The following is a 112,547-nucleotide window of genomic DNA, read 5'->3' on the forward strand; positions in this document are numbered from 1 at the left end:
CTACTATGTGAAAATTTTAAGGCTTCTTAAATTTTCCATAGGGGGAACCTGGGTGGTGCAGTTGGTTAAGTGTCCAACTGTTGGTTTCGGCTCAGGTCCTGATCTCAGGGTTACGAGGTCAAGCTCCCCACTGGCCTCTGCACTCAGCATGGAGTCTGCTTGAGATTTTCTCCCCCTTTCTTCTGCCTCTCCTGCTCATGCTCTCTCTCTCAAATAAATAAATCAATCTTAAAAAAAATACGATATCCATATTTTCCTTCTTCACCCAGAACAGTCCTGACTTTTACCTATTGTCCTGATATAATATATATATCTCATTGCAAAAGTGTCCCAATTTGGATGATATACTATGTAGTGACCCCAGTTAAGAAATAATTCAGAACTGGGCACCTGGGTGGCTCAGTTGGTTGAGCAACTGCCTTCGGCTCAGGTCATGATCCCGGACTTCCAGGATCGAGTCCCGCATCGGGCTCCCAGCTCCTTGGGGAGTCTGCTTCTCCCTCTGACCTTCTCCTCTCTCATGCTCTCTCTCACTCATTCTCCCTCAAATAAATAAATAAATAATCTTAAAAAAAAAAAGAAATAATTCAGAACTGAAATTGGAATCTATTTAGAAAACAATGACAAATAAGGACTAAAAACCCTGTGGGGGTACAGCTTGATGTTCTCAAAGGAAATGTCATAGCTTTCAATGAATACATTAGAAAATAAGAAAGACTAAAAAGGAACTAAGTATATAATGCAAGAATGAAAACAAAAACAAAAAAAAAGCAGAAATAAGGAAGAAATGAAAAGAGAAGTAAATGAAACAGAAAACAAATCAAGCAGTAGATTTGATCAACAAAATAAAAAGTTGATTCTTAGGAAAAAAACTGGGCAATCTCTGGTCAATCAGTGAAGACACACACACACACTTCACAAGAAAAGAGAAATTACGAAGGTATGGACTTTTAAAAAATCTAGATGAAACAGATTTTCCAGAAAAACTGAGTTACCAAAACTGACTTAAGAAGAGGGAGAATGTCTGAATAGATCAATATTTGTTGAAAAAACTGAAAAGGTGGTCGAACGTTTTCCTCAAAAAGAGAGGCCTACCCAGGTGATTTCATGGGTAAGCTCTAACAAACTTTCAAGGAGCCAACGATTCCCATGTAATGCAAAGAATTCCAGAGCATGGGAAAAGAGACATTTTGTAGCTCATTCTAGAAAGTCAACATAACCATGACATCAAAGCTAGACAATGTTGCTTTCACACAAAAGGCGACTATGGGTCAGTGCCACTTACAAGCACAGATTTTTAAAAATCTGAATAAATACTAGAAAATTAAAAATGCATTAATCAGAATTCATATTGTACACTTAAAATTTGTTAACATGGTAAATTTTATGTATATTTTATGACAATAAAAGAGATTAATATTATAAAAGTGTCGGAAGATAATTTTCCACAGAACTCTCATTCTACCTCTGCCTCAGAGGCCCTGGCAGTTTTTGTTCCAGATTATCTTTTAGGGATGTTTGTTTAGCTTTGGAAGCTAGAGATAGTGTTACTCCAGACCAGGGGGCAGTTTTGTTTGCTGTCCAGTACAAAAAAGATAGTGTCAGGGCATCTGGGTGGCTCAGTGGGTTAAAGACTCTGCCTTCGGCTCAGGTCATGATCCCAGAGTCCTGGGATCGAGCCCCGCATCGGGCTCTCTGCTAGGCGGGGAGTCTGTTTCCCCCTCTCTCTCTCCTCCTGCCTCTCTGCCTACTTGTGATCTGTCAAATAAATAAATAAAATCTTAAAAAAATAATAAAAAAGATAGTGTCTCCCCCCAGGGCGATGGTTGGGCAGGTTTGCCTGAAACCTCTTATAGAAGATGGAAGTTTCCTGAATTCTCATTCCTCTGCTGCTATATAAATCCACTCTATGTGCAGCACCCATCTAGGTCTACCGGGTGGTCCCTGTGGGATTTGGGGACACGAGGAATTGCAGTAAAACACTAGCTGCCTGCTGCGTGTGCGGTAATAAAGAGCTTTGTCTCTGACCCAGAAGTCTCGTGTCTTCTGCCAGCACTCATGAACCTGTGACAGGCTAACCTGCCAGGTTGTGAACAGGACAAGAATCTCAGACCATTCACGGTTCTTCACAGTTTGGGGAACAAGGATAGGACGTTGACAGGATGTGGCTACCTGGAAGAGAAAGGATGAGGTAAGGAATATGAGGAGATGACACAGAACCTGGTAGTGAATATTCTTACCCAACAGTCCCCAACAGTCCTACAGTATTTCATTCAGTCCTGTACATGAATATTTAGAGTCTGAGCAATGAGAGGTGGGTTTGAAACAAGCTCACTGAATGGTGTTCTCCTCCTCAGGTGGGCGACGAGACGTCATCATGACACTGGAGCAGCAAAGCCCTGGAGCCCCAGTTAGAAGGCAATATGACTTTGGCTGCTAGGTCAAGAGAGCTCCAAAGCTGAAATAAATGATGTCAGCAGGAAAGACCCAGAATTTTGGTTTTGTTTGGTTGAGCCTGAGCCACCATCAGCTCCTTGCCTTTGCCTGATGAAGAGAGATGTTCTCTGTGCCCTCTGATCTCTCCCTCCTCTGTCCTGACCTCAGGAAAGTCCTGCTACCTTAAGGAACCAAATGACTGGGTCAAGGTCTCCTTGTTCCCATGGAAGACTAAAGGCCATACACACTCTGTACAAATATACTGAGACATTTCATGGAGGGGAGGGACTTAAATTTCTAAGCTCCCTTGGATACAGGCATCCTAGTCACGCTCCTACCTGGTCCAAAGGATGCTTAGGTTTAACACATGGGATTTGGACAGGGTTCTGAATGGGAAAGAAAAGCTAACATGACTTCTTAGTGAGACTTTTTGGTATAATTCAATGCACTGTTGTTACCTGCCCATCTGAATGAATAGTAGGGATTGAGGTGTTAAATACTCATATTCCCATCCCGTAAGTGTCAGAGGGGCTTATCCCAGTCATGGAAGAGCAGAAGTGGAGATATGATTGTGGGACAAACTTGTTGCCATTTGTCACTAGCAGACAAGCCAGGATTTAGCATGGGTGCCTCTACCCTCTGATTTCACAGTTTTCCACCCGAAGAGGATATCCTGTTGCTTGGCAAGTCAGAAGCCTTCATTTCAAGGCCTCTGACTCTCTCACTTATACCAGCGGGGGTGGCTGATACCCCCCTACAAAATTCAGAGGCCTACCTGCCAAGTGAAATTTCTTGGGCAGATTCACAATGCTCAATTCCTCTGGCCCCTCAGGAAAAAGGGCTGTATCTCCAGCCATGCCCAACCAGAAAGGAAGTTGAGCATCTTGTGGGACTTTTTGGGAACAGGCATTCTATTTGGTCCTTTATATCCGCTAATCCACAAATCAGCATTCTTTGAGAGGGGCCCAGCCAATAGCAATGAATGCTCTCTTTGTCCCCTACAAAGAGCCTACATTGCAGCCTGGCCAAAAAAAAAAATCATATGGTCTGCCTGAATCAAGAAACTGCAGTGTCTGGCAATCCAACCTGCTTCTGTATCTGTCATCCCTGTCCATGTGCTATGAGAACAGAAAAATTCACATGGGTGTGGCTGTTCTACCATCTTGTCATGCCTAAGGCCAAACATGGACTCTGCCTTGTCTATGTACAAACACACAGACCAGCACAATCTTTTCTTTTCTTTTTTTTTTTTTTTTAGTACAGTCTTTTAAAAATCTGACTGATGGGGGCACCTGGGTGGCTCAGTGGGTTAAAGCCTCTGCCTTCGGCTCAGATCATGATCCCAGGGTCCTGGGATCGAGCCCCACATCGGGCTCTCGGCTCCGCAGAGAGCCTGCTTCCTCCTCTCTCTTCCTGCCTGCCTCTCTTGCCTATTTGTAATCTCTGTCAAATAAATAAATAAAATCTTTAAAAAAAAAAAATCTGACTGATGCAAATCCATAGGTTTCTCCTGACTGCTAACCAGACTTGGTTTATGCCATGTAGGCCTATCAAGGCTCCAACTTCTCAGTGACATGGCCCATATTTCCTAAGCAAACCAATGTAATGTTGATCCAAATCAAGTTTCAAAATAAACCCCAAATAGAGTGACCTGTGACTCTTAAGGTTATCTGTAAGTGGGGGAGAGATGGTCATAACCTCTCTCTGTTGTAGTTGAGGCTCATCTATTTTTTGCCTCATCTATTGCCCCATTTACAATGATACCAGAGATTAGCAGACATTTATATTTTACTGTTTCTCAATTTCTTTTTTTGCTTTTTAAAATATTTATTTATGTAACAGAGAGATCACAAGTAGGCAGAGAGGCAGGCAGAGAGAGAGGAGGAAGCAGGCTCCCTGCCAAGCAGAGAGCCTGATGCAGGGCTCAATCCCAGGACCCTGAGATCATGATCTGAGCCGAAGGCCAAGGTTTTAACCCACTGAGCCACCCAGGCACCCCTGTTTCTCAATTTATCACATATTGTTTGAGTTCAGTTCTATATTATTTCTTGTACCAAATTTCAGCATTTTCATGGATTTTATGTATTTCATACATTAGCATATAGCCATTCTTCATACTTTCATATTCTTGAACCTGACATATCTGTAATTATTTTCCTATTTTCATTCTGAATTTTGTATATTTTATATCAAGATAAGTCTTATTTCAAATGAAGTTTATTAATCAGTCCTTTTATAGACCCAACTTTTGGCTTCTTCATCTCAACTTCTGTGGTTGATGTTATTGCTCTCTAACATTTTTTCTGTTCTTCATTATTTATTAATTTGAGGAGGGAGAGAGAGCAAGGGTTGCTGTTACCTTTTCCTAATCTCTTGAATTAAATCCTTGCTTGTGGGGGCGCCTGGGTGGCTCAGTGGGTTAAAGCCTCGGCCTTCAGCTCAGGTCATGATATCAGGGTCCTGGGATGGAGCCCCGCATCAGGCTCTCTGCTCGGCAGGGAGCCTGCTTCCCTTCCTCTCTCTCTGCCTACTTGTGATCTCTGTCAAATAAATGAATAAAATCTTTTAAAAAAAATCCTTGCTCATTTGTTAATGATTTTTATTTCCTGATTAATATATTTAAGTTATAGTTTTCCTGTTCTACTTTGGCTGTGTCCCATAATTTTTATTTCAGTGGTTTTATTATTTACTCATCAGTCTAAATTATTTGATTTTATGATTTTCATCTATATCAGAGGATAATTTAGAAAGACATTTTTTAGTTTCCAAACACAATGAAATTTATTCTATCCTTTTATTATTTTCTAATTTTACATACTATGGTCAAAGAAACAATTTATATTATTTAATCCATCTGAATTTGAAGCATCCCCTTAAGGGCTAATATATGGTCTATTTTTTTTTTTTTAATATTTTACTTATCTATTTGACAGAGAGAGAAATCACAAGTAGGCAGAGAGGCGGGCAGAGGGGGCGGGGGAAGCAGGCTCCCCGTTGAGCAGAGAGCCCAATGCGGGGCTCCATCTCAGGACCCTGAGATCATGACCTGAGCTGAAAGCAGAGGCTCAACCCACTGAGCCACCCAGGTGCCCATATGGTCTATTTTTAAATGGAAGAGATTCACTTGAAGAAAATGTGTATTCTGCTTGTTGGGTGTAAAATTTTATATATGTACATATACACATATAGTTGTATATTTGTAATGGCTGTATATGTTCTATTGTTGTTCTTGTCCACCAGTATGTAATACCCTGGTTTTTTCTTTTTTCTTTTCCCTAAAATTCTTTCTGGTCAGATAAGATTAGTACTCTAGTTTTCTCTTGGTTCCCATGTGCCTGGTGAATCTTTTCCTTTTATTTTCAAATTTTCCATGTGTTTTTATTTTAAACATCTCTCTCTTGTAGCTGACATATAGTTTTTTAAATCCAAACTGACTCTGCCATTTAACTGAAGAAATTTATCCACTTACATTTATTGTGGCTACTCTTTAAAAAAAAATTTTTTTTTAAATTTACTTATTTGACAGAGATCACAAGTAGGCAGAGAGGCAGGCAGAGAGAAAGGAGGAGGCAGACTCCCCGCTGAGCAGAGCGCCTGACGTAGGGCTTGATCCCAGGACCCAGAGCTGAAGGCAGAGGCTTTAACTCACTGAGCCACCCAGGTGCCCCTATTGTGGCTACTCTTATATAAAGACTTACTTTTGCCATCTTGTTTCATATTTTCAAACATACTTCGTTTTTTTCTGTTTTCTTGCTTTCCACTTCAGGGATCATGTTTTCTTGTGCTGATTTAAATGTTAAATCACTTAACAGATTGTCTAAAAGTAAATTCACCTGTACTAGTTATATGTCCATAGGCAAGTCTTGCCTGTGCTCTCATCTATAAAATGAGAATAAAGAATATGATTGTTGTGGGAATTAAGTGAGTTAATATATGTAAAATTCTCAGCACCTGGGAAGAATAAAGTGCTAGGTGTTTACTGTTATATCATTATGATGATGGCTTTTAGGACTTATAGCTGTGTTATTTCACCCTGTTGATTTCTGAAACATTAGTATATGTATCTTCTCCCCCAAACACAAATATTTGACTTCTCATGTTCTTCCATCTAGCATGTTGTTATTATCCAGTTTTGGTCTGAATTGTTACAGATTTTCTTTCCTTCCCTACTTACCCCCTTCCTTCATTCCTTTCTTTTTTCTTTCTCTCTCTCCCCCACTTCTCTCCTTCCCCTCTCCTCCCTTCTTTCCTTTTCCCCCCTTCTTTCCTTCTCCTCTTTCTTGTTTTGTCCTTCCCTCTTTTTTTGTTAGTACAATAGACTTCACCAACAATTCTTTTTCCTTTTCAGGTGAACTGTTTCTCTCTGGGGCTTTTAAAATTTCTTTCCTTGTCTTTAATATTGTATCTAAATGTGGGTTTTCCCCTTCTCTCCTTCTTGGCTTTTTCTGAACCTCTTTAATAAAGACCTCAGACTGTATCCTTTGATTTAATGACATTTATTTCCATTATTTCTTAAAATAGTTTTTGCATTCCTAATATTTCTCTCTTCTAAGGATCATTATTACCTAGATGTTGGCACTCCGATACACATCTTCCATAATGATTTTCTTTTACATTTGTGATCTCTTTTTCTGATGCCTTCTGGAAGAAGTCCTTAATTTTATCTTCAAATACATTTATTTTAAAGCTCTATTTATCCCTAGTCCTTCCTCAAAGAAGGACAGAAGCAGTACCAAATAAGAACAAAATATAGCAAAAAAGCACTAACTGGGAACATTATGTGTGAAAAAGGAAATAAACAACACATGGGGGTTTTTGGTACCTTGACAAAAATGGTTTGCAGTAATGGGAATTACTTTCGCATTAAACCCACCTTTCCTTTCAAGAAGGAAAAGTTTAAAGAGGGGATGAAGTGAGTATAGATAACACCTTTTAAAAGATTTTTTTTCCTCTAAAGGGGGCAAAAAATGGAATGGTTGGGTTTTAGGATTTTAACATGGGAGATTTAAAACGGGAGTTTTGCATGCAAGTGTGAACAAGCCAATAGAGCAAAAATGGGACCCAGGAATGTGGGATTAATGAAGGAGTCTTTTGAGTAGTAGAAGGAATGAATACTGATCATGATTAGATAAAATAGCTAGAGGTAAAGATGGTTCATGTTGTAACAGAACAGGAAGTTATAAAGATACGAATGCCTCCAAATCTATTATTAACAGATTAGGAAGGGTGAGGAAGTTTCCTGTTTCCATTTTCTCAGTGAAAAAAGAAACAACCTGAGAGCAAGAAAGAGGGAGGACTGGAGGTCTGAGTAAAGAGGAGGTGTGAAATGCTTGTTGAGGAGAGATTAAGTGTGAATTGACCAGGAAAATGTGTACAGATCCTCACACTGTGCTGTGAGCCCTTGATCTTCAGGGCCAGAAGTTTTCAGTGAAAAGGGTCAGCATGGTTGGTTTTTTGTCAAGTCCCATTCAGCTGCTTAGGTACAGATGCAGCATAGTTGGAGCAGTTGGATACAAACAAGATTTGAGTTTTCAATTTACAAGGATAAGAGAATTTACAGTATATGCAAAGAAAATGATGCCTATCCTAGATAAAAAGGAAAGCGAGGGACTTCTAGACAAGGGATAGGTGAAAGAATCAATTGTCTGGAGATCCTGGTAAAGTTATAGAATTGTTAGGGTAGGCATGACAGAGTGACCCAGAAAGGGGGGGGGGGTGAGTAGTATGCTAGAAGTTGAGATTTCTGGAAGTAATGATAAGATCTAACGCAGTGTGTTCAAACTATAGGGTGAGTCCCATTAATAGGTCATGAAATCAGTTTGGTGGATCAGTTTCTAAATTAGCACATTTTAAATCTGATTACACATTAGAATCACCTAGAGAACCTAAAATTAAAACAACAACAACAACAACAACAAAAAAACAAAACAAAAAACCCCCAAATGCTCACACCTAACTGCCAGAGATTCTTATTTGGACTAACATAGGGCTCAGAAATCAGTTTTTCATTAAAATTGTCCAGGTAGGGGCGCCTGGGTGGCTCAGTGGGTTAAGCCTCTGCCTTCGACTCGGGTCATGATCCCAGGGTCCTGGGATCGAGCCCTGCATCAGGCTCTCTGCTCAGTGGGGAGCCTGCCGCCCACCCCCTCTCTGCCTACTTGTGATCTCTGTCAAATAAATAAATAAAATCTTTAAAAAAGAAACTGTCCAGGTAACTCTAATGTGCAGGCCTGGTCAATCACCACTTTTCTAAGAAGATACTGACATAAGAAAGACTGATGATCGAACTAATGGTAGAACAACAGTAAGTCAGGTGCTCAAATCTTCTAAAAACTGGGAGAGCCTGTTTAATCATTTTGTAGATGGATTTCAAACAAACTTTGATTTCATTTCTTATATTTGAACTACCTAGAAATAAATCAAAGTCAATAAAAAAATATCTGGCATATAAGCACTGAGATTTCCCCATATCCTATCATGACGAAGTTTCATTTGAATTAATTGTACTTAACTTTAGAATTAAGAATATTGCTAAAATTTAAGAAAAAACTATTTATAAGAAAGAGAAAATAAATTGACTGGAAAGTTTATTGGAAAATCTATATCAAGCATAATTTAAAATTACTTGAAACAAAGTATCTATAAAAGGTCAGAACATTTGGTATTATAGGATAAAACTAATTTAGAAAAATTGTAGTAACATGGTTAAGAAAATAACAATTAGAGCTATACATTTTTAAATTATAGAAAACATTAAAAATAAAATATTAACACAATATGTCTTGCTGTTGCTTGGGGGGAAAAGGTGGGGACAGATATTTTTTATTTACATATATTTATTAAAAGAGTTTCCACATGACATTGCAAATAGTCCCATTTCTCTTGTATTTTTCTATATAATACATGAATTCACACAAAGGAGGCAGAATATATACAATTACAAAGATGGTAGAAAAGTAAACCACATCATACCCAACACATAGTGGATTATTGCAAAGGGCATAACCCGAACATATAAGGCATATTAGTTTTGGAAAAACAACAGGTACACACAAACACACACACACAAACTCCACTGCAGTAAACCACGAGAGAAAACAAAACATATCATAAATAACTGCTCTTCGACTTTCCTATGTTAGTTTCCTACGTTAGTTCTTAAGTTCTTTTTCAATCATAATGAAATCTACAGAGAACAGAATTTTCTTCAAATGTGTATGGTTCAAACACGATTAGTTTTTGTATCTGATATTCTATTTTGTACTTCTGTTCTTCTATTGATGTATGTTTATATCTAAATTCCTTAAAATTACAACTTTGAAAATTGTAAAAAGTTGTTTTCTATTTAACATGCCACAGTTCAGTGTTTACTACTATTCTGCAAGACTCATAAATTAAAACACACAGGTTTAGAAGCAAATAACTGCTATTACTGAATGTATATTGGCATTTTAACAAAATACTGTATTTACTCCATATACTGCTATACTGAGATTTTCAATTAATACAGGGAGGAATTTTATTTACCAAAAAAGTGTCCCAAATTTCTGTTCTATATTTTGTCTTACAAAATTCTGAATGCAGCTTTTCGTTTAATTCTGATAGAACTTGTTATATGAAAAGTCCATGTGATAACCACAATATTACATTGTATGTAATATACAAATGTATCTTTTCTATCAGTTTTTCTAGTTAGTAGTAACAAATTATATATGGTGATCATTATTTTATCAAGACCTCTGCTATTGTAAGAATAGACCTGAATATATTACCCTTGATGACAGACAAAAAACTGGTGAACAATTTTACATTTAGAAGAAAAAAGTGAGAGAGCACAGCATCAAAGTTGATAATCCTCTGTGAATGCATTAACGATATGGTTTATAAACACAGGCATGAAAACTAAAAACTCTGAAAATAAGTACAGCAAGAATATTTACATATACATATCATGGCTCATTATGAAAAAGATTATTAAAGTATAATGTGAACAATACATTATATTCACAGTATAAACAACACACTTTGAGGAGTAATTTAGGTCAGGAATAGTATAAATACAGATAGAACATTAGTTAGCACTATTAATGTTGTGTTCTGTCACATATATAAAAATATACACATAGATATGGCTCTTTTAAACCAAATTTTTTACATAAATATTCACTGATTTAAATAAAAGTTGACAGAGGTAGAATTTGTGTCAATGTTCATGATTTTCAGGAACAAGTATTTCAAATATTTCATTACTGTTCTGTCCTTTAAAAAATCCATATAGGTAACTCATTGATAGCCATCATTCTGAAAAAGAGGGGACAGGAAAGGTGAGTTAAGAGAAAAATAACAAACAAAATTACTTAGAACATTTAAAGAAAACTGAGATTGTTTTCAGTTTTAACTGAAATTGCAGTCTCTAATAAAGCCTTTGCCCATAATCAAGCTTTAATTAGTACCTCAGAAGTACTGTTCTATACTTCAAAAAGATACTCCCCTCAAACCACTAGAGTACATCAAAGTATATGAGGACTAAATGAATAATACAGAATAAAAAGAAACATAGCATGTCTCAATTAACATATTATGTTAATTGAGAAAAATCACTCAAAACAAGGAATAATATAACGGTTAATATACAAGTACTGTACATTGTGTTGTCTGAGTCTTAAAAAGCGTATTATGGGTAGTCAAATATTTTTCAAGTATTTTAACCTTATATGCTATCTAATCACCCTCCCAATTAAAACACACACACTAAAATATGAAAAATTCCATAATGGAAACACTTAGAAAGTAACCTAATAATGGAATAGCCATGTGACGGACTGTGAGATGATTTTATCTTATTTTATTTAAAGATTTTATTTATTTATTTATTTGACAGAGAAACACAGTGAACAGAGAGAGAGGGAACACAAGCAGGGGGAGTGTGAGAGGGAGAAGCAGGCTTTCCGCTGAGCAAGGAGCCCAATGCAGGGCTCGATCCCAGGCCCCTGTTAGATTATTTTATTTTATTTTATTATTATTATTTTTAAAGATTTTATTTATTTATTTGACAGAGATCACAAGTAGGCAGAGAGGCAGGCAGAGAGAGAGGAGGAAGCAGGCTCCCTGCTGAGCAGAGAGCCCGATGCGGGGCTCAATCCCAGGACCCTGGGATCATGACCCGAAGGCAGAGGCTTTAACCCACTGAGCCACCCAGGCACCCCTGTTAGATGATTTTAAAATGGCATTTTTGAAAATACTTTTTATGATAACAGTAGATGCTCTCAACAATTTATTAAGGGGAAAAACCCCAAAGAACAAAACAAAACAAAAAAACAGGATAAAAACTATTTCAAGTCAGATCTCTATTAGAATTGTATGCCTGTGAACATGTGTGTATATTTATTATACATCGAATACAAGAAGAAGTATATACCAAAATGTTAATTGCTAATTTCTCTGGGTTGTAGGATTAAAACTGATTTTGATTTGTATGTTCATTTTCACAACAGTCAAAAGACAGGAACAACTGAAGTATCAACTCATGAATGGATAAACAAAACGTGGTGTATTCATACAAGAGAATATTGTTCAGCCTCAAAAAAGGAGGAAATTCTGACACAACTTGGATAAACCCTGAAAACACTATAAGTCACAGAAAGGAAAAATGTTGTAGGATTCCAATTATATGAGGTAAATAGAGTAGTCAAATTCATAGAGACAGAAATTTGTTTTATTTTTATTTTTAAAATTTTTTATTTTTAAAAATTTTTATTAACATATAATGTATTATCAGCCCCAGGAGTACAGGTCTGTGAATTGCCAGGTTTACACACTTCACAGCACTCACTATAGCACATACATTCCCCAATGTCCATAACCCAACCACCCTCTCCCTACCCCCCTCCCTCTAGCAACCCTCAGTTTGTTTTGTGAGATTAAGAGTCTCTTATGGTTTGTCTCCCTCCCGATCCCATCTTGTTTCATTTTTCCTTCCCTACTTCCCGGACCGCCCCCCCCCCACGTCGCCTTTCAACTTCCTCATATTAGGGAGATCATATGATAATTGTCTTCCTCTGATTGACTTATTTCGCTCAGCATAATAACCTCTAGTTCCATCCATGTCATCGCAAATGGCAAGATTTCACTTCTTTTGATGGCTGCATAGTATTCCATTGTATTATATATACCACATCTTCTTTATCCACATATATAAGATATACCACATCTTCTTTATCATTCATCTGTTGATGGACAACTAGGTTCTTGCCATAGTTTGGCTATTGTGGACATTGCTGCTATAAACCTTCAGGTGCATCTGCCCCTTCAGATCATTACGTTTGTATCTTTAGGTAAATACCCAGTAGTGCAATTGCTGGGTCATAGGGTAGTTCTATTTTCAACATTTTGAGGAACCTCCATGCTGTTTTCCAGAGTGGTTGCACCAGCTTGCATTCCCACCAACAGTGTAGGAGGGTTCCCCTTTCTCCGCATCCTCGCCAGCATCTGTCATTTCCTGACTTATTAATTTTAGCCATTCTGACTGGTGTGAGGTGGTATATCTCATTGTGGTTTTGATTTTTATTTTCCTGATGCCAAGTGTTGTGGAGCACTTTTTCATGTAAGAGACAGAAGTTTGTAACGGTGGTTGCCAAGAGCTGAGGGGAGGGAGGGATGGGGAGTTAGTGTTTAATGGGTAGAGTTCCAGTAGAAGAAGATAAAAAGTTCTGGAGATGGAGAGCGGACATTATTTTTTCATAATAATGTGAATGTATTAACTGCCAAAAAAATGTATACTTAAAAATGGTTAGAATGAGGGGCACCTGGGAGGCTCAGTGGGTTAAAGCCTCTGCCTTCGGCTCAGGTCATGATCCCAGGGTCCTGGGATCGAGACCCGCATTGGGCTCTCTGCTCAGCAGGGAGCCTGCTTCCTCCTCTCTCTCTGCCTGCCTCTCTGCCTCCTTGTGATTTCTGTCTGTCAAATAAATAAATCTTTAAAAAACAAAATGGTTAGAATGATATATTTGATGTTATGCATATTTTGTCACAATAAAAAAAATGTTAAAAAAAGTGATCTTGGTTTCCTTTATATTTTCGTAGTTTATGTTTTCAGTGAGGATATATTATTTAAACACAGAATTACCATATGACCCAGAAACTCTCTTCTTAGGTACTCCCAAAAGATCTGAAAACAGGACTAAAACAGATACTATGAACCAATGTTCATAGCAGCATTATTCACAATAGCTAGGAGATGAAAACCCAGGTGCCCAACAACTGAAGAGTGGATAAACAAAATGTGGCATAAGCACAGAAAGGAATATTATTGAACCACTAAAAAGAATCAAGGGCTGAGAGTTGCAGGGGCGGGGGGCGGGTAGGGAGAGAGGGGTGAGGTTATGGACACTGGGGAAGGTATGTGCTATGGTGAGTGCTGTGAAGTGTGTAAACCTGGCGATTCACAGACCTGTACCCCTGGGGCTAATAATACATTATGTGTTAATTTAAAAGAAATTAAAAAAAAAAAAAAAAAAAGAATCGAGGAGTGCCTGGATGGCTCAGTCATTAAGTGCCTGCCTTCGGCTTGGGTCATGATCCCAGCATCCTGGGATCAAGCCCCATGTCTGGCTCCCTGCTCAGTGGGAACCCTACTTCTTCCTCTGCCTGCTGCTCCCCCTGCTTGTGTTCCTTCTCTTGCTATCTCTCTCTATCATAAATGAATAAAATCTAAAAAAATAAATAAATAAAATAAAATAAAAAAGAATCGAGTTCTAACACATGCTACAAAATAGATGAACCTTGAAAACATGATCCTAAGTGAAACAAGCACAACACAAATGGGCAAATACAGTATGATTTCACTTAGATGAAAATCCAGAATAGGCAAATTCATAGAGACAGAAAAGGGTATTAGAGATTTCCAGGGCCTGGGGAAGTAAAGTCAAGGGACTGGAGAGTTATTATCTAATAGATACAGAGTTTTCTGTCTGGGGTGATGAAAAAAGTTTTGGAAATAATGGAAACAGTACAGTTTTGGCTGTACAACATTGCGAATTTAATGTTGCTGAGTTGTACACTTTCAAAACAGTTAAGATGGCAAAGTTCATGTTATATATATTTTACCACAATTAAAAACTTTGGGATGCTTGGCTGGCTCAGTTGGTGGAACTGGTGACTCTTTCTCTCGGGGTTGTGAGTTTGAGCCCCATGTTGGGTGTAGAGATTACTTAAAAATAAAAAATCTTTAAAACAAAACAAAAAAAGTTTTCTAACTCATCACAGCTTTAGAGACGACTGAAATCCAATATGTTCTCTATCTGTGATCCTTAAAGTAGAATCTGAGGTTCTCTGGTAGCACCCAAGACCCTTTTTAGGGGTCTATAAGGTAAAACTTATTTTCATAAAACTTGAGAATTATTTGTTTTTTTTCATTCTACTATCTCACGGGTATACAGCAGTGTTTTCTAGAGTCCACAGGATGTGAAAGGTCAGGTAGTACATATTTTAGATTTGCGGGCCACAGGGTCTCTGTACAACTACTCAGTTCAGCCACTACAAAAAAGCCAGTCTTAACACAGTATGTAAAAACAGGTGTGCCTATGCTCCAATAAAGCTAAATTTACAAAAATAAGCAGTGGAGTACACTTGTCTCACAGACCTTAGGTTACCAATCCCTGGTCTAAAATGCAGCTGTGAATCTAGTACGAGAAAACGCATGTGTCACAACTGTTACAAGGCTTTACAAGGAGGTGCTTCATCCCCATCTAATCACACTCAATACAACAGCTCTGAAGCTCTGAGAACACGGAGCTTTGAGAAGTGGACTTCAAAGTGAAAGAGGAAAATACACATTTTAATCAAACAAACAAACAAACAAACAAACAAACAAAAGCGAAAGCACGGCAATCAGGCACCATTTAAACCTAAGTTCTACAAATTCCAATTAGCCCCGGAGGCATCAATATGTTAAAGCATAGTATATAATTAACGTTTATAATGAGGATTCGGAGTCATCGAGGAAATGCTTAATTATCTTCTACATACTTGTATTTAAAAAGGCAAAGAAATACATACTTTTTAAAAAGACTGATTCTACTATATCCGTCAGGGAGCGTGCATTTTTCACAGTCACCTACCTCTCAAGCGCTGGGTCTGACAGCCTTCTTTCCCATTCATTCCCTCTCCAGTGAATCAGCATATCCCTTTGGCCCTTCCTCTGTCCAACGTATCCTACCTCTTTACACCCACTTTGCTGTAGCTACTTAAGTTTGAACACGTGCATGTCCAGTGACCCACCAACCTCAGTCCTGAGAGTATACCCAAAGGAAATGCACATGTCTGTCCACCTACACGTACTAGAATGTTCATCATAACTCTGTAAGAGTGCAAACTGGAGATGACCAAAGGCCCATCAACAATGGAAGGAGTACACGCAATGCAGTAGCAAGACTGAACAGTCTGTAAGTACGTACAACAGTATGAACGAATCTCACAAATATACTGTGGAAGAAAAGTCAGTCAGAAATGTATGATATGTCCAAAAACAGGCAAAAGAAATCTCCATTTTTAATAGTTGGGACAGTTATTTCTGGAGCAGGGCTTATGATCAGGAGACAGCCCGAGAGAGAAAGCTTTTGTTTCTTGATCTGGGTGTAGGTTATACATAGGTGTGTCCTATTTGTAAAAACTCACTGAGCTGTATACAAGAATATGGTACTTTTCTGTATATATATTACAATTTGTTTTTAAAAATCTGTCCCAGCTTTCAGTAGTATTATACAGATCCTTAACTGAGTATATTCTTCATTTCAAACTTCTTTCTGGTCTTCCTGCCTCCGATTTTCACCCTCCTCAATATGGCTCAAATATAGTTATGAAGTTGATCTACCAGGAAGTTTTTTTTTTTTTTTTTAAAGACTGCAGTGTGTGTGTGTGTTTGTGTGTGTGTGTGTGTGTGTGTGTGTGTGCGCGCGCTTAAAGATTTTATTTATTTGACAGAGAGAGAGAGCACAAGTACGCAAAGTGGCAGGCAGAGGAAGAGGGAGAAGCAGGCTCTCCGCTGAGCAGACAGATGGATGTGGGGCTCGAACCCAGGACCCTGAGATCATGACCTGAGCTGAAGGCAGCCACTTAACCCAGTGAGCCACCTAGGCGCCCCGAACACTTTTTCATCTTAATCCCTCCCTTGTATTCATCCTATACACACAAGGACCTTCAATGGCTCCCCCCTGACTCACAGAACCAAGACTACATACAATCTCTAATTTTGCCTCACATTCAATATATCCTGTATGCCCCACTCTACCTTCCATGCCTTCTTCCCTCATCACCTCCCAACAACCTGTCAATCCTGTCAGATTGAGGCTACTGTGCCACATGCATTCCTTTTATTTTTTTAACTTTATTTTTATTTTTTAAAGATTTTATTTATTTATTTAACACACACAGAGAGAGATCACAAGTAGGCAGAGAGACAGGCAGAGAGAGAGGGGGAAGCAGGCTCCCCACTGAGCAGACAGCCGGAAGTGGGGCTCGATCCCAGGACCCTGAGATCATGACCTGCGCCAAAGGCAGAGGCTTAACCCACTGAGCCACCCAGGCGCCCCGCCATGTGCATTCCTATTTGTACATCTTCGTCTACAATTTTACCACCTATTATCTGTACCTTGAATTTGGCACTTCATCCAATATTACCATGTGATATCTCATACTGTCATTTAGTTTTCTATTTTGGATGTCTTTTTTTTAAATAAGGTACAATTTACATACAATAAAATGCATGAACTGCTACTGTTCAGGTCACTGAATTTTTACAATCATATATACACACGTAACCATCACCAAAACACAAAACATTCCATTACTTCACAAAGTTCCCCTGACCACCACTATAGGCAATTTCCCCTTCCCTGAAGCTGAAAACTACTTCCTGAATGTTCATAACTACAGATTAGTTTTGCCTCTCCTTGGTGTTACATACATACCTTCTGGTAATTAACAGTTTATATGTTCAGGAGAATGTAAAGGAGACTTTAAAGTAGAACAAAGGGGTGGCGTGGGAAGACCATGGCGACGCATCTCCTGGATTGCTCGTTCTCTGTCAGTAAAGAACAAGTAAGAGATTATAACAGAAAGTGGAATACAAATATAAGCTGCTGTTATTGTTACTGGGTGACTAAATAACTTCTGAATTAATTAATGAGTATTTCTGTTAAATTTAAATCCTGCATCCTTATATAATCTTTAAGTAGTGAATAAAAGATTTCAATTACAGTAATATGTACCGTAAGAGACTGTTCAAAGCCTCACTGAATAGAGGTTTTCAAAGGTGGCTGGTTCCCTCCTCTCTCCCCCCATCCTTTCCCACCTCCTCTTGCACATAAACCTAGCCTCCTCCTTCCTAACAACTCCCAAATGTCAGAAGTGAAATCACTATTTTCTCTGTTATGCTAGAGTCCAAGTCAGCCCCACAAAGCATGGTAACTGTGTGGCTACCTCTTTTGTGCACTATTCAATCTCTGGCCTAGACTTTCTGCCTTATCAGATATCTTCAGTATCCAGGATTTCTACCTAGTTGGGTGTTTCACAAACTTTTTTTCATTATTAACCCCCTAAAGAAACTTTTTAAGATATTCCCTCCCCCCAAATTTTCTACCTCTCCCCATGAAATTTCAACATGTAGATACACTATTTATGTACTGAGTCCCTTTACAGGGCTATAAATCATTGTAATACCTAAAGTTTTTTTGTCCCACTCTCTCTTCCCCCAAGAACCAATAGTGTTCCTTGTGGTGGTGTACAAATGTATAATCTAGTTGGATGGTAAGGAAAAAGAGACATGGTCATGCCAGCCAAGGTTTCTTTGAGGACTAGGGGCAACGGAAAAAGAAGAATTAATGGGGTCTTATAACTCTAGGTAAAAGAGGGCTTGATTTAGGGCCCTTGATTTTAAGAGAATTATCATCATTAGGAAATGGAAATCATCATGCATGTACAGTTTAGCACATTAAGAAACTACATCTTGGGGTGCCTGGGTGGCTCAGTGGGTTAAAGCCTCTCCCTTCCGCTCAGGTCATGATCCCAGGCTCCTGGGATTGAGCCCCTGCATCGGGCTCTCTGCTCAGTGGGGAGCCTGCTTCCCTTCCTCTCTCTCTCTGCCTGCCTCTGTGCCTACTTGTGATCTGTCTGTAAAATAAATAAATTAAAAAAATCTTAAAAAAAAAAAAAAAAGAAACTACACCTTGCCAATTACAAGAAATTAGTAACACTGTTTTTATGACACTGATGCATTTCTTCATTTCTCAGGCTTCATTTCTCTTTGAAATCATAAATATTGATTTCCTAGCAAATTTTGTCTATACTCCAAAGAGCACCTCACTCAAAGTTCTGATGCTAATGGATAATAAGAGAACTCAAAAAATTGACCTGATAAGCAATATAACCAACTATTTGAGAAAGAAATCTCAGGAATGTTGATGTCTATGGTATTAACATACCAAGAAAGAGTAACAGAAGAAAGGTAACTTGACAAGTGATTCGCAAATTAGATTTTGATTTTAGCCGTGAAAGCAGGTGTCATTTCTCTTTGTAACATTTGGGGATTCAAGTTTTCAACGTAACAAAGCAAATGAACTAAAATATAAGTGAGTACGAAAATTACTAAACTATAGGGAATATATTGTTTATAAGAGCATGGGATATAAAATTGGATCTGTCTTTCCTTCATTTTAATTAATTAACTGTAAGATGAATTAATTAATTTAAAGTAGTCTCCACGCCCAGTATGGAGCCCAGTGCAGGGCTTGAACTCATAACACTGAGATCAAGATCTGAGCTGAGATCAAGAGTCAGATGTTTAACTGACAGAGCCAACGAGGCACCCCATTAAAATTTTTTTTTTTTTTTTAATTCAAGTAAAATTAACATACCTATGTTAGTTTCAGGTGTACAAGATCTACCTTGATTTTAGTTTTGGCTCCACCATTTACTATTTGTGTGACTTTGGTTTCCTCTAATATAGGCATAATAATAGATTATTGGTATATGGTATCTGGCACATATTTATCAATTGTTCTTTTTTTTTTTTTTAAAGATTTTATTTACTTATTTGTCAGGGAGCGAGAGAGAGACCACAAGCAGGGGGAGCAGCAGGCTGAGCGAGAAGCTGACTCCCTGCTGAGCATGGAGCCCGATGTGGGGCTCAATCCCAGGACCCTGGGATCATGACCTGAGCTGAAGGCAGACACTAAATGGACTGAACCACCCAAGCATCCCTTATCCATTGTTCTTATGATCATCATCACTCTTGTGATGACCTATATTTAGAGATTCCTATTGGACCATATTGTCTGGGTTCTTGTAGAATCTTTACTAGCTTGCTGATTCCCTATCTATACTCTTTCAAATAATGCCCTAACTTTGCCCTGAGAAATCCTATAGAAAACATTGAGACAATACTTGCTACTTTATTTACCGTAAGAATATTATCTGCCACAACACGATGCCTTTCCAGGAATAAATAGCAGAAGAAATTTATTTTTGTATGAATACTAAAAGGAAGTTGTCTATTTTTAAGCCATATTAAATCCTTTTTGAAATAGGACAGGGAATAAATAAAAATACTGCTCAGTGCTAAGAATTTTTTCTTACCGTTCGTATCTTTCAGTTGAAATCTGCCTTTTCAGAGCATCGTGATCGGTTTGTAATTGTGTCACTTTAGCCCGAAGCATGGTGTTTTCCCGGCCTTGACTAGTCCTTAAAAACAAATTTTAAAAATCAAAGATATAAATAACAAATGTGTTGTTTTTTAGTCAAGTGCTATGGATTTTTGTTTTCGTTATTAATAAATACAAAAGAGGTGATACTTAAGGACAAAAAAAGAAAAGAACAAGATTTTTTAACACAAATTTTCTCAACTTCGTAAGTTTTTCTTTTCCTTCAGGAGCTTCTATTACTAAGTTTTCCTTTTTATTCATTCATTCATCTTATTTATTTAATAAACTTTTTTTTAGAAAAAGATTTTATTTATTTGACAGAGAGAGACACAGCAAGAGAGAGACACAAGCAGGGGGAGTGGGAGAGGGAGAAGCAGACTTCCCACTGAGGAGGGAGCCCGATGCAGGGCTCGATGTGGGGCTCGATGCGGGGCTCGATCCCAGGACCCTGGGATCATGACTTGAGCCAAAGACAGATGCTTAACGACTGAGCCACCCAGGCGCCCCTTTAACAAACATTTAAACTGAGCTTCCAGTATGTGCTGGGCACTGCAGCAATGGTGGAAATACAAATTTGAACAAGACATGAATTATAACATGAAGATGTAAAGTATCTTTGTTGACTCTTTTTAGACTCCTGCCTCAGAAAGATATATGTTTTTTTCTTTTCCTTTTTTTTTTTTAAAGGTTTTATTCATTTGTTTGACAGACAGAAATCACATGTAGGCAGAGAGGCAGGCAGAGAGAGAGAGAGGAGGAAGCAGTCTCCCTGCTGAGCAGAGAGCATGATGCGGGGCTTGATCCCAGGACCCTGAGACCATGACCTGAGCTGAAGGCAGAGGCTTTATCCCACTGAGCCACCCAGGCGCCCCTCTTTTCCTTTTTTAAAAGAAGATTTTATTTATTTATTTGACAGAGAAAGAGCACAAGCAGGCAGAGCAGCCGGCAGAGGGAGAAGCAGGGTCACGGCCGAACAGAGAGCCTGACATGGGACTCAATCCCAGGACCCTGGGATCATGACCTGAGCCACACTTAACTGACTGAGCCACTCTTTCTCCCGAAAGAGAAAATACTTCTAACTCCTTTTAAAACTGTTCTACTTGTACTATCCACTCTGGGTTTTTTCCCCTCTTCCATCAAGCATGTCTAAACCTGACTATCTAAAAGACACTATCATCAATCTCCAAAAAGGTAGTAACACACAGCCTTTTTGAAATCTTTTCCTAGTCCACAGCAAGAGACATAGATGGTTCTCCCCATCTTGCAATGCTTTCTCCTTTACTGACTCCTCTTTGTGCCTCAAATTTAGAAATTTTTCTAGAGTTCACTCATTCCCTTCCATGGGTACCATCTCTGGTGAAGACAGACAAATCTACATTTCCAAACACAATGTTTCTCCTGAACTAAACCCCTGAATTCCCTAAAGCAGCCATTATGTAAGTAAGATATTTTGGTTTTATACCGCCTTACATGCTCCCATCCCCCTCTCCCACCAAAAACTGAAAAATTATTTTTGACAAGCTGTTTTCTTTATATAGGTTGATTTACGCCACTTACAATTTGCTTTCTGAAAGGGTTAACTTCTCTTTAAGCAGCTGAATTTCTGTATCCTTCTCGTGGGATGTTAAATGAGAATGAAATTCCTTATCTCTATTTGTAGCCAACAATGATTCAAGATTTTTAATTGTATGTCTCTCACTTGACAGCTGTTTTTTTAATAGTTCTGCTTCTGATTTCACATTTTCTAATTCCGCCAAAACCTACAGGGAAAACAAATGAAGACTACTTCAGTACAATTTTAGGCTTATTCTGAAAAAATTATTTGCAGAGCTATACACCCATCAGTTGTTTATTTTGGGTACCACTTAAAGATTTTTTTTTTTTAAAGATTTTATTTATTTATTTGACAGAGAGAGATCACAAGTAGACAGAGAGGCAGGCAGAGAGAGGGAGGGAAGCAGGCTCCCTGCCGAGCAGAGAGCCCGATGCGGGACTCGATCCCAGGACCCTGAGATCATGACCTGAGCCGAAGGCAGCGGATTAAACCACTGAGCCACCCAGGCGCCCCCACTTAAAGATTTTGAACCACTTTTTTTTCAGTGTAAGAAAATCATCTTATTTTCAAGATAATTTTTGCTATTTTCAGTAAGGGCTTATTTGCTACAAGACCTATTCCAGCCCTCAAATAGTTTTTACTCACACTACCTTATCAAGAGAGGGTCATTAACATAAAAATCCTAAAATGTGGCCAATCTTATCAGCAAGGAAGCCCTTCTGATCTATTATGTATACTCTGACTACACAGTCGAGTCAGCATTGGAGCTTCTCAGTACCCGAAAATAAAGATACTACTAAATTTATGAAAATCGGAAACATACTGGGTTGTTTAAAGTATTGCCTCAGTTTGAGAATGGGAAGTTCCAGCTAACAAAACTTTTAAAATTAAGACTTAAATACCTTGGGATTTTTTTTTTAAAGATCTTATTTATTTATTTGAGAGAGAGAGAGAGAACGCACACACTTGTGTGTATGAGGAGGTGGGGGCAATGGGAGAGGAAGCAGCAGACTCCCCCTAAGCAGGAACCCAACTTGAGGGCTCAGTTCCAGGACTCGGAGATCATGACTTGAGCCGAAGGCAGTCACTTAACCAACTGAGCCCACCCAGACACCCCTAAATGTCTTGGGATTTTTATCAGAAAAAACTACTCCATTTAGGAAGCAATGAATTAATTGCTCAATCCTTCATTTAAATCTTACCTTCAAACAGAGAGAAGAAATGTACTGGGATATACTCCTATTCTGTAATAAGAAGACTCCTGTTTTCCTAAACACCCATCTACTCCAAAATGGAGAGCACCTAATTTCATCACCATGTTTGCCAGAAAAATCCTGGCAAAGAATCTAGTTGTCAGAATCCCGTAGTCAAATGTAACTCCTTTAAGGGGAACAAATATATTGGGCTGTGCCTGATGAAGTAAAACAGTGAGCGGAGGGCTCAATAAAATAATGTGCTACAAAACAGTATCTTTTAAGATCTTACCCTCTCTAACTCCAGGCTTTTGGAATTCAGTTGTTGGGTCATAATGTCTTTGCCTGAATCAAGCTTAATGCAAAGTTCTCTGAGAGACGACAAATCATTCAACACTGCTGCTTTTGCATCTTCCTGATGTCTCAGCTCTTCTTCTAATCTGGACATGGCTTTGGCCATTGATGAGATCTGAGATTCATAAGCATGGTGTGCATTTATGTGCTGAAAGTAGAAAAAGAAACTGGTAAAAAGTTAAAATAACCCAATAATTTTAAAAGCTTGAGTCTGTGCAGCCATGACCCCCCTTTATGGAAACATAAGAGTCAATTTTTGCATATTTTAACATACTCTCAGGAAGCTGTCTGCTATTTAAAGATGGCCTATTTAATGCTTAACCAAATGAATTGTATGTACTTATTAATCACAGTACCTAAGTACCTCATGTATATATTTGGAAGATGCAAAGATGAAAATTATTGTTTTAGGGTGAACAAGAGGGATCTTTGAAGTTAGGTTAAATTTTATCTTTATAAATTGTTACAACACCCTTACAAGAAAAAGTAACATATATACTTCTCACTTCTCAGATGTCTTTAAATTTTAAATTTCAAAATGGAGTTTGCTTTAAAACGAAATACCTGAAGTTGTATTTAAATTTAATTCAACCTAACAGTAATACACAACTTTATAAGGTTTTAGTAACTGAAATTATAAAGTTTGAAATACTGATATAGATCTTTTTCTAGAATAGTCCACATTTTAAGTTTCTCAATTTAAATTGAGTGATAAATACAAATTGATATAAACTCTACTCTAGACTTTAATAAGAATTCCATACTTGAAAAATAAAATTATTTTAATAGCTACTAAGAAAAGAAACTGACATTAAAAATCTAACTGTGCTGTGAAGATTTAATAAATTCCAGTAATTGGAGAAAAGTAAATATTTGGATTTTCCAAGTTAATGAATTTAAAATCAAAGTTCCCCAAAATGAAATATAAATATGTAAAAGTCAGTTTTATATACCACATAAAAACATGAACAATGACATAGAACAAAAAAATTAAAGAATAGCTTCTTCTGAGCATTTTTCTGAAGGTTGAAAAGCTTTCCTTCAGTTATTATAGTCTTAATAGAAAAACTCAGAGAGACAGGGTAGTTCCTAGCCCTGCTGTCACCAATCACTGTAAATTACTGGGTGGTTTAAAACAACGGAAATTTCTTGTCACAATTCAGAAGGTTATGAGTCTGAAATCTAGCCGTTAGCAGAGCTGGCAGCTTCTGCAGGTTCTGAGAGAGAATCTACTCCATGCCTCCCTCCCAACTGCTGGTGGCCGCCAGCAGTCCTTAGTGTTCTTGCCTTGTGGACACTTCGCTCCAGTCTCTGCCTCTGTCTTCATCTGGTGTTTTCCCTTATATCTTCTGCTCCGGATTTCTCTTACAAAGGTCACCAGTCACTGGATTATGGCCTGCCCTAGCCCAGTATGATCTCATCTTACCCTGATCATACGTGCAAAAACCCTATTTCTAAATAAGGTCATATTCACAGGTGCTGGGGTATAGGATTTCAACATAACTTAAGGCCCCTCATTCTTTTTTTTTTTTTTTTTTTTAAAGACTTTATTTATTTATTTGACAGGCAGAGATCACAAGTAGGCAGAGGCAGGCAGGGAGAGAGGGGAAAGCAGGCTCCCTGCGGAGCAGAGAGCCCGATGTGGGGATCGATCCCAGGACCCTGGGAATCATGACCTGAGCCAAACCTGAGCCGAAGGCAGAGGCTTAACCCGCTGAGCCACCCAGGTGCCCCAAGGCCCCTCATTCTATCCACCCTTTATCTCCCCCAAGTTCTTGTCCTTCCTTTGTGCAAAATACATTCACTCCATCCCAACACTCCAGCAACAATTCTAAGTCCAAAGTCTCATTTAAGCATTATCTAAATCAGATATGGGTAAGATTCTGGGTATGGTCCACCCAGGCACCAAACTACTCTCCCTCCTGAGATCTGTGACACTAGTAAACAAGTTACTTGCTTCCAAAGACAATAGCGAAACAGAGACTAGACATGCCTACCGTGAATGGGAGAAAATGGAATGAAAGGGTTACTAGTTCAAAGTAAGTTTGCAACCAAGCAAGGGAAATTCCATTCGGTTTTAAGGCCTAAGAATAATTATCTGTGCCCAGTGGTCTTCTGGGCCTGCTAGAGTGGCCCCACCTTTTTGACCCTCAGCTATAGCCCCATCCTCTTGGCCCTCAGGGTCAGCGGCCCTGCACTCTGGAGCCAAGGAGGTAACATCCCCTGGGGCTGTGGTGACAATCGCAGTACCACCAGCCTTGAGCTGCTCTTGGCAGCCAGGCTGGTCCTGAGCTGCCTCCAGAGACATTCTTCATTTTTCTCCAGGGAGAACACATATTTGTAGCTAAGTAACTCTACCAGCCTATTTTCTGCTGGGTAGGATCCCAGATGTTCAACAGCCTTCCTTCATTTCACCTTGTTTCTGTCCCCGTCAGTACAAGCTGGCGGTATTTCTACTGAGATGACTGACTGGCTACATGAGTCACATACCTAATCTGTTCACAAAGAGACTGTGGAGCCACACTTGGTCCTGTCTCCAAAGCACACTGTCTGGATAGGCTATGAATTTTCCAAATCATCAAGACCTGGTTCCTTTTCCCCCTGAATTTTAAGTCCAGTATACTTAACATTCAGTGTTTTATTAGTTTCAGATGTACAATATAGTAACCCAACACTTCTGTATATCACTCAGTGCTCATCATGGTAAGTGTACTCTAAATCCCCTTCACCTGTTTCACAGCACCCCCCCACCTCCCCTCTGGTGACCATCAGTTTGTTCTCTAGAGTTAAGAGTCTGTTTCTTGGTTTGTCTCTTTTGTCTTTGTTCATTTGTTTTATTTTTTAAATTCCACATTTGAGTGAAATCATATGGTATTTTTCTTCCTCATTTTGCTTAGCATTATACCCTTTAGAACCATCCATGTTGTTGTAAACAGCAAGAATGAAAAGATTCGTTCTTTTTTATGGTTGAGTAATATTTCATTGTGTGTGTGTGTTATATATACAATGTGTATATCTGCTTCTCCCCTGCTTGTGCTCACTCTCTCAAAAAAAAAAAAAAAAGTCTAAAAAAAAAAAAAAGTTCTACTTTCCTCCCAAGAGTAGACCATAATTAATTAAGCCAAATTCTCTGCCATTTTATAACAAGGATCACCTTTCTTTCAGTGTCCAATAACATGATCTCATCTATGATCTCACTAGAAGAAACATTAAGATTTCTGGAAAAATTCTGTTCTTGAAAATTTATGTATTTTGTAAATGACAGAAGTTGTGTCAATAGCTTGTCTTTCTTTTTTCTGAGCCCTTACTAGAATCCCCTCTACCATGAATCTTTCTACCAACAAGTTTTTCAAAGCAATCTGGGCTTTTCTGATCAAGCACCTCAAAATTCCTTTGGCCTATATCCATTACCAAATTCCAAAGCCACTTTCATATTTTTATGTTTGTTATAGTTTTCCTTAAGGAAAAAAGTATGGCAATTCCTGAAAAAAATCAAACATAAAAATTACCATGATTCAGCAATTCGACTGCCAGGTATATCCTAAAGAACTGAAAGCAAGGACTTGACTTTACTTTACTGTACATTCATGTTCAAGGCAGCATCATTCCTGGCGGCCACAGAGGAAAACAAATGAAACGTCCAATGACAGATGAATGGATAAAGAAAATGTGAGGTATATACACAATGGCATATTATTTAGCCTTAAAAAGAAATGAAATTTGGATACATGCTACAACATACGTGAACCTTGAGGTTAACTGAACCTTAAGTCTAAGTGAAATAAGCCAGTCGCAGAAAGACAAATACTGTATGATTCCACTTATATGAGGTACAAAGAGAAGCCAGATTCATAGAGAAAGAAAGGAGGATGCTTGCCAGGGGCTGAGATGGGGAGGGAGGGTAGGGTGGGGGGTAGGGGCTGAGGTGGGGCATAAGGAATGGGGAGTTAGTGCTTAATGGGTACAGAGTTTCAGTCAGGGAAGATGAAAAAGTTCTGGAGATGGTCATGACAGTTGCCTAACAATGTGAATGTACTAATTGCCAAAGAACTGTACTCTTAAAACCGGTTAAGATGGTAAATTTGTTGTTATGCATATTTTACTACAATTTAAAAAAAAGTAATGGGGCTCCTACACAAATGATCAGAATTGATAAAAGATTATATTGAACTTAATCAATGCTTAAATTTCACTTCATTAAAGTATCTTCGAATGTTATTGTTTTACTAAATAATGTCATCACAAGATAAATGAATATATTACCTCCTGAATTTCTTTTTCTAATAGCTCCACCCTTTCTCGAAGGTGTCTCCTCTCTGTGTCAATAGAAAGAAGTTCCAGTCGAACTGAGCTGCTTTCTCCCTCAGCTTGATGGGCTTTGACCTCCCAGTCTTCAGCACGGTTATGAAGCATCTGAAATCTATCTAACAAATCTTGATTTTCTTTTTCCTGGTTTTAAGCACAATTAAATGATTTCTAAATTAGTAACTGTCACCCACTGGAATACTCATATCATAAACATATACAGACATTGGGATTTTTGTTTTAATTAGGAAGCGTACACTATTAGCATACTACATTAAGATCTGTGGGGAAATAGAAAAATACAGTAGGCAAGGTCTCCACTCTCATATCTTAATATCTAAGAGAGGAGACAGAAAAAATAAATATACAAATGAGGAGACAGAATAAATACACATGAAAATATTTTTTAGGTATCAGTTTTAAATCCAACCTAAATGTTTTTTTCACCTTAGAAGCCATTAAGCTCTCCCATCGTGACACTTCAGTTATGTAATTATGAACTCTACTCTTCATTTCTTCTTTTTCTTGCACTGCTGCTTCCAATTCCAGTGAGATTTCCTATAAATCAGAAAATTGAAGACAGATAAATCTACAATGAATGTGGCACCTAATGAGTTCTATTTCTATTCAAATAGCTCCTTTAGAATTTGGGGAATAAGAGTAGGAAAAAGGAAAACAGTTTCTAAGAGTTATTTTCATATGTTTTTCCTGACCTCGATTTTTTAACCAAATATTACCATCCATCTTCCATAGTAGGCTTGATCATGTATCTGGCATTTATATTATGGAGCTAGCTATGCTCAAGGATTGACATTTTTTAAAATTCATATATAGGCAATACGCTGTATACTAAATACTAAAAGTAATTTTTAAAAAATTTAAAATATTTAAAAAAGGAAAATTATTCATCTTCTTGGTATAATCCTTTAATAAACCAGCACAAACAAAACCAATACTTTTCAGTATCTGTCATTCTAAAATATTCATTTATTACTTATACGTTTATCTCTAAGTTGCTGGCAGGAAGTATGAAAAGTTAAAATCTATCATGGGTCTTTAAAACACAGCACTTCGCTGAGCACTTCGCTGAGAGTGATGCTGGGAGTGAGGCTGACAATGGTATCTGCCACAGAGAATACCATGCTCTCAGCTTTAGGATTCCCTGTAACAAAGACCAAAAGGGTAAGGAGACCACAGCTGCATCAATTAGACACCCTGTGATACACAGCAGCATTCTAAACCACATTTTTAAATACTCTCATAAATTCCATTCTCCTCAAAGATTTATTTATGTTGCTGATATTTATATCATTAAATTTTATTTTATTTATTTACTTATTTAATCGAAGATTTTATTTATTTATTTGACAGAGAGAAAGACAGCGAGAGAACACAAGCAGTGGGAGTGGGAGAGGGAGAAGCGGGAGAGGGAGAAGCAGGCTTCCCCCTGAGCAGGGAGCGGGTACGGGGCATGACAGAAGCCCAAGGCAGACGCTTAACCACCGAGCCACCCAGGCACCCTATATCATTAAATTTGAAAAAACATTTAGAGCTTTAAAATTTAGCAAAGAATGAATATGCTGTAAAACTCTCAAAGTTTATGCACTGTGCTCATACCTGGTTTTCTCTTGCCATTGTAGTCAGATCATCTTGTAATCTTCTGTTTTCCTTAAAAGACATTTCTTTAGATTTTCCGACCTCATCGAGTTCTTTGTGAACCGCATCAAGCTGGCGCCGGAGGCTGCTTATTTCTCGGTCCCGATGAGTCAACGTTTCCTTTAGCTGGCTGTTAACACGAGGGATGTGGAAATAATAAAGAAAGTTTCTTGGAAAACTGTAAATCGTTTAAAAGAAAACTGTTGTACTCTGAATTAAGTATACTAAGAATACAAGACACTATACTGCATTAAGACACTGATAAATTAGGTAAAGCAGATATTTTAGATCCCTACCAATCATTATTTAGAAACAGTCATAAAATAAATTTATAATTCCAAAGTCAAGTAAAAATAGAGGACTTTCTTTTTTTTTTCTTTTTAAATAGAAGGCTTTCAAATATTAGGAGCAAAACAAAATAGAGTGAATTGGCAAATATTATCTAATATTTAAGTCCCCACTACTATTTAATGTGTAAGGTATATAAAATAATCATTAGTGACTTTTGCCTTAAGTAGAGATGACACATAAAATGTAAATTCTGTAACTGTTCAAGATAGGTTTTGATGTAGAATAAATTCCAGCTTTGCGCAGTGGCAGTATCGTAGCCAATGAGGTTTATCCGAGGCGTGATTATTGCTAATTGATGTAGAATAAATTCCAGACTGGCTACTAAAGTAAAAAACTTTTAATGATTAGGGTCTGAACAGAGTAAGTATAGTAGAAATAAAGAACAAATAGGTACATAAAAGAATAATGAATCAGACACTGACTGTTGAGATGATGTTGATGGAGGAAGGGAGAAAATCCAAGAGGATGGCATGTTCAAGTAATAGACTTAGATGCTGTCACCGGCAAAAATGAACAAGGAAATTTTCCTATCGTCAAACTGCTACTTAAAGACAAAAGCTGCACTTACTGAAAATTTCTAAAAAAAGCTGGATGCCATTTCATTGATTACTTACTCCATAGAAGATTCATACTCTGAGACTGTCTTCTTCATCTGAGCAATAGCTTTTTCCTATAGAAATTATGAAAATATAGGATTCTAAAACACTCATATAAAAATGTCTTTACTTGAATTTATATAATTTATCACATTTATGTAAATTATGCTATAAAAGGAAGCTTCAAAGTAAATATTTCTATGTCCCAACTGTACTTCACATATTGGCATGTTTCTACCCACTCGAAGAACCTCAATTGTTTTCTTGAGTTTGCTATAATCATATCTGATAAAATTACATTCTCTAGATAGGATTTTTTTTTTTTGATTTATTTATTTATTTATTTGGCAGACAGAGATCACAAGTGGGCAGAGAGGCAGACAGAGAGAGAGAGAGAGATGGGGAAGCACGCTCCCTGGTGAGCAGAGAGCCAGACATGGGGTTCGATCCCAGGGCCCTGGGATCATGACCTGAGCTGAAGGCAGAGACTTTAAGCCACTGAGCCACCCAGGCACCCCTATAAATAGAATTTTTTTTGAGAGAGAAAGTGCATGCACCCAGAGAGCTGGGGAGCAGGGGCAGAGGGAGAAAAACAGTATCAAGCAGGGTCCATAACCAGTGTGGAGCCCGACACAGGGCTCAATCTCACAACACTGAGATCATGACCTAACCCAAAATCAAGAGTCCAATGCTTAACTGACTGAACCACTTGGGTGTCCCTATAAATAGAATTTTTGCAGATCCAAATTATTGGCATCAAATAAAATTTAAGCCTATTAGTAGCTATGGCTCTGGGTCTTAGGAACTTGTACATGGGAGGTAAGAACTGTGTATTTGAGAGAATGAAATTGTTTCTGTTGAGATGCCAGATAAAGGTATTTAATGGTCACATACTTTGTTAACCAAGTTTTCTTGCAAGTTTGCAATCTTTTCTGTCTTCTCATCTACAGTCTCCTGAAGAAAGTCTTTTTCTTTATCAATAACACCAATGGTCTTTTTCATTACATGAGCCTCTTCACTCTGCGAAGTCATCTGAAGGTGTAGTTTACCTATGAATAGAGAGAAATGTTTGTTAGACGAAGTAAATTAGGTTTAGCAATAGCAAAATTTAGGGGCGTCTGGGTGGCTCAGTCGGTTAAGCATCGGCCTTCGGCTTAGGTCATGATCCCAAGGTCCTGGGATTGAACCCCTGCATCAGGCTCCCTGCTCAGTGGGTCGTTTGCTTCTCCCGCTGTCTGCAGCTCCGTCTGCTTGTGCTCTCTGTCAAATAAATAAAATCTTAAAAAAAAAAAAAAAAGACAAAATTTAAAAACATTTACCTATTTTTTCCTCCAGTACGTTAATTTGTGTTTGGGCTGATTCAAGTTCACCTCTTTTCTTGGAGAGCCGGTGCTGACAATCATCAAGTGACTGCTGTAGCTGCTCATTTACCATCCTAAAGAACCAGTGGACAAAAACAAACGGCATTATCTCTGGCAGAAAAAATTTATTTTTTTTTTTAAAGATTTTTATTTATTTGACAGATAGAGATCACAAATAGGCAGAGAGGCAGGCAGAGAGAGAGGGGGAATCAGGCTCCCTGCTGAGCAGAAAGCCCAATGCTGGGCTCAATCCCAGGACCCTGGGACCATGACCCGAGCCGAAGGCAGAGGTTTTAACCCACTGAGCCACCCAGGCGCCCCAGAAATAATTTTTTTAAAAATGAGAGATCTTAAAGTATATTCTTATTTTTAAAGTTCATTTCTTATTTTAAAGCTCTTCCACTTTAATCAATGGTATTATATTAATTATTATTTCTTGCTGTCACCATTCTTCTCCAAAATGGTTCCATTTCCTAAAAATAATATAGTCTATAAATCAAATTAATTGTATACTCTTTTCTAGTGGTTTCTTGGTAGTTTTAAAGTCCTCTTCAGTTTCCTAATATTAACACTTCCCTTATAAAATCTATTTTCAACAGTGGAGGCAAAGGTATAGTCATTTTTACAGTATTGCCAGGCACTTCCAAGGATTATCCATAAATCCTAACACGGGAGCTTTTAATTTTACTTTCTATTTTGACTTTTTGGTAGGTAGTCAATTAGAGGTCACAGTTAACAGGCAAAGTGGACATTATTGCAGTGCAATGAATATTTAAAAGTAAAGACTGATTTCAGGGAACAAAAGAAAGAACATTACAGAAGAAATACAGACAATTTCAGAGGAATGACTTACTCATCAGTGAGATTATTTTTCAGAAGTTACAAGAATCTGCTCTCCTGTCATCTAGTTCCGGGATGTTTTTAACTCTGACCTTGAGTTCTCAACCCTGCCCAGAGGGAAAGAAGTGGTTCTCACCTCAGGCTATTTATTTATTTGTTTATTGGGAACTCCCACATGTTCCTTTTTAGAGGATAAGACAGGGAAGTAACTACCTAGGGTGGCTCAGTTTAGGACTGCTTAATGGGCAGGAGTTTTGGATTTCTGAAGCCATAAGTAAGATGGGACATCTGGATAGAAATGAAGTTTCACTGGCAATACCGAGGTATTCTGAAAAGACGAAAGACATGACTCTGCGCTGACAGCAAGTGAATAATGGCCCAGAGGCAGGGAGGAAGGTTAAACTGAGACTGTCTTCTTCCGGGTTGCACAAACAGAATCAAGTCAAAAGGACTCTAGGTTCAAGAAATTTTATTGCAAAAAATTATCTCTGAGGTCCAGGTGACTGCAGTGTACTTCAGCTGTTCCTGAAAGCTGTAGCTTTTGCACTGAGGGTTATAACCACAGGCAGCAGAAAAAGAAGAAAGCTAATATTCATTGTATTGATACTTTATAAACATTAGCTCTTTCATTCCTAGAACAATTCCATAATTAGAAATATCATCCACATTTTATAGACACAAATAACTAATAACTTGTCCAAGGTGACAAAGCTATTAAAACAAAGAAGTAAGTCCAGGTAGGCCAACCTGATATCAACATTATTCTACCAAACGACATTGCCTTCTACGAAGAATTCAGGGAGACCAATACCTTCTATCTGGAAGGGGAAATGTCTGTTCAAAAATGGAATGGCCCAGAGTCCTATGAAAGACACCAAGTGGTTGGCCGTATTTGAAGTCCTAAGTAGAAATGTGAAGATGTCTTCACATTTAAGGTTCGTAAGGAAGGTTAATTCCTAATAAAAGTAGGATAGATACAGGAAGGCAGGCTAACATCTTGATCGTACACAAAGTAGGCCCACGGTGAGTCCTAAAAATAGCTTTACTTTTTCATACTCTAGTGTAGATTGGAAGGAAACAATAGAGATTCTATAACTAATCCTAGAAATAACTTTTCTCATAGAAATACTGCTAAGAAAAAGGTCTGCTTGGGGCACCTGGGTGGCTCAGTGAGTTAAGCCTCTGCCTTTGGCTCAGGTTGTGATCCCAGGGTTTTGGGATCTCTGCTCAGCAGGGAGTCTGCTTCCTCCTCTCTCTCTCTCTGCCTCTCTGTCTACTTGAGATCTCTGTCTGTCAAATAAATGAATAAAATCTTAAAAAAAAAAAAGTCTGCTTAATGAAAGAACTGAGGTATAAAGTTCATAAGCACAAATAGTTGAGTGACTATCATATTATTTGTTCATCATGGTATTTGGAAAGGAAAATTTGAGAACTATATTGTTAGGAGAAATGAACCAATTCCTTAGCTTTGAAAGTGTCATGAACACAGGAAAGGGAGTGATGACTTACCACAAGACAGTGAAGCAGTACAACTTAAAATTGAAGTTCTAGTTCTCTACTTACCAGCCATGTGGCTGGATAGGACCATCTCACTGAGCTTCAAATTCCTTCATTATACTACATTGCATAGAGGTCACATACAGGTATACATGATTTCACTTTAGGGGGCAAAAGTAATTACTTCCCTTCATGATGAAACATATTTTAAAGACAGCATCTTAGAGAGTCCTTACTCATAAGTATTCAAGTTCTAAAATGGAGCTGAAGCTCCATCTAACAGGGGTAGTTTGGACTTTTAATGGTGCATTAGAGGAAAGAGAAACAATAATGATATCCCTGTTTGTTTTTTTTAATTTGTGTAATATTTACCAATTTAACCATCTGTAAATGTACATCCGTGGCATTAAATACATTCACAATCCTGTATACCCATCACTACTCTCTATCCAAAAGTTCTTCATTATCACCAATATAAACTCTGTACCCAGTTAACAATAACTCAACCTTTTCCTCTCTTCCCATTCCCTGGTAACCTCTAAACAACTTCCTGTCTCTCTGAATCAGACTACACTAGACACCTCACATAAGTAAAATCATACAATATTTGTTGTTTTGTATTTGGCTTACTGCACTTAGTATGATGTGTTCACGGTTAATCTATGTTGTAGCAAGTGTCAGAATATCCTTTCTCTTTATGGCTGATGCAGTGTATGTATATATCACAATTTGTTTATCTATCTGTTAATGGACATTTGGGCTGTTTCTTTCTTTTGGCTATTGTGAATAGTGCTGCTATGAACATGTGTGTACATACACTGGTCTCTTTTTAATTCTTTCAGGTATATACCTAAAATTGCTGGGTCATATGGTGAGCCTGTGTTTAGCTTTTTGAAGACCTGATAGATTTTTTTCCGCAGTGGCTGAACTATTTTACATTTGCACCAGCAATATGAAAGTTCTAGTTTCTCTACATCCTTGCCAACACTTGTATTTTCTTCCTCATTTATAGCTATGCTAGGGGATGTGAAGTGGTACCTCACTGTGGTTTTGATTTGGATTTTCCTAAAGAGCATCTTTTCATATGCTTGCTGGTCCTTTATGTACCTTCTTTGGAGAAGTGCCTATTTGAGCCCTTTGTCCATTTATTTTTATTTTTTAAAATTAATTATTTATTTGACAGGGAGAGAGAGAGAGAGAGAGTGAGTGTGTGCGCGAGAGACAGCGCACACATAGGGGGAGCTGCAGGCAGAGGGAGAGGGAGAAGCAGGCTCCCCACCAAGCAGAGAGCAGGATGTGGGGTTCTCATGACCTGAGCCGAAGGCAGATGATTAACTAATGACTGAGTTACCTAGGAACCCCAGGTCATTTGCCCATTTAAAAAAGACTGGTTGTGGCTTTTTGTTCAGTTATAAGAGTTCTTTATACATTCTGAACACTAGACCCTTATCAGAGATAAGATTTGAAAATATTTTCTCCCATTCTGCAAGTTGTTACTTTTTTGGTAAGGTCCTTTGATGCACAAAGTTTTTATTTTGTTGGAAGTCTGATTTACCTACTTTTTCTTTTGTTGCTCATTCTTATTGGTGTCCCATCTAAGAATCCATTGCCAAACCCAGAGTCAAAAAGATTTATTCCTGTTTTTTTCTAAGAGGTTTATGGTTTTGGCTCTTCTATTTAGGTCACTAATCCACTTTGAGTTTATTTTTTATAATTACTGTGAGGCATGGGTCCAGTTTCATTCTTTTGCATGTGGATATCCAGCTATTCTAGCACCATTTATTGATGAACTATTCTTTCTCTATTGAATGCTCCTGGCACCCTTGTTGAAATCAGTTGGCCAGAGATACATGAATTTATTTCTGGACTTTCAGTTCTATTCATTCGGGCCATCTCTATGTCTACCTTTATGCCAGTTACCACACTGTTTTGAATACTGTAAGCTTTTTTTTTTTTTTTTTTAAGGATTTTATCTGTTTGACAGAGAGAGACAGCGAGAGCGAGCGAGCATACAAGCAGAGGGAAAGTCAGGTAGAGGGAGACAGAGAAGCAGACCTTCTGTTGATCAAGGAGCCCAACACGGGGCTTGATCCCCGGCTCCTGGGATCATGACCTGAGCCAAACGCAGATACTTAAATCAGCTGAACTACTCAGGCGCCCTGCTTTTTTTCTACCTGATACACAATATTATATCAGTTCCAAGTATACAACATTGTGATTTGACATTTTATACATTACAAAATGACCACAATAGGTCTAGTTACCACCTGTCACCAAAGTTATTATAATATTACTGATCATATCCCTTCTGCTCTACTTTACATTCCTGTGATTTATTGCTCTTTCTCTGTTGGCCTTTTGTCACTTTGTATGAGAGCCACTAGGTCCATCCATGTCGTCACAAAATGACAAAATCTCATTCTTTTTCATGGTAATATTCCATTGTGTATGTATATACCATATCTTTTTTTTTTTAAACTGTATTTTCTTTATCCACTTATCTATCCATGGACACTTGGGTTGCTTCCCTATCTTGGTTATTGTAAATAATATTGCAATAAACATAAGAATGAATATATCTTTTTGAATTAGTGCTTTAGTTTCCTTTGGGATCATATGGTATTTATTTTTAATTTTTTGAGAATCCACCATACTGTTTTCCACAGTGGCTGCACCAATTTACATACCTACCAAACAGTGCATGAGAATTCTTTCTTCTCCACATCCGCATCAATACTTTTTGTCTTTTTGATTCTAGCCATTTTGACTAGCCTGAGGTGATATCTCACTGTGGTTTTGATTTACTTTTCCCTGATGATTAGTGATGTTGAGTATCTTTTCATTTGTTTTTTATATACCTTCTTTGGAAAAATGTCTATTCATGTCCTCTATTTTTTAATTGACTGTTTTTTTGGTGTTCAGTCGTATGAGTTATTAATATACTTTAGATACTAACTAACCCATTATGAGATATATGATTTGCAAATGTTTTTCCCATTCAGTATGCCACTTTTTCATTTGTTGATGGTTTCCTTTATTGTGCAAAAGCTTTTGTCTGATATAGTTTCAACTGTTTACTTTTGTTTTTATTGCCCTTGTCTCAGACAGATCCAAACAAAATATTGCTAACACCAATATCCAAGAGTTTCCTGCCTGTTTTAAGAGTTTTATGGTTTCAGGTCTTACATTTAGGTCTTTAATCCATTTTGAGTTTATTTTTTCATATATGGTATAGGAAAGTGGTTCAGTTTCCCCAACACCATTTATTGAAGAGACTATCTTTCCTCCATTATATATTCTGACTTCCTTTGCCATAGATTAATGGACCAAAGAAGTGTGGATTTAGGGGCACCTGGGTGGCTCAGTGGGTTAATTCTCTGCCTTTGGCTCAGGTCATGATCTCAGTGTCCTGTCATGATCTCAGTGTCCTGGCATCGAGCCCCGCATCGGGCTCTCTGCTCAGCAGGGAGCTTGCTTCCCCCTCTCTCTGCCTGCCTCTCTGCCTACTTGTGATTCTGTCTGTCAAATACACAAATAAAATCTTAAGGGAAAAAAAAAAAAAGTGTGGATTTATTTCCAGGCTTTCTTATTTTGTTCCATTGATCTGTGTGTTTTTGTGCCAGTACCATACTGTTTTGATTACTAGAGCTTTGTAGTCTAGTTTAAAAAAATGTTAGCATGATACCACCAGCTTTGTTCTTTCTCAAAATTGCTTTAACTACTTGGGGGCTTTGTGGTTCTGTACAAATTTTAAGATTATTCTTTCTACTTCTGTAAAAAAGTGCTTGTGGTAATTTGATTAGAATGCACTGAATCTGTACATTGATTTGGGTAGTATGAACACTTTAACAATATTCTTCAAATCTGTGAACACTGTATCTTTCTCCTTATTCTGTCATCCAATTTCCTTCAAAGTCTTATAATTTTCAGAGTATATGTCTTTTACCTCCTTGGTTAAATTTATTACTAGGTATTTTATTCTTTTGGATGCAACCATAAAAGGAATTATTTTCTTAATATTACCTTCTGCTTGTTTGGTATTAGTGTACAGTAACCCAACAGATTTCTATATATTTTGTATCCTGCAATATTACTAAATTCATTTCTTTGTTTAATAGTTTTTTGGTTTCTTTGGGGTTTTCTATATATAGCATTATTTCATCTGAAAATAGTGAATATTTCTTCCTTACCAATCTGGATGCCTTTTATTAGTCTTTTTTGTCTGTTGAGTCTGTATGAGGAGGCGAGCTCAAGATTCTCCTACTCTGCCATACAGTTGGGATCTCTTCTTTATTTCAGTTGTCTCCCAAGAGTTTATGTTTATGGCCCACCACTAACTGAGATAGGTTGGCTACTATTACGTATCATGTTTTGGTGAGCCAGAGAGAGGAAAAGGGATCAGCACTGGCTTTTCTTTACCTTTCCACAAAACGATGATGGTTCGAATATGGTAACCCTAATTTCCCTTAGCCCTTCCAAGTCCATCTCCATGAGCTCACTGTCCTCACTTGAGGCTCTGGTTCCTCTTCCTGTCTTTGTAGAAAAAATGTCAGCATGCCAGAAGACGCTTCTTAGGCATTCAAAGGAGTCTGTGAACCTTCTTTCCCATATCTAAAATGTTCTTAGTTCCGTTAACAGATAAAAACTTCTCAAGGGAGACCAGTTATGTTTGGTTGTCTAAATATACCTAAATCTTACTATAACAACTGAAACTCATTACCATAATATTAACTTCAACTAGAGTTGTCACGGCCCTTTCCAAGAAAGTCTGCTAATGCATTTACTTGATCCTGGATAAGTATATAACCTTCTAGCTTTGAAAAAAGTACAAAAAGATAACTAAAGACTAAGGTAAATTGAAAACAGTCTGAGGGTACTTTCAGCCATAAGAATCTAAACATTTAGAGCCTCACTGCTTGCAACTCCAAGGATTAAGGCTATTTACTATGGAGTTGATTGAGAAAAGTCAGTTGTCTAACTGGGTTGGAAACTATTCTCAAGCAGGGTTTGGCAAAACTACAGCCTGCTACCTGTTTCTGTAAGGCCCAAGAGGTAAGATTCTTACATGTTTACATGACTGAAAAAATTTCAACAGAAGACTGATATTTTGTGACATATGAAAATTACATGAAGTTCAAATTTCAGTATCCATAAAGTTGTATGGACCACAGCTACACTGCTCCATTTATAAATTGCCTATAGCTGCTTTTGTGCTACAAAGGCAGAATTGAGTAGATGAGGCAGGGACTGGGTGGTGTGTATAATTTGAAATACTGACTCTGTTCCTTTACAGAAAAGGTTAACCGACCCTAGCTCCAGAGGATGGCTAACATGCTCTGAGGGACTAAGACCATTTTCCCTGGGTAGAGCAAAGTTGCTTTATAGCACTATGGAGTTTTGAATTGGGGCATTAAATGCCAGATCTCATTAAATGCTAAAATTCAAAGAAGACAAGTCATTTGTTTAACGTTAATAGGGGTCTTTTTTTTTTTTTTTTAATAGGGGTCTTAAAGGAGGGATTTTTGTATTACATCCTCAGATGCTATATTTGAAAAATTAGAGACTGTGCTTGATATGGAAAAGACTGTTCAGTGGCATTGAAATTGCTTAAAGATGCCTGACTCAGGATGGGAAAGACAAAATGGGTTACCAGGTGGATGAAAAGGAACATATGCCTCATCTATCTGAGTGTCAGCTTCTTCTTCTTCTTTTTTAAGATTTTATTTGACACACACAGAGAGAAAGCACACAAGCAGGGAGAGAGGGAGAGGCTCCCCACTGAGCAGGGAGCCCCATGTAGGGCTGGATCCCAGAAACTCGAGACCAGGCAGATGCTTAACTGAGCCACCCAAGAGACCCTGAGTATCAGCTTCTTAAATGTCTCCATGTTAAGGGTAAGATAACTTTATGTGATTAAAGGGGCAGCAAGGTCTCTACTAATGACATCGACAGCGGCATGAGGTTTGGGTAATGTGCTTTGCTTCCACAGAGTGCTTCGTATCATGGTTTGTATTGGGTTTAGCTTTGGATTGGACCTGAAGGCTAGAGCTCATGGTTCTACTAGGAGAATGATACGGAGAATGTGACTGACAAAACTTTCCTCAGAGATAAGTTTTTCTGTCAGAGCGAAATAAAGTTATGGAACCATGCAATTTCCCCAGGTTGTACAAGGGAGAAGTGAAGTCTTCACAATCCCTTCCTATAACACAGTGCTGGTGAGGGAAGTGGCACATTGAGCTCACAAAAGAAAAGGACATTGTTGTAACAAAAAAATGTGAAAGGAGCTGTAGGATAGGTGATCCAAGAAAGGGCACTGAAAGCTCTCCTTTTAAGACTGAGAATGGCCTCCTGTGAAGAAAGGAAGAGAGTTGTGGCTACAGTCTGAAGGAAAAAGCAAAATGGATTAAATGCAAAACTAGTCAGGTCAGCACAGTAGGGAAATAGGTAGACTAGTAATTCTGGGTGACAGAATTATACCACAGTATCTATACTCTGGAGCTGAATATAGATATGAACCAGAAGAGAGTCTGGTCCCATTCAGCTAGCTTTCCAGAGGATGCATGTAGCACTCACCAAAAAAAAAAAAGTAAAAAAGCAGCTTTCACCTTAGTTCTTCCTAAAGTCTTACTTATCAAGACTTGTAGTCAGAGGAGCATACCCTATACTGAGTCCCTAAAATAGTTTTCCTTAATTAATCAGACACAATGAGCGCTTGATCTTATTTTATTAAATTTGTTTGATAATCATAGACCCCCTTATGAACAGGCTTTTCTTTTCTTAATTATTCCTTGGATTTTCAATCCCACTGTTTATTTTACTATATATTTTACAATTCTCAGTGCTTGTATATCAAGTCTGTGTCTTTTCTCTGATCATTTCTTTTTACTCTTCTGGGCTCTGAATTCTAGATGAATTTCTTGAGTTTGTTTTCTATTTTACTAACTCAGTTTTCGGAAATATCCATTCTACTGTTTACTAACACTTTCAGTTCTAATTTATCAATCCTTTTTTTTTTTATTTTTTTAAGCTTCTATTTGAGAGAGAGAGAGAGAGAATGTGCATGTGTGCACTGGAGTGAGAGGACATGAACAAGGGGGAGGGGCAGAGGGAGAGAGAGAAGTGGACTCCCTGCTCAACAGGGCTCGATCCTGGGAGCCTGGGATCATGACCTGAGCTGAATGCAGATGCTTAGCCAACTAAGCCACGGAAATGCCCCTACCAATCTTTCTACTTTTTTTTTTCAATCTTCTTTCTAATCATCATTACTACAATTCTTTCTGATCTCAAGTAGTTATTATTTCATGACTGATTTAGTTTCACATATGCAACGTCATGTTGGCATCTGAAAATCTTTTCATGATCCTTACTGCAAACATAACTTATTTATTTATTTTTTTAAAAGATACATAACTAAGTCAACCTTCTTTCTTCGTTACTTGACAAAGAGAACTTTTTTTTTTTTTTAATTTTATTTATTTGACAGAGATCACAAGTACGCAGAGAGGCAGGCAGAGAGAGAGAAGGGGGAAGCGGGCTCCCTGCCGAGCAGAGAGCCCGATGTGATGCGGGGCTCGATCCCAGGACCCTGAGATCATGACCTGAGCGTAAGGCAGAGGCTTTAACCCACTGAGCCACCCAGGCGCCCCTGCAAACATAGTTTATAGAGGAATATCTCCTCTGATCGTCAGTGATCTCCTTCTTCTGATCGTAAGCTACCCAGTCCAGAAAAAAACTGTTGACTTTTTGTTTCCTTTACTGTTTTGTAGTTTAAATTTACTAATAGCTAACCAACAACCCAGTCTCCTAAGGCAAACACATTCTGCATTACTGTATCTTTCTTTCATTCTCATACAAATCATCCAATCCTTTTGATTTTAGGAAGAAGTATTTCCTAAATCTAGCCTCTGTTCAAGTTCATTGTCACTGTTTCTAGTCCAGACACATGGTCTCCATGGTTTGCCATCAGTCTCTTAAGACTCCAAATCCATCTTCCAAATTTCTGCCCGAGTTCACTTTCTAAAAGCCATGCTAATAACATCACATCTTTGGTTAAAAATTTGTTTGTTCTCCATATTTATAAGGTAAAATCCAGACATTCTTGGTTATCAGACCATATTCTTCATAACCTGACTCTAACCTATAGCTGCAGCCTATTCTTCCATACTGACCTTCCTACCTTTCAGACTTATCACCTTTTTAGACTCTGCATATTATACTGATCTTACATTTTTTGAAAGAGGAAAGGACAATGATAAGCAAAGAATTCTGTAATTTCTCACAATCCTACAGTAGGGAGTACAAACAATCCGAAGTATCTAAGGGGAATTTTTGAAGGAAGTAGGTATAAAAACTTGCCTGCAATCATATCAGTCTGTGAGAGTCTTTGAAAATAGAGATACTCAACACCCACCCAGGTTTGCTCAGTGAATAAGAACCTCCTGAGATCTACCCTTAAATTCATACTTTCTAAAATCTCCACAGGTAAGTCTGCTGCAAGGCCAACCTTCACTGCTTAAAGATCCAGTCCAAAATGTCACCACTAAGAACCTAACATAGCCACCTATTTGCTCCCAGAAAAGAAATAACAAAACTTTCAATAAACTTACCTAAGCGAGTTCATCTCTGTCTTCCGATGGGATGAGTCACCAGCCACATGGCTAAGTTTTTGAGCTTGGAGTTTTGCTTTGTTCTCTAATGATTCTACTGTTTCTTTCAGTATTAACACTTTAGACTTTAAATCATGTTTTTCATCTTCAAGCTATAATTTAAATTTAAAAAATTAATAGATGTCTCAGTTTTGTCTTCCTTAAGTACTCTTTGATAATATTTCTAGAGAAAAACTAAGGAAATAAATTATATTTATTTAGCAATACTTTAAAAGTCATGAGTATACTTTAGGTTCTAGATGTCAGAATGGATATACACATTTATCTCTATTACTATCACTGAAATGAAAAAAAAAGATACAAAATTTTTTTAAAAAGCAAGAAAGGAAGAAAGGAATATACCCATAATGCAATGAAAAAAGGAAGGGAAACCATTAGCAAACACAGCAAACATTTTGAGGAATTTCTAAAAGACACTAAGTACACAGGACTAAATTGAAGAAAAATCAGAGCAGAAAATACTGTAACCCAAACAAAAAATGGGCAAGATTTAGATGAAGAAACTAAAATTTTCTTGAAAGACATAAAACACAACCTGATTTAATGTAAAGACAAAACATGTTTCTGAATGGAAACACGAATATTGGAAATGTATTAAAAGTTCCTGAAATAACCGTAAAGTCAATAAAATTTCAGTAAGAATCCTAACAGAACCTTTTTTAAATAAGGGAGGTGGCTTAGATTTCATTCTGAAGTTCATTTAGAAAAAAAGTTAAGAAAACAGGAAAAATTGTGGGGGATTTATGAAATATCAGAATAAATTACAAGCTACTATTAAACAGTGTGAATTTCACATGAATGAGCAAATACAAGTACACAGATGTAAATTTAGAAAAGGTAGCATTTTAAGGGAAGTGGGAAAAGAAAAAGCTCTTTAAAACAGAGTTGGGACAGCCACTCATTGAAGAAAAAATCAGTTAGATTTCTATTTTATTTTATACACAAAAATAAATTCTAAATGGAATAATGATCTATAGGCAAAACTCAAAACCAAGAAATATTTGTGTTAAATAGAAGTCTTCCAGTTAAAACTGTAGACTATACACATTTGATTCTCCCTCTCTTGAAATGACAGTAGAGGAATAGAAAGTTACACATAAGGACAGAGAACAAAATTTGGAATAGAAAGTAGAGGAATAGAAAGTTACACATAAGGACAGAGAACAAGAAAGAAAACAACCATGATTAAGTGATGTCAATAACTTGTGGAAGACAAAGAGTAGATGTAACAGTGACTCAGAGTGGAAGGATACAATCGAAAGCAAAGCTTCTGAACCTAGGAACTACTGATATTTGGGGCCAGATAATCCTTTGTTGTGGGGGGCTGACCTGTGCGTTGTGACCATAGGATGTTTAGCAGCATCCCAGTCTGTTGGGTAGGCAAGGCGCTCTATTAGTATTTCCAAGTATGAAAAGCACCTTTTCCCCTACTTGTGTCAACTGCAAATTCTCCAGGTATTGCCAGAACTGATCCCAGTTGAGGAACACTGATCTAAAGTGACCAGCAGATCAGCTGATCTGCCCTGAAGAAACTCAGTACATGAAGTCACCAAGTGGTGGGCTGGGGTCAGGAACAGAACAAGGAGACTGGCTGAAAATCTATAATGGGAGCATCACACCCCAGAGCGCTCCTACCTCTTTCTAGAAAGTTCTTTTGGAAGCCAAAAATATAACTAAATTTTAAAATGAATCAATAGAAGAGTTAGAAGATAAAGCTGAGGAAATCTCCCAGAAAGAACAAAAAGTCAAAGAGAAAATAAGGGAGAAAGGATAAGAACCTCAGATCTCTTTAGGAGGTCGAAAACCAACTAATAAAAGTTCCAGAGGGGCGCCTGGCTGGCTCAGTAGGTAGAGCATGTGACTCTTGATTTCAGAGTCATGAATTCAAGCTCCATGCTGAGTGTACAGCTTACTTAAAAAAAAAAAAGAGTCCCAGAGAGAGAAAAAATAGAATAGTACAATAAATTACACAAGAAATTGAAAACAAGAAGGAGAAAATTCTAAAAGTTTTCAGAAATAAAAATATGTACAAAGGACTAGGATACAGAATAGCATCAGACATCTCAAAGAAAGTTGAGACAATAGGAGACAGTATTCAAAATTTTTAGTGAAAATAATTTTCTAATCTAGATTTCCATATACCAAGCCAAATCATAAATCAATTATGAAATCTGAATAAAGACATTTTCAGACACGTAGTGTAAAAAAATCTCCTCCCATGCACTCTTTTCCAGGAAACTGCTGAAGAAGGCGCTATATCAGAATGAAGGAAAGAAAACATGAGGATAAATATAGGAGAGGAGGACAGAGAAATTCTTAAGAGGAAGACATAGTCCACAACTGAAAACAACAGAACTGATTTGTTTGAGCACATGGTAGAGATGTTGGAGCTTTTTTTTTAAAAAAGATTTTATTTATTTATTTATTTATTTATTTGACAGACAGAGATCACAAGTAGGCAAAGAGGCAGGCAGAGAGAGCCCAAATCGGGGCTCGATTACACGACCCTGGGGGATCATGACCTGAGCCGAAGGCAGAGGCTTTAACCCACTGAGCCACCCAGGCGCCCCTAGATGTTGGAGCTCTTGACAAAAATTAGCAGCAGGTTTAATGAAAATAGAAAAGTAACAAAAAATAAAATGAAACAAAACAAAAGCAATTATTAATTCCAGGAAAAAGATCTGTAAGAGAAAAGGCAAGAGTAGTACTATCCCATCTGGCTGACCCATGGGCCACTAGAAATCATAATAATATACAGTCACTACTAAGGTAAGTATAATATGCAGCAAAACTGTTTGAAGTAATGGCGGGAAGGAAAAGGGAAGAGTGCTAAGTTATCACCTAACATCACAGATATTCATTAAATAATCTTGAATCAATAAAGAAAGACAAGTAAGACTAAGCAGTTACAAGCACATTATTTAGAAACAGGGAGGTGAACACCAGGAGGAATTAGAATTGTAAGTAGTAGTTTTGGGGATAAAGAGGTGGGAAATGAAATTTTTTTAAAAAAGATTTTATTTATTTAATTTGACAGAGAGAGAGATCATGAGTAGGCAGAGCAGCAGGCAGAGAGAGAGGGGGAAGCAAGCTCCCTGCCGAGCAGAGAGCCCGATGAGGGACTCGATCCCAGGACCCTGAGATCATGACCTGAGCCGAAGGCAGAGGCGTAACCCACTGAGCCACCCAGGTGCCCTGTTTTTGTTTTTCTTTTTTTTTTTTTTTGCATTAAAAATCTTTCAAAATTCCTTGGGATCTTGTACAAACAAGAATTCATATATAATATATAGAACAACAAGGACAAAAGAACATTTATGTATCTATTAACAGGCTTAAGAGTATTACCTATTGAACCTTGAAACTACTTGTGAGCAGTCTCCAATCACCAATCCTATCCCTCAAACCCTACCACAATAACCACTATCATGGGTCTCTTGTTTCTCATTTTTCACTTTTTTGTTAGTGTACAGTATCTGTATGAATCCCTAAATAATATATAGTTTAGGCCTATTTATTTTTGAACTCTACATAAGTAGAATCATACCGCATATTCTTTGACTCTGTATTTGTAAGATTCATGCATACTGATGTTTGCAGCTACTGTTCACTTATTTTCACTGCTCTGTAATATTTCACTGATGAATTATTACCACAATTTTATTTTCCCCCTAACTGACATCAAGATTGTTTCTCGTTTTCTACTAGGGAGTTAAATATTATAGGCTTTGTGAGCCTTGTGGTCAACCGCCACCACTTCGTGGTAACATAAAAAGAGCCACAGGCAATGCATAACAAATGAACATGGGTGTGTTCTAATACAAACTTTATTACAAAGACAAACTAGAGGCCAGATTTGGTCTGGGGGCCACAGTTCGCTGACCTCCAACCAGAGTTCTTATATAGAATGGATTTGCTGGCTTATAGAATATGCCTTTGCTAGGCAAGGCCAATTATCCTCTAAAGAGATACCAGTTTGCACTTCCTGACTCTACATGTATTTGCTAAATTATGTGTGCTATAACTCGTTAATATATTTTTTATTATTTATTTATTTCAAAGACTTTATTTATTTATTTGACAGACAGAGATCACAAGTAGGCAGAGAGGCAGGCAGAGAGAGAGGAGTAAGCAGGCTCCCCACAGAGCAGAGAGCCCGATGTGCGGCTCGATCCCAGAACCCTGGGATCATGACCTGAGCTGAAGGCAGAGGCTTTAACCCACTGAACCACCCAGGCGCCCCTATTTTTTTTTTAAAGTAATCTCTACACCCAACATGGGGCTTGAACCTACAACCCCGAAATCAAGAGTCACATGCTCTATTGACTGAGCCAGCCAGGTGCCCCTTTTTAATTTCTGATGCCCTGATGTATGTGAAGTGTTTTTTACTATGGTTTTAATCTGTATTTCCTCTATTACTGATGTAGAACACCTTCTTATATTTGTTAGCCATTTGTAATTTCTTCTGCCATGAAGTGTCAATTCATATTTTCTGTTGAGTTTTCTTAGGTTAAATGTATATAGCAAGTCCTCTCAGTTAGTGGCCTGTTTTTTCAACTGATGGCAATTTTATGAACAAAGTTCTCGTCAGTGTAGTCCTAGTTATCCGTTTTCTTTCATTTGTATTTAGGAGCTTACATTCTGGCAGCGGACACTTGCTACCTGAGTGATGTTAGGTAAATTTCACCCCGCCTCAGTTTCCTTATGCATGAAATAAGGATAATATTAACATTTACTTCATCTGATTGTTACCAGAATTAAAATCATATAAAATGTTGAGAAAGTGCCTGAACAAAGTAAATGCTATATAAATTGCTATTATTATTATTTCCCCAAGGTAAAAAAGATTTTCTCCTGCTGGACGTGGAGCCCAATACAGGGTGTGAACACACGACCTGAGATCAAGACCTGATCTGGGATCAAGAGTCGAACCTTTAACCACTGAGCCACCCAGGTGCCCTATCTCCTCTATTTTCTTTTTTTTTTTTTAAGATTTTATTTATTTATTTGACAGACAGAGATCACAAGTAGACAGAGAGGCAGGCCGAGAGAGAGAGAGGGAAGCAGGCTCCCCGCCGAGCAGAGAGCCCGATGAGGGACTCGATCCCAGGACCCTGAGATCATGACCTGAGCCTAAGGCAGCGGCTTAACCCACTGAGCCACCCAGGCGCCCCCTCCTCTATTTTCTTTAAAAACCTGTGGCTATGGGGCGCCTGGGTGGCTCAGTTAGTTGAGCAGCTGCCTTCGGCTCAGGTCATGGTCCCAGCGTCCTGGGATTGAATCCCGCATCGGGCTCCTTGCTCAGCGGGGAGCCTGCCTTTCCCTCTGCCTCTGCTGCCACTCTGCCTGCCTGTGCTCTCTCTCTCTCTCTCTGACAAATAAATAAATAAAATTTTAAAACAAAAAAACAAAAAAACAAAACAAAAAAACCCTGTGGCTATTTCTTGAACATTCAAGGTTGCAACTGATTTTTGGGTATGGTATATTTGAAGTAGGATGTAATTCCTTCTTAATATACATATACATACATATATATACACATGAATAGCCAATTGTCCCAGAAATAATTATTGAGTAATCCTTTCTTTTCCCATTGATTTGAGTTCTTGACAGATCAAGTTTCCGTATGTTTGTGGTTTTGTGGGTTTGCACTCTACTGGATTTTATCATTGTCCTTTAATCCTTGTGAACTACCACTATATTAATTGCTAACTCTAAAGCTCTCACACTTGGTAGGTTAAGTTCTACACCACGCTCTTCTTTAAAATTTCTTTGGGATTCTTAGCTCTGTTTCCATGTAAAATTTAAAATCCACTGTCAATTTACATACACACACACCCTATCTTGAAATTTCAGCTGGAGCTACATCAATTCTATATAGATCAATTTGGGGACAATTTATATTCTTTTTATAAACATAATGTCTGTCACCTTTTTCAAAAACCTGATATATCTCTTCACTTATTTAGGTCTTCTTTAATGTCTTTCATTAAGTTTGTATTATATTTTCTTTAAAGACCCAGCAAATACATGCAGAAGTGTCTCACATTGCTTATTTCTATTAAAATGGTTTAGGTTTTTTTTCCTGTTCTTTGCGATCTGTTATACTTCCAGCATTCATTGTGCATTCTGAATCAGAGAATTCCTGTGTTTTTATAATACTTAGAAAATTAACAGTCATTTTATTTTCAAATACTGCCTCTCTCACACATTCTATTACATTATTCTAGAATTTTGAGTAAATATTTTAGGCTTTCTCACTTTATTCTCTAAGACTTTAACTTATTTTACATTTTCTATATCCTAGTCTCTTCCCAATGACTTCTAGTACCTTAGATATATTTTTTATATTTTTCAGTTCATTAATTTTCACTTTCAGCTTCTGCACAAGCTGGACCCTTCTACCTGAAATAATTAAAAATTGGACAATGTACATGAAACAATGGTTTTCAAGACACTGAGCATCAGGCAGTGATGGACAGTGACCCCTGAGGGGCAAGAAACAAATGAGATGAGCCCTACAATTGCTCCAGCTTCCTGCTTCAAGAAGTTCTAGGCTGTGGCACAGGGGAAGGAACTCAGGTGAAGCCTGGTGGTTCCCCTAAGTTCAGAAGACACAACTGAGAGCCAAGGGAGGCCAAGGCAGTTCAGATTTGCAGAGCAGACACTAGAGGAGAGCTGCACAAACAAGAGCTCCAGAGATCTACAAAACGTGCCAGAGGAAGTTATCTAAGGCCAGAGAAACAATCCATAAGAAGGTAAAGGGAAAAATACTCAAGGCTCATGTAGGCCAGGAGTAATTCCTGTCCAATCAGTCATTTGAATACCTCATAATTCATAGGGCAATAGATAGTGTACTCAAAACAGTTTTGTCCCAGAAATGAAACAAAATTAGTCCAGGACTACATGCTACTCTGGTGCCACCTAATTAAGCTTAAAAGCAAAACTGAAAGGGTTAAAGCTACTTCCCTCTGACTTGATACTTGTTCTGTATCTCAGAACAAACCTCAAGAGTATTTATAGGGATACAAGCTACCCAGCAACCAAGAAGGTAAAATTCACAATGTATGAAATCCAAAATTACCAGGCACGTAAAGAATCAGGAAAATATAACCCATGACGAGGAGGATTAAAAAAAAAACCAAAGTTGATAGAAACAAATGACAGTATTTATAGACATGGTAAATAAAAACACTGAAGACATAGTAAAGGAAACTAGCCAAAATGAAACACCAAGAAAAAAAAGGATTCAGTATTCATAACAATTTGATTAAAAAATTCTATCTCTAGAGAGAGCAATGAGGAATGAAAATGAATTTCATTTTTTCCTCTATGTTTGTATTGATTTTTGAACAAGAACAAAACAACAATAACTAACACCTGCTGAGGGCCTACAACATGCCAGCAACTCTTCTAAGTTCTTGACATGTACTAACTTGCTTAATCTTAACAAAAACTTAAGAGGTACTACCATCATTCTGTTTTACAAATAAAGAAACTGAGGGATGGGCAAGTTTGAGTAGCTTGTCTATAGGAATAGGTGACAGAGAAGGATATGAACCCAAGTAGTCAGCCTTCAGAGTAATACTTCTTTTTTTTTTTTAAAGTTTATTTTATTTTATTTTATTTGACAGACGGAGATCACAAGTAGGCAGAAAGGCAGGCAGAGAGAGAGGAAGGGAAGCAGGCTCCCTGCGGAGCGGAGAGCCTGATGTGGGGCTCAATCCCAGGACCCTGGGATCATGACCTGAGCCCAAGGCAGAGGCTTAACCCACTGAGCCACCCAGGTGCCCCCAGAGCATATACTTCTAACAAGTGTTACACAGCATCTCTAGCATACTATTTTGTAATTTTGAAACTATAATTGAAAGTTATTCATGTAACACAATTTACCCCAAATCTAGTTTGATAAATTACCTGATGGTTAATACATGTCAAATGTTCAATAGTTTTCTCTAATTTTGATTTTTCAAAAATACTCATTTCCTGGAGATTCTGAAAAAAGAATTTTATGGAAGGTGATTATTCACAGCAGATAACGGAACAAAATTAACAAAGTAAGTAACACAAGACTACAGTACTATTCTATTTGTCTTTTTAGTAACATGGAAATGCTTTGGAAAGAAAATCATTGGACATTTTACAATAATGATGTTTTTGGTTGAAAAAAAAGGGAAAGAGTTTCTTATCCTTTATATATTACTTTCACGTGTGACTGTAATAGAAGACACAGAACATCATGGATTTGTTTTTAAAGATTTATAAAGATCAATCCATTTATAAAAGGAAAAAAAACAGCAGGTTAAGTCTGATCTGATCAGGAGTATGCCCTCATGAGAGATGGCAGAGGAATATAGGGCAAAGAAGAAATAATGAGATCACAAAGACACAGGAAAGAATCCTCAGGGCCAAGCAAGAGATCAGAATTTCAAGAATAGGGTAGTCAACAGTGTAAACACAAGTACTCTTTCTTTGGTTAGGTTACATTACCCAACAGTTGCTGATGCTAAGTGGGGGACAAATGATACAAGCTGGTATTCTCTGAAAATTTTTCTAGAGCAGATTCATACTTCTATCCATATTATTCATTAAAAACAAATCAATAAAGACACCTGGACATTTGAATTATATATCTGGTTGGAAGAGTCTCTGTGCTGTGTGCATTTTTATTAAATCATTCAACCAGCATTGAGTATATACCACATACCAAGAACCCAGCAAGGAATTAGGAATGCATAGTGAGTAAAATGGATAAAGTCTCTGACATCAGTAATTAAAGCCTAGTAGAAAAGACAAACCTTAAACCATACTATACTATAATATATACCATGAATATTCTGCTAGGAAAATGAACTTTATGGCAATATACTGGAAGGGAATCTAGAGTCTTGGGTTCATTTCCTGTGTGAGGAAACGATGTCTAACCTGACTCTAAAGGCTGAATAGGAATTAACCAGGTAAAAGTACTGTAAGGGGTGAAAGACTTTTCAATAGCCTATGCAGAAAATTGGGGCAAGAAAAAGTCCATTAAGCTTGGAGTTGAGAAAATGAGATGTGGGAAATGGGGGAGATGAGTTTGGGGAAAAGAAGCTAGACCCTGAAGCAGGCAAAAGCCAATCACTGAAGTCTTTGAAAACAGTTCATAGATTTTATTTTTAAAAAGATTTATTTATTTGTCAGAGAGAGAGCGAGAGAGAGAGCATGCTCACGCACAAGCAGGGGGAACGGCAGGCAGGGGGAGAAGCAGACTCCTCACTGAGCAGGGAGCCTGATGTGGGACTTGATCCCAAGACTCTGGGATCATGACCTGAGCCAAGGCAGAAGCTTAACCGACAGAGCCACCCATTTATCTCCAGTTCAGATTTTAAATCTGATCAGATTTATATCTCTAAAAGATGACTCTGTCTTCAGGGTAAAATACATATTTAAGAGGCTGCTGATATACTAAGGCAGTTGGGAGAGAATAATGGCCAGAATGGGATGGCAGCAGGGGAACAGAAAGAAGTACACAAATTCTAAAGAAAACTACTGTGAGCTCAGGAGCCAGACTCCATCTGACTTCACAGTTAGGTGATCTTGGGCAGATTACTAAACTCTGTAACTTAGAGACCACATCTGTAAGCATTAGCTATTTGAAAAGGCAATTGTGAAGATTTACTGAGGTAGCCATGTAAAAAGCACTTAGAACAGAGCCTCCCGCATGAAAAGAGCTTAATAAGTGTTAAATATTATTTAAGAGGTAGCACACATGGGACTTGTTGATTAGTTGAGAGAAAAGAGCTTTACAGGAGAGTAGAGTCAGTGATGATGGCTGGTTTGACAACTGGGTAGATAGATGAATAACAGGAAATTACTGAAGGATTGAGAGGATTAATTTAGTTTTTAAGTAAAAGACCTACTGTAAACTCATAAATCTTGCCTTCTACATTCTAGAAAGATTCTGGTAATATGAATACCACTTTTTCTGAGCTTTCACTACTACTGCATTTTAAAATCCCGTTTCTACATTCCTTGGTCTTTTTAACAAATATGGAAAGGAATAAATCAGCGGCTTGTGCTAAAAGCTGCCATATTGCACAGAAATTTTCCATTTGGTAATTTTAACACTTATTTTTAGGAGAAAGTACATTCTGGCCGGCAGTTTTCCAAAAGATCCCAATTAAAAATATTCTGTTGGGGTAAAATTTTAACTGAAAATGTAAGACATAAAGACTACCCTTATAATGCTTATATGTTCTTATTCCTAACTTGAGCTCCTAATTTCTATGCATTAATTCAATAATACTCATTGGAAGTAAACTACGGAATCCATAATAGTAACAATAATAGCTAACGCTGAGCTCTTATAATGTTCCAAGTACTATTAAGCGCTTTATGTGCATTCCCACATTTTTTTGGAGATGATAAAAGAAAATTTAAGATACTGCCCCTAAATAGGTCACCAAAAGCACAAGCAGCAAAAGAAAAAAAAATACATAAATTGGACTTTATCGAAATTAAAAACTCTTGTGCTTTAAAGGATACCATTAAGGAAATGAAAAGGGAACTCAGAGAATGGGGTAAAGTATTTGTAAATCATGTATCTGATAAGGAGCTTGTATCAGGAATATATAAAACATTCTTACAGCTCAGTAACAATGAGGCAATAACCCAATGTAAACATGAGCAAAGGATGTGAACAGACATTTCTCCAAAGACATACAAATGGCCAAATAAGCACATGAAAAGATGCCCGATGCCATTAGCCATCAAGGAAATGCAAATCAAGACCACAGTGGGTACTACTTCATACCCACCAGCATGATGGTAATAAAGAAGACAGATAGTAACTGTTGGTGAGGATGTGGAGAAATCAGAACACTTATACACTGCTGGTGAGAATATAAATGGTACAGGTGATTTAGAAAACAGTCTCGCAGTTGCTCAAATGCTTTGGTTATCATATGAACCTAGGTATATACCCAAGATAAATGAAAACCTACATCAACAAAAAGTTATACATGAATGTTCACAGCATCATTTTTCATAATAGTCAAAGTAAAAACCACATAAATGAAAATGAAAATTTCCTGTCTATCCATACAGTGGAATGTTATTCTATAATAAAAAGGGATAAAGTATTGATACATACTACATGATGAACTTGAAAACATTATGCAAAGTGAGAGATGCCAGAGGTAAAAAACTGCATACTAAGCGATTCAATTATATGAAATGTTCGGAGTAGGCAAATCTGTAGAGACAGAAAGTCGCTCTGAGTTGCCTAGGCCCGAGGAGGTCAAGGTAAAATGGAGAACCGCTGCTAACAGGTTTTCAGGGTTTCTTTTCGAGGTCATAAAAATGCTCTAAAATTGATTGTGGTGACAGGGTAAACAAGTCTGCGAATATATTAAAAACCACTGAACTGTACACTTTAAATGGGTGAATTGAATGGTATGTGAACAAATTAGTCAAGTTGTTTTACATTAAAAAAAAAAAAATAATGTTCCTCCACATGAGGAAGGAATTTCCTATTGTGAGATCAGAGGTCAGTAATTTTCTTTTTTTTCTTTTTCTTTTTTTTTTTAAGATTTTATTTATTTATTTGAGAGAGAGACAGTGAGAGAGAGCATGAGCGAGGAGAAGATCAGAGGGAGAAGCAGACTCCCCATGGAGCTGGGAGCCCGATGCGGGACTCGATCCTGGGACTCCAGGATCACAACCTGAGCCGAAGGCAGCCGTCCAACCAACTAAGCCACCCAGGCGTCCCAAGGTCAGTAATTTTCTCTAAAGAACCAGATAATAAGTAGTTTAGGGTTTGTCGGCCAGTTTCTGCTGCAAATACTCAATTTTGCCACTGCAGCATGACAGAAGCCACAGATGAGCACAAATGAGTACAGTATTCCAGTAACGACCAACGATGTAATTTGAATTTCATAGTTTTCATATGTCATGAAATATTCTTCTTTCCATATTTTTTCAATGAGTTAAAAATGCAAAAACCATTTTTTGCACATGGTCATGCAAAAACAATGGTCTGGATTTGGTTCATGTGTCATTGTTAGCCCACCCCTTGATCTAGCTGTACATTCTAAACAGTCACTTCACAGGAAAACATAAAGACCTCCCTTTTCCCTATAAATGACCTTTCAAAAATAAGTTGATCTTATTACTTACTTTTAACTTTTCTTTTAAAGCTTCTTTTTCTGACATAATCCTTCTTAAGTCAGATAATGCAACTTCTTTTTCTTTTTCCATAAGACTTACGATATTATGGGAGATTGTGGTTTGGGTGGACTCTTGTCTTAGTGCATGTAACTGTTCCTGAGCCTTAAAGAATTAAAATATATAAATAAAAAACACTTTGGATATGCTCCAAAGATGAAAAAATGGCAAGCTATACACATACTACCTTTGCTCTCTTCTCAAAACTCAACAAAATGAATAAAATGATTAAAATAACAACAACAACAACAACAACAACAACAACATCCCAAAAGACAAAGATACTGAGGGGAAATGGCAGCTACAAAATTTTGGAAACCAGACAACAGATGGACAATTAGTGACTAAGCAGACCCAAGAAAGCTGAAATCCAAGCCAATAATGGGGAAAGCCCAGAAATGAATCAATTTGCAAATGCAGATTCCAAATAGTCCCAAAAGTAAAAACAGCTTTTTCAACTTGACCTTTTAACTTACATGGTCTTCTCCCTCCCTCAAAGTAGCACTAGAACTTCATGGGAAATTGGTATGGAACAAATTTAGACACTTTGCTCTGCTCATATACACCTTGCTCTCTGACAACTGAGGCTTCGTAACTGCACCAAGCTGTATCAATTCTCTCTTCCCTAAGTTTTTTGAACCTATAGGCTAAGTCTTTAATATCTAATATATCCAAATTGTGGGTGCTACCCACTGTTTGATAGATTCCTAACATATCTGAATCCAAAGGATAAACTTAGCTCAGAGTCAGGCTAGGACCTGTTCCAGGTAGCTTTAGAAGCAGGAGATTATCTCTAACAGATTTAACACACAGATAGACTAGAAGAGAGGAAGAATAAATACAGAAAAAATAACAGAAATCTCTGCTTTGGGAACAGGACAATAGAAACTACTACCGTACTTAGTTCTAATTATGAAGGAATATAACAAGGTCCATATATAACAGTAATTTAAAAGATTTATACTGGTTCCCTTATAGTTACTTATTCTATATAATCTGTTAGCTTAATTAATTTCTTACTTCATTATATAAGACACTTAGTTTATCTCTTTCTGCTGTCAATAATTTAACATTGGACTGTATATCCTCCATATGTTTTTCAAATCTTTCCAGCATACGCTGAAGTTCATCTCTTTCTCTTGCGATCAGATGAATTTCTGAGTTGTAATCACCCTGAAACAGAATTTAAAAACAAGTTATCATTTGTTATAATTATCACCATATGGTTGTTTCAGGATGTTGCTAATGACAGTGACTGAATAATGTCAACAGACATACAAAACACGATTTTTTATCCATAATGAGAGCAGCAGAATAGAGTGCAGGCGGGATTGGGGCAAATGTCTGGTCTTCAAATGCCCAAGAAGGGACTCTCCACCCTCCTCCCCCCGCCGCCAATGATACCACTTGATCAGATCCTGTCAGACGCTTCCAACTGTCCTTCCCCTGGAGTTGTTTATAATGCTGTAACGGAAGTGTAATCCCCAGAGCGGAAGCATCAGCAGCACGTAGGAACTTGTTACACGTGCAAGTTGGTGGGCCCACCCCAGACGTACTAAATCGGAAACTGTGGGCATAGGGCCAGTAAGCACGGTTTATCAAGCCCTCCAGGGCTTGAAGTCTATTTTTACAATGAGTTAAATATAAATATTTCTACGAGGCAGTATTCACTAAGGATGTTCACCAAGTAAGCAAATACTTCCAACATTTCTAAGACAGGATGATGCCCCTTATTTTAGTCCAATTCAAAAGACCCACTATTTTCACAACTATGTGGAAAATAAACGTGATAAATGTAGACTTGGGATTTAAGGTATCCTTTTTTTTTTTTTTTTCCCCTAAGAGAGCAAGTAAGCCAGAGAGCAGGGGAGTGGGAGAATCTTAAGCAGGTTCCACGCCCAGCATGAGCTTGACGCAGGGCTTGATCTCACAACCCTGAGGGGATATAAGTTATCTTAATATTAAAGTACTAAATGCAGAAGCCCCAGGAAGAGATAATATGGCACACTGGAAAGCATCCTGATATATGTTATTCACTACCTACTGTGCACATAACCATGTCTAATATAGACTTGGTATCTGTGAGGTACCCCTAATCTGCCACTTGGAAGTAAGTTATCTTCTTGGTTAAACAAGCAAAATCAAAGCATAATGGATGAGATCAGTTATCTGGACACCTTAAAGGATATTTTACAGTACAAAAGCAGATTAGAGTTTGAGGACTTAATTAAGGCATAGATAACTATAAAAGAAAATCTTTAACTTAACTATATCTACATAAAAATATCTTACAAAAAGAAGGTGGTTTGCATAGATTTTAGAAAAGAATTATTCAGTGAATAAAGACTTGACAGTCCTGCAGATGTGGTTATTGAGCACTGGGACAAAGCAGTGCTGAGTCCTGTACTGTCCCACTGCACTGGGGTCACAGATGGGGCCATGGCTGGCAAAATTTAGTAGGCGAGGGCAAAAACCCAGAAGTAGTGAGGGGCTCCTGAGCTCTGGGCTTGGCAAAAGTGTCAATGCTGGGGCGCCTGGGTAGCTCAGTGGGTTAAAGCCTCTGCCTTCGGCTCAGGTCATGATCCCAGGGTCCTGGGATCGAGCCCCACGTCGGGCTCTCTGCTCAGCAGGGAGACTGCTTCCCTTCCTCTCTGTCTGCCTGCCTCTCTGCCTAACTGTGATCTGTCTGTCAAATAAATAAATAAAATCTTAAAAAAAAAAAAAAGTGTCACTGCTCATCCAGCTTCTCGCCCAGAGCTAAGCTGAGGACCTGGGGTGGGGTGGGAGCTGGGGGTCTGGTTATAAATAAGGTTGGGATGGAAAAAAAAAAAAAAAAAAGATCCGACAGTCTATTTTCATTACTGTCTAGGTCTCAGCTTAAAAGACTAGTCTTCTGACTCTTCAATCAAATTTAGATCTCCCTCTTTGTATTCTTAGAGCATTCTGAAACCTTGTATGTTTTTTTCCACTAACACTATAAATGAGCTTATAAAGTTATTAACATAGTTAATTGTTTAATATACATCTTTACCACTAAAATGTAAGTTCAATAAGAGACACGCTAGGTATATTGTCTGACCACGCCTTCAGTGCCTAGCATGGTACCTAAAACGAATGAATTCTCCAACAATACTGACTGGCCTTCTTAAGTAGGAACTCTAGATCTTTTCTAAATATATCTTGCATAGACATAAATATGTAGATATTTATATTTGTGTTCATATGTAATTGTTAAGAATTCCCTTTTACCATTCCATTGTTACACACACACAGGCTCATGCACATACCTACATGATACTAAAGGCTACTAGTACAGAAACTATGTCTTCTTTATGTCACACCCAGTGCCTCATTCAGAGCAGGCACTCAGTAAGCACCTGTTGAATTGAATGTAACTTTCTACCTAGACGTGATGTGCTTTGAACCAACAAACAACAAGGGAATGAAATATTTACTAGGAACCAGGTATGAAGCTGGGCCCTTATTATCTCATATAACCCTTGGAAACGGGGGTTTCATGAAGTGAGGTAACTTGTCCAAGGTCATAAGGGCAGTTTGTGTCTCCAACTCCAAAGGCCTTTCTACTCCACTATACTTGAAACTCACAATTGGAACCGTAGTGAATACAAGCACAAGGAGAAAGGAGGCAGTGCTCACCCTACACACACTGTAGAGAATCAATGGGTGTATTTTCGACAAAGATCATTGATATTAAAAATACCAATATTTTTTTCTGAGTTACTGCAATCCTAAGAAACTGTGCCTAAGTTTGCCATAAAGCAGGATTTGAAAACTCACAGTGTGTACCAAATCCAGTTTTAGAAGACTTTGTTGTTTGCTATGTAGCTTTTTTTTTTTTTAAAGATTTTATTTATTTTATTTGTCAGACAGAGATCACAAGTAGGCAGAGAGGCAGGCAGAGAGAGAGAGGAGGAAGCAGGCTCCCTGCCGAGCAGAGAGCCCGATGTGGGACCCGATCCCAGGACCCTGGGATCACGACCTGAGCCGAAAGCAGAGGCTTTAACCCACTGAGCCACCCAGGCGCCCCTGCTATGTAGCTTCTAAACATGTTTGAAATACCCAAGTTTAGATGCAGGTGCACTCTAGTGCCCAGAACTCCACCCATTTTACACTCCACCCATTCCACTCACGTACACACCTTCCCTGCCATTCTTGCAACTTATTGGAACTCTAAAGTGCTCTGAACACTCCACCTTCCTAAACTTTAGAAAAGATTAAACTAATCAACCATTTTATGGAAGATTCTCCTCTGCAATGAAGGTGATCAATTCAGTGATTCATTTTTTCTGAGTCCTAAGTATATATGGGGCTTAAAAACAACTCAGTAACACATAAATTAACATACAGCATTGCCCCACCAATTCATTCTGCTTATAACAGATAACACAGTGTAGTGTTTTTACTAACACCTGTAAGTCAAATTCAGCCATTAGCCAATGACGTTAAAAAACAGTCCAATCAGAAAACAACCCCACACCATTTGACAATGGGCACAGGATCTACAGGAAAAAGATGATGAAACTGGTCAAATCAGCCAAGTCTGAATTATTTTTAACCTATCATCTTCACATCTATGTCAGTGACTTGATATTTTTAAACATTTGAAATTAAATGTTTTGAGTTTTAATTTTACTTCCAACTTCCCCTCATTTTATCTAGTGTGTAGATAATGTTAGAGTCATAAGCCTCCAGGACTCCTATTGTTCTGAAGCTTAAAAAAGAAAAAAAAAAAACAAGAAAAACCTGAATGAAGAGTTCAAATGATATTCATAAAACATTGAAAATAATGAAGACCTAAAATAGATACATGATTTTAATTGCTCATGAAATATGGTTACCTTTACTTAATATACATCTTTAGACTACCAACTTACAAATGTGCTGGACCTGCCCTGCACTCACTTCCACACTCTACCTGCTCCTGTTGCTTGGTTAACATGGATAATGTCTGGTGTGCACAATGTGACCCGCCTTTCTGACTGGTCCAAGGCTGGGCATAGCAAGAAGCCATGTTGTCTGCCATGTGGATAAAGCCACTCTGCTTTGAGAGAGAAAAGGCAGCTGATACCAAGAGTAAAGGATAGAAAGAAAGGAAACGTCCAGTAGCATGAATTAGTAGTTCCAGTTTCTGGAAGCCCAGATGTCCCTCCACTTACCCTACACACATAATGAGCTATTCATCTTTCCTTAATTTCCAAAATTCAGTACGTTATGCTTTGTTCTTAAGTAGTTTTCCTAATAAATGCAATGTCTCTACAGTATAGGTCATGTAAAAAAGCAAAAATCAAAATTAAGAAAAACCTTTCTTTTTTGAGGTTGTGAGTGAGTGCACACGCCTGCATATGTGAGCGAGGGGGAGGGGCCAAGGGAGAAAGAGGAAGAATCTTAAGTGGGCCCCAAGCCCAGTGAGGAGCCGGACTCTTGGTTTAATCTCATGACCCTGAGATCATGATGTGAGCCTTTCGAAATCAAGTCTGGCGATGGGTAACCGGCTGAGCCACCCAGGTACACCACCCCTCTGCTTTTAAGTAGGCTCCACATCCAGCACAGAGCCCAACGCAGGGCTTGAACTCATGACTCTGAAATCAAGACCTGAGCTGAGATCAAGACTCAGATGTTTAAATGAATGAGCCACCCAGGGGCCCCAAGAAAAACTTTTAAAAAACAAATATGAATAAAGTTATATTTAATATAATCATCACACCAGAAAAGTTTGTTCATAAAGATACACTCTTGATTATCGATCATCCTTAAAAAGAGATATTACCTTTTCTAGTGTTTTAAATATTGGAATTTTTTCTCGTGTAGAGTAATTAATGGAGCAAGATCTTCGCTGTATTATATGTTGGAGTTTTTCTAGCTCTTTCTTATAATAGTCTCGTTCTTCTTCTATACCTTTCAGAAATGTATCTAAACGAGAGGGTGACTTGTCTCGACGTTTTATTCCATGTTCTAGCCTCATCCTTTCAAGTTCCAGAGTAAGTTCTCTTTCTGTAAATTAATTAAATATTAAAAGTATTGCATATAAATTATACAATTAGCCAAACTAAGTTTTAGGATACAAGCTACTAAAAATCATTAACTTCTGTATATCATCTATCACTGGCTGGTATCAAAGAGATAAATATTGAGAAAAATGAGGAAAAAGAGCACAAATTACATTGAAAGTTTAAATAAAATCTAGTGTTCAAAGTCCTCCTACTTTTTTCCCGTCACAAGGATGGTACCATTTAGTACTATAAAATGAATAAACTATCACATGGTACTTACTTTCTGGTCACCTGAAAATGCATTAAAAGAAAATTTATCTATAAGCAATTAATCATAATATGCATGACTTTTAACATTAAGCTTGAATTTAATACAGTTTTACACAAAGAGATCAAAACATCTCATCTTTCTCCAAATAAGTACAACTATTAACTTTTACAACAAAATTTACCTTTTCTTGAGTCAAAGCAGCCTAATACTGGTAATTTCACATAGTTCAATCTAACTTATCTCTGAGGCATGAAGTGATTTTCAAGACATAATCTGATTCACTCTCACCTCTTCTTTCATTCATTTGATAGGTATTTATGGAGGATTTACTCTATGCCTAGCACTAGCTAAGAATACAAGTATGAAAAATATAGCTAAGGTCAAACAATTATTCTAACCGTGTAGAAGGATAAAATCTACAAAAGAATAAATAGCATATAATGCAATCTGGAGGATGAACTGACAAATTCATCCCAAGGAGTGACCAGAGAGAGGTAAGAAGAAAGACAAGTGGGAAGGAATGGGCTATTGGGGTAAATGCTAAGAAGTCAAATGAATGAATGAATGGAAAGTATCCACCACATTGAGCATAATGGGGATGAGGGAAGCCCTTCCAAGAGCAGCTCAGGTGGGGATGGAGGCCAGCTGGAGTGGACTGAGGAGGTAAAGGTACTAGTGATCAAGCAGAAACAGCAAGGGTAGATGACCTTTCAAGCTGTTAAAACCGTGGAAAAGAGAAAAGGGTAGCTGGAGGGGAATGGGTCAAAGTTTTTGTTATAGAATGGGAAAAGAGTAAGTATGGTTTGTTGTTGTGTTGTTTAAATTTCAGATAGCAAACAGTGTGATATTAGTTTCAGCTATACGATACAGTGATTCAACACTTTCATACACTACCCAGCGCTCATCACAAGTGCACTCCTTAATTGCCATCACCCATTTCACCCATCCCCCCCCAACCTACCTCCCCTCTGGTAACCATCGCTTTGTTCTCTAGAGTTAAGAGTCCATTTCTTTTTCCTTCCCCCCACTTTTTTTTTTTAAAGATTTTATTTTTAAGTAATCTCTACACCCAATACGGGGCTCAAACTCACAACTCCGAGATCAAGAGCTGCATGCTCTTCCAACTGAGCCAGCCACGTGCCCCAAGAGTTTATTTCTTTGTTTGCCTCTCTTTTTTTTCTCTTTGCTCATTTGTTTTCTTAAATTCCACATAAGAGCATGGTGTCTGGGTGGCTCAGTTGGTTGGGTGTCTGCCTTTGGCTCAGGTCATGATCCCAAAGTCCTAGGACTGGGTCCTGGATTGGTCTCCTGACTCAACAGGAAGTCTACTTCTCCCTCTTCCTTCTACTCCTCCCTCCTGCTCATGCTCTCTCTCTCAAGTAAGTAAAATCTTTACAAGAAAATCCCACGAGTGAAATCATATCATATTTGTCTTTTTCTGACTTATTTCACTTAGCTTAATACTCAATTTCACTTAGCTTAATACTTAATAGCTCCATCCATGTTGCTATAAATGGCAAGATTTCATTTTTTTTTAATGGCTAATATTCCATTGTATACATATACACCACATTTTTTTTTTTAAGATTTCATTTATTTATTTGTCAGAGAGAGAGAGCTCACAAGCATGGGAAGCAGCAGGCAGAGGGAGAAGCAGGCTCCCCACTGAGCAAGGAACCTGATGTGGGACTCGATCCCAGGACCCTGGGATCGTGACCTGAGCCGAAGGCAGGCACTTAACCGACTGAGCCACCCAGGCGTCCCACCACATCTTCCTTATCCACTCTTTAATTGATAGACACTCGGTTGTTTCCGTAATTTGGCTATTGTAGCTAATGCTGCTTTAACATCAAGATGCATGTATACCTTTGAATTAGTATTTTTGTGTTCTCTGGGTAAATACCTATTAGTGTGATTGATGGATTATAGGGTAGTTCTATTTTTACATTTTTGAGGAAGCTCCGTACTGTTTTCCCCAGTGGCTGCATCAGTTTGCATTCCCATCAATAGTACAAGAGTGTTCCCCTTTCTCTGCACCCTTGCCAACACCTTTTGTTTCTTGTGTTGTTGATTTTAGCCACTCTGACAGGTGTGAGGTGATATCTCACTGTAGTTTTGATTTGCATTTTCCTGATGGTAATTGATGATGAGCAACTTTTCATGTATCTATTGGCCACCTGTATGTCTATTCATGTCTTCTACCCATTTTTTTTTTTTACTGGATTATTTGTTTTTCCAGTGCTGAGTTTTATAAGCTCTTTATATATTTTGGATACTAATCCTTTATCAGGTATGTCATTCGCAAATATCTTCTCCCTTTCTGTAGGCTGCCTTTCAGTTTTGTTGATTGTTTTCTTTGCTGTGTAAAAGCTTTTTATTTTGATGTAGTCCCAATAGTTTATTTTTGCTTTTGTTTCCCTTGCCTCAAGAGACATATCAGGGTAAGTATGTTTAAATGCCAATGGACAAAAACAGTACAGATTTAAGTTATAGAAAAGGGAGAATATGCAATGTTTTAAAACTAGGATAGGATCCAGAGAACAGATGGAGGCAGTGGCCTTTCCTCAGATGGACACACTTCCATAGTAACAGGAGGGAGATAAAAATGCACAGTTTAAGATCTTGGGATAGGAAACTGACAGAAGGCCTCCCTGAAGGCTTCCATTCTCTTAGGGAACCTGAAAATCGCCCACTCAGAATGGGAGGTGGAATGAGAGTCATAGGCTTATTGAGAATGGAAAACATTTGGAATGTTCTCAGCAAAGAGTAGGAGATCAAGTGATAAGAAATATAGAGTAAGATTTCCATACATCATTGAGAGTGCTCCTGAAGTTCAGGACCATCTAATTTACTGATATGTCTGGTGCACATGCAAGCAGTACTTAGTTGCTCATGTGCACGTGTGTAGAAGGTAAATATTTTGGTTGACCTGTGGTTGGATTTTTGGCACCCTACTGCAATTGCACCACAGAAAAACAGGGAGTTTCAGATATGAAAGATCACACTGAAATGATAGGCCATAGCTAGGTATGAAAGAAACTATATTGCAAACTTTTATACACAGGTCTAAGCACTAATGTATTAACCCATTTGATCCTCAGAACAATCCTTTGGGTAGGTGCCATCATTAACTCCATAGACAGGGAAACTAAAGCATAGAGAGGTTAAGTAATGTGCTCAAGTCATTAAAGCAGTAAGTGGAGAAGGGATCAAACAGATTATCCACACAGATGCTGAAGAGCCTAGGATATTGCCTCTTTTTAACATAGAACACTGGCTTTCTTTTACTTCTGAAGACACATGGGAATTTGACAGCACCAGGCTTCTGCTCTTGCTGTTCCCTTTGCCTGGAAAAAAACGGTCCCAAATCTTTATTTGGCTGGTGTCTTGTCTCTGAGATCTTGGGTCAATCTCTAGCACATCTCCCCCTAGTTTTAATACCTTTTATCATCTAAAATTGGGCTTTTTCATTTATGTGCTACTAGTTTGTCTAGCTAGAACAAAGGCTCCACAAGAGCAGGGACTTTGTGTATTTTGTTTACCATCATATACCTTAGTACCCAAAACAGAGCCTGGCACACAACAGGCTCATACACATCTGTCGAATGAATGGATGAATTCTTACATGTTTCTTAAACTAACTCATTTAGGGCTGGTACCTAGCAGAAAGTTGCCCTACCGGGAGAAAGAGATAAAAAGAGAGAAAGAGAGAAAGAACACATGGGAATGTGTTCTTTCAATTGATACAAGTGCATCTCCTTATAAAGATTCTGCATTTCAAATTTTCACTATTTCAGGAGTTTTCCTTAGTCTTAATTAATTCTATTATCTGCACTGAAAAAGAATATACTTCTTTTGGAAAATATTCAAGCATTCCCTGTACCAACTAGTCAAAATATAAAAGAATCCTGTAAGGTTGCTGAAGGAGATTTTCCACTCTATCTACAGCATCCAGTATGGTTTCTGATATGTAATGAGCACTCTACAAATATTTATTGAATTTAAGAATGAATGAAAAGTAATCTACTAAGAAAAATAATATGTCAGGAGGGAATAACAATCACTTTAAGTTATCGACATTTTATATTTTACCTGTAACCGCAAAACTTTCCATTTTTTTGTTAAGTCTTTGCTTTTCTTGTTCAAGCTGATGAACAACAGTTTCCAGATCTGATTTTATAAGTAGTTCATCACTCAGTCTCTCCTTTTCTTTATGGCATAAATTTAATTCCTGTAAATTTTAATACTATCGTTAAGATTTCTAGTAACTTGAAAAAATATTATAGAACTTAAAATTGATATTTTGGTAAGTACATTTAATTAAGGGTAAGTCATATACATACAGACACACACTTAGTTAGTCAAATACATGGGCTCAACTAAAGCTAATTATCAACTGTGGCTAAAAGGACCACAAAACCCAAATATCAACAGGGCTCCTTTCTGAGCAGTAGAATTATTAGATTTTATTTTTTCTTAATTTGCTTAGCGTATTGTCTACCTTTTAAAATAAATATGTACTTTTGCAATAAAAAAGTTTTAAAGCCTTTTTATTTTTAAAATAAGGCAGAAGTAGACACAGTGCTCTAAGACTATCATAGGTATCACTGGTATTGTCTCAGGCTCATCTACACAACAAGAGCAGTACCTGGTTTCCTGGGGCACCTGGGTGGCTCAGTGGGTTAAGCCTCTGCCTTCAGCTCAGGTCATGGTCTCAGGGTCCTGGGATCGAAACCCACATCGGGTTCTCTGCTCAGCAGGGAGCCTGCTTCCCCCTCTCTCTCTGCCTATCTCTCTGCCTACTTGTGATCTCTCTCTCTCGGTCAAATTAATAAATAAAATCTTAGGGGGAAAAAAAAAGCAGTACCTGGACACCGAGGATTCATGGGTGAGGATGAAACTAAGGCTGTGAAGCACTGTGCACAGTGTCTAGAACATGGCAAGTGCTTAATTAACGTTAGTTACTAATATCATTAGTATTTATCTTAAAAATACTAATATAGCACTAACTGGAAAAAACAAGAAAGGTCAGAAAGTAGCTATAGCATCTTTGTCAGCCAGTACTACTGAGACTTGGTCAGAGTCCGAGACAAGCATTACGAATCACACTTGAGGGTTTATAGCGTACAAACAATAGCAGCAACCAAAAATCCCTGCCCTCACAGAGTTTACACTGTTAGTAAAAACACCATCAAAACATCTACTTTCTGTTTACTGACCTCAGGGAAGAATTTCACAGTATCTATGAGACTCAAGAGTAGAAAACATTAAAAAAAAAAAAAAAGAGTGGACAACATTTAGCAGTTTTAGTTAATTCAGTTATTCAATACTGACTTGAGTAGCTGCAAGTGAATAAAAAAAGAAGTCACTGTGATTCACAGTGAGCCTATAAAAGCAAGTGTTCAAGCACGTACAGTGTGGCAGCATATCACAATGGCTGCATTTTTAAAATTTGCCTTACGCTATCAGAACATTGTCGCTACACTGTATAAGACTATATATAATGAGAAAACTTGAAAATTAGTATTAGTCTTATTTTCTTATCTTAAAAGAAACTCATCCAATTTAACAAGCTACTAAAAAAAAATCCCCAATCATCTTTTAGGTGACTACCCAGGAGTTTTCTTTTCTTTTTTTTTTTCCACCCGGCAGTTTCTAACTGGAAGCAAGATATACTGTCAGTTCTAGACTGTAGAACTATATTCTACATCTGGGCTTATGCTGGGATGATTACTATTTTTCTTATTTGAAGACTACCAGAAGACGACAAATATTACCTAGAAAAATGATTTGCGCTACCAAACAAAGCTATTAAAAAGAGGACCGAGTGTTTTGCTTTGTTTTTTTAAATTTTATTTTTAAGTAATCTCTATACCTGACATGGAGTTTGAACTTACAACCCTGAGATCAAGAGTCACGCTCCAGGGGTACCTGGGTGGCTCAGTAAGTTAAATGTCCAACTCTTGACTTTGGCTTAGGTCATGATTTCAAGGTCGGGAGATTGAGCCCTGCAATGGCTCCCGTGCTCAATGCACAGTCTGCTTCTTATACTTTCCCTCTACTTCTCTCCCAACTCACATACACACATGCGCTCTCTTTCTCTAACATAAATAAACAAAAATCTTAAAAAAAATGAGTTGCCCACTTCGACTGAGCCAGCCAGGTGCCCCAGACTGAGTGCTTTTAATAAAAGTCAACAACTTTAACAAATAATTATCAATTTTTAGTTTTCATACTAGCAAACTGACAAGTCATGAAGTAATTAATATGAGATTAAAAAATTATAAAATCAGAAACAAAATTAAATACATCCATGGTGGAATATTACCAAGCCATAAAAAGTAAGTACTTGGATACATGCTATAACAAGCATGAAACTAGAAAATACAGTGTTAAATCAAAGAAGCCAGAAAAAATGTCCACATTATATGATTCCATTGGTATAAACTGCCCAGAATATGCAAATGTATAGAAATAGAAAGATTAGTAGTTGTCAGAGGCTGAGCTGAGGAAAATGGGGAGGGACTGCTAATGGGTATGACGTTTCTTTTTGGAGTGATGAAAATGTTTTATTACTTGATCGTCAGAATGGCTGCAACACTTCATGATTACACCAATACCAGTGAATTAAATGTTTAAGAGTGAATAATGTGTAAATTATATCTCAATTAAAAAATATATGTAAAATACAGCATGCAAATTTTCTTACCAAAATTTCTGGCAATTCAACATGACATCTACTTACCAGCTGAAGTTTTGCCATTGTTTCTTCAAGATCCCGCATTTCAGAAAGCTTTCTTTTAATCTCTTTCTAGGAATAAAAAACTTATTAGATACAGACCTAAAAGTCAAGAATATTTATCACTAAGTCACACTGCAAATAAGACCAAGTCATTTTCTTGAGTAGTCTTCCTTCTCAACAGTGAGATGGGAAGCTTTAGCTGTTTTAAGTCTCAATTTCAGTGAAGAGGAGACAAAGTCCAGGCTTCTCTTTAATTTCTTGGTATCCTGAATGCTTATGGGGAGTTATTTTTTTTTAAGATTTTATTTATTTATTTGAGAGAGAGAGAGAATGAGAGAGAGTATAAGAGGAGAGAGGTCAGCGGGAGAAGCAGACTCCGCACTGAGCAGGGAGCCTGATGTGGGACTTGATCCCAGGACTCCAGAATCACGACCTGAGCTGAAGACAGCCGCCTAACCAACTAAGCCACCCAGGCGCCCCTATGGGGAGATATCTTTAACATCTGAAACGAGAGGGCCCACTTAAAAAACCTACTTTGCCTATATACTTGTAGGACCTTCCTTGAACCTTGATTTTTTGGGTTTTTCTTATGGCACTGTTATTTCCTAACTTTCCTATCTTATTTGATTTCCCTCTACCTGCTACTACCAATGTGGAACCTCTATATAGCAAATGAGAGCGCTGAATGCCAATATTAGAATATTTTGACCCAATGTGAGCCAAACTGCCATTCTTGAACACTGCCAATGGGACCTGAGAAGGAATGTTCAGTATGTTATGTGCATGAGCAGAGAAAATGCAAAACAGAGTGGAAAAAGAGAGGAATGAGCTACAGGAATGTTCCAATGAAACTAGAGCCACAAAAAATTAAAATTGCTTTAATTATGCTCTTAATTTTATTTTTTTTAGTAGTCTCTACACCTAATATGGGCTTAAACTCATGACCCTGAGATCAAGAGTCACATGTACTTCCAACTAAGCTAGGAAAGGACCCCTATATTCTTCATTTGCAAGACTCTTTTGGCTACCCTGGCCTCTTGAGATTTTATAATTTTTTTCCATTTCTATAAAAAATGCCATTGGGATTTGGATAGGGATTGTACTGAATCTGTAGATTGCTTTGGGTACCACAGACATCTGAACAATATTAAGTCCTCCAATCCAGGAACATAGGATGTCTTTCCATTTATTTCTGTCTTCTTCAGTTTTCTTCATTAATGTTTTATAGTTTTCAGCATATGGTCTTTCGCCTCCTTGGATAAGTTTATTCCTAAGTATTTTATTCTTTTTGATGCTATTGCAAATAGGATTTTCTTAATTTACTTTTGGATTTTAATTATTTGCATATGGAAACACACCTGCTTCTTTTGCATTGATTTTGCATTCTGCAACTCTGCTGAATTTATTAGTTCTGGTTTGTGAAATCCTTAGTGTCTTCTACATATAAGATCTTGTCATCTGGAACATAATTTTACTTCTTTCTTTCCAATTTGGATGCCTTTTATTTCTTTTTCTTGCCTAGCTGCTTTGGCTAGGATTTCCGATATACACTAAACAGAACTGGTAAGAATGGGGATCCTTGCATTGCTGCTGATCCTAGAGGAAAAGCTTCAATCTTTCACCACTGAGTATAATATACTGTGGACTTTTCATATATGGCCTTCATTATGTTGAGGTATGTTACTTTTATTTCACTAATTAGTTGAAATGACATTGTACAAAACTGATTCAATGATATAGAGTCCTGATCCTCAGACTAAGTTATACCCATTCCTGGGATAACATAAATACTTCCCAAGTATTATGTAAAAACTGTGGTATACATGTAGTTTTCATGTATCCATATCTGGACACTCAATTCGGAAGTACATTCCTTTTTTAAGAATTATCTACCTGACAACCTGTGTGTGGTCTAAGTATCTCATGATCTTTCCTCTCTCACCTTCCCTCTCACAACTGTTTTCCCCCCACTTTTTAAAGCAAAGTCATGCATCTAATGTCATTCAAAATATGAAAAACTTTTGAAGCACCAAACAAAAAGATAATCAAAGTTTATGAAAGATATGTATTAAGATATGCATTAATAAGATGTATCTTATTAAGAGATATATTTCCAATAAAATTTCACTTTTCAATTCAGTAGGTATCAGCATTTGTGCTGTATTTGTCACTTTGATCCACCAATTACTAATAATTATATCACTATTCAGAGGAAAGTGTTAGCACTTTGAACCTTGTAGTCAAAGGACTTTTTTTTTTTTTTTAAAGATTTTTATTTATTTACTTGACAGAGAGAGATCACAAGTAGGCAGAGAGGCAGGCAGAGAGAGAGGAGGAAGCAGGCTCCCCACTGAGCAGGAAGCCCGATGCGGGGCTCAATCCCAGGACCCTGGGATCATGACCTGAGCCGAAGACAGAGGCTTTAATCCACTGAGCCACCCAGGTGCCCTGTCAAAGGACATTTTTTAAAATAAAAAATTTTTAAATAAATAAATAATTTCAATTCATGTATTTTTTATTGCAGAGATGTTTGATAGAGTGATCATGAAAAGATATTGAAGTATAAATATATTAAAATAGGATAAAACTGTGGAGATTTCAAGAAGAAAGAGTCATTTAGCTATATTTAAAATAACGATGTGACAGTTTTAAGAGATCCGTATTTACAACAGACTGGAAATTACATCTTTCATTTCTATATATATACTCATTATTATTTTTTAAAAGATTTTATTTTTTTTGACCGAGTGAGAGAGGGAATACAAGCAGAGGGAGTGGGAGATGGAGAAGCGGGCTCCCCGCTGAGCACGGAGTCCCATGTGGGGCTTGATCCCAGGATCATGACCTGAGCAGAAGGCAGACACTTAACGACTAAGCCACCCTGGTGCCCCCTACTCATTATTATTTTTAAAAGATTTTATTTTTAAGTAATCTCTACACCCAACTTGGGGCTCAAACTCACAATCCTGAGATCAAGAGTTGCATGCTCCTCCCACCACACCAGGCAGGTGTCCCCTTTCATATCTATTTTAAACTTAAAGATGAAAAATGTTAGCTACCAAAGTACAAACACTATTTCAGAAAATACTTTTAAAGAGCACAAAATGACACAGAGGACAAACTTCCAAAGCTTGTTCACAATGTAGAGATGAAAATCTTGAGGAAAAATAGGACAAAATCTATAGGAGAGCTATCCTAAGAAAAGGTGTGCTTTAGAAACATACCCAAGAGTGTAAACACCACTTCGGAAAACTTGAATTATGAAAAAAACAAACCAAAAGACCAAATCAGGTATCAAAGGGGGCTTACACTCACTATGTTCCAGGAGAATCAACAAATGTTCCCACAACCTAGACATACCTTTGCTTCTTCAAGTTCTTTATCAGCAGTCTCAAGCACTTCTTCTTTATGTCTTTCTAACTGCTGTGCTAACTGGTCTATTTCAGTTAATTCCTGGCAGAGTTTTTCATTTTTGTTACTTAAATTAACAACTTCAGTAGTCACTGTTTCCTTGGTTTCCATAAGCTCCTGTATATGCTTCTCCAGGTCTTTATTAGCTTGCTGAAGAAAGTCAACCTAAATTGAATTTGTAATTCACAGGTTTATGAATTTGAAAATTATCCTAAATACTGAACTTTCAAAAATATTTCAAAATGCTGTATTTTTTAAAATACTGAAAATTTAAACCACAGCTATTTTACATTTGCAATCCTACATTACTTTGATTCACAAAACTGATAGTGTGGGGTGTAATAAAAATATATGGCCATTGGCTTCCAATCTTTAAACAGGAAAGGAAAGGAAAAGCAAAACATTTGTGTGAACTTTTTCCCAACACAGAGTTCTAAAATTATGACAAGACTATCACTACAATGATACTACTACTCTAGACTGTGCTGTCCAATGTAGTAGTCACTAGCATCCACATGTGCACACTGTGGCTCCGCCCAACTGAGAAGTGCTATAAATGTAAGATAGACACAAGATTTCAAAGACGTGGTGCAAAAAAGAAAGAATGTAAAATATCTCAACATTCATATTTTACATTAATTATACATTGAAATTATATTTTGGATATACTGAGATAGATACATTATTAAAATTAATTTCATCTGTTTCTTTTTATTTTCTTAATCTGGCTACTAGAAAGTTTTACAGTTTTATGTTTTACAGTTTGATCTGAGATTCATTTTCTTTTCTTTTTTTTTTAAGTGGGCTCCACAGAAGCTTGAACTCATGATCCTGAGATCGAGTCCTGAGCTGAGATCAAGAGTTGGTCAGATGCTTAACCAACTGAGTCACCCATGTGCCCCTAGAAAATTTTAAATTACATATGTGGCTCATATCATATTTGTACTGGACAGTACTGCTCTAGAGCTACTGCCGATATTCCTGACTTCAGTCTATTCTGGTTACAGCCCAGGCAGCAATGATGGGTAAATTTCTAAAGGTAACATAACATGCTTTATATAACTCTCCTGTTCTACTCTTAGGTCAAATGCATGGCAAGGGAATCTAAAGCATGTTTAGTTTTTTCTATTTCTTTTTATAAAAATATTCTTTTTTTACATTATAAAACAAACAAAATTTTAAAAATAATGAAAATCAAAAAGAGTATCTCATCACACAAAGATAAACTCTTAGTATACTTCGTTTATTCTCTTCCAGTGTTTTCTCTCTTCAAGTTTATATGTACATTTTTATTTTTTTTTATTTTTTTTTTATTTTTTTTAAAGATTTTATTTATTTATTTGACAGAGAGAAATCACAAGTAGGCAAAGAGGCAGGCAGAGAGAGAGGAGGAAGCAGGCTCCCTGCTGAGCAGAAAGCCCGACGCGGGGCCTGAACCCAGGACCTGGGATCATGACCTGAGCCGAAGGCAGCGGCTTAACCCACTGAGCCACCCAGGTGCCCCTATATGTACATTTTTAAAAAGCAAACTGAACATCACTGTGCCTACAGTTTATTCACTTCTCTTAAATATTTAACATTATGGTATATATTTTTCTGCCTCACTAAATATTCTCTTTCTTTTCATTAAGTATTCTTTAAAAACATGATTTTTCAATAGCTGCATCCTATTTCTGGACACTTCGGCTCTATCAAATTTTTCCTACTGCAAATAATACATTAGTCACATTTACAAACATGGACTGGTATAAACATTTCATGATTTTATATACTCAGTGAAATAATTATAAAAGTCATTACCTGAATATTTAAATGAGCAATAAGCTTTTCATTGGTCTTATTTCTAGACTCCAGAGAGAGAATATCAGGGGAGCGGCCACTGTCCAATGCAACTGATAGTCGTTCTATCTCTCGTTCTCTTAGTTCAATCTGAAGACATAAAGTCACGTTATTAATTTAAAAAATTTGCTTTGAACTGAAATAATTAACACTGTATAAACACTTATTTGGGTATACTTTCATTTTTCTTGTTTCACAACGTGTATAAGAGATTAACATTCATATATGTACCCATGAATGTACCATATTATGAAATGTATATACACAAGCAAAAAATAAACACAGAAAATTTCAAAATGAAAATGTCAATAAAGATTTTTCTTTTTTTTAAGAACTTTATTTGACAGAGAGATAGAGCACAAGGAGGCAGAGTGGCAGGCAGAGGGAGAGGAAGAAGCAGGCTCTCCACTGAGCAGAGAGCCCGATGCAGGGCTTGATCCTAGGACCTGGGATCAGGACCTGAGCTGAAGGCAGCCACTTAACTGTCTGAGACCCCCAGGTGCCCCTCAACAAAGCTTTCATAAGTATTTCTATTGAACAAATTCTTCCCAATTAACTAATTTTTGTTCTTTTTTCCTCCCTCCTCCACGATTAGGCAATGTTTATATAAAAAGAAACTGCTGGGCACTAGAACTGAGTCTGAGCTACTTCAGTGCCTGGCACTGAGTAAATACAGAATGAACAAATGGATGTAGGACACAAAGAATTGCTATGGAAACTCAGTATGGAAAAGGACAGGAAGTTGGGGTGAATTTAATTAATTATCTATTATTTAGAAAACAACACACATAAAATCACAGAGATCACTATCAACCATGATACTCACTCACATGCATGATTTTGGAAAAACCTAAACACTTTATAGCTTTGGGTTCTGGGGGTTTTGTTTTTTCAAAAAAATTGAAAATGAAAGCAAAGCATTCAACTCAACAATTATGGAGCACAATTCTTGGTATATGAAGAATAAAATATGATTTTTTACTTTCAGGAACATAGTTTTACAGGGAAAACTAGCAAGTAAGCCAGTAATTGCTATATAATATGTTGTTCAATGGTAGAATAAAGAGGTATATGGCAGTTAAGGGAATAAAATGATTTACTCTCCATGATATATTTATATGCCTATGGAAACTAGTGAAGGCTTTATCGAATAGATATGCCCTTCATATGCTATGAAGAGAAAAAAGGAGGAATGTTCCAGGCAGTGACACAGAAGCATAAAGCCACATGGTATGACCGAAGCAGCAGAGATGGCTCAGTAAGACTGGATTGTTATGTGCAAGGGAACTTATAGTTGGGTCTGAAGAATCAGGCAGGATTTAACTATGATAAGCTCTGAATACTTTGCTAAGGAGAAAGACTGCTCTGGACTAAAAGATGAATAAGAATAAAACTAGACAAAGAAGACCTATTGGAGAAATGTATGAGAGATGAATAAGGTATAAACAGTGAGTAAGTTAGAGCAGGAAAAGAAAGTGTACAAAGAACTTAGAAGTGACAGAACTTGATGAGTGGTATGTAAAGGGAAGAGAATGAGATCTAGAAAGACTACAGAATGTTGGCTTGGGCAGATGGTGATGCTACCAACCAAAGTAGAGAATATAAGAGGGAAAACAGATTTGAGGTAGAAGATAACAAGTTCAGTACTAGGCATATGGTACAAAGAGCTTTTATCCGAGTAGGAATGCCCAGTATGAAATTGTATGTATGGGTCTGGAGTTCTGCAGAGATTTGAGCCAGAAATACTGAAAAGTTATAAACATTCAGGGAATATTTTAAACCAAGAGAGTAAATGAGGCCTTCTGAGAAAATGTACAGGGGAAGGAGAAAGGGTCAACGACAGGACCTTGAAAAACAGTAATATTTAAGGGAACAGGTAGAGGAAAAAAGCAAAGAAAAAATGATGAGATTTTTTTAAAAGGAAAAACTGAAAGAAAATGAAGTCATGAAAGTGTTTTAAAGAAAAATTACCAATAATGACAAATACTACAGAGGGGTCAAGAAATTAAAGACTAAAAGTATCCTTTTGGATCAAGCAATTAATGTCACTGGTGTCATTAACTAGACCAATTTCTGTAAAGGGAGACAGACGCCAGAAAGTGATAGGACGGCAGGAGGTGAAGAAGTGGAGACAGAAGGGTGGGACTCTTTAGAGAAGTCTGCGTGAGGGAGGAGAAGGCATCAGCAACAAGGAGAGGTAGTTAAAGGAGATCTTTTTAGGAGATGTTAGTAATGACCACAATAGCACCTCTTTCTAGGATGGTTAGGGAGATTAAAAGTATTACTAGTTGTAAAGTGGCTCGAAGTGTTTTTTAAAGAAGGAAAAAATTAAAAAAAAAAAAAAAGGAAAGAATATTGACGAAAGCAAAAAGGATGCCTGGGTGGCTCATTTGGTTGGGTGTCTGCTTTCTGCTCAGGTCATGATCCCAGGGTCATGGATCAAGCCCCATGTCTGGCTCTCTGCTTAGTGGGGAGCTTGCTTCTCCCTCTTCCTCTGCCACTCCCCCGCTTGTCCCCTTTCTCTCTGTTTAATAAATAAAAAAAACCTAGAAAAAAAAAAAAGGAGCAGCGAGGAAATAGAGTGAAGAGCACAGGTACAAAGATTAAGCCTTAAACAGGAAGAACGCCACACTGCCCATTAAGTCTGTAGAGCCTCTGTGTGAACATTGCTAATTTTAAAGGTAGAAACAAAGTTGAGACAAGGTGATATCTTGAGAGGGTATTTATTATAGGCTGGGGAAAGAGCTTGTGGAGAACAGCGAAATTTGGAATATAGATTGAGAAAAACAAAACAAACTTAAGTGAAAAAGAAAAAGACATGCAGCAGAGTGGATTCAACTAAGATTGATAACCATAATAAACTGATGGTTTCAATCAGAATGGTCAGGGAATTTTCTCCAAACACCTCAACTACCTCACAGAGATAGCAGAGACTGGTCAGCTAATGTTCATAAAGTACTTGGGAAAAAATGTGATAAAACTGTGATTATAAATTGAAAAATATCAACAATATTCAACTTGTGAATATTGTTGATATTTTCAGTCTCTCTCTATACTGTAAGTTTTTTGGTTGACGTCTGGTTGACGTCTTTTCTACTGTAGCCCCCAGCTCCCATTCTTTTGCAGCTGACTTGTTTGTGCTTCAATCTTCTCCGTGCACCGTCAGGAGGCGGCAAACGTGATCACAATTCCTTTATACTGCATTTTTATCCAAATTCTTCTAAGTACTTTACAAACTTAACAGTAATACCAACACATAAGTTACATCTATATTTTGCATGTGCAAATCACTCCAATAAAATGCAGTCATATGCAGAAAATGAAGAAACGTGTTACCCAATTTAAGCTTCAGTAAGCATATTAAGAAAGCAAGCCTGTAATTATACGAATCAGTATTCAGCCAAGTACCAACAGAAAGTATGAAAGAACAAAGCTTACTATGGTTACGATCTAATCCTGCATATATTAATTCCTCTGCTTCTTCAGAAAACTCTTTACTAGTTCTTGTAGAGAAAACACACAACAAATACAGTGCCACAAAAGAGTAACTATCAAGAGTTATGTTCCAAATAACAAAATCTACAGTAATAGTAAAAAAATTACTTATGATACCACTGTAAAGCATAATACACTTTAATAAAATACCTCCCAAGATGGAAACACGTAATATGATTACAATATTTGGGGAGACAGATGATTCACCTAAGGAAACCCTAAAAAACTACTATTTGCCTCAATGCATAATGGACTGGACTGTTGGTTCTAAAGCTAGCTAAGCCATCCAGCTATTATCTCTATTAACAAACTGGTGGAAAAGATAAAAGCTGTGTAAAAATTCAGTATCAGTAATACCAAATATAACCCAACTTTATTTACAATCACAGCATAACCATTTCAACAATGCAACCACGCTTCCCTGCTATGGAAGTAAATAAAAATCCTACCTGCTCGGTATAATCTCTCAGTCCACTTTCCATCATTGCTAACTTTTCTTGTAACTGGTGGACTTCCAGTTGAAGTTCTTGAATTCTGAAACACATTTATAACTAATGTCGATATACTTTCGTTAAGAAATACATAAAAACAAGAAATGAAACTAGATATGTTCTGTAAATTCTCTATTTTCAATTTCTCAGTAAGGTATGAAGTACTGTACCAAAGGGTTCCAAACCACAGCATAAACAGAGTACATCATCTTGGAGATTTAATTCTATAAGAATAGATTTAAAAAACTGAGTGTTAAATAATTTGAAATTCAGATACATTATGCCTCCTGTTGCATTTTGATCCTTAAAACTCTTTGAGGTACTGTTGCCAATTCTTAGGTTCAGGAAACTAGAGGGTCTAGCCCAGAATTCACATTCTGAAGTGAAAAATGGAACCAAAGTGTGTTTTCTGAGCCTAAATGACCCTATATTTTCTAATGAACTACCTGCAATCCTGGAGAGAAGAAAAATATTGAGAAATACTATAATTCACCAAATAACTACAGCAAAAACCTACTCCTTTTTAGAACTTGTTAATTCTAACAAAACCAAGATTTGTCCAAATTATCTCAATTCTACAACTACCCAATGGATTTGTATTACATCAAACTTTGCCAAACAGTAACATAAATATGACATAACCACTTTCATACTGGAAAAATAAAGCCTGAGGCCAGGTCTGCTTTTTTTTTTTTTTTTTTAAGATTTTATTTATTTATTTGACAGACAGAGATCACAAGTAGGCAGAGAGGGAGGGAGGAATCAGGCTCCCTGCTGAGCAGAGAGCCCGATGTGGGTATCGATCCCAGGACCCTGAGATCATGACTTGCGCCAAAGGCAGAGGCTTTAACCCACTGAGCCACCCAGGCACCCCCAGGTCTGCTTTTAAGAGAGATTTTCTGTGAAACCTAGAGTAAGTGAGTAAGTGAGGCTGGCACACCTTGTCCCTGCTGTTACTGGAACCAGTACTTTCCACTAATCTAGGTTTGGGAGAAAAGTAGGTATGCAGTTGCCCTCATATGCATGCACACAAATCACTCTGTATACAAACACAATGTTTCTGTGCAAAAGAAAACAAACAAGATCACCAAGAGGTTAATGCCACCTATGAGGGTTTGATAGGAAAGAAAGATGTTAAGGAAAAAATTTAAAGACAGAAAATGACAAAACATGCAGACCAAAAACTCCTTAAATATACTAACACAGGGCTGCCTGGGTGGCTCAGTGGGTTAAGCCTCTGCCTTCAGCCCAGGTCTTGATCTCAGGGTCCTGGGATCGAGTCCCACATCAGGCTCTCTGCTAGACAGGGAGACTGCTTCCTCCTCTCTCTCTCTCTCTCTCTACTTGTGATCTCTCTCTGTCAAATAAATAAAATCTTTAAAAAAATATATATATACTAACACACTGCTAAGTCCTAGATTACAATTGTTAACAGAAAAAACAACCCCACAAAATATTTCACAATCTAAGTTCAGATAACTGTATAAACATAGTCACGTAATACTGGGTGAGAATAACCAAGAGATCCTAATCAGTACCTCCATCAATATTCCTTTAGATTGTTACGAGATTAATGATGTGGAAAAACTCTTCCATATTCTCTGTATAATCTATAAAATAAAAAGTTATCCATACTAACCATTTTTACTAGTATAGTACATATTTTAGAATGTTTCTCCAGCTATGACCACAGAGGCTGTCATGAGTGTTCTCTTGTTCCTTTGAACCTCTTATAATTTTCTTAACGGCATTCTGTGTATTTCTTGTGTCATCTTTACTATTAGAATATGAGCTTCTCAAGAGTAGCAATACCATCTCATGTTCACATCCCCAGAACACTTACATAGCGCCTTTCCCAGAGACATTAACCAAGTTTTATTTAAAACTGAATTTATATCTGATTCCAGTGTAAGGAAAAACAACCATAAAGAGCTAGAGAACCATGAATCAAGAATTCAACCAGTTACAAATCTATTCATGTTCACTGGCATTTGACATATCTGAAGTGAGAAGAGTCCTGCAAAAAGATGAATTGGGTGATGAAACTAAATATTAAAGCAACTCTACTAAAATGGATTCGAGATGGCACTAAATTATTTAAAGCAAGTAGAGACAGAAACATCACATTTCTGATCTATGTGAGACCAAAGTTTCAAAACCAGTAAAAACAGTCTGTACTCAGGATACATTCAGAAAGTACTTCCTGAGTGCTCACACGAAGTTCTGTGCTAGGCCCTGGAGATACAATAACAGACTGGAGCCCCAGCAGCAAGAGACTTAGAGTTAATCAAGTGATTAACTGAAACCAACTAAATATTGTTTAATGCACCTGTTATCAGCCACCTGTAGGAGGTCTGCAATGTAAGGGTCATCGGGCTGCGGTACTGGATATGAACTGACTTCAGAGGGAGGGACTGGTTCGTCAATCTGCATACGTTGGCGCCTGAAAGCAATATTTCTTTTCTTGCCACCTAAAACACAATTGTGTATTTGAAGGAATTTAAAAGAAACAAATATTAGAATTAAATATTCCAGAAGGTCACGCTTTTTGTTATAAAGTGTGTCTCTAGCTCATATTACCTAGCGATAAAATAGCTCCTCCCTTATATAGACTCACATCCTGATCTTTAACTGAACAATGCCTTCCTGAAAACCTCAACAAGTTTTATTCTTGGCATGCTTGGTACATACACCCATCCGCTAGATGGGAACAAGACTTTGGTAAGATTAAAAGTTGAGCATACCCTGTGGTATTTGCTCTTATGAACTCAAGAAATCATTATCAGCAGAAAATTGTCAAATGAGAAGCTTAAAGCAGTGATAACTAAAATAAACATGTTTATTTAGCAATGCCAAAAGAGCAGATTAACAGAAACTTTATGTAGCAAAACTAGTATATAATGAATGAATCTCATCTGTAACATAAAATGATGCTATAACCTGAATTAGTGGGGCATGCCTACTTAATTGTCCTTAAAACTAGCAGCAGTTAATTCTTTTTATGGACAGATACATCCAAATTACACGGATAATTTATATTTCCCAGTACCTGGCCAAGATTAGACATGCACTTGAAAAATTAATTTATCTGCACAAAGAACAAACATAATCTACAACTGTGTCTTCATTAGAATCCTGACACATTTTGTATACACGTATCTCTTGTCTTGAGGATGAAGAAACTGGATCAAAAGTATTTAAATGATTTGCTTGTAGTTATACACCTAAACAAGGTAAACCATTTTCTCCTTTTCTTACTTTTTTTAAATACCAACCTCCCCTCAGGGTCTGTTCTCTCTTCTCGGCTTACCCAATCTCACTAGCAAATTCCCACCACATCCATAGCTTTAATTCCCACAATATTCCAATTAGAATTCTAATTCCCAAATTAGAATTTCCATCTGGGACCACACGTCTAGAAACAGATCCACATATTCCATTGCATACTAGAAATCTCACTGTGGGTGTTCCATGGGTGTAACATACGACACTTGCAAAAGTGAACTCCTGCTCTGCTTTCCACCTTCTCTATCTTAAAAATAGTACCATCATCTACCCGCTCATTCACTTGAAACAGAAATCTGGGAATTCCTCTACTTTCCAAGTCTTCCACATTCGGTCACTGAATTCTATAGATTACACCCCCTGAATCTCTCTGGAATGCCCCATTCCTCTCTCAGAAAACCTGGTTATCATTTTTCCCCTTCACCTTCTAGTTACTTCTGAGATCTTCTCCCATGATTCTCAATCCTTTTTACCTTGAGCCCACAGTCCCATTCTCCATGTCATTTCCTGCCATTTAGATCTCCAACTCACTTCTGATCTCATTCTTCATTCTGACCAAATCACTCCTGGTCCTCACCATGCTCTTAATCCCTCAGTCTTTACCTCGTATCATAATCCAGCACTTTCCTACACCTCACTCACTCACATCATCTTCATCCCATGATTCAGACATCTTGACAATCTTGTCACTGGTACTGGAGACTCTTCCACCAACTTTAAGCCTGGACCACCCTCAACTCTGGATATGCCCCTTCATTTCTTTTCTCTTGCTACAGAACTACTGGGGATAAAGCTAAAAAAAAAAAATACTAAATAAAATAATAATAATTTTAAAAAGAATTTAAAATAATGATTAAGGAAATAAAAATTTGGGTATTTAAGTTAGTTAAGTTAGACTACTTGCATCTAAGAAACTACTCTTATATAAGTCTCGAAGACCATGTATAAAATAATACGTAGATCTTAAGAAATACATTTAAAAGTTTATGTGACAATCCAAAATCATCTTTTCAAATACTGAAGTTTAAGCATGAAAATCCAAACTCTTATTTTAATCAACAGCTTTAACATCTCTAAAAGATTAGATGTACATAATTGGTTATTTTTTTTTTTAAAGATTTTATTTATTTATTTATTTGCCAGAGAGAGAGAGAGAGAGAGAGCACAAACAGAGGAAATGACAGGCAGAGGGAGAGAAAGAAGCAGGCTCCCGTTGAGCAGAGAGCCCGATGCGGGACTCGATCCCAGGACCCTGGGACCATGACCTGAGCTGAAAGCAGAGGCTTAACCCTCTGAGCCACCCAGGCGCCCCTACATAATTGGTTTTGAGAAGGAGCAGACTCACCTGGAGTTTGTACCACAGCATGCAAATTCTTTTCTTGAAGTTGCTGAATTCGTTCATTCTTAGCTTTGCTCTCTTTCTCCAAAAGTTTGAGTTTATGAACATATTGGTTATTTAGAAATTTCAGATCAGCTGTTTCACGTGCACACTTCTTCAACGTAGCTTTCAACTCTTAAAATGAAAAAGATTCAAAGACCATTTTACAGATCAGGAAATCTATGAAGTCCTTCTATGTCACAAAATATGAAAGACACTTTAATTTGAAAGGCTCCATCTGATTCTCACCCAAGCCTTTGTCCGAAAGGCTATTACCTTTTCTACCACTGTTAACAAAACTACAAATGGGTCACTAAGCAAAAAAGGGAATTATATTTTTCTTCTGCTATATAGCTTAAGATAAATTATGGCATTTGACTCAATCCAGTAAACTGGGTATGTAGCTGAGGGAATAAGAATTCATGCCAGGTATCAGACAGGACTTTCTACTGATATAAGAAGAATTTATAATAAGATAGCCATACAATTACCCTCTGCCCAGGACCTCTGAAATCATTCTATTCAATCTTCCAGACAGGGATATTAAAGAATCAGAATGATACAGGGCTTTCACCTCACTTTAGTCCTCTTACTTTCAGTATGGAAAAAATGAAAGTTGTTTCAAGGACATTTCTTTGGTTTCAGCACTTAATATTTCCTAGAGCAATTTTTTTATTAATTAAAAAATTTACTGAATATAGATGACACATGTTACATTGATTTCAGGAGTACAACATAGTGATTCAACTTCTCTGTAAGTTATGCCGTGCACACTGCAAATGTAGTTATCATGTCACTGTGCAATGCTATTACAATAACACCGACTATATTCCCTATGCTGTGCATCTTTCTATAGCAATTTTAATTCTAAAAATTTAATCCACATATAGTGAAGATGATAATAGCTATAAAATGCAAATTTGTTTTCCTTGTTGGGAACTCTTCAATGCACTCTACATTATTTCAAGACTGTTAGCAAAAAGACTATCACAATACTACATATAAGCTTTTCCTACAGAAAATAAAAAAGGGCAAAAAATATGGCATTTTAAAAATCACAGAATTTTACCTTTAATGTGTTGGCCTGATTGTTCTCTCAGTTTCATTAATTCCAGGTATAATTCATTATTTTCCTTGATCAATCTTGCATTTTCAAGTTTATAAGGTTCCAAAACAAAATCAAAATTGGCACTTTCTTTTTCAGCTTTCACAGTAGATAATTTTGATTTCCGAAGACTTTCTGTTGTATGAACTAGGTCACTGAAATTGAAGAATAAAAAATGTACATACAAGGAAACGTTCCATTACCTTTTAATAACTAAATATATTTCAACAAAGACGTAAATGTTAACACAAAGTGAGATCAAATCTAAAAACAAACAAAAACACTAGGAGACTTTCAAGGTACCAGGTGCTCAAAAATTTCTCAAAGCAAGATTAAAAGGTAAGAAACGTAGACATAGAATCATCTTTCATTCTCTCCTCTCATTCATCCCCCATGTCCAGTTAGTCACCTGATCCCGTGGACCCTGCGAAACTTATCTGTACATTCAGCAAAGATTTACTGTATACCCGCTATATGCTACGTGCTAGCATATAAGAATAAAAATGGATTTCTTGCCTCTTAGAACATAGACCAGTAGAATATTCATTCCATCAGTATTTACTGAGCAGGAAACACAATACAGAACACACCATCATGGAACTTGTACCTTACTGACAGTTTGTCAAAAGTTATAATACTATGTGATAAACTCGACAACTGTGTGTTCAGCTTGTACTAGATACAGCAGAGATAAAGTCAGTCTCTAGTCTTAAGGGGTTTGCCTTCTAAAGGAAACACAAAAACAAGTTTCCAACGATGGTAAGTAGTGAAGGTAATATGTACCAGATATGACAATCTTGTAGGCCATAGAGCTAAACAAGCATAGGGCAGGAGGGAGAGGTGAGAGGGACTTCCCAGGCAGACAGAACAGCACATGGAAAGACCAAGCGGAGAGACGGGTGGGGAGTGTATCTGTTTAGGGAGCTCCAAGTGGTTAAATACATGGGAGATGAAGCTGAGTATAGGATCACTATGGAAAAAGTCTGCCAGTCTCTCAGAAAGATAAACATACTTCACCCTCCAACCTTGAATTGCAGAGCTAGAACTAGATCATGAAGGGTTCTGGAGGCCATAATGAAAACCACCAAAAAATAAAAAACAAAAACAAAAACAAAAACACACCAAAAATCCCCACCAAATATCTTTCCTCCATTCTCTCCTTATCATCATCACAGCTTGTAGTCCTACTGCAAAAGCTTCCTAAGCAGTCCTGCTCCAGTCTCAAGGAAAGAAAAAATAGTGGAAAAGAACAAAATCACATAGACTCTTTCAGTTAAAGTAACACATAACTGCTAAAGTATTGACCAACCACATATGATAGAACCTTTATCAAATCATAGAAATTAAAGACTAGAGAGGCAGACATTGAACACCCAATCATATCAGAAAATCACATTAAAAAATTGTAATTCTATTCACGGAGGACTATCAGAAACACCTACTCTGAAGAGTAGAGTGTGAAAGGTGACCCCTACAGTTTTGCAACGTGGAGGTCCTGGAATGATGATATAGGAGTAGGATACAAGAATAGGTGAGCTTCAGATGACTGAAGGACTTAAAAAAAAAAATCTACCCATTTCTTTACTGTAACATGAAGTTTAACAGAAGCTAGATAAATGGGATTAAGGTTTAGAACTGTATTTTCATCTTTACCTGAAAAGCTTTTCTACCAACGGTAAACACTCCACTGTCAGAGTCTGGCGGTATCCCAACTGATCCAATCTTTTTCTAATATTAATGTACTTTCTTTCTGCAGCTGTAGTCATCTTGTCTTCCAAAACTAGTTTTATTCACTCCCCAAAATTAAAGTCCTAAAAGAAAAGAGTAAAACATTATTCTGTTATTATGGCTATTACTACTATTTCATGGTAAGAAGAAAAGATTCTTTCAATATAAAGCAGACATTTTTTTGTTGTTGTTTATCTTCAGGTAGGCTGCCTTCTGTAATATTTAGACTGACTTCACTGCAATGCTTATGATAGTCACATTGCTGCATTAAAATAAGTTTCTCTTGGGGCACCTGGGTGGCTCAGTTATTAAGTGTCTGCCCTCGGCTCAGGTCATGATCCCAGGGTCCTGGGATGGAGCCCAGCATTGGGCTCCCTGCTCAGCAGGAAACCTGCTTCTCCCTCTTCCACTCTCCCTGCTTGTGTTCCATCTCTCGCTGTGTCTCTCTCTGTCAAATAAATAAATAAAATATTTAAAAAAATAAGTTTCTCTTGATAAATCTATACATAAAAAAGTTAAAAAAATAATGGAGAAAACAAAGAATATTTTCCCAAGCTTGAGGTAGGCAGAATCTTTAGATGCCTAAAGATTTAAATCTTTAAATGCCTAAAGATTTTAAATCTTTAAATGCCTCTTTGAGGGGCGTCTGGGTGGCTCAGTGGGTTAAAGCCTCTGCCTTCAGCTCAGGTCATGATCTCAGGGTCCTGGATTTAAGTGCCACATCAGGCTCTCCGCTCAGCAGGGAGCCTGCCTCTCCCCCCTCCCCGCCTGCCTCTCTGCCTTGTGATCTCTGTCAAATAAATAAATAAAATCTTTAAAAAAAAATAAAATAAAATAGGGCACCTGGGTGGCTTAGTGGGTTAAAGCCTCTGCCTTCAGCTCAGGTCATGATCCCAGGGTCCTGGGATAGAGCCCTGCATCGGGCTCTCTGCTCAGCAGCGAGCCTGCTTCCCTCTCTCTCTCTGCCTGCCTCTCTGTCTACTTGTGATCTCTGTCAAATAAATAAACAGAAAATCTTAAAAAAAAAAAAAAAATGCCTCGGGGCACCTGGATGGTTCAGTGGGTTAAGCCTCTGCCTTTGGCTCAGGTCTTGATCTCAGGGTTCTGGGATCGAGCCCTGAGCCCCGCATCGGGCTCTCTGCTCAGCAGGGAGCCTGCTTCCTCCTCTCTCTCTGCCTGCCTCTCTGCCTACTTGTGCTCTCTCTCTGTCAAATAAATAAACAAAATCTTTAAAAAAAAAAAATGCCTCTTTGAAAGCACTAAATACAAAAGAAAAAACTGATAAATTTTTGGAATTAATCAAATTAAAAATGGCTGCTCATCAAAATATTCCATTAAGAAAACAAAAAGATAAATGAAAGTGTAGGAGAAAATATTCATAATATCAAACAAAGGATTTGTATATGGCATACATGAAGAACAACTGCAGTTCAATAATAATAATAAAGAAAATTCGGTAAGAAAATGGGCTAAAGACTTGCAAAGATAAGTGAATAGGAATAATCAGATGAAGAGGTGCTCACCACCATTAGTTATATAGGAACTAAGAATTAAAACCACAATGAGGTATAATTTCACCCATATTAGAATGGCTAAAATTAAAAATATGTTGTCAAGGATTTGGAGCAACTGGAATCTTCACATTGCTGATGGGAATGTAAAAACACTGTGGAAAAAGTCTGGCAGTTTCTTTCTTTTTTTTTTTAAGATTTTATTTATTTATTTGGCAGACAGATCACAAACAGGCAGAGAGGCAGGCAGAGAGAGGGAGGAGGAAGCAGGCTCCCTGCTGAGCAGAGAGCCCTATGCAATGCAGAGCTCCATCCCAGGACCCTGGGATCAAGACCTGAGCCAAAGGCAGAGGCTTTAACCCACTGAGCCACTTGCCACCCCAAGTCTGGCAGTTTCTTATAAAGTTAAATTTCTACCCTAGAACTCTATAATTGTATTGCTAGGTATTTATTCAAGCAAATGAAAATAAACATCCATGGAGTCTACGAGAATATTCATAACAGTTTTTTCATAATAGCCCCAGACTGGAGCAGGACAACAAACCACGAGATATTTGTACAATATACTACTACTCAGGAATAAAAGAAAAGAAATAAATAATAAAAGAAAAGGTCAACCACATGAATTAATTTGGAAAACATTACTTGAGCAGTAGAAGCCAGACACATATACTACATGATTCTATTTACATGACTTTCAAGAACAGGCAAAATGAAACTATGTATACAGAAACCAGTAGAGCTGTGGCTTGGGTCAAGAGGAGTGGGTGGAGACTGGAAGGGTTAAGAAGGAACTTCCTGGGGTGATGAATATATTGTTAATTGAGATACTGGTTACACCAAGTGTATTACATTTATCAAAGCTTTTCAAATAGGACACTTGAGATCTGTGCATTTCCCCAAGTAAATTTTAATTCCACATACAAAAAAGACACAAACACATATGAATCTCTACACACATTTTTATCTTTGTCCTTTTCAATATTTATGAATATATTCCCTACCAATGTGCCCTAGTTCTCTAGGACTGCTCTAAAGACTGCTTGTGTAGAACCTTTGCAGGTAAAGATAGTCCTAGTACTCATATTCCTAAGCCAAATAAAATTTGTTTTAACATCTCTATTGTCTTTCACAATTTATAAAACGTGAATGCATGTGAATACATGCAAAACGGATCCTCACAACTTACCCTGTAAAGGAGACAGGGCATTCTAGAAATCCTCTCTATTCAAAGGCGAGGAAAGGCTGCGTCTAGAGAGCAACTTGTCCCAAACCACTGGGCCACAAAGAAGGTGGGCACTCAGGTCTCCTGAGTCCTGGCCCAGCACTCTGGCTTCTGTAACAAGCTGCAACTGCTTCTTGGCCTTTGGGCTAAGATCAAGTGTAGTATCTGTACCAAGCTGCGGCAACTCACCAAATCACTTCTAATCTACTCTTTCTACAAATCCTTCTTTCTCCACACTCTTGCTAACCTTTTCTTTTAGTGGCATCCCCATGGTTCCTTCCACAAAAGGGACCTGACTGGTGAAGGGCTTTTCGGAGAAACTCCTGGAGACATCGGAAATACACCTGTCAAGAACTAGCAGGGCCTCACCCCTCCAACATTTCTCCTTTTTGTCTGGTATCAATTCCGATTACCCAGAAATAATACTTCCTCACATACTGGCTGAGACAGAGAATGAACACGAATCCCCCCATCCCAAAGTCATCGAAACACAGGACAGATGGAAGAGTAAAATCCCCCCCAAGAAGAACAAAAAACATCCTCACCCATGGGCTGCTGTCTTCCCCCACCTACTTCAGGCAAACACTGGCTATGCTGAAAGTTTCTAGCAGAACCTAGAAGCTTAGTTTGGAGGTCCCCCGCGCACACCTGTTTAGAACCACCAGCTAGCTTACCTCTGCGGAGGTGGGGGTCTGAAAGCCGGGACATCTTTTTACAAAAGTAGCCTGTGTGTATGTATGAGCAGCGACTCAAAAACCAAAACAAAACACCAGCCTTAACTAGGGCTGCCTCCAAGTCCCTCCACACTGAACTTAAAATAGTAGACTGGAAGGTGCAGGGCAAAGGTTAACAATTGGCTTCCGTCCTACGCTTTTGGGCACTGTGTTTTTACGAAGAGCCTGTAATATTCTCACAGGAGAGGGCACTTTAACTTTTCTTTTTTTTTTTTTAAGATTTATTTATTTATTTATTTGACAGCGAAATCACAAGCAGGCAGAGAGGCAGGCAGAGAGAGAGGAGGAAGCAGGCTCCCCGCCGAGCAGAGAGCCCGATGCTGGGCTCGATCCCAGGACCCTGAGATCATGACCCGAGCTGAAGGCAGCGGCTTAACCCACGGAGCCACCCAGGCACCCCGGCACTTTAACTTTTAAATCAACCCCGCGGTTGGCAGGAGGCGGGTGTGCACACACCGCGCAGACGCCCGCGGCGAGTGGCGCGGCGGAAACCGGGAGGCTCGAGCTGCCCCAGGTCGACCTCCCGGACGCAGCTTCACCGCCGGGTGTCGAAGGATAGAGGTGTCGGACGCGCAGCCGGCGGGGAATCTTCGCACGGCTCCGCGCCGCGCCCCGCCGGGCCGGGCCCCACTTCCTCCCCGCGGCCGCGCGGCCTCCCTCCCGGCAGCACCCGGGCCCGGCCCACGGGGACCTCCCGGGAGGCCACGGCTAGAGCGTCGCCGCCGCCGCGCCCGGGCCTCCCACCCCGACAGCGGCACTCACCCGCGGCTCCAGCCGCCGCTTCTTCCGCCTGCGGCCGCATTCCCCGTCACGCCTCGCCTCCCTCGCTGGCTCCTTCCGCCCCAGACTCCGGCTCCGGCGCTAGGACAGTTTGAAAATGGCGCGGAGAGACGATCCCTGCAGGCGCGGAGTCGGCGCCGCGGTTACCTCGGTAACGGGAGCGGCGCAGGCGGTGCGCGGCGCGCGGCCGGGGCGCGCTCAGCGGCGACGGCGGCGCGGGCCCAAGAGCCCGGAAACGCAACGGCCGGAGGGCGCACGGCCACGGCGCCCTCTACCGGTGGGCAAACTCCGAACCTCGGCAGATGCCAGAAATAGATCCTCCCTTTTTCCGGATTCGTTGCCTGTCTACCCCGCGCAGGGTTTAAACGCTCCTCAGCTCTTGGTCCCTGCAGCGGATAAGGCTTCACCCGCCAGGTGAACACCTGCTGACCACGAAAAGTCTAACCTAATAATCCCGTTTCTTTGCAACTTTCCCTGACAACCGCCCAATAAAATTAATTTTTTATTGTTGCCACACCCCTCTCCCTGTAAAGCTGTGCCGACACATTTATTGTACTCATCCCATCGCGAGTAAAATATCAAATTTTGATTCCAAGAGTTGTAGCTCATCCCTTCAAAACGTAGTTGTGTCTCTCTGGGTCCCCCACGACTGTGAACTTTTTTTTTTTTTTTAAGAATTTATTTATTCATTCCACAGAGAGAGATCACAAGTAGGCAGAGAGGCAGGCAGAGAGAGAGAGAGAGGAGGAAGCAGGCTCCCTGCCTAGCAGAGAGCCCGATGCGGGACTCGATCCCAGGACCCTGAGATCATGACCTGAGCCGAAGGCAGAGGCTTAACCCACTGAGCCACCCAGGCGCCCCGACTGTGAACTTTTTGAGTCAGTTTATTTTACTCACCTCTGTTTTCTCTAGCACCTATCATAATAAACTTTCGTGAAGGGAATTCAATTGAAATAAACTGGTTGTAGGGTAGAGAGCTTGCTTACTTAAACCATATAGGTAAAATCCTAGAATCCCACGTCTCCTCTGAGGATTTCTGCATAATCAGAGAGGAGCTCAGGTCCTTTCTGTTCACTACTCTCCTGAGTAGGCCTTACAGTCAGACGAGTTAATCTTTGTATGTCGTGTAACTGCTGTGTGGGTTGTGAATAACTTTCTACCCATTCATATATCGACATACACACATGTTCCCATTATGTGTACTTCGTTTCCCCACATGTCTTAATGAATTATTTTATGGAATTTCTAGGAGACAGTGACTTAGGTACTGTCGATGGCTTTCATAGTCTTGAACATATACAATAAACACACTTTTTTTTTTTTGCTGAAAACAAATACCTTCTTTCGGAAACAGGGAGGCATACATTAATAATATAGCAAAATAGTTGTGCAACAACCATCCAGTCCAGATGACTCCCTTTGCCCCAAAAACACAGTAATCAAAGAAATTTTAAAAGGTGGGTGAAACACTGAAGTTATGGGCCTGTTTTGCTCCAGGGGACATGAAAGACCAGGGTCAGGCTCACTGTTGGACTCCAGGGCCTAAGGTCAGGGTCCCTGGCACATACATACATATCTGGGAGGGCTACCATTCAACCCACCACACTCCCCTAGTTCTTTGAAATTTAGTCTGGGTGAGACTAAATCACGCCTATGTAATGGAACCACTGTGAAAACCCTCAACAACAGGATCCAGAGAGTTTCGTGGCTGGTGAACACATCAGGGTGCTGGGAGGGTGACATGTCTGGAAAGGGCGTAGAAGCTCCATGCCCCTTCCCCCTTCCTTGTCCTGTGCATCTCTTCTATTTGGCTGTCCTTGAGTTCTATCCTTTATAAGAAGCTGGTAATAGTAAGTAAAGTGCCTTTCTCAGTTCTGTTAGCCATTCTAGTAAATTATCTAACCTGAGAGAGGTCATGGGAACCCCAGTTTAGAGTTGGTCCATCAGAAGTGTGGGAGGCCCAGGACTTATGAATGGCATCTAGAGTAGGAGCCGTCTTGTAGAGTTGTTTTTTTTTTTTTTTTTAAGATTTACTTATTTGTTAGAGAGAATGAGAGGGAGAGAGCAGGCACGTGCACACAAATAGGGAGAGGGGCCGAGGGAGAGAATCTTCAAGCCCCTGCCCCACCCCCAAGGAGCTCGATTCCATGACCCATGAGATCATGACCTGAGTGGAAACCAAGAGACAGTTACCCAACCGACTGAGCCACCCAGGCACCCAGTCTTGTGGAGTCTTAACCTGTGCAATCTGCAGTAACTCTGGGTAGTTTGAGTCAGAACTTAATTGAAGTCTGGAACACTTGGAAAAGTGGTTTTGGAAAAGACATTGTATTTGGTGTCAGGAGGGAAAAACAAACAAACAACCAATCACCTCTCATCTGGTGTCAAAAGTGTTGTGAATAAAAGTAACTCACCAGGAAACTAGTAGGTATGTGCAGATAATGTTTAGGAGAAACTTAGCAGAGGTAAGTTGAGGTTTCTTTTTCAAGTTTCCTCTCCGGATTTTGCAAACATATTCTGTGTATCTGGATATCATTAACTCTGCTGTTGTCACTGATTATCCCATTTCCCCTGTTAGACCACGGGCTCCTTATACTATACATTACATAGACATGATTGTTTTCCTGCTCACCTGGACTAAATGTCATACACAGAAGACTCACTCAGAGTGACTGTTACTTCAAAGATCAGGATATGTGAATTGAATTGAGCAGAACCGAATAAACCAGATCTTCTGACACCAAGTGCAGTATAGCACAGCTGCCTCCCCTCAGTGACTGGCCCAAAGATGAGGCTAAAATGTCAACATGACCACAAGCTAATTCAGGTCCTTTTATTTAAGGAGTAGGGACTCGGTTTCCCTATTACCACAGGTGTGTGGTTTGGCTGGAAACCTGACTTTTACTGGCAGAGAAGGATGATTACAATAGTTCCCGTCTGTCTGGAGCCTTGCAGCGGAGCCTTGTAATGACTTGGCCACAAAACACACTCAAGCTGTGGAAGTGATCAGATGTTATGAGAAGCTATTCTTTAGCAGCAGAGACACTAGAAAATTATTTCCAAGAAAGGGGTCGCTTTTAAAAGCACAATGCTAGAGCATCTTAATGACATAGCAGTTTCTTCTGTGTGTCTACAAAGACATCAGAACTTTTCACAGCATAATGCTAGTGCAAGGGATTACACCTTTTATTTTTATATTTTTTAAGATTTTATTTATTTATTTAACAGACAGATATCACAAGTAGGCAGAGAGGCAGGCAGAGAGGCGGGGGAAGCAGGCTCCCCGTCGAGCAGAGAGCCCGATGCAGGGCTCGATCCCAGGACCCTGGGATCATGACCTGAGCTGAAGGCAGAGGCTTAACCTACTGAGCCACCCAGGCGCCCCTTATTTTTATTTTTTTAAAGATTTTTCATTTGTTTATTTGACGGACAGAGATCACAAGCATGCAGAGAGACAGGCAGAGAGAGAGGAAGGGAAATAGGCTCTCTGCCAAGCAGAGAGCCCAATGCGGGGCTCGATCCCAGGACCCTGGGATCATGACCTGAGCCGAAGGCAGAGGCTTTAACCCACTGAGCCACCCAGGAGCCCCAGGATTACATCTTTTAACCACCATTTGGAGTCAGTAAGAATAGTGAGAAGAGTGGGGGCTCTGCATGAGTGAAAAGATTGATAAACACCAATACGATATTTTAAAAAACTTTTTTCTTGCACATCAAAAGTTCTGTGGTCAAAAGACAAAGGATGGCTGGGAAAAATATTTACCACTATTATCATAGACCTAATATATAAAAAGCTCCTATAACTCGACAGTAAAATGACTAGCAAATAATAGAATACAGTAGGAAAATAATTTTAAAATGAGCAAAGATATAAACATGTAATGCATCACATGGCTCTTTACCTGTATGAACAGGGACTCACTGAAAATAAGAGGCATGTAAATTGAAAGTAGTGGAAGTGTGAAGGATGAGTAGGTAGCCAAGTAAAAGGTAGAGACATGCAATAAGCAAAGATACGAATAAACTAATATTACTCATAATGCATCAAGTGTATTAGGTTATGTTCTAAGTGCTGAGCATGCTTTACAGGTACTAGTTCATTTACTCACCATAGTAACCCTATAAAATAGGAAGTACTGGTATCTCCATTATACCGACCAGATTAACTTATCAGAAGTCACAAAGTAAGTGATAAGAGTGCTGATTTCAAGTCTGGAAGTTAAAACAATTATGTCAAGGAAAGGAACTCCGTAGGACAAGGGCCAAAAAAGAGAATATTTGGATGATGATCAATTAAACTTTGTGGAGACATAGAATTGCCAGGGTCCCAAAGGGCTAAATAGATGAGCCTCCCACATAAACACAGATTTTTGTGCCACCTCTCTAACAGATGGTCACCGCAGCTACCCTGTAGCTACTTCCAACAACAGGAGAACTCACTGCTTTTCAAAGAAGCTCATTGCATTGCTGAAAGCTTTGTTAGAAAAATTCTTCTTTACATGAAGCTAAAGTCTGCTTCTCCTTGAGTGTGAGTATTTTTTTCGGGGCAATCAAAAGAACGTGAATCTTCTCCCTCATACATGTGATGACTCTTCAAAATACTCCAGATCCTTCAACCTTTGATCATATGACATGGTCTCCAAGCCTATACTTTAACTGGTTGCCTCGTCTGGAGTAGAAACATTCTAGCTTCTCTGTTTTCTTATTGAAATTTGTACCTACAAATTATTGTGTCAGATTAGGACTGAGGACTGGGATGTATTTGTTTCTGTTGATGTATCTGGCACAACACTTCCAATGTATATCAACATGATCTAGTATCACCTTAGCCTTTTTATAACTGAGTCACGTGTTCACCAGTAAAGAATGATACACAGACTTCTTTCTATGGCTGATACATTTTTAATATATATATTTACTTATATTATCTTGAAGGCACATTCGAGTTTTTGGAGCAGAGATCAAAGTTATTATTACTCACATCAATAAATATGGGTCAGTTGCTGAACCCCCCAGAGTGATAAGATGGAAGACAGATGTTACCCAATATATCCTAGGTCCTGTGCTGCAGGAGAGTAAGCCCCTCTAAATAAAGAATCTGACAGTTTATATATGAGAGGGACAGCTCTCACCCTTCTCCTCCTGAGAAAGGGAGAGAAATGTTTGCTGCCTATGGTATATATTCATATTTCTTAGAAAGAGAAGGGATGCTGTGAAGTGCAAATGTGGTGATTCACAGACCTGTACCCCTGGGGCTAATAATACATTGTATGTTAATAAAAAAATTAAAAAAATTTTAAAAACCAAAAATAAATTATTCATATTTTAAAAAAAAGAAAGAGAAAGGAAAGATTCTGGGTCTACCTTCTGGAATATAAATATGTTTGACCCTTGAACAGTGTGGGGGTTGGGGCACAGACCCCCTGCACAGCTGCAAATCCACATATAACTTTTGACTTCCTTAATACTTACTAACAGCCTACTATTGACCAGAAGACTTACCGATAATATACACTCGATGACATATTTTGCAAGTTATAGGTATTATATATTATATATTATATATTTTTACAAGTTATAGGCATTATATATTAGAGAAAAGAAAATATTATTAAGAAAATCGAAAGAGAAAACACATTTACACTACTGTACTGTATTTATTGAAAAATAACCTGCAAGTAAGTGGACCTGCACAGTTCAAACACATATTGTCCAAGGGTCAACTGTAAATGTCTCCAGGGGGAAGACAAGTGAAGCTTCTCCTGGTCTGTACCTCCTGGGACGCCTCCCTGGTTTCGGGCTGTGCCCCCCTCTGAAAGGTAAATACAGATATCGGGAGGTAAAGCCCTCGGTTGTCTCACTACATGCTGCCATAGCCCTATTTTAGCTTCTATGGCTTGTTCTTTTTTTTTTTTTTAAAGATTTATTTATTTATTTATTTGACAGAGAAATCGCAAGTAGGCAGAGAGGCAGGCAGAGAGAGAGAGAGGAGGAAGCAGGCTCCCCGCTGAGCAGAGAGCCCAATGCAGGGCTTGATCCCAGGATCCTGAGATCATGACCTGAGCCAAAAGCAGAGGCTTAACCCACTGAGCCACCCAGGCACCCCTGGCTTGTTCTTTAACAAGGTGAAACTTGCTCAGGAAGTCTCAACTGTGCAGAAACATGAAAATACTTCCTTGTTGAGTTGGGCTGCCTTTGCATCTTTTTCCTTGGCTGGGACTGGCTCTCTCATCCTCTCTCAGGATTCATCACAGTTTCCAGAGATTGAGCCTATCAGTCAACATGTATTTGGCTGCAAGTATCAGAACGCCTGACGAATAATTGGTTAACTGATCAAAGCATTTCATGGTCTCACTTGACAACATCCCTGATGGTAGCAGGTCCTAGTCGGGTGTGCAGTTCAGGGCTGCCATCAAGGACCTGATCACTTCTCATCCATCCACGTTCTCTCTTCTCAGTGGATGGCTTCTGTCCTCAGACCTTTTGCCCCATTGTTTTGGGGATGATTGTCACAACTCTAAGAAACAGGTGTGCATGCAACGGTACCCAGTGGAAGAAGTGAAGGCAGATGGAGCACCTGGGGCGCCGTGGGTTGGGCGTCTGCCTTTGGCTCAGGTCATGATGCCAGGGTCCTAAGATTGAGCCCCATATTGGGCTCTCTGCTCAGCAGGGAGTCTGTTCTCACTCTTGCTCTCCCTCTGTGCTCTCTGTCTCTCAAATAAACAAAAATCTTAAAAAAAAAAAGTGAGCACAGAGGACAGAGATTGCATGACAAGAAAAAAAAAAAAAAAAGGACTATACTCAGAGACCTCTTCCTCATCAGGGAGAAAAATGTTGCCCAGAATCCCCTAGTACAGTTCCCTTTATTGGCCAGAACTAGGTTCCATGTTCCCCGCCCCCCGCCCAAGAGCATTCCCTGGCAAAGAAGGCCTGAATCACTTTTGCTTCATTACCAGACCAAATTAGGGTTTTATTAGCAGTGTAACAGAATGATAAAAGGGATCATGAATTTTTGGAGAGCTTGTCTCTTCATCTCAAATCAAGAGAGATTTCATCCTGCCTGTGAGAGCTTTCCTCACCACAAGAGACATGTGATCCTGGCTTCGGTAGCTGCTTCTAGATGCTTCTCCTGGAGTGTGTTCTTCTAGTCCTTCCAAACAATTTTTGTCAGCCTCCTATAACCTGGGTGTAAGGCTCCTTCTGTTAAAGTGAACTAGACGGATTTCTGTGGTCCGCTACTGAACCCTAATAAGAAAGGGTCCTGTCTAGGAAGGTGTACAGGAAGGAAAGCTGGAGACCGTGCCTGTTCCAGGGCAGAGAAAGAATAAGAAACCTTTGGGCATAGGGATGCCTTGACTCTTGGCAGGTGAGCTGCAGGAGAGAGAACCCTAGGGAAGAAGAGAGGGGGTTTTCCAAAGCATGCGCAGCAGCAAAGAAAGAGGTTTAGACCCCTGGCAGGGCCCGAGAGCAGACAATGGTTCACAGGAACACTGGTCAAGTACGAACTTCCCTGTCCCCTCCCCTCCTCTCCTTTCTTGAGCAACTTGGGTAGAGGAGGAATTGAAATGAACACAGGAAAGAGCAAAGCAAGTGACCGCTTCCCTTTGTCTTCTCTCTCTGCAGCAGTCCCGAGCTAGGAAAGGGAGAAAACACTGACCGTTCAGCCATGCTTAAAGTTTTGTTTATGACAGGGATCTGGATATTTTCGTTACTGACCATGGACTTATTCTAGTTCAGAGACACCGAAAAACTCATGGGTTATACTGGCGTTATTTCTAGGGGCAAGAGGAAATAACATTCATGTTTTGAGCCATTCTGAGCAAACCATATGTACTATCTAAACCTCAAACATATACTTGGGCTTCTTCTTTTTTTTTTTTCCTTTTTCAGGGTTGGGGAAAACCATCTGAAGAGGAAGAATCAGATACAGAGAACTTGCCTCACCTCACTCTTCCTAACTCATTGAAACTGGATGATAATAGACAGTTTCAGGGGTGCCTGTGTGGCTCAGCTGGGTAAGCGTCCAACTCTTGGTTTCAGCTCAAGTCATGATCTCCCGGTTGTGGGATCGAGCCCCACATGGGGCTCTTTGCTCAGTGCAGAGTCGGCTTCAGATTCTCTCTCCCTCTCCCTCGCACCCATGCTTTCTGTCTCTCCGAATTTTTTTTTTTTTTTTTTTAAAGATTTTTTTATTTATTTATTTGACAGAGAGATCACAAGCAGGCAGAGAGGCAGGCGGAGAGAGAGGAGGAAGCAGGCTCCCTGCTGAGCAGAGAGCCCGATGTGGGGCTCGATCCCAGGACTCTGAGATCATGACCTGAGCCGAAGGCAGCGGCTTAACCCACTGAGCCACCCAGGCGCCCCTGTCTCTCCGAATTTAAAAAAAAAAAAAAAAATCTTAAAAAGAAACTCAGAAGTTTCAAAAATACCCCCTACAAAGACTTAAAGCCTCTGAAAAATGGTGCAGATGTATAAAAATGTTTAAGAGGACTTGGAGAAATCAGGGGATGCCAAATATGTAGTGGGATTATTATGAGAAGCTGGTGATATTTCAAGGAATACCCTCAATTTTCCAGTTGATGAAATGCAAAGTCAAAATCAGCCCTGCTCCTACTCTAGTGCTCAGCACATGGGGTTTTACTAGAAACACCAAATCCTGGGCTGGATGTGCTGTGGGTCTGATCCAATACAGCAATTACTTTTGCGGTGCAGAGCTCCCATAGCACCCTGTGCTTCTTTTCATAGCATTTAATATTCTGCATTGTAATTGATTTTTAAATTTATTTAGCAGGATTGTGAATTTAACTCACACCACCTCTCCAAAATAGGGAGAAGTTGTGGTCCCTTTGTTAACTAATCCAGCCTCCTTCCTCCATCCCCCCCTGCTGGTGAGGGGTAGACACAGCGAACATTTCCATCCTTTCTGGTTTAAATGTAATCTGGTCCTATAATTTAAACAGTCCCTTGGAAAATAAAAGCTTGGAAAATAAAAAGTCTTGGAAAATAAAAAGTCTTGGAAAATAAAAGCTCAGTCTGTCAGATTTTCCACCCTTTCTGCTACAAGATGTTAACTGCGTGGGGGCGTGTGGGGAGGTGTGGAGTTGCCTGACCTTGTGGCTGAGGAGAAGACTGGTCCTTGGGAACCTCTTCACCTCTTGTCCTCTTTGTTGCTCTTGGCATTGCTATATTGGGCTGAAGTCTATGGCTGATGTATGTGCATGGATATCTCTCTGTCTGTCTCTGTTTCTCTTCCTGATGGCCCTTTCTGACCCACTCTGCCTTCCCTGGCCTCCTCCCACCAATACATCCCCCTCTGACTGGCTGTGACTTCCATTTTATCGCCATCCCATGTTGCAGTCACTCACCTACCTCACAGGCACTGCGGATCCCCAGCCAGATTCTCAGATATTCTCAGTCACAAGGGCCTCAAATGGAAAGAATAGATAACTTTAAATTTAAATCTCATGACTTTTCTCTGGCCATGCTGGGTTAGACATGAGGTAGCCTGCGATGAGGCCTCTTCTCAGAGTCTCAAGATGGGGGAAGGAGGAAGAAGAACCTCCTCTTGCCCTTGGTATCTTCCCCAGTCCCATACTACATACTCAGGACAGGTGTCTGACTGATGTGTTCCTGTCTTATTCTTTGTCCCACAATTCTGGGGCTGAAGAAGCATGGCTTCCATCTCCTTTACTCCTTCTACCACAGAGTAGTTAGAGCTCAACTGAGAGTCTTCTCTACCCAAGGAAAGAACAGTCTGAGTCAAGTCATCCAGGCCTGGTTTCTAATGGGGGAGGGGGGGAATGAAGCTTAATAAAAGAATTAAGGAAATCACCTCTAGATACAATAACCTATTTTTTGAGGCTGTTGTTTGGCTGCACAATCTTATTTGAAGGTCAGAAGCTGAATATTAATTTGATCTTTCTGTTTGCATGCATTACATGTAAATTGTTTAGAACAGTTCCTGGCATCCAGTAAGCAATCAGTGTTCTCATTCTGTAATCTCTTAATCTCCTTCTGAGGCTGGTTGGTGTCTTACATAAACTAGGAAAAATATGTGGTAGGGAAAGCAAAAGAGAAAAATCATGCTGATAAGTTCTACAATATTAACCTTATTAACCAACATCTACATTTTATCACATTTCAAAATTCTCAACTAGGATATGCTTGTGGAGGGATTCAAACAATATAGGAGATTACAAAAACAAAGCCCTCAAGAAACTTCTAATATTGCCCCTGACCTGGCCCCTGTTTTATTCTTTTTCCTAAAAATAATAACTGCAAGCAGTCTGGTTGAATCTTTTCTACTTGTCCATCTCCCCTATGATGCTACAAGCTTTTTGAGCTTGCCCCTGTAGCACCAGAGGTCCCCAATAAATGCTTGATGAGTGAATAAGTAATTAAATGATGCATTATGAAATAATATAGATTACATAAAATGTCTTTTTAAAAATATTTTATTTATTTATTTGACAGAGATCACCAGTAGGTAGAGAGGCAGGCAGAGAGAGAGGAGGAAGCAGGCTCCCTGCGGAGCAGAGAGCTGGACGTGGGGCTCGATCCCAGGACCCTGGGATCATGACCTGAGCTGAAGGCAGAGGCTTTAACCCACTGAGCCACCCAGGCGCCCCACATAAAATGTCTTAAGAAAAAATTTACTGTTATATATAAATATGTTAAGATGCTTAGTCACCTTTTGAGCTTTCTTAATAGGACTGCTTCTGATTAAAATAGAACAGGGAGGGGCGCCTGTGTGGCTCAGTGGGTTAAAGCCTCTGCCTTCAGCTCAGGTCATGATCCCAGAGTCCTGGGATCGAGCCCCATATCAGGCTCTCTGCTTGGCAGGGAGCCTGCTTCCTCCTCTCTCTCTCTCTCTGTCTGCGTGCCTCTCTGCCTAATTGTGATCTCTGTCAAATAAATACATAAAATCTTTAAAAAAATAAAATAGAACAGGGATTAAATTATGAGATTAATGTAATTACAGTGTTCTCCTAAATGCTTCCTATTATGCTTCAGAGACCTGATACCGAATAATGAAGATTAGACGATGACAAGGCATTTCATCAAGGCTTTTGTGCTTTTATATGAATATCTGATACCATAGCAATAATGTCCAAAGCTTTCATGTTTATTTTATTTTTGATGTGTTCTCGATTATAACCAATACAGCCTCTGTTATCTAATGTACTATGGTAAAATGGAATGTGCTGGTGATTGATCAATCGGATGCATCAGTGTTTTAAAAGGCAGTAATATGATTCTTTTTTAAATTAAAAAAATAAATAATTTTGGCAGTCTGATTACAATAGGGAAAAGACATACCAATCTAGTGAATTAGTGTGCACGAATAAGAAATAAGATGCAGTTCATGTCTCATTCCCAGGATTGGTAATGGGGTTCTTTTCCGAGTCATTTTGGAGGATTCCAAACCAATTTCTTGGAAGGTCAGTTGAGGATAGAAGCGCCTCTTCCCTGCCGTGTCCCAAGTGGGCAGATAGCAGACATCTGTCCTTGCATGGTCACAGAAGCACATGTGAGATAGACAGGCCTGTTCCATCATTTCTTAGCAGCATGGCCTTGGGAAAACTGACCTCACTAAATGAGCTTGTTATAAGAATTCAACAAACACATTCTCACCATAGTGCTTAGCACATAATGCTCAAAGTTAACTACAAACTACTCGCCGTTCTAGAAATGTTCTAGAAAGGGCTTTCTTTCTAACCAAGATATGTTTGGGTTGCCACTAGAAGGAACAAACCTCCATTTCCTGCATCTGCATCTATAGTCATCTGAACCAGTACCTGTCTCCTCCTGTCCCTATCTCAGAGTAGGGAAGCTATGTGGTAGCCGTGGTGGGAGCCTTGGATTACTGTTGTAGTGCTGTGAACTTGAAGCTGAAAGTTATTGGTGGCTTCTGACTTCTGGCCCCCCAGCCCTTCCATGGAGTTTTAAAGCACATAATTTCATGAATCAAATTCCTTTCTTCTTAAAATACCTAGAATGTTTTTTATTTCCTACACTGAACTCTGACAGGTACACAGACTCAAGATTATTTTAATAAAGTCCCAGCTTTGTCCCTGTCCGGGACATTATCCTTACTTTCTTCATAATCAAGCTTCTGCAAAGAGTCATCCTTCTATATTGTAAACCTGTCCTTTATCTCCTGTTTGCACTCAATTCTACAACAATCAGTCTTCCTCTATGCTACTAAAGTACTAAAATGCCTTGACCAAGGTCAGCTATGATGCACCAAATGCCAAATTCAGTAGATTTTTTTCAGCCCTTGTCTTATTAACCATCGTTGGACACTGCCTTATTGGACACGGTTGATTATACCTTTCTTTCTGGAACCTGCTCCTCTCTTGATCCTTGTGACACAACATCTTATGGCCTTCTCTCACTTTTTTGATCAATCTCTGTTGTGAGTTCCTTTTCTTCCCTAATCCCATTAAATGTTGGTGCTTCCTAGGGTTCAAGCCTCAGAGCTCTTCCCTTCTTAGTACACTGGTCTTCTGTGAGTCCAGCTACTATCCCTGTGGCAATGACTCCTAAATCTCCACCCCTCCTCTGCTTGTTCTGGGCACTATAGGCAACCCCCTCTCCCTCTGCCTCCAGACGCACTCAATTCTGAAAACACCTTGCCTGGGGCTTTCATTCTCCCATGACTTTATCCAATGATTCTCCCTCATCATTGTTGTATCTCTCTTCTACTGAATTTTCCTGAAATATAAAAACATTTGCTTGTTAGATAATGGTTTCTTAGATATAACACCAAAAACACAAGTGACAAAAGAAAAAGATGGATGAATTGAACTTTCTCAAAAGAAAATATTTTGTGCTATGAACAATGTCACCAATGAAGTGAAAAGACAACCTGCAGAATGGGAGAAAATTTTTGTACATCATAGATCTGATGTGGGTCTTACATTCAAGATGTGTAAAGAAACCTTATGACTCAATAATAAAAAGATAAACTAAAAAGAGGCAAAAGACTTGGATAGGTATTTTTCTGAAGAAGATATATAAATGGCCAGGAAGCACCTCAGAAGATGCTCAACATCATATTCCATCAGGAATGGATAAATATCCACACAGACAAACCATAATGAAATAAAACCTCACATTCATCAGGGTGGCTATAATCCAAAAGACAGATAATAACAAGTGTTGGCAGGGACATGGAAAAATTGGAATGCTCATACATTGCTGGTGGGAATATAAAACAGTTCAGTTGCTTTGGAAAACAGTTTGACAGTTCCTCAAAGAGTTAAACCTAGAGTATGATCCAATAATTGTACTACTGGGTATTTACCCCCAAAATACAAAACCACTAATTCCAAAGGATACATGCACTGCTATGTTTATGGCAATGTTGTTTATTTTTTTTTATTTTTTTATTTTTTTTTAAGATTTTATTTATTCATTTGACAGAGAGAGAGATCACAAGTAGGTGGAGAGGTGGGCAGAGAGAGAGAGGAGGAAGCAGGCTCCCTGCTGAGCAGATAGCCCGATGCGGGGCTCGATCCCAGGACCCTGGGATCATGACCCGAGCCGAAGGCAGAGGCTTTAACCCACTGAGCCACCCAGGCGCCCCGGCAATGTTGTTTATAATAGCCAAACCAGGGAAGCAGCCTAAGTGTCCACTGATAGAAGAATGGATAAAGAAGATATGATATATAAATACAATGGAATATTACTCAGCCATAAAAAAGAATAAAATCTTGCCATTTGCAACGACGTGGATGGAGCTAGAGAGTATAATGCTAAGTGCAATAAGTCAGGCAGAGAGACACATACCATATGATTTCACTCATATGTGGAATTTAAGAAAACCAGTAACAAAAAAAATAAGCAGAGGAATAAAGAGAAAGAGAGAACAAACCAAGAAACAGACTCTTAACTATAGGGAACAAATTGCTGGTTACCAGAAGGGAGGTGGGTGGGGGATGGGTATAACGTGATGAGGATGAGGGGGCGCACTTGTCACGAGGAGCACTGGGTGATGTACGGAAGTGTTGAATCACTATATTGTACACCTGAAACTAATATAACACTATATGCTAACTATACTGGAATTTAAAATTAAATGTAAATTTTTAAAAAGTTACCATTATGACCCAACAATTCCATTCCTAGGTAATATACCCGAGAGAAATAAAAACACTTGGCCCTACAAAAACCTGTGCACAGATGTTCAGAAGCAGAATTACCCACAGTAACCAAAATGGGAAAGCAGTTAAATGTCTATCAATGGATGAATGGGTGAAAAAGTGTCTATAGAATAGAATATGATTTGTCCATAAAGAGAAGTGAAACTTGAAAAGATTTCATTAAGAGAAAGAAGCCAATCGTAAAAGACTGCGTGTTGTATGATTCTACTTATATGAAGTGTCCAGAATAGGTAAATCTAACAGATAGAAAAGTAAATTAATGCCTGCCAGGGACTGGGAGGAATGAAGAATGGCTGCTAATGGGCATGGATGGCATTTATTTTGGGGTGATAAAAATGTTCTGAAATTAGATAGTGGTGATGGTTGCACAACTCTGTGAATATATTAACTCCATCGCATTGTAAATTCAAACCGACAAACTATATGATATGTGAATTATGGTTCAGTAAAACTATTTAAAAAAAACCCAACCCACTTGCTTGTCTTTTAAGGCTTGGAACAAACATCATCCCCTCTTTTTAAAGATTTATTTCCTTATTTGAGAGAGGTGAAAGAGAGAGAGCGACGGTGCGGAGGGGAGAGGAGAGGGTGAGGAAGAGGGAGAGACAGTCCTAAGCAGACTCTGTGCTGAGCACAGGGCCAGGCGTGGGGCTCGATCTCACGACCGATATCGATATCAGGACCTCAGCTGAATCCAGGAGTCGGATGCTTAACTGACCGCACCACCCAGGCACCCCAAACACCCCCCCCCTTCAGTCAGTTCCCTCAGTAATGTTGAACACCTAGGATGTGCCAAGCCTCCTTGTTCTAGGCTTGGAAACAGAGAGGGGAATGAGCCAAGCAAGGACCCTGCTCTCAGTGGGGAATGTAGCGGGGAGGTAGAAAATAAACAAGTAAACAAATAAGTGAATAGTTTAACATCAGGTTAGGAGAGGGGACTGAGAAAATGAGAGGGGTAAAGTGGCAGAGAATAAGGGGAGGAGGAAAGTGGTCAGGAAAGGCCTCTCTCCTCAGAGAGAGAGCATATGAGCCGAGAGCTGAATGTCAAGGAAGCAGGCTTATGAAGATCTGGGGTCAGAGTAGTTTCAGCAAAGAAGAGTTTAGTTTAATCAGTTCGTGGAACAGAAAAGAGTGACTGGAGTACAGGAAATGAGAGAGGGGGAGGAGATGAGCTCAGAGAGGTAGGTGTGAATCCAGATTCCACCCGGCCTTAGAAACCAACCATTCAGGGAGTTTGAATTTTTCTAGGAGCAGCAGGAGCCACTGAAAAGTATGGCAAATGGAATTTTCCAAAGGTAGCCGCACCAGGATAAATCCCATTCACACACACACAAAGTGACTGAAACTCTCCCATTGCCAGGTGGGGGTTATGTCCCCTCAGTTTGGGCCTAGGCATGGCGCTTATCCCTTCTCTGACCAAGAGAGTACGGCTGAAGTGAAACCATGTGACTTGCAGGTAAGTCATAAAAAATACAGTTTTACTCTGTTTCTCTCGACATTTCCCCTTGGAACCGAGCGGCCGTGATGTGATGAAACCAAAATCATCTTCTCAGAGAGATCACCTGCAGGGGGTTGTGTGGAGAGACCCTGAAGCTCCCAGCCAGCAGCCCGCATCAACCCCCCAGTCAGGTGAGAGGGGGAGTCCTCAAGTGATTCCAGCCTCAACCTCTGAGTGCAGCGGTGATGCTTCCAGACATCACGGAGCAGAGACAAGTCATTTCTGCTGTGTCCTTTCTGGATTCCTGACACACAGAATTCATGAGCATAAAAAATGGTTTTTTCCCTCACAACAGTCTGAGGGCATTTTTTACATAGACAGTAACTGGGACAAAAGATACAAATGAGGAAGTCTGTGTGATTCGTTCATGTTTTAAAATGTCACTTAGGGGGCGCCTGGGTGGCTCAGTGGGTTAAGCCTCTGCCTTTGGCTCAGGTCATGATCTCAGGGTCCTGGGATTGAGCCCCGCATCAGGCTCTCTGCTCAGCAGGGAGCCTGCTTCCCTCTCTTTCTCTCTCTCTCTCTGCCTGCCTCTCTGCCTACTTGTGAGCTCTGTCAAATAAATAAATAAAATCTTTTAAAAAAAAATGTCACTTAGGTTTCTGTGAGAAGAATGAATTACACAGAGTAGAAGCAAAAAGTCTTATGAAGACTCCCTAATGTGTCTCAGCTAGAATCAGTTACTCCAACTCGACCGTTTCTAGTGTGTCACCTATAAATGTACTTTATTCATTGGCTTACATCTCTCTCAAGGAGCTTAGAGTTTAGTAGTTTTTCTCTCTAGGGAAGCAAAAGTAATTTTTGTTTGAAAATCCTGAAAGATTGCCCAATGAAGAGAAATATTAAAATAGTTGTCTTCTTAGTCTTATTTGGCCGTATATAAAAGGAACATAGACTTTATGAATTAGGAAAAATGTTAAATTAATAAAAATCAATTTCTCAGTCTTAGATTTAAAAAAAAAAAAAGAATTTATTTATTTATTTATTTATTTATGAGAGAGACCAACACAGAGCATGAACAGGGGGGAGGAGGCAGAAGGAGAGGGAGAAGCAGACTCCCTGCTGAACAGGGAGCTCGATGCACGGCTTGATCCCAGGACTCTGGATCATGGCCTGAGCTGAAGGCAGATGCTTAACCGACTGAATTACCCAGGTGCTCCTCTTCTGGATTGTTTGAGTGAAGATATTTTACTCACTGTGTCTTTCTATGGATATTAGCGACAAGAATGTTTATCTCACAGGTTACTAAAAGCTGATGAAACAGCATTAACAAATTATTAAAGACTTTTAATTGTGGATAATGGTTTCCCAGTCAAAGACCTCAGTGAGACTCCCTGTAACCTGAGAAGACTTGTGTATGTGTGGAGGGAGGTAGGTAGGGTGATGGGAAAAGGAATGGATCCCTTTCATGTGTTGTCATTTTCTTGGACCAATTATGTTGCTCTATTTCATCCATTCACTCTGGAGAGTTGAGTTTGATTTCTCAACCATTGCCAAGAAATACATGATTTATTTCCTTTTAAAATTGAGTGCTTATTAGCATTGTGCTAAACATTTTACAAACATTATTTGATTTAATCCTTACAATGAACCTATGAGAGAAGTACAACTATTTCCATTTTACAAATAAAGGATACGGAGGCACAAAGAGGCTATTTCACTTGAACAAGTTCATAAAGCCAGACAGAGCAAGGATTTGAGCCCAGTTCTCTCTGGCTTCAGGGTCTGAGGTCTTACTTAGCTCAATGTTATACTGTCACTGGTCTTCATGGATGTTGTCCAATGACATGTCCCATTTCTTCTACAAAATCTTCCTTGCCTTGACTTTATCAGAGCACAGAATAGCTAGCTCCTCTGAGTTATTACAACACTTACTGTCTGTATCATTCACTTGGCATCTATCATTTATTGTCTTATACAGTGCGTGTGATTTTGTGTAAATATGTGTTTTGCCTGCTTCGGTTGGGGATCTTTGATTGCAAACTACAGAACCTAACTGAAGTGCTCCCTATCACTCCTTGCCCTCGATATGGGAAGAATATTGGGTGATTCACAGAATCAAAGGAAAACAGGACCACTGGACCTTGGGAGGAATGGCAACAGGAACAACTCCGGGGATCTTTAGCGGAAATATCTATGTATAGTCTCTTCGTATGATCTTTGGAATGATTTAACTTCAAGGGCCTTCATTCCACTCAAGTGTCACTCAGCTCAAGATTCAGATCTCTGGAAGAGGCAGAGAGTCTGGTTGGTCCAACCAGCATGGCCGTCTGCCTAATCCTTCTAGAGCGCAGGGACAGTGATGGATACTGACCAGGATCCAGAATGACTCCACTGTGATATAGAATGAGCAATAGTTGTATTTGCTTCTAGAGTATTTTGATAAATTGTGTACCCCTTGATGAAGAATAATATGATTTTTCAGGCAGACGGATCCTGAGGAAAGCAGAGAAATCACCATTCTTAGGATGATGCCCTAAGGGGAAGCACATTACTACAGGCTTCATCAGTAACCAAGTACTTAATCTATTATACTCTTATTAACTGGCCCCCCATTTTCTTCTATTTACAGAACTGTTCACTGTGATGAATTTTATGACTTGATCAGTATTACAGCAGACTACACTTCCTGAATAAACAAACATGGAAATGAGTTATTATGACCACAAGTTAGAAGTAATACATTCATAGCTATAGTTAATTCAAAACAAACTTGGTTTATAAAATTACAAGTTATAATAAGTAAATTTTAATACACATCACTTAAAGGTTTTTTTTTTTTCAAATTAAATTATAGGGCCTACAAACTTTCTTAAGAAACCATATAATGTTTTGAATTAAATGTCGTACTATTCCACTACTTAGAAATCCTTTTAGAAAGTTCTCTTTCTCTAAGTGCTATAATATTGACTGGTCAGTCCTGAGCTCAAAGTAGTTGCGGAGAATCAATACTGGCTTAGTTACAACTTGGCAAAGCCTGGGAGATTTCTTGGACCAGAAAAACCATCCAAAGATAAAAGGCTTTAAAAAAATTATGGCAAATGCAAGATATGTTATAATCTAATGAAAGAATGTAAGATTTCTTCAAAAGAACCCTCAAATCTTTCTGCACATATTATTAAACTCATCTACAAAACGCAAAAGGATCATGATAGTGCTTCTCAAGACCATCCAATGTTAAATCACTTGCCTAAAATTACCCAGTAAATTAGTGTCAGTTTGGGCAAGAATTTTTTCACTGTATGTTTAATCCATTATGCAATGAATGCTGAATAGAAAGCTCTAATGGTTAATAGTAACATAAAGATAAACATTGAGAAAACTAAACCCAATCCCCCCAAATTGCACATAATTGCACCTCTTCTTTCTACTGTTTTATGCATGTTATTTTTACATATTTGCTATTCATGCACTCATATCATTCTGTGAACTTCATTTTTCTTTGATTCCTCAGTATAATCCTTCTACCTTTCTTCTCATGTTGGACACCAGAAATCAACCTAATACCTCTCACTTCAGAACGCTCACATGAGCATTTGCATATTAATCCAGAAAGACTTGAGGTTCCTCCTCCTTTCAGAAACAAGGGCGTTTCTTCTGTTCTCTGTTTAGCCCTAAACTACCAAATGGGCACGTGACTATAAAACTAACATGCCAGTTCATCTAGCGCAAAAACAATAACTGGATACTTCTCTTAAGGAGTCAAATCAAGGTTAGAGAACCATTTGTGAAATGAAATTGTAGTCTTTCTAATCTGCAATAGAGCGTCAGCTACCACATCTCACCTTCTAATTTTAATTGCAAATGAATGGAGCCAGACTAGGATTGAGTATGTTTTTCTTTGCATACAATGCTTCTAGAAAACAAACAAATCACTACTGCATTACAGATCTTATACTCAGAGAGGTATGTGGAGATTCTAAGGTATCCACTGTGAATGACAAGATGTTAAATTAGGATTACTGTGCCTGGGAAAGTTCTGAGGTAGTATTTAAAGTATTTTTTTTTAAAGACATTATTTATTTGACAGAGAGATATCACAGGCAGGCAGAGAGGATGGCAGAGAGAGAGGAGGAAGCAGGCACCCTGCCGAGCAGAGAGCCTGATGTGGGACCTGATCCCAGGACTCTGGGATCATGACCCAAACCGAAGGCAGAGGCTTAACCCACTGAGCCACCCAGGTGCCCCATGCCCCAAGACTCTTACTTTTTGTGCTTGGTCATCTGAGCCGTGCCTTTTCATGACAGCAGCTCTGATGATCTCATATCATGACACACTAAGATGGAAGAAGAGGTGGAGGCAAAACATCTTGTATATCTTATAAACTGCTCACCAAGGTAGAAATCTTTTTTAGGACTTCTTAGCAGATTTTCTCTTATTTCTCAGTGATCAGAACTGGGTTTCATAGATGCATAACCTCTAAATGGGGAAACACGGGCAAAGGAGACCAGGATTGTCACAGGCACCTTGGACCAGAGTAACCCTGGCTGCCCATTATAATCAACCAGGAGATTTGTAAAAAAACCTGGGCCCTGCCTTCAGAAGTTCTTACTTATTTGTCTGGGGTGGGGTGCAGGATATCAGTTTTTTTTTTTTTAAGATTTTATTTATTTGACAGAGAGAGATCACAAGTAGACAGAGAGGCAGGCAGAGAGAGGGAGGGAAGCAGGCTCCCTGCTGAGCAGAGAGCCCGATGCGGGACTCGATCCCAGGACCCTGAGATCATGACCTGAGCCGAAGGCAGAGGCTTTAACCCACTGAGCCACCCAGGCACCCCCAGGATATCAGTTTTAAACATGTCCCCAGTATTGTTAATATAAAGCAGATTGAGATCCAATGACTTATGCCAATCTTGATTTTTTGCCTTTGGCCATGTTCCTACCCTGTGAAAAGTAGAGGTCTTAGCAAGGACATGGAGGAAGACCCACAGCCTGCAGTGGTTATCTGAGGAATTACAGCTGTAGGTCTAGAAAACCCGCCTTCTAAAGAGAGAGCATATCTGAATTCTATAGAAGGCATCATTCATTTAGGTTTTTAAAAAGTAAACCACAGGCCCCAGATGGTATCACCTGGGCCAGGTCAGCAAACCAAGACTTTATATCTAACCGAACTGCAGGTTTAACAACCTCCCCCCTCCCCGCCCTACACCCCCTCCCCCCAGCCCCCGCACCAGGAGTATCACCTTTAACCAGCCAGGAATTTTCTGCAGTAATATGGAATCTGTCACATGGACCCTCCTCATCCCCAAAGGGAGAGAGGTAAGCCACCTGCTAAAATTCTTGTCCCCAAAGGAAGGTGACCTCACATGAAATAATCCTTTTTACCCCCAGTTGTGACCTCCTTGTCCTCCTTTTTAACACGTTTCCCTTTCTGTAGCCTATGCAGCTCGCCTTCTACCTCCTTCCTAGATACGATGCTGCCTGATTCATGAATCATTTAATAAAGCCAGTTAGAGGGGTGCAGTTAGAGGTTAAAGCCCCTGCCTTTGGCTCAGGTCATGATCCCAGAGTCCTGGGATTGAGCCCCACATCGGGTTCTCTGCTCAGCAGGGAGCCTGCTTCCTCCTCTCCCTCTCTGCCTACTTGTGATCTCTGTCAAATAAATAAAATAAAATCTTAAAAAAAAATAAAGCCAGTTAGATCTCCAAATTTACTTGGTTAAATTTTGTTAACAGGTCCTCCATGAGTTCAATTCATCAAGCGTGTGTGACTTTATACTACTGTATTTGCAAGACCCTATGTGTAGAAAGTAAATGGTGAGCAGAGCACAATTTTTCTTTATCTCGTGGGTCAGTTTCCTTATAATCATTCCTTCACTCCGTACCTAGAATAAGTATTAGTCTTCAACATCTAGTCAGGGAGCACTTAAAGGTGAGGCAGCCAATTAGGCATTGAGCTCAATCTGTGAACAAAGCAGGTAGCGCCTCTGCCCTATCGGAACTTGGATTTGAGAGGTTGGTCGTGCTGTCTGTATTGAAGAGAATAGTAAAGAAATAAGTGACCGTTTCCTCCCTCCGTGAATTAACAATTCAGGCTTTACCTACTCACTTTTCACTTTTTGAAAATCAATGTTTTGTAAGTACTTACATGTGGTAGATGGATACTTGTAAACAATATAGCATTTTTTTTTTTAAAGATTTTATCTATTTGACAGAGAGAGAGATCACAAGTAGGCAGAGAGGGAGAGAGAGAGAGAGAGGGAGGAGGAAGCAGGCTCCCTGCCGAGCAGAGAGCCCTTTGCAGGACTCGATCCCAGGACCCTGAGATCATGACCTGAGCTGAAGGCAGAGGATTAACCCACTGAGCCACCCAGACAGCCCCAATATAGCGTTTTTTAAAAAAATGTATTTATTTATGTATTTATTAATTTGACCCTCGGGTGGGGGGCGGATGAGAGCAAGCACAAGCAGGGAGGATGGAAGTCAGGGGAGAAGCAGGCTCCCCGCTCAGCAAGGAGACTGATCATGACCTGACCTGAAGACAGCCACTTAACCAACTGAGCCACCCAGGCGCCCCAACAAAGCGGTCTTGATGCGAGTCAGAAAACTTGCGGTCTAAGTAGGGAAGACAAGACACCAAGAAGTAAAAAGACAAATATATTTCAAATTATAGTGCCGTGAAGAGTAGGCTCTTCTCAGAGAATTATAGGGCAATGTAATTTTCCTTCAATTTCCCTTCAATTTCTTAATTTCTTCTCCACTACCGTTCTTCTAGCCAACTAGGCAAATATTTAACTTCTAGAAAGACCCACCATCTTGCATAGACAAGTGAAATTAATTGAGATGCTGATCTCAGAGAAGCTGCTTTCTTAAGATTGTTGGACAAGCAATTTGCTCAGAGATAGATGGTTGTTTTGTCTTGCTTGCTGTATTCCCCCCTGCCTCTTAGTATGTGCTTTCCCCATCTTTTTCATATTTCCCTCCCATCTTTCCATCTACCTCACTGCCTTTTGACTGCTCTCCCATCCTCTTGAAAATACGGATTAGTCCGAAACGCACTCTGTACTGTACTCACTTGGGAATTTAGGTGAGTGAACATTATGGCACAGCACCACCATATTTAGCAAACTGAGAACTCTTAAAACCATGGCATTCATGGTCAGCTGTCTCCCCAGGAAGAAAAGCACAAGTAATCCTGATCTGTTCAGACGTATCCATGGTATAACTCTACACAGTAAAGCTTAGTAGTTCAATCTGTGGCCTTTAGAGCGTCTGCACTGATGTTACTTAGGATCTTGTTGGAGATGCAGAAGCTTGTTATGACGAGCACTGAGTGTTAGATGTAAGCGATGAATTACTGAATTCTACTCCTGAAGCCAGGATTACACTATATGTTAACGAATTAGAATTTAAATAAAAATTTGAAGAAAAAAAAATGAAATGCAGACTCTTGGTCCATACAAACCCTGTTGAATCAGAATCTGCATTTCAGCAAGATCCCCGTTTATTTCATATGTACATTGAAGTTTGAAAAGCACAGATGCAGAGGATCCCAAAGCAGATGAACTATGAGGATTCATAATCGTACTTCTTTGACACCAGTCTATCACATATTCAACCCAGTGTAGCTATTTTTACTTTCTCAGTACTTTTTACCCTACAGTTATTCTTTAAATGATCATTTTCAGCATTTTGTTTAGAAGTTCACTGTTCCCTTCTAGTAAATGGTAGTATAGATCTTTAGGGTCCAGAAAACTGTGGCTGGTGGGAGTCATCCATTGTTTTTGCCTGCTAGTGGGGATAGTAATGTCTGGTCTTTCAATGTGATATGTACTTATATCTGTATCATTCCTGTTTTCCTAGAAAAAAAGAAAGGCCAGCACTTGGAGAGGGAGTTCAGCATCATGTGGCATTATCAGCTCTGTTAATACTTGTCTTGGACCTCGATGAAGTCATTGGATTTCTTTTGGCCCCAGATTGTTACCTATAAATGTCCAGGTTTTATTGTATATCAATAAAGATGCACACAGACAGATCTGATTTAAAGTTTTTAAGTTAAATGTTGAACTGATAGAAAATAAGATTTATAATGTATATGTAAGGGATAAATAATCATGATACAATAAAATCCATGTGCCCACTGCCTAGTTTAAGAATATTATAATATGGGGCGCCTGGGTGGCTCAGTGGGTTAAGCTGCTGCCTTCGGCTCAGGTCATGATCCCAGGGT

The 112,547-nt window shown here is 38.7% G+C and overlaps 1 protein-coding gene across 1 annotated transcript; it reads right to left on the reverse strand.

The window, feature by feature from the left end:
* Positions 1 to 9,031: 9,031 nt before the first annotated feature.
* Positions 9,032 to 88,897, reverse strand: LOC111148998 (centrosomal protein 135). Its single transcript, XM_022505865.1, has 26 exons — positions 88,696 to 88,897; positions 84,389 to 84,546; positions 82,700 to 82,890; positions 81,598 to 81,765; positions 79,297 to 79,438; positions 76,926 to 77,010; positions 72,943 to 73,071; positions 71,092 to 71,307; positions 67,735 to 67,800; positions 65,082 to 65,220; positions 60,496 to 60,719; positions 55,728 to 55,880; positions 54,660 to 54,812; positions 50,421 to 50,498; positions 42,447 to 42,598; positions 31,462 to 31,577; positions 31,037 to 31,191; positions 30,161 to 30,216; positions 29,157 to 29,325; positions 27,987 to 28,097; positions 27,498 to 27,683; positions 23,173 to 23,382; positions 21,690 to 21,892; positions 20,068 to 20,172; positions 17,403 to 17,515; positions 9,032 to 10,737 (listed from the first exon to the last, which is right to left on the reverse strand). Exons 2-25 carry the CDS (start codon positions 84,499 to 84,501, stop codon positions 17,413 to 17,415), a joined length of 3,423 nt encoding a protein of 1,140 aa, XP_022361573.1. The 5' UTR covers positions 84,502 to 84,546; positions 88,696 to 88,897; the 3' UTR covers positions 9,032 to 10,737; positions 17,403 to 17,412.
* Between the last annotated feature and the right edge of the window lie 23,650 nt (positions 88,898 to 112,547).

Source organism: Enhydra lutris, unplaced genomic scaffold (assembly GCF_002288905.1).
Source record: "Enhydra lutris kenyoni isolate GAN:26980312 unplaced genomic scaffold, ASM228890v2 scaffoldscaffold21, whole genome shotgun sequence".
NCBI classification, from domain to species: domain Eukaryota; kingdom Metazoa; phylum Chordata; class Mammalia; order Carnivora; family Mustelidae; genus Enhydra; species Enhydra lutris.

Coding starts and splice junctions, on each gene's coding strand:
- LOC111148998 (XM_022505865.1), bottom strand. CDS start 84,501: ATGACTACAGCTGCAGAAAGAAAGTACATTAATATTAGAAAAAGATTG. Junction 65,221..67,734: donor CAATGGCAAAACTTCAGCTG/GTAAGTAGATGT, acceptor TAAAATTTACAG/GAATTAAATTTATGCCATAA. Junction 31,192..31,461: donor CGTACTGGAGGAAAAAATAG/GTAAATGTTTTT, acceptor CTCTATTCATAG/GTAAACTACACCTTCAGATG.